This window comes from Phlebotomus papatasi, chromosome 2 (assembly GCF_024763615.1).
Source record: "Phlebotomus papatasi isolate M1 chromosome 2, Ppap_2.1, whole genome shotgun sequence".
Taxonomy (NCBI): domain Eukaryota; kingdom Metazoa; phylum Arthropoda; class Insecta; order Diptera; family Psychodidae; genus Phlebotomus; species Phlebotomus papatasi.
In genome coordinates, this window is record NC_077223.1 from 67,907,908 (window position 1) to 68,020,744 (window position 112,837).

At 33.3% G+C, this 112,837-nt stretch overlaps 2 protein-coding genes across 2 annotated transcripts; both read left to right on the top strand.

Annotated features, from left to right (window-relative positions):
• The first annotated feature begins 7,353 nt into the window (after window positions 1-7,353).
• LOC129803969 (retinal homeobox protein Rx) lies at window positions 7,354-79,807 on the top strand. Its single transcript, XM_055850872.1, has 6 exons — window positions 7,354-7,828; window positions 14,348-14,467; window positions 31,941-32,585; window positions 36,895-37,061; window positions 78,866-79,031; window positions 79,092-79,807. Exons 1-6 carry the CDS (start codon window positions 7,612-7,614, stop codon window positions 79,580-79,582), a joined length of 1,806 nt encoding a protein of 601 aa, XP_055706847.1. The 5' UTR covers window positions 7,354-7,611; the 3' UTR covers window positions 79,583-79,807.
• A 24,073-nt stretch (window positions 79,808-103,880) lies between these two features.
• LOC129803970 (actin, muscle) lies at window positions 103,881-106,615 on the top strand. The gene is made up of 2 exons (XM_055850873.1): window positions 103,881-104,020; window positions 105,359-106,615. The coding sequence occupies exons 1-2, from the start codon at window positions 103,981-103,983 to the stop codon at window positions 106,447-106,449; spliced, it is 1,131 nt and encodes a 376-aa protein (XP_055706848.1). The 5' UTR covers window positions 103,881-103,980; the 3' UTR covers window positions 106,450-106,615.
• Window positions 106,616-112,837: the final 6,222 nt, after the last annotated feature.

Genomic DNA, 112,837 nt, shown 5'->3' on the forward strand with positions numbered 1-112,837 from the left:
TGTTTTTGTTTGCAAAGTGAGAGAATTTTTAGGATGTGTTGTGGAATTTAGTGCTCCTAGAATTCATCTGTATAATAATAAAATAATATTCCTTTTTAAATTGGTTTTCATGTGAAATTATATGAAAATAATTGATAGATTTTTATAATTGAAAGTTTCTCTTAAATTTTCCGCTAAAGCTCCATTGAGTGCTATGAAGGGGACGTACATGAATAATGGTAAATTGAAATTCAAATCAATTACACTTATTAGGTTTTCATCATCAAATAATGGAAGTGGCAATCATTTTGGTGGTTGCGCGACAGTATTGATTTTGTGAACTTTTTGGGAGGCTCTCTGTTTTCTCTCCCCCCCCCCTATTTTCCCGGGAATTGACGATGGAAAATCTGTGGCATGGGGGCTGAATTAATATGCGTGAATTTGGGTGGATGAATTTTAGTAAATTGATTAAAATCAGAAGAAGGGTCTAATTTCACTGACGATGTCCCATTCTTGTGGGTTTAATTTGCAAATTTAATTAAATTCCCATTACTTGGCGGAATAAAACTATCAAACTTCCACTCTATGGAGATTTCCAATTAAATTCTTGAGAGAGCTTCCTCACAGATTCAACAAGAGCAAAGAGAGTATAACTTTGTCTTTTGATCTTTATAGTAGAAAATCCCATTTTCATGCTGCGCTTCAAATATTACAAAGATAGCACAAATAATTGTATAATATCACACAAAATTACCTTTTTAATTGTTTATGAGATTTGCAACTGTTTTATAAAATGGCTTATTTAACAATTTGTTGATTTATTTGATAATACATTTTGTTACTTTTTGTTTTTATATAAATTCAGATTTTTGTAATTTATTTGTACAACTGATTAATCAGCCAAACTTTGATATATCAAAAATAATTGAACAAATATTATTATAATTTGTTTAAAACATCGACATTCTAGTGGAAATGCAAAATCTATCAATTTCATGTGATAAAAAAAATCCAGATAAAATTAATATTGGTTCGATCAATCAAAATTCTAACGGTTTGTAATACCATATGCTTCTCTTGTTTCTCAAAATTCTGTAAATTCTATTTTTTTTTCCAATTTTTGTCAATTTCTGTCCAATTTTGTGCAAAACTGTACAAATGCCAAAGACATGAAGCTTTTTGGAACAGTTCCGGAAGAGCATGAGATTTCGAGAAACTTGTTGTCCGATGTAGCATACAATGCTATATAGCTATATTTCCAATCACTTTGATCTTAGCCGATAGGCCGAGAACTGATATATTTCTAATCAATTATATAATATAATTCTAATAAATGAAGAATAATTTTAGTGAAAACAAAAAAGATAAACTATTTATGTAATATTTAAAACAGGACAAGACGGAATAACAAAAACTCTCAAATTTGGTATTACAGGTCTCCCAGTAAATTGTCCGGAATTTTGCACAGTTTCCATTTTAGTTTTTTATTTTTTTTAAATAGCGAATAAACCTTTAAAGATCTGTTGTAGGGATTTTTTATGAAGCTTTTGAAGCAGATCTGTAACCTGTATCCGTAATTTGTTTTTATCTAAAGTTAAATAAAATGCTCTATCTAATTTTTGGCCTAACTTTAAAAATTCAATTATATGGATTAAATTTGGGTTAGATTGTTTTTTAGAGTTTGATAAAAATTCTAATATAGATTTTCTCAACATATTGACTGACAATAAATGAAAGGTATCAATTAATTAGGCAATTCTTATTAAATAAACAGAATTTCTTTTTCATTTACGTTTTTAAAACTGAAATCTTGATTTTTTTAAAAAATATGTATGTCACGGTGGCAGCAGTGGCAATTAAAATCCCGAAGAGAGAGAATCCTGAATGAGTCAATATCCCGAATAAGGACTTTCCCTTTTTCTGAGAAGTATTACAAATATTTAGTGAAAATAATAAGAATTTTGACAAAGAAATTTTATTTTTGGTTTTGTGTTTCGGGATATCGACTTTCGGGATTTGACCCTTTTAGAATTTCGAATCTTTTGGGATTTCAACTGGAACCCGAATTATAAACGCTTTATCATAAAGAATTATCGGTATATTTCTAGATTTTTAAATAAATAATTTACTACGCAATTATTTTGGCAGATTTGTGTATTTCTGTATTTTGGAGATCTATGATTATGGATATCTACATGCGATAAGAAAGGTTGCAATAAGCCGGCGGTAGCCATATCACATGAACACTTTAGGTCCTTTAGGTAATTATTAAATTGATTTGATTTCTCCATACTTCCACGATATCTCCACTTCTCTCACTGCTGATAAAAATAAATCCGTTTCGATGATGTTTTATGATCGATTCCAAGCTAAACGGGAGTTAACAAGTTTTAATTTTCGATAATCCTTAATTAAATTGAAATTTAGAAATTTCCAATTTACTTAATAATAAAAATATGTTTTATTCGAAAAAAATATGGCAAAGCGTCCCAGCTTTGCGGAATGCTCGAACTCACGAGATAGAGTTCACCGTGAATTAGCTTCTTGCATAATCTTTTGGAATAACTGATTTACTAGAGATCAAATTGCTTCATAAATCACAGAAGCATTTCAAAATCAAAAAATCGGCACTTAACCGATTCATTACCGATGAAGACCGATGCATCCAGGTTCTAATTTGCAATACTTTTCTAAAAAATCCAAATTTAACCAAAAGGAAAAATGAACCTTCCAAAGTATTTGACCTTTGACCTTCAATAATTCAAAATGGCGAATTTTCCGGTCATAGGTATGTTTGGCCGAAATATTCGCCAGAACTAGCTCTAAAACATATCCAAAAATCATTGAAAAAGCTTTGGCCAATTTTGAGAAAAATCGAAAAAACTTTACTTTTAGGGAATATCAATTATTAGGGAAATAAAATTATTCAAAAATCGGTACTTAACATGTTTATTACCGATTAATACCGATGCAGCCGAGTTCGACATTGCAGTACCTTTCAAAAAAATCCAAATTTAACCAAATCGGTTGAAAAATGAGCCTTCCAAAGTATTCGATCTTTGACCTTCAATAATCCAAAATGGCGAATTTTCCGGCCATAGGTATGTTTAGGCGAAATGTTCGCAAGAACTAGCTCTAAAACATATCCAAAAATCATTGAAAAAGCTTCGGCCAATTTTTTGCAAAATTGTAAAAACCTCATTTTTGACCTATTTTTGAGGGATAGGGAACGTACGAAAGGGGAGGGGGGAAAAGTAAAGAGGTTGAGTACGAGATAATGTCAGTTGAGGAGGGGTCATCGAAGACCGGAAGTCGATATCTCTTAGCGTTTAAGCTCCAGAACAGTGAGAAGTTGAAAAAAAAAAGTCGATTATATAACTGCTCTCTCTTTGAGTTCGAGCAGTAATAAAAGATATTTTCTCTAGTTTATTTCTAAATTTTCTGGGTTGTAACAGAATGGGTAGTATTTTGGAAAAAGTGGTCAGTCAAAATGAAGTTCGGTCACTATTCAAGTATGTATTATCAATCTCGTAAAGAACTGTAAATGACAAAAATAGTTAAAAACCCTAATAATAATAATAATGGTTGCACAATGTTCCATAGAGAAATTAGGCCTTCCCCCGCAAGGGGAGTTCGGCACATCTATTATTATTTTTTCTTATACAGGGATGGGGTTGTCAGTGTCAGTCCCATGCACCATGAAATCAACTTCAGTGAAGCTCACTGGATGCAATTCGAACACATTTAACGACAGAAAAATTCCTAAAGGGGATTCGAACCCGAGACACTTGCATCATAGAGCGAGTGATCTACCACTTGACCCATTGAGTGTCCAGTTAAAATACCTTGATAAAAGGAAAATGAAGATTAAGCAATTAAAATTAACAATCCTCTTAATGTTTTCGATTTTATTTTAAAGTAGGAGAGACTGGGGCAAAAAGTCACAAATCGAAAAATTCAAAATTCAATATCTTCCATGGTAAAAGAGATAGCGGCTCAAATTTTTTCTAGATAGCCTCCATAGACCTTCTTCAATGTCGTAAGTTTTTTAGAATTCGAAAAAGGAATTTAGAAAATAAAAATTATCGAAATATTTAGCCCTATTTTTGAAATATTTTCCTTGCAGAAGATAACAATTATTACCTACTTATTTTCCAAAATTGATGCACTGGTGAATATTTTCTAAATAATTTGGATTTTTTGAATACGAATCCGCTATCTATTTTAAAATTTCACAAAAGTTCTTTTCTCCAGAAATCCTTTTATTAAAAATGGCCACTTGGGGTAAAAAGTAACAGAAGGTATAGAGCAAAAAGTAACAAAAAGCGAGGCAATTTCTGATGTCTCACGGCGAAAAGAAACGATTTGACATTGGTCAAATGATTTGCAGTCTTTTGTGTGTTTTTTTCTAAAAAGGCTTGAAAAGCGCTTTTCTCGTTTTCTCACTTTTCTCGCAGAGAAAATGGTGTTTTACAAAGGTGTAGATGAATAAATTTTCTATGAAAATATGTCCTCTAGGTATTTTTCAAATTTACGGAAGCCTGTAATGAAGCGAATCAAAATATGATAACACCCAATGTCTGATACTATTTGCCCCAGCATTTTTGAGAATGGTCACAAAATTATCTTTTAGAATTTGGCTCGATAAACGTATTTCTTTACAAAATAGAGGAAAATTACTTTTACAAAGTTGTATAGCGGTAAATTTCCTATAAAACTACGCTAATTAGAAATTTTTGAAGTGCTCGAGTAGCTTGTAAAAAAATAAAATATCCGTTTTGTGACTTTTTGCCCCAGTCTCCCCTATCCATGATTTTTGAAGGTTTGAAAGCAGATCCGGTGATCGTCGGATGGGAGGAGGTTCAGCCCAGAATAAAAATTTCTTTTCTTCCCATTTTTTTTAAAATTTTTATTTTGGGCTGAACCTCCTCCCATCAGACGATCACCGGATTTGTTCATTGAGTTAATATCAACGTCGGACCCCTACATTTTGAAAGCAGAGGTACAAACTTGTAATGGGGATGCTCCTTCCGTGTTTCGTTTCCCAAGTTTCTTTGTGGCCAGTGGCAGTACCTGACCAGATTGACCACAGGAGCCTAGAATCGGTACTAGCTGTTTCTTTTTTACAAGAACTGGGCACAGTTCGGCTGACGCATAGATTGAACCAGGAACCATTACGCTTCAATACGCTATCCGGTAATCCCGCTAATTCACTGGCTTCCTGATTCTTAAGTTGATTATACTGACTAAAATTTAGATTTTACACACAATTTTGAATTATTTATTAACCAATTTAATTTTTCTTGGTGATTCATTGACCATTTCCCAGAACAATCGAATAATGATATACACAAACAAAGGAAAGCCAAAGACAAATCATTGTATGAGGCTGATATAAATTATTTCTACGATCTATCACAGGAATCACCTCAATTTATCCAAATATTGGTTATCGATAATTAATTTGTCTGTATTCTATTGGAGAATTTCTGGAATTATTGACGAATTGATTCATGAGTAAAGATGTGTTATCAGACATTGATTAAATTCTAAGTGCTTTCATACAATTATAAAATCTATTAACACAAGGCACACAAAATAAATATAAAAGGTTTTGCAAGCTGAGAGATGAGGATCGAATGCAAACGACTGCTGGACATTTATTCCGGAGAGAATGAAATTTGGTATAGTATATGCACTCAATCTACTATATTCCCTGGGATATGTGAGAGTTTCTTTTGATGTGGAAAATATTGTCACAGCGGGTTACCACTAATTGGAAGATTAAGCTTATAATACAATATAGGATATTATGTTGCAATGTGTGGTGATGAAGGTTGTGAGATGTGAAGAAAAGAATCTAAATTGCCCAGTTCATTTGCAAATGAGGCAAATTGATTGGAAATAGGAATGAATCAAAAGGGTTGAAAAGTTCCTTGAAAAAAAAAAGAACTCGTTTGAAATAACAACTTATAATTGAAATTTGAAGAATTTGAATTTTCTATGACAAATAGTGTCTGTCAGTGTCAATAAAATGTCAAATTGTCAATATTTTGATAAATCAAAGAGAAAATTTGTACAACCCTATAACCCAATAAAGTGGCACATTATTGAATTTTCCGGTAAAAAGCTTCACTATCTGAAAATTTCCAGCGTAATTGAGTGATTAATTTGCAATAATTGTACTTGTATTAATAATTAACCGACATTGTGGAAAAGTTAATTCAATGGAAAGGCTGCCAAAACAACACTCACGTAATTTCCCGCTTCAGCTCCTTGGAATCTGTGGGTAGAGTGGGGAGCATCACCAGGTGTTCCACATGGAGTCTCCATACTTGGATTTTGTCTACCATCCAGGGAAAAAAAAAGAAGATTCATAGTGCTATAATGGCATCCAGAATACACTCTCTCTCGCTCTCTTGGTGAGAATGTATAAATGATGATGGTGGGGATGAGCTAAAAGAGAGGTAATTGGTTGATTTGAGATGAAAATCCAAACGAGAGCGTCTCCAAAGTTCAACCCAGAAGCTGAAACTCCGCCCATTCAGGTGACATTATCAATCTGTGCTGTCATTTTGTGCGTATGTAATGCTCGGAGGGATGATGCTGGAAGATTCATCCCCCCCCCCTACTACAGACTGAGGATCCCATCTTTATTTTCTGTGATGGGGTGAATATAAGCTCTATTATCTTGTTACAGGCTCCCTCAGGAGGTGGGTGTTTGTCGAATGAATTCCCCATGCCAGTGTTTCTATGGCATCCCACTTCTGAATCATCCCCAGTGGTTCTTGGAGGAATCCAATTCTCCATGGTATGGGTAATTGTTCTAACCAGTAAGTGGAATTCTACCATAATTTCCTCCAACTCAATTCTATTTTCATGCCACAGCGATAATTGGCTAGTTTGATTGAAAATCTCCGTCCCTTACATAACCTCAAATTAAGGGATGAAACCCTAACCTAATTTTTCTATTTAAGGTTATTGTTTTAAAAAGAAGAGTACCGAAAGATACTGCACAGAAACCTTATGAGATAATTAATGTGCTTCAGTGTTACTTTGAAAATTATCTCAAGCTCCGGAATGAAATGTGGGCAAATTGGTATGCGGAAAACCTCCATTTCTGTGTTTTATCATGGGAAAATATATACGGAAACAGCGGCAGCACGCGCTCAATCATTTGATTCCCTCTGAGATGCTCTCTCTCTCTCTTTCTCTTTTATCTTGTTAAATTCTTGACGTGCGCACTCTGGTGGGAAATTGCAATAGTGTGAGTGTACAGAGGGGAATTAATGTACATCAACTTGTGAGAAGTCACCGCCCCTTGAGGTATTCGCTCTCAGGAGAGACCAACCGGCAGGAAGGTACTCTGGGTTTAGACGCTTGTTCACCTCTTGCGTGTGCAGACGATCGTCTCCCGAAGCACTTGCAGAGGAACGTTTTTAATAAATTTTGCGCCGGAAGACGATTTCAAAAGCCGCGACGCTCAACAGTTTTTCCCGCGAAAACAATAATTCAGTGCTGATATTCGCGCCAAAAATAAAATGGAGCAATGACAGTGATTGCTAAGGCTAATTCCTAACACTCCCATCCCCTATCCCTAGCCTAGACATTAGTGTGTACCGCGTGTGAATTATGGACATAAAACCTCTTTCGGATGTGCAAAAACAGACATTTCAGTGTTTGGTGGACAAATTAATAGCCAGGAAGAAATTTACGGCGCAAGAGGCGGAAGATTTCCAAAAATTAGTGGAAAATGCGCGTAACTCGAGGAATTTGCAGAAAATAATGGAAACCTTCAAGGATAGTGGAAATATTGAGGTGGACAAAATTGAGGATAGCTTTAAAGAAGGTGTGTAAACATTCTAACGGTCTCTTCGATCCTCAAGCATAGGCCGCGTAGTCACGTGGTTTAAATTAAACTCCTCTGATTAATAATAAAAGGGATTCCGGATTATCAACAAAGTGTTTAGATTTTTAAAAATTAGTAGGGGAAAGTGTCCATGCTATGCACGGTCCTAAGCTTGATAACGACTAAATATATCTTATGTTTTTCAATAAATGTGACTCATCGCACCCATATTTTAAAAACTAAAGGAAAAATGCCCTGTTTTTAAAATATATTGTGGAATTAGATTCATTCAAAAACATAGGAAAGAAAAATTTAATCATTATCAAGCTTGGGACCGTGCAAAGCTTGGGCACTTTGCCCTATCCTGATATACAATTTGAAAATGATTGGCCTTTAGAAACTGGATTAAATCTGGACTCAGAAATATGTACCCTGTTAACGTTTAAGAGAAGCTAGGAACAGGAAACGGAATATATACCTACTTCCGAAATCCTTGAGTATTTATCATTTTGAATTTATGACTCTTTGTTAACAAGTGCTAAACTTACATAACAAAGCTTTATTCACATTCACATGTAAATAAATTTTAAATGCCATAAATATTACAATTCTATCGCATTCTGTGACTGGCAAATGGAATGCCTCACGCCTCAGTTAAAATTCCGAACGCCTAAATCCCGAACGCGAAAATTTCGAGCGCCAAAATCTCCAAATGGCCAATAAAATAATAATAATGATTAAATATTTATATATTTTCTATACCTCAGTTTCATTATTTAGTTAATTTTGCTCCAAATAAAGCGAAAATCCATTCATATTCACAAATTTTAATTTGTTAATTTCTCAGAGAAATTAAGTGTACCTTTTCACCATCGAATTTTTCATCGATCGACCATGTTTTCCAATGAAAAACACAAAGAGGTGACTGTTGTTTATTCGTTTTGTTTAACATTTATCTCATATTTCTGGCTAATTTTAGTTAAATTGAGTTCTAATCTTTATTCTTAACGAAACGTGAAGTTTTCAAATGAAATAATTACCTATTTCGTGAACAAAAAGGATTTTTCTTAAGTGTCTGCAAATGCTTCAATAGGGAACCCCGAAAATATATGATTTTTTGGAGAGATTTTCTTATTGATATAAATAGGAAAGAAGAAAAGCGCAGGAATAATAACAAACCCTGTACTCAGGAGCAACTCAACAAGGTTTTGGAAGCCTTTCGTCGCGGTATTACTTACCCTGTTTGTCTCCAATTAGAAAATTTCCTTTGTCTCCATTTGGATTAGTTTGTTTCCAATAGAATCATTTTACACTCGCGTATTTTTCTTGTATTTAAGAAGTTTTCAAATTAGATCTAAAGAATTTTCACTAAACAGTAGCATTCTAGAAGAGTCAAGGAGCAAATTTATGCAATTCTTTTCAGAAAAAATATCAACTTAATTTGTTGAATCTTCTGTCAAAGTTAAAGCGTCTGGAAATGGTTTTGAATTAGGACATTTATCCTAATGAATAACCTTAAATTTTCAAAAAAAAATGCTTCACACTATCCTTGGGAAAAGTAAATTCGTTATTTATACTTTTTAATGAATACTAAAATTATTTAAGTTAAAAATCGATTTCTTTAAACTGACAAAATTTGATTTGATTAAGTTGAAAGGAACTCCTATGATACTTTGAAAATTTGTGTCATGATCTATTGGCACTCTTAGCACCATTTGAAAGACTTGAAATATAAAATTTGAACACCTCTTTTGATAATAATAGTAGATTGCAGAAAACACGACATATTATTTACATTTTATTAGACACATTAAATAAATTTCAATATTTTAACGGAAAGACCTTGGACCGTTTCTTAATTGAATAAAATACTAGGGGAGACCGGGTAGATTAGTCAACAAATGAATTTTTACACTGCGTCTATATTTTATGGAGAACATGTTTGAATCCTACTGACAAATATCTCAATGAATAGGGACACAGATAATAATATTATTCTGAATAAATTAATCAGCTCAATATGCTTTTTAAATAAAACTACAATGTCCCATGCACTGTCTAATACTATCCGTGGCTAATTCTTCCCCAGTCTCCCGTACTATCTATCGCAAATAATGTATTATGTTTAGATTTTAGAATTTAATAATGATAATTTTGGTGATTAAATTAACTAAAACTTTGTTTTGTTGATCAATTTTTTTAAGTTTAAAAAATAATTTAATTTTTATTTTTTAAAATTGTAATTTGATTCTAAAACTAATATGTTTTATTACGTTAACCTACTTTTTTCCTAAAAAATAAGAATACTTTTAGATTATGAATTTTTTTTTAACTTCTTTGAAGATGAGATTCTTCTTTTACAACTTTACCTGCAAGCAATTACTGTAACTGAATTTTGACTTCATTTCAGGATAATTTTTAATTTTCACTTCCGGTTTCTGAACTATAACAACTTAACATTCAATAAATAGGCAGACCCTATTTTGTCACTCCATTTAGTTATTTTTTAAACAACCATTAAACTTATAAACTATCTTGATATAATAGTGACCTTGTTCTTAGTGCACAGTTAAATGGAAACTGTATTTCCTATTAGAGCTCATACAGAACTGGGAATCAATCAAAGAACGGCTTAATGATTTTATAATGGAAATAATAATTAAATTATTATATTTCCTGAAATTTTTCACTAAGCATAGTGTTTTGGTTTAAGCTATGGGTTTGCTGAAGACTTTATGCCCAACGCATAATAACTTTTGTTTAGTAAACATGTTTTTGACATTTCAATGAGAGTGAGTGAGATTTAGATCTAGTCATCTCGCTCATTCTCATGGGAAATTTTGAAAACATGTTTACAAACAAAAGTTATTGTGCGCTGGTCATTACTCTCTATCTTCTGTTTCAATGTCTCAAAATATTATTGATTATTCTTGTCCTAATATGATTTTAAAAATTGTTTTTATATTTGTATATGAGTAAAACTAGAATTCACATTTCTTTTTAGCAAACAAATATTATCCTCTTTTTTATGAAGGGTTTAATTTTTTATGGACAACAAGATCACATTAGAAGTAAGAAGAATAATATTTATAAATATTATTTAGATTATTAATTAATTTATTAATATTTATTTAGAGGAAAATATAACTCTCATCAAATTTTTTTTTTAAGACACCGGTGATCCAATCGTTCTTAAATGGTTTACAAACTGAAATTAAAGTTTTACAATTTTTTACTCTTAATAAAACTGTTAAAAAAAACTTTACTAAACACAAAACATACCGGTACAAGCACTGGAAAAAACTGACTGCTTCAAAAACTTTGTAAAATTAACACGTATTTGACACGGTCAAAGTAAAAACCAGCAAAGTAGAAACCCAAGAATGCATTACGATAAACTGTTTTTGCTCGCAGTAACTCATTTAACTCTTTCGCGTCCCGCTTTTATTCAGCAGATGAATTCATGTAAAATTGAGTTTTTCCTAATGCTTTATGATCAAATATAATAATTCAGAGAGGAAAAAAATTTTCCATTGCGTGAAAACTCGGAAAAACCCCGGGTCATATATGACCATGTTGTCCTCAAGGGAAGTGTATTTACCATTTTCAAAATCTATATCACGGACTTTCTAAGAGTTTTCTTGCTTAAAGTTGTTAATTTGGCCAAAACCATGGCAAACTGGATTGCTTTGATGAACACTGTACTCCTGGTGTTCAAGGAATCTTCCTGGAAATCCCTTGAACAGTCACTGTCACAATATTTTGAGTGGTATTTTTGGCAAAAATAAACTTATCCACATATTTATTCACAATTCACACACAATACAATTGCACAATATGAAACGCTTGCAGTATACTCTAAAATATTGCAAAATATGTTATAATTCATCAGATATAAGATGAATTGTCCAGGAGCAAGATGTCCCACCTGCATTTCACGAAGAAAACAATGTCCCAACTACATTTCGCTATAGATTTGGGACGAAAACACTGTTACCCTTGGGGACCATAGGGTCATATATGACCCGGAAAATTCTACACGCTTTTCTGGAAAATTGAGAGTAGTTTATTATATCAAAATATGCAATATACAATCTTTGGATATTCTATTTTGTGTTTCTAAATAACTTTTTGCTGAAAAAAATAAATTAATATAAAAAATTTTGAAAAAGAAAAGTCATTTCACAAAGTTCGAAATTCGTGATTTTTGATCTCAAATATTTTCTTTTTCTGAATATCTGGAGTCCTGAGAAAATTAGCCGAGAATCTTACATCCTTCTATTATGATGTCGTGCACAAACCGATAGATTTCAATTAATGTTAATAGTCAAAAAAAATTGTTTTTTCCCCGGGTCATATATGACCCTAATGACGCGAAAGAGTTAAGCGTGATATAGACGCTATCAAGCTTTATGAATTTCTAAAATATGCATGTGATATATACAGCAGTCATCCAATTTGACCAAACACATTTTGGTAAAGATATAATACAGAAACAGTCAATAGCCTCAGTATTAAACTTCAGGATAAATCTTTCGATTTTTGGTTGTTTCGATATCCTAAGTATTTGACTAAGTATTTTTTCTGAAAACATAACTTTTTATACCACCTTCATTCCTCAGACACGCCAAATTTGATTTTCAACTTTATCCCTCAGTTTAAAATATTCGTGCACATATTTCGGCTTCGGCACATATTTTCAGGAAAATTTAATGAAATCAAAATACACATCCCTTTCCTTCTCATACGTTTTGCATATGCCTATCTCATTTTTTCCCAGTACAAATTCGACTGAGCTAAATTTAATTTGTTATGATGTTTCAAAGAAGAAGAAGAGTCAGAAAGAGTGACATGGACATGGACATATGGAGTGAGTTTGAGAAAGAAAGGGATGCGAATTTCGACTTTATGAAATTTTTCAGATCTTAAAGGTGTGCCGGAGCCATTAGTTTTTCTTATCTACCAATAAGATTTGGTTTCATTGCACAAAGTGATTTGAATTCAATTCCTTTTTATTTAGTTCACATAACCGTTTTTAAACAAATACTCTTAAAGCCTATTTGGTAGATATAGGGTTTCAAAGAATTCCATGATCGAAATGGTCACCTTCGTCTTAGCGTTGGTGACCAACCAACGCTAAAACCGCGATAGCAGTGAATAGCATTCTGCATTAAATTTTCCAGTTATTTTTCGCCAAAATCGTAAATCTCAATTTTGGTTTCGAACAAAAAGAATTTAATAGGTGGAGGTGGGGCTACTTTGAGTTGTGGGGCTAGTTTGTTATACGACTTTTTCGCCTATTTCTAAATGAAACTGGTCTTTACGATTATTTTATTTAGAACCACAATTATTGTGTATATCCAAATTACATCATGTTAAAACTAAGTTTCTATTAGAAATATGCGAAAAACCGTATAACAATGTAGCCCCACCTCCCCCTACTACCTCTTTGTATAGTGATTTAATTTTACTACACTAAAAAGATATGATCATGACATAATAATTGATCATCAAATAGAAAAAAGAGAGTTTACAGTGTTAGAAATTGTAAGAAAATTGATAGGGGTCAGATATGGCTCATACGTCTTTAAAGGGTTAATTAAATTCCATGTAGGGGAAAGTACTCTCCTTTCGAACGTTCATGCCTTCGAATAATGTGAATTTTCTTTTATTTTCCCTAAGAAACTTACACATTTCTATTAAATATCTGTTAGCTTCTTATCAATTTTGATAATTATGTGATAATTATTTGTAATGGCCTCTTATGGCCTCTACACACCAGAGAAATTTATGTCCATATTGAAGCAAATTCCCTATGCTTGTGTAGGATAAACTCTTCAATATGGACATAAATTTTTCTAGGTCTAGTGTCCATGATGGGAATTCTGTAACGCTCTGGCAATGTCATATGACAAATTGGGTTCGAATCTTAAGAGAGCTTTTTCGAAAATGCGATTCTGTAGCTCTGACATTGCCATTTCAGCTCACGTGGCATTGTCAGAAGTCACATATTTGAGATTTCTGGCAATTCAAATGACAATTAATTTTGTTAAACAAATCGACCAAGACATACTGTATTTGATATGATATGACAAAAAAAAGCTCGAATGGCATTGTCAGGTTTCGAACTCACGCGTGACAATGCCACGAAAATTACAGAATTCCCCTACAGAGGCCATAAGTTTCTTAATGCCTTTACACATTGGAAGCAATTTTCGTCAAAAATTCCGTTTTTGACAGAATTTTGACGTATCTACCTACGGCACTGCAGGTAATTTTCTTCAAAAAATCAATTTTTGACTAAAATTCCTCCCAATGTGTAGAAGTCTTTAGGAAAAATAAGAGAAATTCACATTATTCGAAGGCATGAACGTTCAAAGGGAGAGTACTTTCCCCTAGTGATTATTTTAGTATTACAAAATTGTCTATTTTTTAATATCGTAAAAAAAGAGTCTCTTTTGACGAACTGAGAAAATTTGTTGTAATAAATTGATTCATGTGACAATGTTTCTCCTGCAGAGAACGGCGTTTACATTAAGGACACTGCCAGAAAGTTTCCCGGCGGTCAAACCCTCACACCTCGTCACACCATTGATGCCATCCTGGGTCTCAATGCGGCCAGAAATGGTGATTCTTGCGGTGAGTCCATTGTCCACAACTAATTACTGACCGACAATTTGTTTGGCTCGGAACAAAAGGCAAAACCCGAGAACCCTTAATCGGATTTTTGCGCTCTTAAAAAAATTGTCTTATGGAGCCATCTCTCTCAATATCGTGATTAATGATACTCAGTTCATGTTCATCCGCATCTCTATTAGTGCTGGGCATTTTGGGATGATGATTGAGGAAAAAAGTCATCAATGGTGTGATTAATGTTTCCATTGATGCGTTTTTTGTGTCTTAACTCGTGAAAGAAACATCAATGAAAAGAGTTGAGTGTGAATTATGGTCTTCGGGGAAGTGAGCTTATGTGTGTTGTGAGGACTCACCTGTTGTATTTAATTTGTCGATATATGTTGCGTTTCAGGTGGCTTAAACACTCTTAATAGATCCATTAACCGCCACAATAGACCTCAATGGATTTTCCTGGTTTGAAGTGACAGCCACCAAACACTCACAAGAAAAATCACCGCCACAATTGCTAATGACAAAAAGTTCTTGTTGTTTTTTTTTTGTCTTGCAACTTTTCAACGACAATTTTAACAAGTTTTTCGAGCACACGACAAATCGTGAGACAAAGTCCTAAATGGTGCTTTGCACCGCCAATTTTCCCACCCAAAATTCAATTTCAATTTTCACATTTTGCAAAAGTTTCAATTAAATGTCGCACCTTTTGTCACAACCACGAACACTGGCTGACGGTGCAGAAACCCAATTATTTCAATTTATTGCTAGAAGTTGTCAACAAAAGTAATTAACAAATCTCGTGTATACTGGATTTCACATGCCGAAAAATTGAAAGTTTCAGTGTCATTTTCACCCCTCTCTGGGTTAAAATTAAAATAGAGATCATTTGCCGCTTTATCTAATTGCATGAATCTCTCAAACTTACCCCCTGTACAATCCAAGGTGAATACAAAGTTTTTCTATTAATTTCTTCCTCAAAAATTTCACCCCTTTTAAATATCACTCTGCATGCTATTTAAATTGCTAAAACATCTTCCCAAGGAAGGAATATTTATGCAAACTTTAATTTCAGATGTCTTCATTGCAACATTCAGTAATTAAAATAAATCCCTATAAACATTCTTTTGTTTAATAAATTGCCCAAAATGTAGCACATAAAGCTGCCCATAAGAAAAAAAAATATGTGAAAATGATTTGACTTGCTCTTACACAACATTTGATATTTCCGCAAACAAAATACAATTCCACCTCTTTGGTAGAGGGGACTTATAGTTTTCACCCCCATTGGATTTTGGCTCAAAGACGAAAAGAAAAGCCCCATTAATTACTTTCTACAGCATGTCACCGAAATTACCTACAATACCCTATTTACCCCGCCAAAAGAAGCCGTCTATATAAATTGTAAATTTGGTTATATTTGGTGTGCAGGTGGGCCAAGGAAGAGATTTTACCGATAGTGCTAACAACCCTCTTGCGACGGTGGAACGCAATAGCACTATAATTTTATTTTAATACACACCATTCACTTTTGGTGGGATTGAATCAAATGATATTTCATTTTTCGGTTTACACTGAGAATCAATCTTCGCGGGAAAAATTATTTGGCACGCGATTTTTGCCCCCTTACCCCCCTAAAACCTCCCTCTGGTTTAGCCTCAGAGTTCAAGCCCCTCTCTCAACCCCAATCTATTTCCCTCGTGCCAAATGGGAGGAAAAATGTCTTTGGGCTTTTCTTCAAGCAACGCCATTGAGGGGGCTGTTATTTGAAAAATTATGGCCATTCTGACAAAATATTTCATTTAATTAATATTAATTTAAAAAGATATCAAAATTGTGCAAACAGTTTTACAAAGAATGTTTGTATAGAATTGAATAAAAATTCAATAGTGATTAATACTTCAATTTATTTATATTACGTAATCAAATTTTGAAAAGTCAATATCTATAATTAATATATGTATGGGAAAGTGCTCGCTTTTCGAACGTGCATGCCTTCGAATATTTTTTCTTGTTTTTCATAAGAGACTCAGACATAATTTCCATGTGATTATCAATAAGTAATGAAAAGATAACTAATATTTAATAGAAATATGTAAATCTCTTTAGGAAAAATAAAAGAATATTAAAATTATTCGAAGGCATGAACATTTGAAGGGAGAGTACGTTCCCCTAACAGTTTAGGGGAAACTGGGGCACCAACAAACACGGGGTAGCACCAAACACTAATTTTTATTTCTAAATAACTTGGACTATCTCGACCATTTCTTCAGTAGACACCCTTATAATGGCTTTAAATTTCTATAATTCTTGTCCTCTGAAGTCGGATATATGATTGAAAAATCACAGTCTTTGGTGCTACCCCATGTTTGGTGGTGCCCCAGTTTCCCCTATGTGTATAGTGTGTAGATAAATTCTTCAAAAATGCAAATGATGTGCAACCCTTTAAGAAAAATAATGGAAAATCTCCCTTGTTATCAGTGTTCTAGATTGACCATATTTGACTTTGAAAGCAACAATCGCATATAATGGTCAAGGAACTTTCCTCAATCGAGAAAAATTAAAGAAAATATTTTTAAATTTATTGTGTAATTGGCTTTAACGATTGGTTAAGCGGTTTTGTAATTGTTTTCTCAGAGAAGTTGATCATTAAGTCACCGAAAGATACATGTAGAAAGATTAAAAGCAATAAAATTATGTTCAAGTTGGTTACTTGATTTTACTGAGGCGCAACTCTTTCCGTAAGTTTACTTTTCGTGAAATGTAGACTAGTATTGGATCTGGAGGTCAAACGGTGAGAATTATCGTATTACGATCTTCGATGGCCCCCTTCCATAAGTGAATATCACATCGAGCTGGGTTTCTATATTTGTCCTTCTCCCTCCCTCAACCCCTTTAAATTTAAAATTGGTCCTAGCGATTTCATCTCGGATGATTGTATAGATACCCCAAGTTAATCTTCTGTCCACATATCTGTAACCGGAAAATTCGCTATTTTGAATTTTCGATAGTAAAATATCAATCACTCCAGAGAGCTCAATTTAAAACAGAATTGCTGAAATTTGGGTCTTTGACAGGTCGTGCAATTTCCAATCCTGCTACAACAGTTTCAATTGACAATGAATCGATAAATTACCCGTACATTTCGACCCTTGTCGAAATTACTTTTTATTTATACTTTCGAAATTAAAATGTTCGAAAATGCGTATTTTACAACCAAGTTTTGATTTTCGAATGCTATTATAATTATGAAAGTGATTGAACAGATTTCTGTTCGCTTGGTACGTAATCCAAAGAAGTTTTTGTGTTTATGCTATTATAACTTATGTATCAATTTAGTTGCTAGTATCCGGTGTCCACCAAAAAATCACGCGAAAAGATAATTCACGGAGAGCTGTTTCTCATGAGTTCTTTTCTCGACCAGAGGTCAAAAGATAAAAGATACCTACACAGAAAAAAATATTTTGTAAAAATGTTCGTAAATGTTTGTGAATTCCTATGGCGGAGTTACAAAATGCTCGTGAATCGTTTAACCCACAAACAAGTTCGTAAAAGTTCGTACTTTTTCACAAACATTGTTCGTAACATGATCATTTGACGAACATTTTTTGTACTTTTACAAACATTTGTTCGTAAATGTTCGTAAACACACAAAAAATGTTCGTAAAATTTTGTCATTTGTTCGTAAATGTTTGTTTTCCTGTCGAACATTTTACGAACATGTACGAACAAATGACAAAATTTTATTTTATAAACATTTTTTGTGTGTTTACGAACATTTACGAACAAAAGTTTGTAAAAGTACAAAAAATGTTCGTCAAATGATAATGTTACGAACAATGTTTGTGAAAAAATACAAACATTTACGAACATTTTTACAAAATATTTTTTTCTGAGTACATCAGCATTCCTACATAAGTCGATAATATTTGAAGAAGTTTTTTTTGCCCCTATGTCTTTTTCTTTCTCTTTAAACATTTTTTAGGTCCTTTTAGACAGCCGGCCCTGCGTTCTCTTTATTATTTGAATATGTTTTGGTACTCAAGCAAGCAAAAATTCAAAGTCAAAATTAAATCTTTTGGTAGGGGAGACTGGGGTAAAAAGTCACAAATCGAAAAATTCAAAATTCAATATCTTCCAAGGTAAAAAAGATAGCGGCTCAAATTTTTTTCTATAGATAGCCTCCATAAACCTTCTTCAATGTCGTAAGTTTCTTAGAATTCGAACAAGGAATTTAGAAAATAAAAAAAATTTTAGCCCTATTTTTAAATATCTTCCTTGCAGAAGATATCAATTATTACCTACTTATTTTCCAAAATTGATGCACTGGTGAATATTTTCTAAATAATTTGGATTCTTTGAATACGAATCCGCTATCTGTTTTAGAATTTCACAAAGGTTCTTTTCTCCAGAAATCCTTTTATTAAAAATGGCCACTTGGGGTAAAAAGTAACAAAAGGTATAGAGCAAAAAGTAACAAAAAAGTGAAGCAATTTCTGATGTCTCACGGCGAAAAGAAACGTCATTGTCTCGCCGCTTGTTGTTTGCATTTGTCAAACGATTTGCAGTCTTTTGTGTGTTTTTTTTCTAAAATAGCTTGAAAAGCGCTTTTCTCGTTTTCTCGCAGAGAAAACGGTGTTTTACAAAGGTGTAGATGAATAAATTTTCTATGAAAATATGTCCTCTAGGTATTTTTTCAAATTTACGGAAGCCTGTAATAAAGCGAATCAAAATATGATAATGCCCAATGTTTGGTACTATTTGCCCCAGCATTTTTGAGAATAGTCACAAAATTAATTACCTTTTAGAAATTGGCTTGATAAACGTATTTCCTTACAAAATAGAGGAAAATCACTTTCACAAAGTTGTAGAGCGGTAAATTTCCTATAAAACTGCGGTAATTAGAAATTTTTGAAGCTCTCGAGTAGCTTGTAAAAAAATAAAATATCCGTTTTGTGACTTTTTGCCCCAGTCTCCCCTATATAGGTAATATTTCAACAGATTTGGTCAAATATAAATTTCCTTTTAAAGGTCTTGAAAATTGTAATGTGTTTCTAATCGACCCTAATGGAAGATATTTTGGATTTCTTGAAAATCTTGTCACTAGGCTCATTTTATCTTTGTAAAAATGTATGGACAATGAATGTGGTTTGTTCCTGGTTTGCCTGTTGTCGTCCAAAGCTGGATATATTGCCCTTTTAGTTATAGATTTTGCCTTTCGGACTTCGGTGGTGCTCCTCCCATAAGTTTACACTATCTAGTGGTGTTTTTGTCCTTTTTCTCCTCATTGTATTTCTTCCTTACCAAAATAAATTCTTTCGTTTTTGGATATGATTGCATAGATGAATTTTAAAAAGTTCCTAAGCGAACAGCGAGCTTTTCGTCCTTATGATCTATATTCATTTCTTCTTACCGTTTCTCAATGTAAAATGTGTATGTTTTGTTCAATTATTTGACAGCCTCTAAATTGTTTTATGGTAAAAGATCAAAGTTTTTAAAAATATGAATTTATTTATCAATTTTCGATATTGAGCTAAAATTTTATGAACCCTATATGAACCAGTTTAAATAGTACTTTGCCATATCTTTTATTCTGAACTTTGTTCATGAATTCTTCATGAATAAATTACCTCATCACATTAATATCAGAGAAATGCATTATCTCACTTTCAAATAATTGTGTTCCTGACGATTCTTACATCAGTGAAACTTTTAGCACCAAAAAATTGCTGTGAAAGTGATAATTGCCTGATTAATTTGGTGCTGATCACGAATACCTTTTTAACAGCGATTATTATCTCGAAACTTAAATTTTGGTGCCCATCGGTGAAAGGATCCTTCTCTTTGGCAAATGACTGCCCTCCCGGAAAGGAATGCTGAAAATATTTTATTTAATTACCCAGTCATGTCAGAGCACATATTTGAATATTCATTCAACTTAGGGGCTCCGAAGGGTTTGAGAAATTTTTGTGAATTTCTCTCCACAACTCTGGATTTCTTTTTTTTTCTTCGTTCATTAGCATAAACATAAATTGTAATACATTTTCCATGTGTGTCTAAATTGATTGGGGAGTGGGTGCCAATTTTCTCTCACACCTCCGAAGGGGGGAGGGGTGTGTGTATAGCAGGAGAATAAATTGAATTATACAGAGAACCATTCACTTTACCATAATGTGCGAAGTTCTAATAATAATCCATTCGTTTACTCCAATGAATTTCCTCCATAAACGATTTAACTGGATTTTATTTTATTTCAACATTTTAGCAAAAATGGGTATTTTGACACGCGATCTTTTATTATTCTCACTTTTTATGCTCTTTGGTCTAGGGTCCCATCGTAAATTGGGCCTTGGGAAGATTATTTTCATTTAAGTTGCAAACGCTCCAAGAAGTTTATAGGGGTAGAAATTCAATCAGAATCACTCAATTTGTTCAATTAAGTGAGGAATTCAATTGAGATTATTTATTGTCTTTTGTACCATCTTACCCGACTGTGTGACCAATTAAGGTATTCTTGGGGAGTCTTTGGTGTTATGTGATTAAATCCTGGGCAATTAGACACTTGGAGATAGAGCTCTGAGGGTAGAAATGTGGGTGAAGATGGCAAATAGTGACCAAAGTGTCTATCTCAGTCTTTGAGATTCATTCACCAAGGTACTTTGAGAATACACAAGATGAAGTTTACATTTATTTATTTACTTGAACAAAAGAACTTCTCTCAAAATTATTATTTATATTTATTTTGATGTACTGGGCTATTTCAGCCATTCTTTAGGGGAAAGCGCGCTACCTTTGAACGATTTATGCTTCGCACAAATCATTTTTTTAAATGTGTTATAAATGAGTTTGGCCCATTGGAATAATATATTTTAATAGCTAGTCAAATGCCTCAAACTTTCAGAAATGGGCTATGGGTGAAATCAATAAGGAACATAGAGAAAAAAATGAATTGTCCGAAGCTTGAGTCGTCCGAAGGTAACGCGCTTTCCCCTATATTGTTCAGTTTGCAAATACAGTTTACCATGTTTTGTGAAAAATGACTATAAAGATGCTTCAGTCATTTGCACCGGGCGGGACTCGAACTCATAACTGTGACAGTCGAGCTAGCGGTCACATCACCCAAGAGCCAAACATCCTTATAAATTGCACCACTGACCCCGTACTTCTCTAAATAAGTTTGTTGATTAAACCACCATAAAAATTATTTAAATTTTTTTTCATCATAAGGAATGACAAAAGATTCCATTACATTATTTCTTAGGAGAGGAAAGTGCCCATGCTTCGTACGATACAGACTTCGTAATGACTAAATTTTTTCTATGTGTCTCCATAAATGTGACTTATCGCACCTATAGGGGAAAGTACTCTCCCTTCGAACGTTCATGCCTTCGAATAATGTGATTTTCTTTTATCTTCCCTAAAAGACTCATAAATAATTATCATGTAATTATCAATAATTCACTAAAAGATAACTAATATTTAATAGAAATGTGTAGGTCTCTTAGGAAAAATAGAAGAAAATTCACATTCTTCGAAGGCATGAACGTTCTAAAGGATAGTACTTTGCCCTATTTTAAAAACTAGAGGGAAGTGCCCAGTTTTAAAATATATTGCGGAGTTACAATTATTCAGAAACCTAGAGCAAATTTAGTCATTAAGCTTGAAATCCTACGAAGCATGGGCACTTTTTCCTACTTTATGGCGTCTACATACTAGAAGCAATTTTCGTCAAAAATTGCATTTTTTAAAAAATTCTGACGTTTCTGCCTATAAGGATAGGAGAAATTTTCTTTAAAAAGGTATTTTTTTTAAAGAAATTTCTACTAGTGTGTAGAGGCCTTTAGCACAATTTCTCTGTTAATATGAAATGGGGTTGAGAAAGTATCTCAAATTTTCCTTAATGCTCAAGCTCATCATTTCTGGAGGAGAATTCTGCAACGCTCTGGCAATGTCATATATATGACACATTGGGTTCGAATCTTAGAAGAGCTTTTCGAAAAAGCGATTCTGCAGTCGTAACATTGCCATTTCAACTCACGTGGCATTGTCAGAAGTAATATATTTGAGATTTTTGGCAATTGAAATGACAATGAATTTTGTTAAACAAATCAACCAAGACGTACTGTATTTTCATTAAATCACCAAGTAAAGGCATTTCATTAAAAAATCAATGAATTGCATTTTCGAACTCATATGATATGACAAAAAAAGCTCGATTGGCATTGTCACGTTTCGAACTCACGCGTGACAGTGCCAAGAAAATTAGAGAATTCCCCTACTGATTATGGTCTAAAAACCGATAACGATTTTTTTTAATGGATTTTTTTGTTGGAGGTGTAACATCTTCCCAGAAATTAGAATATTTTGTAATGTAGTGGAACCATCATGCAGTTTAGTCGTTATCAATTACATTCAATTCAAATATCGCCTCCATTCTTGTATTAAATTGTGTTGATATAGAATAATGAAATTGCCAATGAAATCAATCACCTGATAAACATCACTTCATAACCGATGGAAACCGTTTGGAACCGATTTGAATTTGAACAAGTTTAGTATTATTCGGCAATTCAAAGATCTTTCAAGTGGAAGGAATGTTGTCCAAATCGGTTAAGGAGGTTAAGGAAACGTCCCTTTTAACTATTTCAAATTTAACCTTGAAAAATCCTTGGAAGGAATGATTTAAGGGGATTCTTCTAATTATAGCGGTGAAATATCGATTTTTTTCTTAAATGAATAGATAAACTATCTTAGAATATAGGGGAGACTGTAACAAAACTTCTCAAAATGCATATTTAATTCTTTCACGAGCTTTGAGAAAACTTAAACGTTTTATAATGAGCATATTCTTATAGGAAATTTACTGCTCTACAACATTGCAGAAGACTATTTTCCTCTATCTCGAAAGAAATGTGATTTTCGAATCATTTATTAAAAGTCGATTTTGTGGAGATTCTCAAATTTGCTGGGGCAAATTTTGTCAGTCTTCGAATAATTTGTGACGTTTTACTCTCGCAAACGTTAAAAAGGGACAGATAATCCTAACCGGCTTATGTAGGTGAGATTCTTAACGTGAGCTAACTCGGAGTGCATGCAAATTCGATTTGATGCTGAAGTAGGGAGACGCCATTCAGTTATCTTGAACCAAATTCGTGAAATTATACAAGTTTTGTATTTGAACCAAAATGTCAAGGATTTGGATGAACTGACAGAAAAGTGTTATATGGGTGAAATGTAGACAAGAATGTTCTCTATAATTTTCCCATAGAACATGATCTCATCGATTACTCAGAAGCCAAGATAAGCGAGGTTTTTTGTTTCTTAACTTGTTTTTTCATCCAGAGTGCCCCAAGTAGTCATTTGTTGAACTTCAACTATATCAAAGAATTGTTGTCTTTTGTGGGACTTTCCATTTAAAACCCTATTTTAAGTGTCTTGGTGGAGTAGAGGCAGTCAAATTGGCATCTGAGTGATTTCAAAGCGTTATTATGGGAAAAATCAATTTTTTCACACTTAAACGGCAAAATCGGAGTGATAGCGTAGTCTGAGCGGAAAATGATGTATGGACGAAATGTAGAGACAAATGTGCTCTACAATTATGTTGAAGTAATCATCAAAATCGGTTCAGCGACAGTCGAGATAATTGAGGTTATGTGATATTGAAATTGGTTTTTCGACTGTGGCGCCCCTGGTGTTGGTCCCACGAAGTTCAAATATTCTAGAAAGTTGTAGCATTTGGTGAGATCTTTCGTTTAAGCCCTCATTCATCAAAATCGGTCAAATAGAACCGGAGATATGATTTTTTGAATTTCGTGAACTTTGACCCCTCATATCTCCGGTTCTATTGAAACCACAGCGCGCATACGCACCATTTTGGAAACGTCCTAGACTGGACTACAACATACTAAAATTTCATTAACTTGCACAATGCCGTTTTTGAGAAAAGTGACTTTGAATTTCGATGAATTTTGACGCTATCACAGCGCCACCTGTGGTGACTTTTTGAACTTCCATCTGAAAGTGCTCATCGAGACGAAACCAAAAAGGTAAAATTTAGGTCGCTATGTTAATTAGAACCGGAGATAGAGGCCGGTCAATGTTCGAACTTTGACCCCTTATAGCTCGGGTCAGGGGTTATGGATCGACTTAAGGTTTTTTTTGTTTGATAGGTCTAATCAACGGCTACAACATACTAAATTTTCAGCCCGATGCACAATGGAATTTTTGAGTTATTTAACTTTTAAGATTTAAAAATTTTCTTTTTAAAAAAAGCGCCCCTAGCGGTGGTTTTATGAACTTGCGATGTTAGAAGGGGAAGTGGCATTTCACGAGAGCTTTCCAAAAAGCCCTCACTTTTTAAATTCTGACAATTAGAACCGGAGTTATGGCCATTTTAAAATTTTTTTTTTGGACCCTTATAGCTCGGGTCAGGGGGGTCGGGGGACCTTAAGTTTGGTATTGATGGAAAGCTCTAAGGCCCAGCTATAACATACTAAAATTTGAGTCCGCTGAATACCATAGGGGCGGAGCTATTGAGAAAACAAAAAAAGGGGGGTCTTCAAAATGGCGGAAGGAGGGGTGGGGGGTGGGGGGTCTATGCACCAAGTTGCAATTTTCACCCGATATATAACCTTTGCCGAAAACCGCAAGTCGATATCTTTTTTAGTTTAGGAGCTATTAAGCTCCAAAGAGCATAATAATATTAGGTGAGATTCTTAACAATCTCACCTACTATAATCCTAACAAAATTTCATGTCCTCCGATCGCGGCGAATATATGGGGGGCTAAGTTACGTTCCCGGCCGCCGGCCGTCCGGCCGGCCGCTCTTTGGAGCTTAATAGCTCCTAAACTAAAAAAGATATCGACTTGCGGTTTTCGGCAAAGGTTAAATATCGTATGAAAATTGCAACACGGTGCATTGACCCCCCACCCCCCACCCCTCCTTCCGCCATTTTGAAGACCCCCCTTTTTTTGTTTTCTCAATAGCTCCGCCCCTATGGCATCGAGCGGGCTCAAATTTTAGTATGTTATAGCTGGGCCTTAGAGCTTTCCATCAATACCAAACTTAAGGTCCCCCGACCCCCCTGACCCGAGCTATAAGGGTCCAAAAAAAATTTCTTAAAATGGCCATAACTCCTGTTCTAACTGTCAGAATTTAAAAAATGAGGGCTTTTTGGAAAGCTCTCGTGAAATGCCACTTCCTCTTCTAACATCGCAAGTTCATAAAACCACCGCTAGGGGTGCTATTATTAAAAAGAAAATTTTTAAATCTTAAAAGTTAAATAACTCAAAAATTCCTTATGCAATCGGGCTGAAATTTTAATATGTTGTAGCCGTTGATTATACCTATCAAACAAAAAAAACCTTAAGTCGATCCATAACCCCTGACCCGAGCTATAAGGGGTCAAAGTTCGAACATTGACCGGCCTCTATCTCCGGTTCTAATTAACATATCGACATAAATTTTACCTTTTTGGTTTCGTCTCGATGAGCACTTTCAGATGGAAGTTCAAAAAGTCACCACAGGTGGCGCTGTGATAGCGTCAAAATTCATCGAAATTCAAAGACATTTTTCTCAAAAACGGCATTGTGCAAGTTAATGAAATTTTAGTATGTTGTAATCCAGTCTAGGACGTTTCCAAAATGGTGCAAATGTGCGCTGTGGTTAAAACAGAACCGGAGATATGAGGGGTCAAAGTTCACGAAATTCAAAAAATCATATCTCCGGTTCTATGTGACCGATTTTGATGAATGAGGACTTATACGAAAGGTCTCACCAAATGCTACAACTTTCTAGAATATTTGAACTTCGTGGGACCAACACCAGGGGCGCCACAGTCGAAAAACCAATTTCAATATCACATAACCTCAATTATCTCGACTGTCGCCGAACCGATTTTGATGATTACTTCGACATAATTGTAGAGGACATTTGTCTCTACATTTCGTCCATACATCATTTTCCGGTCAGACTACGCTATCACTCCGATTTTGCCGTTTAAGTGTGAAAAAATTGATTTTTCCCATAATAACGCTTTGAAATCACTCAGATGCCAATTTGACTGCCTCTACTCCACAAAGACACTTAAAATATGGTTTTAAATGGAAAGTCCCACAAAATACAACAATTCTTTGATATAGTTGAAGTTCAACAAATCACTACTTGGGGCACTCTGGATGAAAAAACGAGTTAAGAAACAAAAAACCTCGATTATCTTGGCTTCTGAGTAATCGATGAGATCATTTTCTATGGAAAAATTATAGAGAACATTCTGGTCTACATTTCACCCCTATAACACTTTTCTGTCAGTTCATCCAAATCCTTGATATTTTGGTTTAAATACAAAATTTGTATAATTTCATGAATTTGATTCAAGATAACTGAATGGCGTCCCCCAACTTCAGCTCTAAATCGAATTTGCATGCACTCCGAGTTAGCTCACGTTAAGAATCTCACCTACATAAGCCGGTTAGGATTATCTGTCCCTTTTATTGCAATTGCTAGTCCAGTGCCTCAAATTTTCAGAAAACAACTATGGGCGAAATCCATAAGGAACATATAGAGAAACAATTTAATTGTCCGAAGCATGAGTCGTCCGAAGGTAGCGCGCTTTCATCTAACATTTTCACACTATTTTCGTATTATCAATATTTTGATTAAAAAATATGAATCTATTTTACGATAGAATTTCAATACTCGATTCGCTTACAACCGAACTTTAGAGTCCTGGCAAAACTCCTGAAAGTTAAAACTCTGAAAGCCAGAATTTCGAACACTGAAATCCCGAAAGTCAAAACCACGAAACCCAATATTCCGAAAGCCAAAATCTTAAAGGTAAAATCCTGAAAGCCAGAAGTTCGAACGCCAAAATCCCGAACGCCAAAGTCCCACAATATCAAATCCTGAATTTTTAAAAGTGCCCTAGCTACTTCAACTATTGCACCCGAACTTCCTGGATGCTAAGAGAAGTTTTCAGTGTTTTGAGAAATTATTTCACAAATTATTCTCCATATGATTTCGACAATTTGAGGATATTAACCTTTCGGGGTTCTCGTGTTCTGAATTTTGGTGTTTGGAATTTTGGCTTTTGGAATTTTGGAACATTTTGGATTTTGACTCTTTCAGCTTTTTGGCTTTTGGGATTTTGAATTTTCAGGATTTTGGTTTTTCGGAACTTTGGCTTCCACCGAAAACTGCCACGTGGTGACACCCAAGACACTTCGAAATTCTAACAGAAAATATTTCAGTCACCATGAAGACGAAACGAGAAGTAAAATTGAATTGTCTCTAGCATTTTAAATCGGTCTCTGAATGTTTTCATTTTAATTTAAAAATTTTACAAATTCTGTCATTGGGTCCTGATATTTGGACACGACTCTTGATTAAAAAACTTACTTTGCGGTATATAAGATTACTAAACGAAACGCTGACGTAATTTTTGTATTGTAATTTCCAAAAAAAAATCCAAACTTCTTTTTTTTTCAATAACCCATCGTTCAAAAGTTTAACGGTGCTATCACACTAGGATTTTCATAATTTAATTTTAAATTCAATTGAGCCAATTGAGCATTATAAGATTTCTAGAATTTACTTGAAAATTCTCACAGCTAGGACACATTTTGCAAGAAATTTGCTCAATTTTAAATAGTGCCGCGAAATTTTTGATTGTGAATGACTGCGGAAAATGTGTGATAGTCCTTAAAATGTCTTATAAGTCACTTATCTGTTATCAAAAAAAAATCCCCAAAGCCAGAAGAAAGGGTTGTAGGCAAGGGGATCATGAAGAGATTCTCATACAGTCTTTTTGAAAATCTGTATAAAGACATCCCATCTGCGATTTCTTGACACAACAATTTCCTTCGAATTGCTTTGGAGGAACTCAGCTAATTCCCGATGCTGAAGCTTCACTCGCGTACAAGTTTGTCACTAATCTCTGTATTTATTTTATTTTTTTGGCCACAAATAATAATTAATTAGGAGTGAATAAATTTAATAATAACAATTTGGTACAAAAGGCTATTTGTTTAACTGCAATAAAAATTGAAATTAATGAGAAATTTTAACATTTTAATTTGCTGAATTCAAACTTAATTGACCAACCACATTTGTGCTTAAACATGTTTTGGCGGGCCAAGTATTATTTTATATCAATAAATAAGTGATAACCTATCAATTCAAATGATTTTTAATGCAAAATTACGCATAGAAACAATTCATCTGAAAATTAAATTGAATTTACAAATTGAAAAAAAAAACCTAGTGTGATAGCACGGTAACTCATCTAGGAAAAGGATATATTTGGATTTTTGACTTCAGATGAATTTTGCTCTGAGTAATCTTTTGCAAGTAAGTTTTTCAAAAAGGTTTGCAAAACTTAGATCCAAATTACTAAATTTTTAAGATTTTTAAATGAAAATTCCAGAAAATAAAATTTAAAGTATTATGTCCAACGCACAATAACTCTTGTTTGTAAGCATGTTTTCGAAATTTCCTATTATGGCGTCTACACACTAGTAGAAATTAAAATTTAAAAAATTTTGACGTTTCTGCCTACAAGTATGGGGGAAATTTTCTTTAAAAAGGCATTTTTTAAAAAAAATTCTACTAATGTGTAGACACCATAAGAGAGAGCGAGATAACTAGATCTCGGTTTTATTCACTCTCATTGAAATGTCAAAAATATGTTTACAAAAGAAAAGTTATTGTGCGTTGGGCCTTATTATATGCTTAAAAACTTCAGTTAAACAAATTTTTTATTATGTTGACAAAAAAAGAATAGAAAATATGCTGTGTTCCAATCTTTTTGACCCACGTACCCTCTAAAAAATCATGTTTGTCAAATAGTGCAATTTACTTAAAAAATATCCAGCATTGTGATATCCTCAAGTATCAGCATTTTTTTTTTTAATTTGTAAGTTTAGGGTAAGATGGGGTAATTTGGAATATTGTCTATTTTGGAATTTTGAGATTTTCACATTGTTTCAGAGGATCAAAGAGCAAAGGAAAACCACGAAGAAGTACAAGACTTTACATTCAAGAGTACCTCTTCATTGTTTTTTTGCTTTTGCCATCTAAAAATGTTAGAAAATATCACAGTTCCAAATTAGACATGATTCCAAATTACCCCATCTTACCCTAATTGGATTAACATAAAGCGTTTAGATTTCGGACTACTTACATACTTCACCAATTTATCCTGTTTGAAATAAATTTTATATTTGAGTTATTTTTCGTCCGTGATCTTTAATACAGTCTGAAGGTCAAACGGTAAGACATATCGACTTCCTGCCTTTAATACACCTGTATAATGTCCTAAAGCTCATTTGTCATGAATGTAATTATGCAAACTGCTTTGAATTTCGCACATATCTGTGGTATAGGTGCAGTGTCTTCGATCCTAATCCCTTTTATGCGGATATTAATAACCATATCCACTCATCATTAATCTGCACATAACTGTGTTAAAAAAGATGTTGAAACGAAGAAAAGCTGATGGATGATATTATTTCATCCCAATCTCTTAATTTCTCACCTGAGACCACATTATGCACCCAAACACTCCCATGGCGGCAACGTGTGTTCGAAGATGTTGGGGATGGCAAAAAGTGTGGTAGGAAACACAATGCAGACACTTTAAAAGAGTGTTATTGATTGATTTAACTTAACTATATTAATAATAATTTGAAAAGTCATTAGCAAGTGAGGCGAGTGAGGCGTAAAAAAGTCGATTTTCGAATTGGCTTCTCTCTGACCATCCTCTGAATCAATAAGGCTGATTGGCAGATGTTCCACAGCTCTGGTGAATCGCATTAAGTAGCCGATACAACATCAATGCCTCAAGATCGCTCTATTCTTCCCAACTCCAACCCGATAAGATCTCTCATACTCTCCGCATTGTTGCTGCGCCTTGTAGAGGTGTTGTGAGATGTTTGTCTCGTCAATTTGTAATACCTGGGGGCCTCATGTAGAGGTATATAGTTAAGTCCGAGTCTGAGGGAAGGTGTATGTAATTACCATTTCTAATTAGGAATGGTAATTAAATCATAACCCAGACGTTGATGGAATTGAATCGATTTTCGTGGTATTTGCTCGATTTCAAATGGAATGTCTCCGCAACGCAATTGATATTTTTTTCTTTTTGTACTTTCACCCCCTCCCCCTTTCCACACAGCCTAAATGTAGGGCAATAAATCTCAATCTTAGAACATGGATTACATTCTTTCAATCCATGGGATTTTCGTTCTCATCGTGCGCAACTTTGAGCCACTGTTTTTCATTTCTATAGCATTTCTTTTTGATATACTCACTCGTGAGGTGGATATTTATGGCGGGAAAATCTCTGTGGACAAATTTTCAGGAGTACAACACATGTTCCGACGAAATGGGATTACACCATAAGATCCACTTTTCTCAGCCACACTCCCGAAGAATTATGAATATTCAACAAAGTGGATGAGACAGCGAATGGGATGATTTAGAGACGTTAATGGAGTTCTTGACGCCCACTTGATTGACCCCATCTGATCCCTCAATCGCATACCAGCAAAAAAAAATCCTGGTCTTTTTTGACGGCATTGGTACCTTTCTTCCTGAAGCCAGATCCAAGAAAAAAGAAAGAAAAAGCCAGAAAAAAATCTCCCGAGAAGCTCATAATTCCATGACAATGATCATGATTGAGAAATCGATAAGTGTGTCAAAAGAATAATTTTCAAATCCATCTCATACTTAATTCTCACAATCCAAGACCTTATACTCTTGTTGTAGGAAACACCAACAGAAATCACTTTCAATTAAAATGAACGCAATTGTGACCGTCTCATACTCATTAAAATAACAAATTAACATGCAAAATGCTCGTTACGTGTGAATAATATTGAGATATCGCACTACATTGCTGTATGGAAGAAAGGAAAAGGTGTTTAAAATCACGCAACATGCTAAAGGATTGAGCACTTTAGAAGATTGCTAAATTAGAATGTCAATTCTGCCTCGCAATTGTTTCGTCAAACTTGAAAAAATAGCCAAACAAATTGTCGAAACCCTCTTCCAAGAATTAGAGCAGGAGACAGGAAATTTTTATTATTAATGCAGATTATATCATAATGTGTAGACGTTACAGCAAAATACGTTATTTCAAATTTTCAAAATTATTTTTTTTTTTATTTCATATCGAAGAAACTAAATCTTTAATTGTTTTTCAAAAATATTATTAATAATTTTAATTTCAAAAAATAGTCGTTGTCACAAAAACCGAACATTTGAATAACCGAAAAATTTTCAAATCATTGTCAAAACTGACGTAATCTGTAATTGTTATATCTAACAAATAATTTCATATTAAAATTTTGCTACTACATTCATATATTTCTGAATACCAACGGTTGAAAGAATCTCTGAGACTGCTCATTCTTTCTTAGAAGTTTCTCATGAATCACCTGCCACTGCTTGATCTTTCCATCGAGATGACCACTAATTGGTCTTTTGTAGGTGAGGCAACGGAGAATCCTAATCTGCGATATACACCATTAAATCACATAAAGGGAGCTGACAATCAAATGCTGACCAGAAACAATTTGAGTGGTTCATTCAATTTTCTCGATGTGGAGAAGTACCATCTTCAGCCTCAGCAGCTCAATTACTCAGCAAATCTCAAGACGGCCTCAATGGAGGCATCCCCTATAGAGGGGGGCTACGACGAAGTATACCCCGGTAGTCGTCCATTTTGCAAAATCCTCACGAGGCAGAATCCCTCAGTTGATGATTATGACGACGCTTTGTCTCCTGGAGCTGAACCCGCCAAAGATCTCTCCCCAAAACGGAAGCACTACGAAGATCTGGACACCAATGGAGATGCCAAGAAGATAGTGGTGCTGGGACAGGACGGATCAGGGGAGTATATGAAGACTTTCGGGAGGGATTTTGAATCGATGCAGGGGGAACCAATGATGGGGAATGAGGAGTACCGGGTGGGGTCTGGAGATATCCGTAATACCATCATTGTTGATGATGCCAATAGGGCTAATGATGACTCCCGGCCAAATTCTAATGTGAATTACGCATCAAGTGATGATCTCAATAGGACAAATTCTAGTGAACAGGGCGAGAAGATCACATCCGGAAGTGATGAAGAAGGTAAGTTTTGATGTAGTTATTAAATCTGGAAGTTTAGCTATAGGGGAAAGAGCCAATGCTCTGTAGGATCCCAAGCTTTGTAATGATTAAATGTGTCCTATTTCTTAATAAATGTGATTCATCACATCCATATTTTAAAAATTATGGGAATATGCCCAGTTTTTTTAGTGTGTAGTCACATTTATTCAGAAATATAGAAAAAAATAGTCATTACGAAGCTTGAGATTGTACAAAGCATGGGCACTTTCCCATATGTCTTAAGTTTTTGAGTAATTTATTTTTTAGAGAAATTTTGAACGGATGGTATGACAAGAGCAATAAGTCTTTGAGATTCTGAAATAGTGACTTTCTGAAATGAGGTTAAACCTAGAGATTACTGCGGGTATCAAATTGTAGGTTTCTGAAAGGCTCAAAATCCTAATAAGGGAGCGATTTTAATGGTTTTTCTAAATCGCATGGAATATTTGTTCTTAGAATCTAATATCTAATCTTAAGTCAAGAGTTTTCTAAAAATCTTGCCTGTAGCCGAATTTTACAATATCAAATATGAGAATAAGATTTTCAAATGTGAGAATCCTATCCTCAAACTCACACTACTCACATTGATTTGAGAACCTTTTGTTCGAAAAATCGCATTCAACTTGCACAATGAGGTGCTCAGAGCAAAAGTGGACCGTTTTAATAGGGAATGGCATACAATGGAGACCACTCTTGCTCTAAGCGTCTCCAATGTGAGTCGAGTTTCAACTCAATGTGAATAAAATTGTGTGAGTTTGAGCAAAAAAGTTTGAGTTTGGTAATTGAGTAAACTCAACATTCTCATCTTTCACATTTATTAAAAACAAATATGTTCAAAAACATCTAAAATGATACTATTTATTATTTTTTATGAATATTGCAATATGATTGAGCATCTTATTGTGCGATTTGCATGCGATTTTTCGAACAACGTTCTCAATCAATGTAAGTAGTGTGAGTTTGAGAATAGGATTCTCACATTTGAAAATCTCATTCTCATATTTGATATTGTAAAATTCGGCTACTGATAAGAAATTAGATCAATTACACCATATGGCTAATTCTTATCCCTGAAGCCCGTATAAATTCCAAAATACGAGAATAGATACCTATTTCACTAAAAAGCGACTCTGTATAATCCGGAGTTTGAGAATCTTTAAGAATATTTTCGTATTAGGCAAAATATTTTTCTAATATTCCCCACAGGAATTTGTATATGAATTACCTCTTCGTAAAAGTTTAGGTATGTCTTGATATAGGTATTCTATAACATTAGTGTGAAATGAAGAAGTAAAATGTACAAAAGGGATTAGTTTCTTAACGACATGCTTAAATTGAATTATCAAAAGAAAAACGTCTTGTTATTTCTTAACTCACGAACATATTTCCTGATTTATCGTCCCATGAATTGCTTTAAGAACAGAAATACAAAATATTACTAAGTAGTTTAAGAAATTACTAAAATGGGACGTGAAACACGTTTCTAAACAATTAAGTTTTATGAATCAAATTGTATACAAATACCATTGAACGCCTAAATTGAACCGAGCAACCCTAAATTGTTGTTTAACATAAAACTTAAATTAAAAGATACATATCTTACGGCGTTATCACACTTGCACATCAAAATTTTAATGTAATTCACATTAATCGTCGCTTGTGAGCGTCCAAATATATTATTTGTGTCTTTGAGTCACTTAATATTTGAGGTTTTTCTATTTATTGATAAAGAAGTGGACTTGGCCTGCAAAAATAAGTTTAAATTTACCTAAAGCAAAAATATTTTTCACATTAAAAAATTAAAGAGAAAATCGCATTAATTTTTCGCATTAATGCTATAAATCAATTTATATCAAATTTTGCGTATCCTACCTACCGCGGTCTGTCATTTAACCGAGCGCACTAGGAAAAACGGCCAAAAACGGTCGGTAAGTTTAGTGTTAAATCGTTAGTTAAACTATCTAATTCATTATATACCATAAAAATTTCAAAAGTCAATTCGAAGTACAGTAGAGTCTTGCTATAGTCCATATTTGGTTCCAGATTTGACACTTGGATCGCACTATAGTCCATGTCACTTTTTTAAAATTATCAATGACTTTTAGTATTGAAATTGCTCGACGGCTTCCACTTTCTTTGCGATTGTGGTACTTGTCCTTGCTCTCTTCATTGTGGATCACAATTATCACAACTACTTAATAAAGTTTGCTAAAAATATTAAAATAATTATGCTTATTGCGTACTGAAAAACATAACCTAACATAAAATCAGTGTTTTGAAATCAACCGTCGATAAATTGTGGACTATAGAGCGATGGCCTATAGCGAGACTCTACTGTAAAACTTTATTGTCAAATTTTACAGGCTTATTATTCAGCCTGAGGATCAGACTTAAGTCGATATTTTTTAACGTTTTTCCTTTTAAACTGTTTATTGAAAGCATTTCAAATGAATATAAAAATCGTCCATTTATATTTTGAAAAAAGGAAAATATTATAAAAACTTTTCAAGTATAATGAAAACCTAATTTTGATCACATTCTCATGAAATTTAAAGAATATTTAGCAGGAAATTATTAAAATAATAACTTTAGAATCAATCAAGTCAAGGAGAGATAAAAATCTGAATAATAACCATAAAAATCAATCTATTTATTTGACGAACATTTAACCATTTTTCTCTGTAAAGTTTATTCTAATTTCCATTATTCTCGTAATGAAGCAATGGATTGCAAGTATAAAACGATATTTTCTGATATTTAGGGGTTTTACAAGGCTTTTCAGGAAGAGTTTTAATTTACAATAATTTCTTGAAAATTTAAAGAAAAGCCATTCTGGCCGTCGAAATCGACAAATCCAGTATTATATACCTACATAGATTTTAAAAGAAAAAAAGTTCTCTTTAAATTTCCAAATAGTAGCAATTTCCAAAACTGTTAGGGAGTTATGGCTTCTTCACACTAGAAAAATTTATGTCCATCTTGAAGAGTTTTCCCATTGCATGCATATGGAATTTGCCTCAATATGGACATAAATTTCACTAGTGTGTAGAGGCCATTAGAGTCATCCAATTCCATTGGTTAATTTATTAAAATCGATTTCATTGAAATCAAATGATTGGGTTATTTCTTTTTCTTTTGAGTTTTACATTCGATTTTTATATTAATATTTTACCCGTAGAGGAAGTAGGGGCAAAATTTTTTAAAGTTAATTTCTTCAAGAAACTGTATTATCGATTTACTATAAGCATCATATTGGAAATTTACTACTCTACAATTTTTCTGAAGGGTACCTTCCTTCATTTCGAAAGAAAAATACTTTTCGAGCCATTTTCCAAAACCGATTTTGTGAAAATTCTCGAAACTGCACTTTTCATTAAAAATTACGTTATTAAAGGAAATTGTCTGCACTTCTGTAAATGAAAACGTTAAAATTTTATCAAAATTGCCTTTTTTGACGAAGATTTTCCCAATGTGTAGAGGTCTTAATTAATTAAATTAATCAATGTTGATATTTTTTGTAAGGTAAATATCCAGAAGTAAACGTTTACAATTTTAATATATTTTTTTTATTTTCTTAAATTTTTGCTAGAATTGTTTAACACTTCGTACGTTTCAGAACGCTCAAAAAAGTTATCGATGGTAAAGATCTAAAACCTCAGTCTTTTTTATTTTGCAAAAAATTAAATTTAGAATTTTTTTATTAGATTACATTTTTAACCCCGTGTGCTTTACTGCTTTCAACGCTTAATTAAAAAAATTAAAATTTGAGGGTTTGCTATGAGAAGTTAAATTATTTTAATCGAAAATACGTTTTTTATTGTAAATTAGTTGGGGATATCAATTATTTTTGTTTTTTAATTTAAGAAAAACTTTTATTAAATAATTACAAACATTCAATAAGGAGCAAAATGTATTTTTTATTCCTTTGTTAAACTTTTAACAAAATGTTTTGTCAATAAATAATAATCCAGAAAGACAATATTGTACGTCAAGTCATTAAATTAATTAAAGTCACTCAATTTTGACGGAAAATATTAAATTGTAACTCATTACAGATAAACTTTTCATAACTTTGTTTGACGAAAGTTTGTAAATTAAGGAAAATAACAAACATTTTATGTTAAACCCGCTTTCATTTGGGAACCCTTATGGAAAATTTGAATTATCAACATTTTTTTTTATTTTCCACATCGAAGTGATCTTTCGACAAAATACTCAAAAAAAATATTTTTCAAAATAGATGTAATTTTATCATTATGATTTTTTTTTAAAATGAATCGTTTTCTTGTAGCTCAAGACGATTCATGCTCGAAGAAGAAACATCGAAGGAATCGTACAACATTTACAACTTACCAGTTGCACGAGCTAGAGAGGGCCTTTGAGAAGAGCCACTATCCCGATGTTTATTCCCGTGAAGAGCTCGCCATGAAGGTGAACTTGCCAGAAGTCCGTGTGCAGGTGAGTGGAATGAGTTTCCTTTATAAAATAACTCCATCCAAAATTACGCTCATAAGATTTTCTGGTGGATTTGCCATTCACATGCAATCAAATCTCACAGCAATTGTTTTATCGAGAGGGATATTCGAAATGGTAGAATAATAAATAGTATTGAAGTCAAAATGATGTTTAGTCAATAAAAATGATTTGTCAAATCACGATATATGATCCATATGATTCTTTTTTCCTCTTTGTGAGGCTCACATGTGCAATGTCAGAATAATTCTCCCTCAGAATTGCGTAGTGTTGTCGTGTATTGTTGTTCTTAGAAGCAATTGAGTCAACTTTGAGGGTTATTCCTCATTATTATCAAACAATATTTAGCTACTTTCCATATTGTATTTTACCCCAAATATCCCCTAAATAGTGTAGTTGATTTTCTTGAGAGAAAAAAGCATAAAATAGATATATGCTGTGCATATTCTTTCCCACACAAAATTATTCTTCAACGCTCAAGCTAAAATGTATGGTTATTGTAAAAAATGTTGTTACAATAATACATGGGGATCACAAAATATTTAACCTCACATATAAATCGTTTACGATTCTGTCTGATTTATTCAAATGCGATCGGAAAACTCAATATATCTTTAACAAATAAATTCAGTTACTTGCACGAGATTCACTCACAGTATACAATACTGTAGACCTATACACAAAAATCATATATAGAATATTTGCATTAACAGTATATTTGTATGGGAAAGCATTCAATTTTCTAACCCCGTTCCATTCGACAATTTCACTGGAAAATGCACTTGTCGGATTTTGGGTGTATTTTCTGTCGAAAGCAAAATCAATTGCTTCCAATTTGAACAAATATCATTACAATATCATCTTTGGGACATCGAATTTGAAGTGAAAACATTGCACAATGAAAATGTTTGAGAAATAGAATTTTAGGAGTTAGGAAACATTTATATTATGCTTTTGATGTTTGATTGAAAGAATTCACTCAGAACAATTTTCAAATAATTTTAATATTGCAATTTGGAGACGATTTGTGTGAAACTAATATTTAAAAACAAATAGAGTCATTTTTATTTCGAAAACTTTTATTTAGTGACAAATTATTAAATATTTCTTCTTTGAAAATTTGTTTTAAGAAATTATATTTAATTCACATACTACTAGTCATTAAAAATCGGTTTCAAAAACCAATAAATTATATTTTTTTTCTTCTTATAATTACTTAAAACCACTCTTGAATAATTTTATAAGTTTTCAGACTCTGCGTTAAAAAATTTAATTTTGGTAGTTTTGCAAAATTTACTTTGTCCTTTAGTCCTTCAAATACGTTGGAAAATAATGTAAAGTGCCATAAGTCGACCAGTTCCTCGCCTCGACCGGTAGGTCAATTTTTGAATGTTTAATGGTCAATTTCTGTGAAATTGCTACTGATTCGTATTATTTGTGGAATAATTGACCTATTAATGTTAGATCATAGGCTAAATATTATGGAAAATATAAATAAATTGAATAAATAAATCTACCGATCGACTTGAGGAACCGCTCGACTTATAGCCACTACACACTAGAGAAATTTATGTCCATATTGAAGAGTTTATCCTACACAAGCTTAGGGAATTTGCTTCAATATGCAGATAAATTTGCCTTATAACTTTGCCTTATAACGACACAAATGTTTTTTTTTTTTTGCTTTATTCCTACTTCGCGCAAAATGGTGCAAATTATGTGAACAAAGTAACACACTAAAAGTTTGGCACTGCGTCGATTTTGATAATATTTTCCTTTATTCTCTGTTCCAATACGAATTCTGCATGGTGATTTCTTTTCTTAGATAGTTACACTATATAAATAAATGATAATTTGCAATAAAATAGTGCAAAAAATTTAAATTCAGTGACCGTTACAATACGTGCTTTATAGCATATCTCCGTTTGCCGCTTAATTGATACTTTTTCCACTTTTTCATTATCCGTCAGTGAACTGTGTAAAAATCGCCATTTAAATTTTAATTTTCCTCTAGAAGAAAATCTAAGGATGTCCAATAATTTTGTGAGATGAAATTATGAACCTAATAAGAAAGAGATTTTTTGACATACCAGTATAATTGATTTGGTACACTGAGAGAAATCCGAAAAAGTTAAAATAACATTCCGGAAATGTTTATTTTACCCTGCAGTATTGATCCGAAATTGGTGTAAATATTATGCTTTTTAGGTGTATTAGGGGTTAAAGTTACCCTTTTTCATGTTATTTCTACTTTTAAAAAGGTGTAAAATTAACATTAAAAAATGTTGATATATTTTTACATCTAAAAAGTGTTAAAGTTATGAGGAAAATAAGTTAATCGCAACGCTGTTTTTTTCTGAGTGTATGTGTCACATTTAGTAAAAACTCTTAAATCTGCTACATCATTTTGCGTACAAAGCTGCACAAGCTCCGAATAGGGTAAGATGGGGTAATTTGGAAACGTGCTTAATTTGGAGCTTCGAGAATCCCAAACAGTTTTAAATTGGAAAAGGAAAATACACCTCAGAAGTACTCTTGAATGTAAAGTCTTGTACTCCTTCGTGGTTTCCTTTTTCTCTTTGACTATTTCAAGCCGTGAGAAAATTTCAAAATTCTAAAATAGGCATGACTCGGAATTACCCCACTTTCCCCTACTTGGGTATTATTTGAGAATTATCTGCTAATTGGCTTAAAGAGGCACAAGAAATTTAATGTCGTTAGAAAGGAACTTAAAGTTTACTTAATGTTTTATTTTTGAAATATTTATCAAAAAAAAAATTAAATATTTCACAATCAATCGTATTCCTGCTCCGTTATAAACGTATTTTACTATAGTAAAATATAATGAACTAATAATTCTGATGACCTAACAAAAATAATAAATAATAACCTTTATTAATTACATTAATTTTGCGCAGATTTTTAAGAAAAAAGTTTCAATTCAATAAATTTATGTTGTAAAACAATATGAAAAACCACTTATTGCAAATCAATCAATTGAAAATTCTCCTGATTTACAAGATTTCACATGAAATAGAAAAAAAGCGTTCTCAGGAGGAAATGCAAGAAATCCGCTCAGGATTTTCTCATACGGAAATGCTCACTTATCAATGGTTTTTCCCGATACACAAAATGAAATTTCCTTCTTGAACTCATACTGTGTATTAAATTGCCATTAAATGTATATATGAAAATGTTCTGTACTGGCTTTTCCCGTGGAAAATAAGTCCGGACGTTGTGTAAGAGGCAAAGTTGGGGCAAAAAAAATTGGAGGTGTGAAGGTGACAAAGACGCGATACGGAATTAGATTCGTGCCATGAAAGTATTTTTCAAGTTTTCTCGTTGGAAAATCATCGTGACAATATTAAACTCCTTTTTTTCTCCTCAACATTCACTTTGCCAAAAGAGAAACTCAATTTAGAGCACCAACGAAGGAATTTTCTGCAATTTTTTTTTATGCCATTTTCTCTAACAGTTTCAGAAAATAAAGGCAAATTGGAAAGATGGGAGGTTAAAATGTGTCTTTTGATTTTATATATATTTTTTTCGTACATAAATTCGATTTATTTTTCCTCGGCAAAATTAAACTTTTGCGGCTGAAACTGGGAGAGAAGATAGAGGTCTTATGTATGGGGATTTTCGAAGGGGGAACCGACAGAAAAATCTGGTAGAATTTCCCTCTTGAGAAGTGCTTAAGACATCTGAGATGGTTCTTCTCCCATCGGATTTGTGTATTAGATCAGCTGTCGCGGCAAATGAGCTTAAACCATCAAACAAATTGAGTCAAAAGTTATCAGACAAGTGACACGATAAAAGGGAGAGTCCGCCAGTAAATTGGAGGCAACAATCTCTCACTCTTCCATGCCATGTCTCTTCCTCCAATTTCAAATTAAGACACACAGAGATTTTATCCAATTTGTGTAACAGGTCCTCCTTTCCTTTCTTTCGTTGAATGTCCCAAATAAATAAAATATCTGAGAATTCCAAAATCCAGCCATCTCCCTCATACCTTTCAAAATATTAACTTACACAAATCTTCGCGAAATGCAATTATGTATGTTTCACCGCAATTCAACAACGTGCCATTCAATGCACAACAAATTGGTGGAAATCAAAATGCAATTTATTTTCCATACACACACAATTTCATTCAAACATTCTCCATTCGGCAGAATCAACACCCCAAAAATCGTCTTTTGTTACCCTCCCAACGATTTACTGCCACGAATTTTCAATCCATCACCCCTTTTTATGGGGTTCTCGCCCCGAACCTTTGTTATTCGCGTTGCACACAATGTTCCTTGGCGAAAAATACCAACACATTCCTCTTGCAATTCCCAAACAACCCTTACTTGGGAGTAAACCTACGGTTTTTGGGCTTGGATCCTGCTTAAGACCATCACACTCTAATGTTTCTGGTTAAATGGGAATTTTAAAGGGTCTTAACATTACAAATTTAGGGGATATCGGGGTAGAATTAGCCACGTATAGTATTAGATAGTGGTATCTTATAGTTTGCCTTCGAAGGAATATTGAGAAAACCACTCTTTATTCTAAATACATACTTCCCTTATTATTCATTGAAATACTTATCAGCCTCACGGCGTTATCACACTTGCACATTAAAATTTTAATGTGATTCACATTAATTGTCACTTGTGAGCCTCCGAATATGTTATTTGTGTCTTTGAGTCACTTAATATTTGGTGTTTTTCTATTTATTGATAAAGAAGTGGACTTGGCCTGCAAAAATAAGTTTAAATTTACCAAAAGCAAAAATATTTTTCACATTAACAAATTAAAGAGAAAATCGCATTAATTTTTCGCATTAATGCTATAAATCAATTTATATCAAATTTTGCGGGCCAAGTCTACCTTTTTATCAACAAATAGATCAAATTTTGAATATAAAATGATTCAAACACACAAATTACACATTTGGACTCTCACCAGCGACAATTAATGTGAATCATATTAGAATTTTAATGTGCAAGAGTGATAACACAGTCATACAAACATTTTTTGTACAAATTATACACAATCAAAAATTTCATTTGGTGACTAATTCTACCCCGGTCTCCCCTACTATATTAACCCTAAGTCGTCTTTTAAAAAATACGTAACTAACTAGGGTAAGTGTACCAAATTCCGGCAAACTTGCAATTTCAGCCATTTTTGTTCCTCAAATTTCCATGAATTTTTAGTTTTTGCATACTCCGCGGAAATTAGGGAATGCAAACAATAACGAAAAATGTTGCTCCGTCGAACGAGATGATGTGAAAAAGACTTTGAAAAAATTCCGGAAGACCTAGGAACTGTAAGGGTCCAAATAGACTCAGGCTGTTCCTTGAGAATATTTAGCTAATAAAAGTTAGTAGTTAAGGATTAAGTAAAGGGAATTGATCCAAGAAACCTTTATTCGATTATGCTGAGTCCTGTGAGTATGACAGTTTCAAATAAATTTATACTGTAAAACTTTTCTGGATAAATATTCCCGCGGATCAACCTGAGTCTATTTGGGCCTTTAGAAAAAAGTTGACCGAAATATTACCTAAAGCTATGTCTATATTTTTATTCATTTTAAAATTTATTAAGAATGATTTTAGAGAAAATAATGACGATAAACTGTCTACAAGGTTCCAAACAACACTCCTTAAATAGAATAAACAAAAAAAATCAATTTGTATTAAAAATATTAAATTTCAAACTTGAGCCTTTGGCGCTTGCATGCAACTATGCCGAAATTTGAGCACACTTACCCTGACAAATTTCAGACTAAAACAAAATTGGTTACCGGTAATAAAATCAAATTAAATCTGCGCTTATTTCCCGTCAAATAATATCTGCAGATATCTTTAAGATTTCTGTAGAGAAAATCTACACCTCTACAGAATATCTGCAGATAATTCTGTAGATATTCTTACGAATTTTATTTGGGCTTGGGACAAAATTCGTCAGAATATTTCGGCAGATTTTCTGACGAATCTCTAACGAATTTCTGTAGATATTCTGCCGATTTTCTGTAGATTTTTTCTACATTCCAGACTTTCCAGACAAGATGTGTCAGAAGAGATGGAAAAATTTTTCACTGAAGTTTGCAAAATTCAATAGAGTTATTTTTTGTGATATCACGGTGTTTATATAAAATAAAGAATTCTGCGACGCCGTGTTACAAGTAGAGAAAAGTGAAGTGAAAATTTTAAGCAGAGTATCGACCTAAATTTCGTGTTTTTGTATCATTCCATGGGCGATTTTTAAAAAATTAGTATTTTTGCTCGCATCTTTTTACTTATTTAAAATGTTTAATCGGTAATGCTTGTTAAGCAGAGCATACCATTTTCTTTATAACTCCTACAGTTTCTACATAAATCAACAATATTTTTGTGAAGTAATGGACACTATGCTGATTTTCTCGGCAGAAATTCTGCCGAAAATCTGTAGATTTTCTGCAGAAATTCTGCCGAAAATCTACAGATTTTCTAGCAGAAATTCAGCAGAAAATCTACAGATTTTCTCTGAATACACTGGAATATACCGTTAAAATTCAAAAAACCTCAGAGTAAAATCGGCAGGTAGAATAATGATTTGACGGGTTGGTTGTGTCCAGAAAATTCATCCATTTACCGACCGCTCACAGCCAGAGATTCCTCGAAAGAAAAAACATTCGATGATCGGTTTCGTAAGCCAAAGATGAGACATTTTTACTTCTGGTTTTGTCCATACGGTGGCTGAAATATTTCTTGTTAGATTTTTGAAGTGTTTCGAGTATCAACATTTTTCGGTCCTCACATTGCACTAGGGAAGACAAGGGGTTACTCCTTTAAAGGAACTGCTTGAAAGTCCTCGGGAAATCTGGGAAAGTCATACATTTTTTCACAGAAATCACGAGGAACCCAAGGCGGGGGGACTCGTACAATTCTTTTTAGGAAGTTATTGGAAACCCAAGAAACCCAAAATTTTTCTGGAAACAAGGGAAACTCATCTTCAGGTAACCGGTAGAACTCGTTTTTAGGCAACCCGGGGAACACATGTATTTTTTCAGGAAACTTGGGAAACTGGAGAAATTCATTTTTTTCAGGGACCTACGATAAACTTTAGATGTCCGGACATTTTTTTCAGAAAAGCCGGTAAATTCTTTCTTAGAGGACCCGAGGAACGCGAGGAACCTATAATTTTTTTTCAAGGAACCCACAATGAACTAGAAGGGAACCCATACTAAGTACCTACTACTACCCATAGGGGAACCCATATTTCTATAAAAAATTTAAAAGATTAGTTATTGTACTATTGATCCATCAGGATATCCAAAAATATATAAATATGAAGTATATACGTAAATACTTCTAAAAATTCAACAGTCTTCCAGATTAAATTGTGTGGGAAAGTGTCACCTTCCACCAAAGGGTTTTCCTCAAGGGGTGTTTCCTTCGGTCAATGCTAAATTAAGCAATTTTCTCACCACTCAACACAGCCATAATTGATGATTCTTCACACTTAATTCATTTGACATACTTAATCAATCTCTCTCCATTTCCCCCAAAACATTTTTCAACCCTTTTTCACTGTGCACATGTTTAATCAATTTGTTGTTCTCAAAAGACACCAACACTCTTGAACCATCTCCAAACACTCGGCCTAAAGAAATATCATACAGCAATTTTCCTGAGAAGTTGGGGAATACGATACTTTGGAGTTTTTTGGGGTGGACAATTGCAGGGGTTTGGGGCAATGGCATGTGGGGAGCTAAGAAAAATACCATGGTACGATTGCAGAAGAAAGGAAATGGAATGCCGTGAGCAATTTGCCGTTGTTTGTTGTTTTCCTAATTTGGTAATTCCGCGAAAACAAATTTCGCAATTAAAATTGGAAGTTAGCACGACTTATGGCACAGAGGATGGTTATAATACCTCTGCTAGACGACAGTTTGCTGTATGTGAATTTATTTATTTTTTTTTATTATTCAACTTAGTGAGGAAAAACAATGCCAGGGAAAATTATCACGAAGCGACGAACCCTCCTTTTTGAAAACGCACTCAACACACACCAAAATTGTCGAGGGGGAGTGGGTGGCAATTTTGAAACACAAAACTCATATCGATCTAACAATTAAAAATAGTTTGGGGATTATTTGGTGTCTCCTCAACTGTGTATTACTACCATTTTCTATACCAAACTGTGCCAGTTAACGATTATTGGCGGTAAGCGATTTACTATCAATTCATTGCTTCTTTGGCGTTACTCAACCTCCCCCATAAAAAAAAAATCGGAGCCCCTACCCCATATCGACTTTGAATTTCAGACTAGAGAATGAGAGTCTCCCACGATAATTGGTGTATGAATTTATTTCGTAATTTCGTGATTAATACAAATAATGAGGCGAAAAAAAGACGGTGGAAAAAATGTGACTTTTTGTGTCTAAAAGGGTGAGACATCCAATAACCAACATCATAAATATCTGTGTGAATTAAATGTCTTTATAATTTTATGGTACTTTATGATATTTCTTTTTTTATATATTCCTCTACTTCCAGTACGCCCCAAAACCTCTTTCAAGACAAAATTGTCATTCGTGACAATACTTTATTTATTGCTCTTCATGCCTTCATCCACCGAGAAATTCACAATTCTCCCGTAATTATGGCGTGACTCGCGAGAATTGATGATAAAACTTCTTGTATTATTTCACCGAAAAGCAATTTTTTTTCTCCACCATTACGTCTATATTAAATCTAGTGGAAAGTCTGTAAAGGATCGCTAAGTAATCTCCAATCTGCTTTATTAAATTTACCGAAACCACTCACAAAGAGACAATTTCAATTGGCTTTTATTTTTTCTTCTTTTGCAAAATTCCCCATGAATTTGACAGAGATTTATATCATAATCCATTTAATTTATTTATTCCTTCTCTATCACGCCACTAATTTTTCATATTGAGTGATTTATGGGAAATGAAAAACTTTGGGAGTTGAATTTATTGACAAAAGTTGCAGAAAAAAAATCATAAATTTGTCGAATATTGAGAATTAGAACAGTCAATAAATTTGCACTATATGTATATTTGAAATTTAGTTGTATTCCTGATGTAAAGAAGCAAATAAGTATTGTCGTACATCGTTTTTCGTTTTACTAAAAGGGATGGCAGTGTCCCAGGCTTTGCGAAGTTCTTGTACTCATGCTTTTGATGCTATACCTCAAAAGTGCTTTCGTATTTTACCTTTTACCGGTTATTAACCAATTTGATCTGATTCGTAAATCATTCAAAAGATCCCTTAAAACAGCTTAGTAATAATATTGAATTTCGAATAAAAATTAGTGAGATTAGAATCGGTAAGAATTTTTCAAAAATCCCAAGGCCTTTCCAACGAGCTCAAATATAACCCCATTTCGTTGAGAAATGCGTATTCTGAAGTCTTTTTAACATTTGACCTTAAAAAATTGTTATAAGGAATGATTTCAACGGTATTCTCGTATAGGGTAAAGTGGTACAAATTAGACCATGGTACAAGTTGGACAGGGCTTTTTCTCTTGATTAATTTAGTACTTCATTTTTATTTGTATATTTTTAATGCTTTAGTTTTATAATTTGGTTCCTTGTGTTAAAAAAAAATTAGTACTGTGTTTATCAAGAAAAAATCCCTGTCCAACTTGTACCGGCGAATTGTTCAACTTGTAACACAATGTCCAACTTGTATCACTTTACCCTATTGTGGAAATGTCCGCCTAGGTAAAATGTTTTCAAACAATGCCCAAAAAAACATGATTTCCAGGGACCCAGGGTAGAAGGAAGGGAATTCCCTGAAAGTCCCAACACTATTTAAAGAACAAATCCGGTGATCATCGGATGGGAGGAAGTTCAGCCTAGAATAACAATTCTTTTCTTCCCAGAGCTTTCGGTGCCATACGCACCTATTCTAGTGGCTAAAGAGGTGAATTTATTCAACATTAAACAATTTTTCTTTGCATGATTCACTTTTTTAGCCATTGAAGAAGGTGTGTAGAGCACCGAAAGCTCTGGGAAAAAGTATACATATTTATTCTGAGCTGTACCTCCTCCTATTCGAAGATCACTGCATTTGTTCTTTGAATTAATATCAACGTTGTCGGTTCCCTACATGTAATGTAGGGATTCCAAGTCTCTTTGTCTAACCGTTTGAGCTATAGGTGTGGTAAGGGCTGAATGGGCGGATAGGCTCAAAAAACTTGAAAATTCAGATATTCAAAATATGATCACTTAAGGGGTAAGGTGTCGAAATATATGCATAACTCAAAAGCGAAGGATTATATATACTGCTCTCTCTGAGGAGTTTAAGCAGTAAAAAACTTACTAAGATCATTGGCTATAAAGCATTAGAAATAATTAAAATTAGTCAAGGAGAAAAATGTAGAGGAATCAAGTTTATTAGCATATGACAAGTGAAATTTTTTGTGTATTGTAATAGGATAAATTTCAAAATTAGTTTATGGGTTATCTAAAAATATTTCAGTTTTCACAAAATACATTTATGGACAGTTTATCAGCCGCACTGCCACTCCAAGCTGTTGATCAGTGTTTCCTCTCATTAAAGGTTAAATTTGTCCAATCTCTAACACCATTGTACCAACTGCAAAAAGATCTTACTTTTGGCTGTATATAGAGGCTCGAAGCTTGGGTCCCGGTCAAAAGCATGAAAGCCAAAATCCCGAAAGCTAAAATCCCACAAGTCTCACAAAGAAATCTTTAGAAGAACATACACAAAACTAGCCAATATTAGGTGAGATTCTTAACAATCTCACCTACTATAATCCTAACAAAATTTCATGTCCTCCGATCGCGCTCAAACTTAGCCAAAATGTGTTTCGCCACGAATATATGGGGGGCTAAGTTACGTTCCCGGCCGGCCGGCCGTCCGTCCAAATCTCCGTCACCAAATGCTACAACTTTCTAGAACATTTGAACTTCATGAGACCAACACCAACTACAGTCAAAAAACCAATTTCAATATCACATAACCTCAATTATCTCGACACGTGCTTAACCGATTTTGATGATTACTTCGACATAATTGTAGAGGACATTTGTCTCTATATTTCGTCAATACATCATTTTTCGATCAGATAATGCGATCTGTCCGATTTTGCCGTTTAAGTGTGAAAAAATTGATTTTTCCCATAAAAATGCTTTGAAAGCACTCAGATGCCAATTTGACTGCCTCTACTCCACCAAGACACTTAAAATAGAGTTTTAAATGGAAAGTCCCACAAAATACAACAATTCTTTGATATAGTTGAAGTTCACCAAATGAACATTTGGGGCGATCTGGTCGAAAAAACGAGTTGAGAAACAAAAAACCGCGCTTATCTCGGTTTCTGAGTAATCGATGAGTGGCAAAATTGTAGAGAACTTTCTGGTTTACGTTTCACCCATATATCACTTTTCTGCCAGTCCATCCAAATCCTTGATATTTTGGTTTTAATACAAAATTTCTATAATTTCACGAATTTGATTCAAGATAATTGAATGGCGTCCCCCAACTTCAGCTCTAAATCGAATTTGCATACATTCCGAGTTAGCCCACATTAAGAATCTCACCTACAATAAGCCGGTTAGGATTATCTGTCTCTTTATTTAGATAATACTACTAAAATCAAGTGCAGTGCCCTGAATCTCATGCCCTGTGAAGTTCCTGACTCAATGACAAAGCGAGAAAAGACACGATTTGACCACTGATGAAGGCTTGGAGTCTGAGCCGAAAGCTTTGAGAAAAATCTAAAATTTTCTAAGCTGATCCTTCTTTCCCCGACGCTCACCGGTTTTCATTATTAGCTAAAATCCCGAACGCCAAAATCCTGAATGCCAAAATCCCGAAAGCTAAAATCCCAAACGCCAATATCCCGAAAGCCAAAATCCGGAATTCTTAAAAGTGTCATAGCTACTCCCACGATTGCACCCGTGCTTGCTGGAGGCAAAGAGAAATTTTCGGTGTCTTGGGATATTATTCTACACATTATCCTCCATATAACTTAATCATTTTCAGGATTTTGAGCATTCGGGATTTTGACTTTCGGGTTTTGCCTTTTAGGATTTTGGCCCTTTCGGGATTTTGGCGTTCGGGATTTTGACTTTCGAGATTTTGGCGTTCGGGATTTTGGTTGCCTCCTGTTTTTGAATAGCCAATACTAAATAAAAACGATCAGGATATATGTATTATAAAATAATTCACTGAAATATAGGTCATGTTAATTTCGCAAAACAGTCATTATGAGCTGTTTAAAACTATGCTACTCAACCACTATTCAAGAAAAATTCCAGTTAAATTGAAAAGAAGTTTATTTCTTAGATTTTTCAATATGATAGCTCTATAATTTGACGTTAAATGCTACTAAACATAACCCCTTTTCGATTGAGAAAATCCAACCAACTTCCAATTTATTTTTCCGGGCTTAACATCACGTGCCCTTTTACCCACTCTCACCGACCCTTAATGGAAAAGAATCATACAGTAATTTCATACTCGTGAGTCCTTGTGAAGGTTTCACTGCCATCAGAATGAAATGTTGCTCAACGACGGATAATTTGATTTTTATTACACGAATACATTTGTTCAATTATGCCTCTAAATAACGTAATGTTTATTAGTGGTATCTATAAAAAAAAATTGTAGCGCAATAAGTTGACAATTTGCATGGTTGAATGATATGGGGAATATATTTTCTTTCAACATGAAACATGTATGAAAATTGTGCCCTTGTTTGCCCATACGATCATGTTGGACGGGAAATTGCTCACTTTGCATATAGCCTCGAGAGAAAGTGAGCATAAAACCTATATATGAATCGATTGGAAGAATCACAAAATTCATACATATTCTCCATTGGTATTCCTTTGATGATGAATTTTATATTGGAATCCGCAGAAATTATTACTCCTGCTGTTTCATCGAAATTTCCATTTGATATTGGTTTTCAAGTATTAATATATTCATTGTGATAAATCAATAAATTGGAAAAAATATTATTTTTTTCTGCATAGGAAAATTACCCAGAAAAAATGCGCAATTTTCCGATTGAAGGAAAAATGTATTAAAATCAGCAATTTGGAAAGAGAGATAAAGGAGTTATAATTCAAGCAAAAAAAGCATTTTGCAGCAAATAAAAACACTTTGGTGTTTCAATAAAACTAATTCAGTAACGAATTTTCCCCCATTTTTCTTTATTGGTGGAAATTGTATGGTTGAGTGTATAGGAAAAGGAAAAAAAAAGTCTCACATTATTGCACAATTTTCCATCATTCCCGAACGCCCACTTAACAAGACGAATTAATCAACTTCCATTAGAGGTGTGGTTTATTTCGTGCTGTGAATTTTACTTTGATTGGAAAATCTATGCAAAGTTTCAATGAAATTTCCGGGAAATGAAAAGCTGCTGAAAAGAACGATACCCCGATCATGATCAAAGTGTTTCAAGTAATTTGAAAAACAAACAATTCAAACAGGAAACGCATATGTTTTTGAAGTTACTTAGGTGGACATTTCGTCCATGTACGAAAATTCCGTTGAATCATGCCTAATAACGGTTTTTCAAGGTGAAAACCTTAACGAACTCTACAGAATATCAACCGCATGAGTCATGTTTAGGCTCTTTGGAAAGGTCTTCCAATTTTGTAACCTGTAATGAACCTGTTACGAACCAATAACTGTTTTTATCCGAAAATCATATGTATTATTCCTCAACTATTTTGAGTGATGCGAAATTAGTATTGAAGTACTGTCGTTGCAAAAGTCTTTGCACTCTGCTGTTCGTAAGACTTGTATTAATTCTAGCACTTATAGATGGTCTTCGTTGATACAGTCCTGGGGTGGAATGATAACTTTTCGACACTGCCGAATCGATAGTATCGATAAATCTATATCTATTAGATGAAGTGAAAATCGACTAATTACGCATTGTTTGGTCATTCATTGTGACATCCCTAAAAGTATATGACTGTTGATAAATATTTATATTTGTTACAGGAAGTGCAGCCATCGCTTAAATTTTTCAGAATCGACAGTCGATAGTATCGAAAACAAGTTATCATGCTACCCCTGTAGTGTGATACCTGTAGTTTCATAAAATGCAAACTTTCGTTTTTTTTCCTTAATCCAATTTCGTGAAAAAGCTATGTGAAAGTCTAATTCCGAAAGCGGATTAATGGTGCTATTCCAATGAAAAAGTGACCATATTTTTTTTAGCACATTACTGTTCTCAAGTACTAAAAAAACCATGTCTGTTCTCATACGTCATTTCAAGGAAAATAATGAGTAGAGAATTTTAATGCTGCACGCGAACTTTTCACCACTGAGAATTCACGGAAAAACTCTTAGAAAACCTGGGATAACCCGCGGTTGAAGCTAAAGTTGCCAAATCCCGGCCATCCAACTACATGACGTCACGAAGCTGACATGACAGGTTACTCCACACTGATTGAATGTCAGATGGCATTGTGATCGGATATAAGCTTGCTCGGAGGGAATATTCGAATTCGGATTTCGGTTGAACCGAAATCCGTCGGTTTCTGTCGTGACTATTTGGTGATTTTGAAACACGACGAGGATTGGAAAAAATATGAAGTTTTGTATAGAGAGAAGAACCTTACATCTTGTCAATCATGATAAAGAAAATGCAGAAAATACTATGAAAGTGAAAACATTAAATTAATCTTGTCGATTTCCCAACCGAAATCCGAATTCGAATATTCCCGCCGAGCAAGCTTTCACCCGATCACAATACCATCTGACATTAATTGAAATAACATGTGGGAACAGTCATGGTCGTTTTAGTACTTGAGAACAGTAATGTGCTAAAAAACATTCTCATTTTTCCATTGGAATAGCACCATAAGGATTAGTAAATTGCCTAAATCTATTCTAAATTTATCTAACTAAAATAATCTGAACCAAATAACCGAACTGGTTTTTATTATCCTCTCAGCGTATGATATGGGTTCAGGCCTAAGGCTTAGTCATACAATTTAACTTATCTAATTCCTTTTATCAATCAAGATTTGCTGGAAAATTTTGAATAAGGATTTGATATTAAAGGGCAATTATCCATTACAAGATCTGGGTGAACTTCTAATCCGTAAGAGACTTTATGATGCTATGCCAAAAAAAAATGAATGTGTTTTTTTTTTTGGCTCTTTACTGTTCTCAAGTGCTTCTACATAATCAACTTTTCTTTCTGTGAGTTCCTCTCACGACTGTTTGATGGTTTTAAACTATGGAGAGGACTGAGGAAAACAGTTGAGACAGGAACCAAGATAAAGCAAAGTCGATAATGCAGAAGTACTTGAGAACAGTGTGCTAAAAAGGCATGATCAGTATTCATTAGAATAACACCATTATTCTGCATTTCATTTAAAGTTTTGAAACTTCTAATAGCTCTTAAATCGAGATTTCTTTCATCTGTCTTGTGTGTTGTCGGCCGATATCTTCGATCAAAACTACAGAAGTCATCGAACAAATTTTTTTCGGTGTGTCCCGTTTGCCCTAGTCACTCTTGACTAAAGACAAATCGACCGACTTTCTCTAAGAATGGCAATCGACATAAATAATAAAGTAATAAATAAATCTTAGACCTTTCAAACTAAAACTAAACGTGTTTATTGAATTTTTCACATAAATCCGTGGAAATATTTCCGCAACTTTGATAAACCCTCCTCACGCAATTTTGTCCCAAATAAATTCAGCCTTTTTCTTTATAGTTTTGATGTGCATAATACGAGTACACATTAAAAAGGCTGTTACCTCGTCAAATTCGGTTGAATATTCGTGCGTGTGGAAATGTTAAACATACACAAAGTCGATGGAAATTTTACGTATGGGAACAATAAAATTATGTGCAGGGTCTTATAATGAAAAAATGAAATAATGCCAATTTTTGAATTAAGATGCCTATCGGAACATGCAATGTGTATTATATGGTTTTGATACTGTGAAAATAATACAACAATAGAAGGGAAGGCAACATGGGTCGAATTTCCATAGAATTCACTTTCAACGGGTGGTCTCATGTTCTTCCTTCTCCAATGCATCCCCTTTGCAAATCAAAAGAAAAAGCTGCGCCTCGTGACAAAATGTAACTTATAACCTCAAAAAGAGAGATCTATATTATTTGGCGGGAAAATTCTAGTATGAATCTTGAGAGGAATATTTGGCCATAAATGCGCACGAGCCTCGATATAAATCCCGCACAAGAGTGTCTCATGATGTAGAGCAGTTACTGTTTAATCGATACTTAAGATAAGATCTCAACGCGCGCATTAGTCTAAATAATTAAATTAATTAGTGTCGCCATATCGCGTGCGCCCCACAGAAATGTCCAATGAGAGGGAAAACATACTCACCCCCTCTGACTCACACCATATCCCTGGGAAAAAAAGAGGCCTCCCCGAGTGACTGTTTTGTTTGCTGAAATTTATACACACTCGCCCAAAGTACATTTTGAGCATATTAATGTCCTGTTCGAAGCATTAGTGACGATAAATAAGGAAGTGAATCTAAATTGGTAGAGTGAATTTGTTGATTGTGACGTTGGGGGTGAGCACTTTTGTGGTTTTTATCCCATTCTACCGCACATTTTCATGTTTATTTCCAAGCACCACCGGGAGCGCCTTTGGTGGAGGAGATTTTCACAATTTTCTCTCAATTAAAAAGAATTTGCCGGGGGTGGTACACATAGCTATTTTCAGCACAAATATTGCTGAAAAACCATGCGCAAATTCTAGAGGCTTGCGTCACATTTATTTTAGCGGTATTATTATATTTTCAAAAATTTGACTTCAACTATACAAGCGGTTTAGCTTTTCATACTTGGTAGCAACAAATAACGTACAATGGAAATGAAGCATATACTTATTCAAAATTCGAATGAGTTTATTCAAAATATTAAAAAAAACAAGAGCTTATTCTAAAGTTCTCATCTTTGAAGAAACTTTCTAACAAAGCACACGATACTTAAGAACTAGAAGATAAGATTAACTTTTTGAAGTATTAATTAACTGAAAAATATTATTATGATATAAACAAGTGATCTTCGTCAGCTTAAGATTGATGACCAAATGCATCGAAGAAAATTACAATATCTTTACAAAATTGCCTAAATTCCCACAGAACTTTTTTTGAAAAGTAATAGGTATTTTATAAAAGGGCAGTAGAATATTGTTTAAACTCAAAAGCCACTATCTGGATATTAAAACGAAATTAAAAGAATGATCATACTTGAGAATAACTTAATTACAATATTTTTACTTCAAACCAAAAATATATATTATATATACATATATCGCACTTCCGTGATTATAGTGGCATTTTTAGCATTTGCATGTTTTTATACATTAATTATTAATACTTCAAGTGGAAATTTTTACAAGTGGTGTATGATGTTGAAGCAAGCTTGATATATTCACATTTAATACAATTTTTGCTTTTTAAACTTTTTTATTTTTTCGTTATATTTTCTAAAGCGTTACTAATATACCTACTTAATTTCAGTCACATATTGCGATATAGAAATGTCATTTTGTGAACATAAATATTTTCAGAATTTCCTCACGTGTTTTTTGCGTTCAAATGTAAATAATTTAGCTTTACACAACTTTATAAAATATAACAAAAAAGATTTTGTAGAATTTTGACAAAAAAACTAAAATATTTTGAGACAAAACGTGTTCCTTTTAGTGTAAAATGTCGCTTTGACTTTTAGAAAATGCCACTATGATACCTAAAGTTTCTGAAGATTTCACTTAGATTTTTTTTACAAATGCGACACATTGCATAGATTAATTTTTAAGAACATTTTTAAATATTTTTTTTTAAATAAATTGTTTTTTTTGTGATGAATTATCATCTTATAAAAATTTATGTGCAGCGTACAACTGTGCACACGTGTCATTATTTTACGGGCGAAGTTTAAATTAGAAGGGCAAAACTTAGCTGTTTTTCCTGATTTTCTTAGAAGAAAAAAAGACCAAGATTCATGAAAAAGTTAAAAAGAAATGGATATTTTGAGACGAATTATTGACATTAACACGATGTAAAAGATATAAAAAGAATATTTTTTTAAATACTACTTAGATTCAACTAAATAGAAGAAAATTTAATTCTAAAGAGAATAAACCTTTATTCATTTTATTCGGTCCATAAGTTTCGTCGGGTCCATTTTTCGCCATTTCGAAGAAATTATAAAAATGAGAAGTGGAGCAAACTTGCTTCAAAGTTTTGGATGTTCGTATACAAGTGCTTGCAAATGTGTTCGACGTTCCTTTGCTTTCGTTCCTGTATCTTCGGAAATACAGTAGAGTACCGCTATAGGCTATCGCTCTATAGTCCATAATTTATCGACCGTTGATTTCGAAACACTGATTTTAAGTTAGGTTATGTTTTTTAGTACGCGACATGAAATGTTGTCATAATTATTTTAATATTTTTGGCAAACTTTATTGAGTAGTTGTGATAATTGTGATCCCTAATGAAGAGAACGAGGACAAGTACCACAATCGCAAAGAAAGTGGAAGTTGTCGAGCAATTTCAATACTAACAGTCATTGATAATTTTAAAAAAATGACAATGACTATAGTGCGATCCAAGTGTCAAATCTGGAACCAAATATGGACTATAGCAAGACTCTACTGTACTTCGAATTGACTTTTGAAATTTTTATGGTATATAATGAAGTAGATAGTTTAACTAACGATTTAACACTAAACCTACCGACCGTTTTTGGCCGTTTTTCCTAGTGCGCTCGGTTAAATGACAGACCGCGGTAGGTAGGATACTCAACAAATTTTTCTGAGAAAAGAGGAAGAAATTAAAGTTTAGGCACTGAAAAATATATTAATTGCATATTTAAAGAAATTCATAAAGTTTGATAGGGACATTGCACCGTTTAAATATGTGTTAATTTTAGAATTTTTTTTAACCGGATTCTGTAAGTGAACAAAATATTCAAAAACGAAAAATTTTCAAAATGCCGCTCAAATCACGAAAGTGCGATACAAACAAAAAATTTCTGCTAAGATTCTATAAAATAATCAAGATTTATTTTCATAACGTCACATAACAAAAGTAAAATACACGTTTTTCATAAATTTGTTATATTAATATTATATAAACACAGAGAAAGGTCTAAAATCTATGAATTTTTTAGGTGGAAAAGTTCTATGAAAATTAAATTCTAAAATTAAAAAAATAAATAAATTTTTGATATTTCCTATTTATTGTGAAAATTGATATTTTTTGGCTCAAAAGCTTAAAAAGTTTCGCACTATAAAATTTAAGATCTTCAGCAAAGAATAAGAATAAGATTTTAGAAGTTGATTTAAAAATTTGAGGTTTAAAGATTTATCTCAGATTTGAGGGGTATAAAAATTGAATAAATCTTAGTGAAGCATTATTCACATAAAATTGAATATTTAATATGAAAAAAAAATTTAGTTCCGATGCGATCTCTTACTGGTTAAAGCTCGGCAGAAATCAAAGCTTTGGACAATCATCACATTACGGACAATCATCCCATACGGGCATGGGACATTATCAGTCCCATGCCCGTAGAATCAAATGCAGTGAAACTCACTGGATGCAATCCGAACACCTTTAACGCCAGAAAAATTCCTGGTGACCTAAAGGGGATTCGAATCCGGGACACTTGCATCATAAAGCGAGTGATCTACCACTTGACTCATTGAGTGCCCAAAATGGCAATATTAGGGGAAAGCGTACTACCTTCGGGCGACGCAAGCTTCGGACAATTCAATTTTTTCTCTAATGGCCTCTACACATTGGGAGCAATTTTTGTCAAAAATTGCTTTTTTGAAGGAAATTCCCTGCAGCGTTGTAGGGGGAAACGTCAAATTTCTGTCAAAAACGCAATTTTTGACGAAAATTGCTCCCAATGTGTAGACGCCTTAAGTTCCTTATGGATTTCACCCATTAGATATTTTCTGAAAATCTGAGGCATTGTACTAGTTATTAAAATATAATAACTATATATAATAGCGCGCTTTCTCCTATTGAAATATTTAATGGGATTCAATATTGAATTTCTAAATCTATAGGGTCGAATGAGCACCTCTTCGACAGGGAACCCCTGTTGATACTTTTGTCAAAATATTGAAATTTATTTAATTATCTAATAAAATTTATGTAATATGGCGTTTTTCATCTACGTTTTTCGATAAGGATAAGTGTAAAATTTCGTATTCCGAATGGTTTAGAGTAGGGTGTCAATAGGTTCTGACACGAGTTCTTAAAGTGTCAATAGATGTTCCTTTCACCCTACTACCTTCTTTATGTTAATCACCGCAACAAGACCGTTTTCGCTGAGATTTTCAGTTACCTCAAAAATTAATTAATTCTATAACAATAACAAAGAGACAGTTACAATTTTTTGAAAATTTTGATAATTTGATATGACTATTTCGATCATCGAATTTATCATTCCCTCAGTAATTATATAAAACCTAGTAGCTTGGATTGACGTAAAAATACAATATTTATATTTAATTTGAAGTATTATGACCCCCTGAAAGAAAGTTCAATTCTACCCCTTTGACTGAAAATGTTATTTGTTCTAAAAAGGTCCACATAATCCATTTTAATGGTGATGTTGAGAAAATCTAATAGAAAGGGACTCTCGACGGGAATCTCTGCAGCCCTTGGGCTAAAATATCTCAATTGAATGGTCCTAAAATTGCAGGGAAAATAATGAAAATGTAATTCTCCGACCCACACACAAAAAAGAATCTCATTTAAAATGAGAGATAATTGCAGAGGTGTAACCGCCAAATGTTAGAACGATGATGTAGAGAGGGCCTGGAATTGAATTTCTACCTCAAATTGTGAATATATAGTTTTTGTGCTGAAAAGATAAGCAAATTCTGGATATTGAGAGGGGTTTGGTACCAACATCCCTTGGTTTTCCGCCTCTTTTGCCATCACAGTGTAGCACTTTTTTCCCAACTCTATGCATGTTTGTAGCAATTTTCATCACCAGAAACACAATTATTGGTGTTTTGTTGTGAGCAAAACTATGAACAATAAAAAAGTTAAGTACGCATTAATAGCTTATGCATCTGTTACAAAAAGTCATGGTGGAAAAATTTCACCAAGAGGGTGGATTCTCCATCCACCCTCTCTCTCCTTTTGTCGTGGATGGATGTTTTGTTGTGAGGGACGAAATGGGAGCAAAATTGTCGAATTTCGTGTTTTTCATCGTGATGCAATATTATTTAATATTATTACTATTAAATTTCCAACGTAATTGAGTTGAAAAGTTTTCATGTTCAATTGACTCTTGGGCCCTCACAATTTTTTTTTGAGAGGGTGTGTGATATTGGTTGGAGTAGAAAGAAAAAAAAAACGCGACGTCGAGGAGGAATTTCATTGAATTGAAAATTAACAAAAGCCCACTTTTGGCACTGCAAGTAGAGTGGATGGATTAGAGCACTCAATTTTTTCCCTATCTCTAGTGTGGCCCCTTCAGTGTTGGAGAAAATTGTGCTCCAGGAGGAAAAATCGTGACTTGTTTGTGGAAATTTTCTTTTAAATTACTTTTGCAGCCCCCACCAGAAACCTCCCCCATCGGAGATATTTCTCTTTTTTTTTTTGTTCACCACAAGAAACACTTTTGTGCGCAGCATCCCATTGAGAAAAGGAATCCCTTGTAGGTGAGAAAGAGAAGGAGCTGAGACAGGTGAAAAAGTTCCTCTTTCACCACACCTAATGCCATTTATATTCCTCTGAGCCCCCTGCTGCCTCCGGAGAGTGCGGCCAATTGCCGTGGAGGCGCCTGGTGGTGGGTGGGGTTGGTGGAAAATATACAAGAGACGAAGAAAATTGTTTAACGTACCGTGTAACAATATAACCAATTTGTTGTGAAATTGAAAATGGCAATGAAGACATGAATTGAGGAATTGGCCTGAGTGTGTGGAACTTTTTTTTCTTTGCGCAGCTTTTGAGAGGAGCTTTTGGGGGAAGGGAGATGAAGAACGTCAATGTGATGAGAAAATTCTATTACTTTTTTCATCATTTTCACTCCTTTTATTGTTGAGACACGATCATTTGTTATTTCATCTGACGTTCTTCACAGTCTTTTCTTCCTTCTTTGCACCTCTTTCCACGGAGCCTGAGGGAAAGTTTTGAGGTTAGAGACCCCAAAGAGGATTTATAAATATTAGAAAACATTTATTTATTTTTTATTGAGGATATTGAAAGGCATTTCATATGATTTAGGAATTTATTTAATCAATAAAAATTTATTTACGTTAACTAAATCATTAGGGGAAAGCGCGCTACCTTCGGACGACTCAAACTTCGGACAATTCAATTTTTTCTTTATGTTCCATATGGATTTCACCCATTGCTCTTTCCTGAAAATTTGAGGCATTGGACTAGCTATTTAAATATAATATTATAATGGGCCAAATTCATTTATAACACATTAAAAAAAATAGTTCGTGCGAAGCATAAATCCTCCGAAGGTAGCGCGCTTTCCCCTACTACTTATACAACTCTGCAGTATTAGGAAAATTATTAAGAAAGATTAACAGTTCTAAAAGTATTGGGTTACATATATATGTATACGTATCAATTTTATTAATATTGTTAAATCGCTCTTTCAGAATGGGAAGTATTCTACTACAAACGGTCAGTAAAAATATCAGTCGTGAAATATCGAAGCCAGAGAATGTGCTAAAATCTTTCTCTAAATTTTTAATTTTTTATTGATTAAAATAATCTCTTACTTATCAAAATTGAGTTGTTACTGATCATTATTTATTATTTCTTTATTTATTGATTATTATATGGATTATTTATTGACCGATTTAAATTATTTGCTTACCAAATTTGCAAATTATTGAACACAAATGTTTACCTCCAAGGTAAAAAGATAATGTTCTTTTTTATTGGGGGTCATCGAAGGCCGGAAGTTGATATCTTTTACCGTTTAAACTCTAAAGCGGTGACAAGTTGGAAAAAAGCGGATTATATTTGCTCTCTATTTGAGTTCCAGCAGCGAAAAAAGTAATATTAGGGGTCAAATAGATTCAGGCTGATCCTAGAGAATATTTAGCCAGTAAAATTTTTCAGTAAAGATTTATCCCAAACACTGAGGACTTATGATTATTGATTAGAGGTTCTTTGCATATTTTTTACCTGATCCATTATTGATAAATTTCATGTGGGCCCGGGAGATAAGGCTTTAAAGTAAAAACCACAAGAAAGAGATGTCAAAGCGTCCCAGCTTTGCGGAGTGCTCGAACACACGAGTAAGAGCTAACCGTGTATTAATTTTTCGAATGCTTTTTGGGTACATACCGCTTTATTACCGATTAAATATATTGATAAATTGACTAAACACCATTCCAAAATCAAAAATTGCTTTAGAAAAGTAGATTTTAAAATATTTTAGCTATACCGCTCATGACTGATTAAATCCGATGCAGTCGGGTTGGAAATTTTCAGATCTTTCAAAAAATCCAAATGTAAGGAAATCGGTTGAAAATAGGCCCTCCAAAGTGATTTGTTAAACTTTGATTTTCGAATATTCGATATCGGAATTGTTTCGAACATAGCTGTCCAAGGACGAAATATTCGCCTTGACTATTTTTCTAAAACATATTCGAAAATGAAAGAAATCGTAGGATCCGTTTTCGAAATAATTCAAAAAACATGTTTTTGGTGGGTAGAAGAGGGTGGGGGGGGGAAAGAGTGTTCTAGATAATGTTGACTTATGGTAGGGGGTCGTCGAAGACCGGAAGCTGATATCTCTTACCGTCTGGCCTCTAACGGTGTCACAAGATAAAAAAGTAGATTATAATAACTACTCTCTCTTTTACTTCAAGCAGTAAAATTATTATTTATTAAAATAACATTAGAAAATTAAGTTTTAATAAATATTTTAAGTTCATCAATCTACCACTGGATAAAATCTGTTCATAATCACTCTAAAAATTCCCGAGAATTCTATATCAAGAGCAAGATAAAATATTTTTTTAAGAACAATGGTAATTATTTCTAAAGTATTCCTAAAGTACCTAGACCAATTTGAACTTTTTCCCAATTTTCTAGGTATATAGAAACTTTCCAATTAAACCCTAATTCCTAATTTACTTCATTAAGCGATTAAAAAAGCTTTCTTGAAATATAGTATTTTGCGTTGAGAAAGGCCTTATAAGAAACATATTTTAAGAAAGAATTTAGACAACATCAAACATAGTTTTAGAGGAATTTAAAGGCGGATGAGGAAATGAATTTCGTGCAAATAATCTTAAGACAGTAGACTTATGGGCATATTGTCCGAAAATCCAAAGTCGTTATCTCTTATTGTTTAGCCTATAGCTCACCTTAAGGCCGAACGAATGAACAAGTATCGCAACGTCTTTTTCCGAAAATTGCCTGAATCGCAAATTTTATGTGAACGTATGACTCTTCATTTTCAATTCAGCAAAAAAGCACATTTCAAGCACATCAATAATATAATTACTCCTAAATTAACCAAAATTAGAAAAATTAAAATGCTATATGGAGCAAAATAAATTAAGGCAATTAAAGTAAATTAAGGCAAAGAAAATTTTTTGTAAAGTTAACCTAAATTATCCGATAAGAAGTACCTATTCTCCATTCCATACACTTTGATCATAATACGAATATTTGCGTAATAAAGCATTGTGCGTTACCCATAATCCCAAACAACGCCAACGAATCAACTTTGAAAAGGTGAACTGTCGACACATTCAATTGCTGATCTTGCAAATTAAGAGGTTCTCTAATGAAAAAAAGAATCACTTAACGAGTGTGTTTTCATTGTGATTTTTCTTGACATATTAGCACTATTGAGAGATTAATATGCCGAGGAGGGCTGAAGAGGGTTTCGTCTATCCCAGCAAAAACAAACATCAAAGAAGCAGATGTTCAATGAGTTTTTGCTAAAGAGGAGGGCACAAAAAAAAATACGATAATTTTACACTCAATTTGACCCTTCAATGGACCCTAATTGAACTCTTTTTTCCACCTCGTCCATTCTTCAGCTCCATCTTCGTCACTTCCGACAATCGTTGGAGCAAATGGGTGAATTATGGCATGAAAAGAGATTAATTGGTGACCTCCAAGTGGGTGCCCAAGTCGATGGCAAAAACGCCCCCAATCGCAATTTCGGGACAAAAAAGAGCCCGCAAAGAAGAACATTGGAAGCAAAACCCATTACAAGTGGATCAGGAATAAATAACAATTTTCCGACGGTAAATCCCTCTGCCCATTTTTTTGCGCTATCAATTGCATCCGGTTTGTTTCTCACAGTATATGGGTTCCTTCACGGTGCTCTGTAGAGGGGTTGACGGGAGTGACGTGGAAGAAAATTTCCCGGGGATTTTCACTCAATATTGCCGCAGCTTTTTTTCCTCACAATATATGTGATTAATTGCAATAATTCAAGCGGATTATGTGAGAATTGAAGATCACGAGTAAATTGTATTTTTGACCTTTAACCACTTTATCATAAAGGACACATATTCATTTCCAAGGGAAGAAGTAGATCCTGTATTCACAGGAATTTTTAATGGCTCTTAGAATGTTAGAATTATTCCAATGACTATATCGAACATTTTCGGAGAGCCGCTGAGAAATTGAGAATTTTATGCAATGTGACTGGGGTCGAAGGAAGACTTATTGGCACTTTAAGAACTTGTGTCGACCTATTGGCATCTTATTCTGTAGTACCACTTGGGATCTGAAATTTGAATACATATCCTTGTAGTAAAAGGTAGTTTAAATAAAGGATAACGTCATACGACTTGCATTTTATTAGATGCATTAAAACAATTTTGACATTTTGTCGAAACTGCCAACCTGCCAAATAAATCACAAACAATTTTTTGTTAGTTTAGTGGCTAAATTCTTTAAAAAATTAAATGAACCTTAAAATGTTGTATTGGAATTAGTACTTCAGACGTCAAGATTAATCGTTGCTCCATACCTTTTGTTACTTTTTACCCCAAGTGGTCATTTTTAATAAAAAGATTTCTTGAGAGAAGAATCTTTGCAAAATTCTAAAATAGATAGTGGCTTCGTATTCAATGAGTCCAAATCATTTAGGTAATATTTACCAGTGCATCAATTTTGGAAAATAAGTTGGTCAAAATTGATATCTGCTGTAAGGAAAACATTTTAAAAATAGGACTAAAAATTTCAATTTTTTATTTTCTGAAATCCTTGTTCGAATTCTAAGAAACTTAGGGGAAAGTGACCATGCTTGATACGATCCAAGCTTGGTAATAACTATTTATTTTCTATGTTAATCAATCGTTATGACTTATCGCAATATATTTCAATAGCTGGTGCTAAGCCTCACATTTCCTAGAAAAATTAGGATCCTAGCTCTTTTTTCCAAGTTTCACGAAGCAAAAATCAAAAATAGGTCCAAAACAGTAATTTTGATACATGATATTTTATAAGTATTTCTTAATTAATGTCGCTGTTCAGGAAAACTACTATCATAGGCACATAGAGGGTTCATCAGTATTAATATTTACGTAAAAATATTTTTACTTGGTGGACACTGTTTTTGTGGGTGGTGACAAATTCATAAATTCTTCCTGTGTCCATCCTATATTTAAAAAAGGGTCCATGAATGATAATTTAATTGTGGCAACTCTATCATTAGATGTGATTCTTTCATAATTACACCTATTATAATCCGCCAATTTTATCGACAATTGACATAATCTTCAACCCTGTTGCCTGAATTTTAAGGTTGCAGAGTGACATTTTCATGGACTCAAAGTGAAAAAATGGTTTTCGCTAGTGCCCTAATGTCATAAAAACATGGCTCAGAAAAATTACATAAAAGTGATTTTAAATCTAATAACCAGTCGTACAAACGATTTAAGCATTTAGATTAGAGTTCCGTCTAAATATTGATGTGCAATTTTTTGTATCCGGTGAAATTTTTGCAGTGAAAATAGGCCTCTGATTTGTCGAATCAATTATTATACAGGAAGGCCTCGGACCCGACTTGTATAAAAGTCGCCACTGAATTTTCATTTTCTTCTTGAGGAAAATCTAAGGATTTCCAGGAACTTTCTGAGGTTGGATTATGATCCTAATAAGTGAGGCATTTTTTTGTCATAGTGGAGGAATCACTTCGGTTTGTGTGATAATCAGAAAAAAATCACAAACCTTGGACATCATTTTACAGTATCAAGCATGGTCACTTTCCCCTACGACTTTGAAGAAGGTCTATGGAGGCCATCTATGGAAAAAAATTTAAGCCGCTATCTCTTTTATCTTGGAAGATATTGAATTTTCAAATTTTCAATTTGTGACTTTTTGCCCCAGTCTCCCCTACATATTTTTGTTATTTTTTATTAAATACAAATGCTGTAACTTATTATTTGATTTATTTTGCTAGGGACTCTGATACATATCACCCAAAATATAACTATGTTAAATATAATTAGAATGATAGGGAGTAAATTCGTCGATAAATTAAGTTTACTCAAAGTACCATAACCTAAAAATCAGATGAAATATACTCACTCTGATTTTTAAGAATTATCTTGTTATTGATAAAAATCTTAAATACGTCATTATTTGCAGAACAGTAAATATTTACCTTAAAAGATCCGTCATTCTCAATGATTTTATCCGAATAAAACAATATTTCACTGAATAGAATTTTTCCCCAACGTACCTCTTGCCTATTACAGTCTAACGGTTAGAAATAGCAATTTCCGATCTTCAATGACCCCTACATAAATCAATATTCTCTAGAAATCTTTTCTTGTTACGTATTAGTCCACTTATCCTGGACGTTATAATATAAATTATTATATAAATTTGAAGTTAGAATCAAGACACGTTAAAAATTGGAATTTGAAATAACATAGAAATTTCACTGTGTAGGGGGAAGTGGGGCACCTTTGAATTAGGGCAGCTTTGAAATTAAGCTTTTTTCTCCTATATTACCTCCTATATAACCTATACTCTCCTATATAACCGTGAAAGGTTAAATTGTAAAGTGTGGATCTGCAAAACTGAAGGTGGGCAGGTCGTTCCTGGGACCATCTACTTGCGGGTCTGGTGGGATGGTCGTGGAGCGGAGCCTCCCTGATGCATTTTCTTTTTTTTCATAGGCAATATTTTTTTTTTTGTTTTTTCTCTGCGTTTTTTTTTCCAAATGGCTTACAGCTCAGTAAGAGCTAGCTATTTTTTAACCTCTCACAATGCTGCAAAGCAGTGCAGTTTCAACGGAGCAAGATCTTCTGTTTTATTTTTTCTCTTTTACCTTGGAATTTTGTGTATTCAGAAAAGAAAAAAGTTCAAACATGTTCTTACATGACTGGCATATACAACCTGAGAAAGAGCTTTTCCACCGTTTTGCTCTGGAGGTTGGTCACCAACGCTAAGACGGCGGTGGACGCTAAGAATTGCACGGGATCTCAGTGAAACGAAACTGTACTTCGAAAAGCATTGTTGATGAATAAATTTATCTATCTATCTATCTATCTATCTATCTATTTAAATGAAACTCAACTGTATTATAATTTATCTCGGAAAAAAATGCGAAGCTAAATTACATAAAAAAGGGCTCAATTTCAAAGCTATCCCAATTCAAAGGTGCCCCACTTCCCTCTAGGTAGATTGTAGATTGTGATATATCAAAATTTGATAGTTACACATGACATAAATTTTATATGACAAGTATCATGTTTCTGTATTTCTTTAGTATAATTAAAAGATACCAGTAAATTGTGATTTATAATTTTTCAAAGGAAAAGTTCTAATGTGTCACTTGATTGTAATACAAAATTAATTTCGAGGTCCCCTAAAATCTTCCCTATTGAAAGTCTCCTACCATAATCAAATACAAATGTTTCAATATTAGCCAACAATAATGATCATGTGATGTTGCATTGATATCTGCTGAAGAAGGTCGAATTTGTAGCATTTCCAAGAGTTGGATGTCGAGGGTGAAAATGCTCATTTGAGGGTTCAAATGTGAAGTCAAGCGTCGATAATCCCAAACACACGTCATCCCTCTCGATATTTTGTCAAAATATACACCCGAGCAAATGGTTTCGGGGCTTGGCAAATAAAGTGGGTTAATTAAAAAACGATTACGCTTTGCATTTGGCCAGGGAACAAACTTGAAGATGTGGAAAGAATAAAGGTGGAAGAATTGGAGAAAAAGGCACGAGAATGGGTTCATCTCAATTTAACCCTCCTCATTGTCGCCTTTTTTTCACTTCTATCCTCCAGATTCTATCTTCCTGGCATCTTTCCTTCATCTAAATATACTTTTCATCTCATTATACTCATTATACACAGCATTTTCGTCGGCAATATCAAATGACAAGAGTGTTAAATTTCATACAGAGCCACCGATTTCTATGAGAAATTACCTTCCGCTATTGTTTGCAATTATCTTTCATCATTCGATTATGCTTCCATAATTTAATTTAAGGGACTTGATTGTTATGAAAAACAGGAAATAAAACTGCCTCTCAAGAACTCAAAAATCATCTCACAATTGCTATTTATATGTGTTCCAAATGGATCCACTCAACGAAGATGAAGGCATCTTTTCCTGCTGAATCATCGTCCTTTTTGCCACTCAAATTGAAAATTACTGTAACACAGCGTTTTCTTAATCCTACTTCTTACAATGTCGAGGATGATGTCTTCCACTTTTGCCCAATATATCCAATCTGATACCAGAATACTCTTAATGCCCTATTTAAGAAATCCATCAGTTTACAGTGAGTTGAAGAAAAATGCGGACAGTTAAAAATATTCATTGCAATCTTTTATAAATGAAACTCTCATTAATTGAATTTGACGACAAAATGTAGAAGTTTCACACTATTTTCAGCTCTTTGAAAAATCATATTGAAAATTTAATTTTCTCACAACTTTTGGGACTTGGGCTGGGTAGGGGAGACCAGGGCAGATTAGCCGGCAAATAAATTTTTTCTCTGCCAATGTAAAAAATATGTTTAAATCAATCTGATAAATATTTTAATGAATTGGGAAGGGTTTAATTATTCTATAAATAAATAATAGTTTCTTCAATATTCTAAAAAAAAAACTCAGGGAGATAACCTCCTTCCGGGTGCCTCAGTGGTGTTTCCCCTTTCAGGGACACAAAAACACACAGGTTTTTTTGCCAAAGCATTCGGCGCTGCAGTGCACCTTCCTCAGTAGTCAAACTGTGATGTTGTCTCTGAAAATTGTCTTAAGTATCTCCACTACTCCTCCAGAGGCCAACCAACTGGTCATTGGTCAGAGGCCAACCAATGTCCAGTGAAGTGCTCCCGCGGAGAAATCCCAAAATTCCCTGTGTACCCTCATTAGGACTAGTGGAGATACTTAAGACAATTTTCAGAGACAATATCACGGTTACTGAGGAAGGCGCACTGCAGCGCCGAAAGCTTTGGCAAAAAATCCTGTGTGTTTTTCGTATCCCTGAAAGGAGAAACACCACTAAGGCACCCGGAAGGAGGATATCTCTCTGAGTTTTTTTTTTTAAATTCTACACAACGTCAGTTACCACACGAATCTTCAATCTTCTCTCTAATGAGACACTGTAGTATCTTACTATGTAATCTGCCCCAGTCTTCCCTACCCAAAAAAAGTATAAATACTTTGAGAAATCATTTTTTGGACTATTTAAAATTGATAAAATTCGATTCTTGTGGACGATAAGGATATCCCAATTCAGGATACTTTGCGGGAGCCCAATTAATTTCTGAATTGTTAAGATATTCAGTCGAAAATCGTGAGACGGAGTCGCTACGTTCTGAAAAAAGTTAATACCATTCCAGTACTTGACTAAAAGTGTTTTTTATTTAAATAAATGAGTTCAAAATTAGATTTAAAAATTTTGAAATACCATCCAAAGTGAAATTTTCAAGGAGATCCAAATGGGTCTCAATTTAACATCCATCGAATTCTGTGCAATCAGAGATCAAATTTTCAAACGTAATACGGGCTTCAGACCTAAGGCTTAGCCAAATGGCTTAACTGCTGTAATTTCTTATCAATCATGATTTTTAGAAAAATTTAACTTAGGATTGGATTATTAAAGATAAATAATCCAATCGCTATTCGGTATTTTGAGACCTACTGAAACTGGGCTAATCCTCTATTCTGAAGATCGCTTAACCAGTCAAAACGGGTTAATGGTTACTATCTATTTCATCTGTCAATTGTCTGGTTAATCGAAAATTTAGCCATGGCCAAAACCAATTATCTCGTACAATACTCCAATTTGTATTAATCCGGGACACTTTCCTTCCTAAAATATACATGGTTTTAGCTGAATAGAAATCGGTTGGCATTTGGTGTTCGCTGGGAGATGTCGCTCATATCCTCCAAGCATTCTAATTTCTCAGCGAGTACCAAATGGTAACCGATTTCAATTTTGCTGAAAACATCTGTATTTTCAGCAGAATTCTGCCACCCTTAAAACTACACTCTTACGAGACAGTGCTATTTTGTTCGAGAACTGCTGACCGGTCAGCATGTTTTTGCTGATCGTTTCAGCAAAAATATGCTGAAAACGCTGATTTTTTCATCTAACTGTGCTCGTTGGGTTAGAGGACTCTAATGTCGTAAATTTTAATACCAATTTTATAGTGAATTGTGCCTGTCAGTAGATGATGTCAATTTCAATCTGTCGATTATCATTCAGATATTGATTTAAAACTTTCTACATTTTAGTTGCTTTAGACGAAAAAGTTGAATTAGTTTGTAAATGATCAGGAATGTATAGAAAGAACTTTCATTATATAGGGTAAAAGCTCATAATTTTGACCAGTCTGCTTATAAGCATCGATGCTCCAAGTTTGAAGTGCGATATTTTCAATATTATTTAATTTTTTATAACTGTCTTTTCAGAAGGGTTGTTTAGAAACTTAGCAAACCATTTATCGTCTTATTTTTACTAAAATTAGTTTTAATACGTTTAAAAATGAATTGTTATGTAGAGGTGAATTTGACTCTTATTTTGGACAACTTGGCTGTAAATTTGGACAGCTAATTCGCCTCAATAGGATGCCCATTGTTCTTCATTTCATGAACCAATCTTACCAAGTCCTCTTCCTGTTCATGTAAGGGAAACGTAGAATGTCACAAGAAGCCCGGAAACTTTCCATATCATTCATTAAAGTGAGTTGGCTTCGGTACTCCAAGTACGTACGGATTCGCTCATTCCCTAGCCTTTCCCGGAGCCTTTCAAGGGTTTTTTCGCTACATCTATTTCGTAGAGATGATACTCCTTGGTTTCTCCAGGCATTTGTCCAACCTAGTATTCACAAAAGCTAAAACTTCACGAAATTTCGTGAGAAAAACACCTATCTAATATAAGGAGTATAACCTCACTGGTAAATGTCTTAAAAAATTTTCCATTTTTCACACGAAAAATATAATTCACAAGGCAAATCTCACTTCAGGTCAAATTTACAAATCACCACTAACGTGAATCAACACAATATTCAATGAATATTCAATAATATCACTCAAAAAAGCGAAGAAACATTGTTAGTACTTCACCACAGCTAAATAAGACTGAAGTAAGCCACGAAGTTCTGTCATATTTCTCGTAAGCAATTGCTCACACTGAATTTTCAACTAAGCAATTTCAACTCAAATCATATTCAAAATTTAACGTATTTAGTGTTAAAATCTTCCAAAAAGAACAAATATTTATATAGAATACATTATTCATCAAATATTGAAATAAAAATCCAAAATTTTAATCAATTTATTTTTAGTGTCCAATTTTATCCTCAAAGTGTCCAAAATAAGAAACTGGACAAAATTATGAGCCTTTCCCCTATTCACTCTATTCAAATTCCTTGAATTTGTTTTTGTTTTTAAGCTGTTAAACACGTCTCGTCGATTAGGGTTACCATAGGACATCTATATATTTCAGTTCCACGCAAGAAAATTCGTTTGCAATTTCGATATGATAGAACACCACTATGGAGAAGGTGTGGCAGTAGAATTACTGACCAAACTGTTTTCTACCCATAAAAATCTTTCCCCTTTTAAATTCTTGTACTCTATCTGGGCTTGAAATCCGCTGCTCAAATGATGTTCCTAATGTACTTTAATGGAGTGTTAAAAATTGCTGATTTATCTTGATTTTCTATCAGTAACACATTCTTTCATTGTTAGCAATGGTGATTTTTTGTCACTGAAGGACGCAAAAAAAGGAATCCTCCATCAATTTATCCATTAATATGACTGGGGTTTTGTCGATTTACTCCTCAACAATGTAGAAATTTGTCCTTCTTCCCTGCTTTTAATTTACCCTTCGGGGACTTGTTTCTGCATCTCACTCATAGATCCATCGCAAGATAGTGGCGTCAGAATCCTTTTGTGACTCCATTATGTCTCTATTCTGTTCCGGCAAAGGGGATAATTTTGTGCCTCTTTTTTTACCTCCGTATTCTCTCACTGGTATTAGTTTTCAACTCTGGCACCGTGTTATGGCGTATTTGATGATGATACTGTGTTGCAAGACAATCTCTGCAGTACCAGATAAATGAACATTTTTTTGTGATACGGTACTTGCAGATCATCAAAGCTTTTATATTACGAGGCATAAAATGAGATTTAAAAGAGGATGGGAGAGGGTTTCATCACGCAATGGTGCACCAGTCAATGAATTCGAACACTAATGTACCCTGGAAATAATTGACAAATTTAATTTGAAATTTCAATCATCTATTTGTTGGTTCATCAGACAAAATGCTGCAAAATGGGAGTTGGATGGAAAGGTCTTTCATTCTAGCACCCAGCGCGAGCTTTTCTACCTCATACATCCACAGATTCCAAGTAATTAATTCAAAACAAACAACTTTTAATGAAGTCATGCTTCACACACAAACTAAATTCTAGTTTCAAACTAAATTGAATTAAATTGTCTCTACATCCAACCAACGTACACACATTTTAATGAAGGTTGTTCTGCAATTAATAGCATGATGACGAAAAGCTCTTGTACCAAGAGCATTTTGGGGGAAGGGGGGTATGAAAAACAAGGAGGACGCTTGAGGAAGGCAATGGCAAAATGTGCATTAAATTAAAGTGTTTTTAATGCATCAAATATTGTAGGAAAATGGGAAATTAATTAAAATATTCAACGGAGATTTTTGTTGTGAATTACGCTCTCAATTAATTTGCAAATTGAATAATTGATTTAGCTATTAACTTGGTTGTGTTTTGTATCAGAAAAGCTTAATTTTAATTAAGACGCTCGTAATTAGATTTTCTCTCTTCGTTCTCTATGGAAGAAAACCCTCAAAAGACGCGACAGCATCGACAATTTTCCACCATCACCCACCCATCCCTCCCCCCTAACCCCTAGAGCTTTAGCATCATTAAAAGTTGTACCCTTTGACACGGGGCTGCAAATTTCCCAGCAAATTAAATATTAATATAATTAAGCCGTTTAATGAAATTCTTTCAATTTACGCACTTTGTGGGTGGGTTCTTTAAATTTGCAAATATTACAATTTCAATTTTCCCTTTTTCCTCATTTCTCCCATCCCCGCAAAAAAAGAGCTTTTTGGGCCACTTTTGTATTTTCCTGCGAAAAAAAAAGTACGATAAAGCAGAAAAAATACTTTTTTTGAGGCGATCAGCAAAATGAATTGATTGCATTTTTCTGCTCATGACAGGATTATTAACAAGAATTTCTGACATCAAACGAGCTTCTGGGATTCTGTTTTTTTTCTGCCACAGCTATATCTTCAGTGTAAATGGCAAAAATTACACCCAACACCCCTATTTCCCTCGCTCCGCCCACCATAGAAAACCCTCCGAAAAATTGGGCACCCTGCCTTTTTGGTCACAGAGGGGATTCTGCTATGATTTTCTGGAGATGAAAATTGGACTGTTGCAGAAAAGTTAGTGATAAACCTAGATAAAGTTACTGTAGAAGAGATCCATAATTCAGGCTTTTCGGAAGTTTAGGTTAATTGGCGAATTTAAATCAAAAATTTTTAAAATTAATTATAGACGAACTAAAATCCTGCATATACTCTAGAATTTCGATCATGTTTAGTCGATAAAACCATCGTAGTAAAATTTCACAATTCTAAAAGGCAAATTAATGATTCAATCTTTTTGGTACTGATTGTGTTAAAATTTTCGAAAATTATTACTAAATCTACATAGACACGATCTACAAGGGATCAATAATTTGAACATGACCTTATCTTCGTCTTTTCCGCGAATATCCGCAATCCGCAAGTAGGGGAAAGTGCCCATGCTTTGCACGGTCCTAAACCTTTACAATGACTAAATTTTTCCTATGTTTCTGAATAAATATGACTCCGCAATATATTTTAAACATAAGACACTTTCCCCTAGTTTTCAAAATATAGAAGAGATAAGTCACATTTATTGAGAAACATAAAAAAATAATTATTGTAAAGCTTGGGACCGTGTAAATGTAAAGCATGGGCACTTTTCCCTACCTTTAATACGATAACTTTAAAGTTCAAAAGTTCTTGATATTTCTTGATATTGCGCAATTTGATCATTATTCAGTTATTCAGTGTTAGAATTTAGACTTTTGATAATAAACGTTGATAATAAAGTATAAATTATCTGTAAATTCAACACAACCAGAAATATGTGAGTTCATTCAAAGTGTGCAAATTTTAAACGGCTATATATTTTCTGTTATTTTGTTCAAATTTAAAGGTCTAAGATGCACATGAAAGGTTTCAAGAATTTTTACAACTTTCTAGAATAAGTTCGTAGGATTAACTAGAGCGCCGTTGTAGCTGAAAAAGTTGCCTTATTCTCAGCAATTGATTAACGAATTTTGATTTCGTCTGCATAAAATATTTCTGGACACAGTTCATCCATATATTGTTGGTTGGGTATAGGCTCTGGACCCAAAAGGTCTTATGATAAAGTTCCAAAAGACTAAAATCAACTTCTGAGGAGCGCTTTATTGAAGCCCGAGCCGAAAGGTTTGGGAAAAGATGATTTTTTTCTTACCGGCCTCTTCACCTGATGCTTACCGGATCTGATAATATATCTTTATATAATTTTCTTTCCCGGACAAATTAGTCACTGATAATTCTGATTTAAATTTACATACAATGCGACTCTAATTATAGTTTTTATCACTAAACCTACCGACCGTTTTTGCTCGTTTTTCGGTCAAATGACAAGAAATTTTACTTAGAAAAGAGGAAAAAAAAAGTTTAGGTACTAAGAAATTTATTACATGCATATTTTAAGAAATTCATAAAGTTAAATATTGAAATTTTACCGTTTAAATATGTTTTAATTTTAAACCGGTCAATTTGACCGGGTCAGGTTTACTGTTAAAGAAAGTGCACTAACGATGGGCAGTGTTTATAAGGGAATGGCACTAGCGATTGGCAATGTTTCTTGGACACTGCCCGTGGAAGCAAGTACAGTGAAGTTCGCTGGATGTAATTCAACAAACACCTTTAACCCTTTAAGGACGATTGGAACACTGGTGTCGCATAAAGAAAATAATTTTTCCTGACTACCTAAAGTTACTTTTTCTTATGTTTATACGTAATTGCAAAGTAGAAGGTTGGAGGAATCTAGGATATTTTTTGCAAGTCTCCAACTATTTGCTACATGATAAATATTTTAGCTCAAAAATTACGAATTTTTAAATTCTCATATTTGAAAATTGATTTTATTTATTTTTTATGCTTCCAGTTTTTTTTTAGCAAAACCGTTTTGGTAAAGGAAACTACAATACTCAAACATAATAGTTTTCGTTAGAGTGAAAATTATCAGTCATTGGTATCATCAGAAAAATTACTTAAATTTTTGGGCTATTTTTGTCCCTATCGTTCATAGAGACAAAATATACACTAACTCAGACTCTGTTTGCTTTTCGAAGATTTGATGTAAGACCTTTTACAAGTTTTGTTTATCAGTTTCATTTTTATTGCTAATTTTCGATCAAAGGAAAACTATCTCGTCGTTAAAGGGTTAATGCCAGAAAAATTCCTGGTAACATAAAGGAGATTCAGACCCGGGACACTTGCATCATAAAGCGACTGCTCTACCATTTGAACCATTGAGTGCCCTGGATCAAATTAACATGTTCTATTATGATAAATGTGCATTCAAAGTATGAAATTTGCTTCATCCTTTGCAAAGGGAGCAAATTTGAATCAATTTGATTCTTTTATTTTTACCATTGGACCGTCATGTTGTTCCTGTATTGTTTCTGCAAAGTTAATTTTTTTTTTTGAAAATTAATCGCTATTTTTACCATTCAACTATTGCGTTAGTACACATTTAATTTATAAAACCTCTTATCCGTCATACACCTTATTGAATTCGTAGTCATCTGAAGTATAGAATGTTTTTCTAAAATCATACCTATTTCTATTATTTTTTTCTGAATAATTAAAATTCAAATGCATAGAAATATTTAAATGGATCAACTAAATGTGGAGCATTTTTCTTAGCATATATGCTGGTCTGTGGTGCTCTTCCCTTTTAGTGCCTAAAGTTTTTCAAATTCTATTAAAAAATATAGCGGCTCTGTCTTTAAGTTCGAGCAATAAAAACCATTTTAAAATTGCACAATAAATGGTATTAAATATTAATAAAGCATTTAGCCTTGAAATAGTCTTTGAACGGGTAAACTTTAATTGTAACAAATAACATGATTAAAAACTTCAGTAAGGTAGTGTTTTTTAAATCGTTTTATATTCCTGAAAATTCGCTCTGTATTTATTCACTTTACTAAATATTTCTAAAATGGCCTGTTTCGAAGAACTTTTCAATTTTATTGAAATTACTTATTTTGCAAATTTGCAGCTTTTTGTATTCTAATTTCAAATAATAGACTGAACTGGTTTTCATTATAGATACTGATTTCGAATGTGTCAGATCGTTGAGAGATTCATAAACATAATGTCTAATCATTTCTCGTAAAATTTATGTTTTTTTTCCAAAATGTTTAATGTTATCGTTAAATATGTTTCTAAAATTAGAAAATTTTGTGCTCCATTTTTCATTTTCTCCATTTTTTATTTATTTATTCTTTTATTTTCTTATTTACCTTTTTATGTATTCTCCATTTCTCCATTAAAACGTTTATCACAGTATTAGAGAGAGCTGTTAGACTATAAATTTGAAATTTTTACAAAATTTCTTAAGGTTTTTGTAGACTCATAACCACCCCTTTCGAAAAGTTAGTCTTCAGGCCTAAAGGTTATCAATATGCCTTACCAGTTCCAGTTAGCCAGTTTAGCCAAAATTTCCTTACCAGTTTAGCCAAAATTTTGGACAGTGTCTTCTTACGGTTATATACGGTTAAGGGCAATTAATCCATATGATTTTGAAAAATCTCTGCTATTGCTTATTGTTTGGAAATATCAAACTTTCGGGATTTTGTCTAAATCTAAACCTATTACCTGTGGATTATTATTAATCTTTTCTATGATAAACTTGGGTTTATCAGAAGCCTTAATCTTTTAACACTTTCTACAATGAACATTTTCTATTTGAAAATTTTTTAATTTTGTTATTTATAACAAAATACAAGGTATTGCTTAATTTTCATATCTAATAGAAAAACATTTAGAATTCTTAAATTTAATGTAAAATTAAAAAATTAAAAAAAAAATTACATGATATAATGACGAATAATTCTTGACAATTTTCCTTGCAATGCAATATTAGAAAATAAAATTTACAATAAAATTTTTACATAAAATAATGAACTATTAATTATTTCCTAATAGATTTTAATAAAATTGTTGCAAATGGCGTATAATGGCTTTTATGCAGCTACAATTTTCTCTCATTTAATTAACTTTGTCACATTGGGCAACTGATGAAAATAATTTCCTTTTATCAATCACCCGTGATTTTTTGCAATGGAATGAGATGATGGGGTTGTGGAAATAGTACGAGGCACTAAAACAGCGAGAAAGGCTTCCCGGCCAGTTTCCGAATAATGGGAGCATAATTAAATATCAATCAACATTATATCATTTAATACGATGGAAATGCATTGTAGGTGAATGTCGAAAAGAACATAAAACGACAATTAGAACGAATTAATCACATCGTGTAATTAACCCTAAATTTATTTACGTGCTATGTCACCTAATTACACTCCACCCAGTCCATCTTTTTGCATGCTTCCCAACCCAGAGCCACCCACAACGTTGATTAATGAGCTACGATTATTTTTGATTCCTAGCTCAACTTTATTGAGGAGATGTAGCGACTTTCTTTTTTTTTTGGATAGGAGGGTTCAACGATTTACTACAAATAATATTCAGCTCAGGAGTTTGTGGGTGACATTCCTGTGGGATGCGAATTTCAATGAGGGTGCAAAAGGTCGATTTGGGAGGCTGAATTGAGCGCATGCCTGGACCATGCACATATTTGGGCGAAAAAAGAAACATTTCACCCTCAATGAAGGAAAATGGCGAATAGAGGGCTTCTATCATCCCCTAAATAGACTATTTAATTTTGGCTGAACGTGTCTCATATTTCTGCATTGTTCACTGTTTAACTGATCATTAAGTGGGGTTAATCAAACACCCAACACGTGCCTCAACCAGATTTGACTCTATTCATGCAAATAGTCACATAAAATCCCACTTTTCACCTCCATTCCACCCATTCAATTGTGTTGTTCACCGTGGGATTCTTCTCATGCATTTCTTTTTTTGTTTGTCCTTTAAATAAATAAGAAAAATTACTTTCAAGCATCATAGACATTTCAATTTGCAACAGTTTTTGCTCTAATTGTTGCACTCATTTTTATTTACGATCCCTCACTTGGTGATTCATTCATTCATCATTGATTTGCAATAAAATAGGACAAACTGATAAAGTTTTTTTCATTCACAGTCAAGTGTGGTAAATGTACTTGATGCTATTTGAATTTCTTGCATTTAATCAATTGGAAATGATGCGAATTGCTCAAAAAAGCAAATCGTGATTGTTGAAAGAAAAAGAGGTTTTCAATGAAACCACCCGGCTGGCACATTAAATACTTATTAAGTGTTAAATAAGTTTTTAACTTTATGACTTAATTTTAAGAGTTTTTAGAATATCCAACTATTTAAAATTGTTGTGAAAGTAAGACGAACGTCGGCGCTTTGAAGTGAATCGCGAAAATAATATGGCATGATTGAACCTTAACACTACACTAAAAGTACTTAATCAAGACCTGAATAATATTCCTCAATTAAGTAATTTATTTTTAGGATATGCAAAGTATTTCTATTAAGTGCTTGCCTTTAATTATAATACTATACGCTTAACAACTTACTTTGTTTAAATGAACTGCCCGGCTAGAACAATAAGTACTTATTAAATAATTTAATATGTTCTTAACTCAATGACTTAATTTTAAGGAGTTGTAGAATATTCAAATACTTAAAAAAAAAAATATGAAAATGAATCAAACGTCAGCTCTTTGCGACAAATAGCGAAACTAATATGGCATAACTCTGTCTTAACACTTAGTACTTAATTAAGGCCTTTATAAAAGTTCTTAACTAAGTACTTTGTATTAAAAACATGAAAACTATGTTTACTAAGTACTTAATTAAGGACTTTTGGTTAAGCATTTTTTAAGCAGTTACCCTGTTTGCTATGAAACAAATGTATTTAATTTCCCATTTTTTATTTATCAAAAAAAAACAAAGAAACAAATACTTTTCTTTGAACACATTGCTACCACTTCCATATATTGACTCCCGGAACATGAGTTTATGATACTCAAGGGAAGATATGCACTTCCACTTCCGCGTTATACGCTGATGGAACTGGAGGAGCATTCATCAAAATTTGGGAACTTTGAGTGTAATTTACACTCCCGAATCATACAGTGAAGAGGATATTTAACAGATAGGACCATTAGGACAGTTGTAGGAAATTATCGTTTCCGTATCGAAACTCAAGGGCATGAAAGATTAGATTTAGAGCAGAATCACATTGACAGTAAAATGCTCACCGTCACCGTCAAAGCCCTCACCGTATTTCGTTAATTTACACATTTTTATTGCAATCGTTACGCAAATTCTCAATTACCGTATTACCTTATCTCATACTCGGTGGCACTAGGTGAAAATAATATAAGAAAATTGATGAAATAAAACGAAAAAGCGACAAACGGTGAGCAAAAAAACTGTACGAAAAACTGTAGCAAAAAAAATCCTAGGGGAAAGCGCGCTACCTTCAGACGATTCAAGCTTCGGACAATTCAATTTTTTCTCTATGTTCCTTATGGATTTCACTCATATAGCTCTTTTCTGAATATATGAGGCATTGAACTAACTATTGAAATATAATATTACAAAGAGACAAATTCATTTATAACACAATAAAAAAATTATTTGTGCGAAGCTTAAATCATCCGAAGGTAGCGCGCTTTCCCCTACAGTTTTTTTGCTTACCGTTTATCGCATTCTCGTTTTATTTATTCAATTTTCTTATATACTATTTTCAACTAGTGCCTCCGAGTATGAGATAAGGTAATATGCTAATTGGAAATTTGCGAAAAAAAATGCAATGAAAATGCGTAAATTAACGAAATACGGTGAGGCTACGGCGAGCATTTTACTGTCAATGTGATTCTGCCCTTAATAAATATTGGGATAAAATAAGAAGAACCAATGTAAAATTGGCCAGGGCTTAAAACATCAAATGGTAGAGTTCCACTTAGATCAAATATTGAAAAATAAACACCATTTAATCGAATCATGCCAATTTTCTTCATTGCAGGTGTGGTTTCAGAATCGACGCGCCAAGTGGCGTCGCCAGGAAAAGTCCGAGAGCCTCCGCCTTGGTCTGACCCATTTCTCGCAGCTGCCGCATCGTCTTGCGTGCAACGGAAGCTCCCTGCCCGTGGATCCGTGGCTCTCGCCACCTCTGCTGTCAGCCCTGCCAGGTAAATCCCCTGACCCCCCACCTGACTCCCACGTGCACTCATCAGACTTCCTCTTGGCAGGTTTCCTGTCACACCCGCAGACCGTCTATCCCAGCTACTTGACACCTCCGCTCAGCCTCACGCCGTCCAACATTGCCATGGGCAACCTTGGCCTCGGACCTGGTGGCCGTGTTATGGGTGGTCCCCAGATGGGTGGTCCTGGAGGTGTTCGTCTCTCCCCGCCAGCACATGTAGTTATGCCACCGGCTACGATGGCTTCACAGAATCCACCGGCGGCCTCACCACCACGTCCACCACCTTCGCCGGCTCACAGTGTCTCCAGCAGTCCCACCTCATCACCCAGTGGCCGCCCGCCTCCTCCTGAAGTGGCGGGACCACCACCAGAAATGTCCGACATGCAGACGCCACCGGACGGAAGGATGATGCCCAAGGAGTGCGCAATTAACATGACGATGAACAATGCCGATATCCGCACCAATTCCATCGCAACGCTTCGCATAAAGGCTAAGGAGCACCTTGAAAGCATCAATAAGGGCCTCACGATGGCCTAGATTCAAATAACCGCCGACTTTACTAACGGATGTGCTTTTTGAAGAATTATTTTCAGTCAAACGTTTAAGGATATTAAAAATATACTTCCACAAAAAAATATTTAAAAAAAAATAATAAAAATCTTTGTAAAATTTAAATTAAAAAATAAATATTTATTGGATTAAACAATATTTTAAAAAAAGATGGATTTAAGGTATAGTACCCTCACTCGACCGGGTTCCTCTATTCGACCGGTGGTGAGTCAATTTTTCAATGTTTGTTGGTCAATTTCGTCAATTTCTATGAATTTGTCACTGGTTCGTATTATTCATGGAATGATTGACCTATTAACGTTAGATCATACGCAAAATATTATATCAAATATAAATAAATTGAATAAATAAATCTACCGGTCGAGACGAGGAACCAGTCGAGTGAGGACACTTTACCTTAAATGATTAATTTAATATAAACAACATAGAAAATTTGGTTTTGCAATTAAGACCAGTAGCACAATTGGGTTCTAGTCCTGGTCTTTTTTTACTTCCATCTTGAAAAAATAATTTTTTTTCTAATTTTCACTAAATTTGAGAATTGCAAAATCGAAGAGTTTAATAGATATTTTATTTAGTATGGCTTTAAAAAGGAGCATAGCGGAAAGTTGTGTCACCAGTGTTGTGTAAACCCACTTAAATTTTACAAATTATAGGCTTTGCACAAAACTTTTTTCATAAAGCAAACTAAATTGTAATCAATTCAGAGAATCCTGAGAATGAAATGTAAAGACTTTATATTTAAAATTTCATTTAGTTTAGTAAACATAAACAATGGATGAAAAATATCATTTATTTTTTGTATTTACAACACTGAGAAAAAAGAGGGTGCGATTAACTTTTTTTCCTCATAACTTTAACACTTTTTAAGTGTGAAAATATGTCAACATTTTTAATGTTAATTTTACACCTTTTCAAAGGTAAAATCAACATGAAAAAGGGTTACTTTAACCCATAATACACCTAAAAAGCATAATATTTACACCGATTTCGGATCAATAATGCAGGGTAAAATTAACGTTTCCGGAATGTTATTTTAACTTTTTCGGATTTCTCTCAGTTAATTTATTAAAAACAGACATTCACAGGCAAATATTTTCTATTTCAATTTAATGCTAAACATTTGTATAAATTAACTTGCTTTACGGAAAAATAACGGCTGCACAAAATTGGACAGTGCAGTGTTTTAGAGAGATCTGTCAGTAAAAATAAAAGTTGGCCAATATTTAAGTAAAACAAAAATTATAAATTGTAAATGCTAATATTAAAACATTCTTGAAAAAGGGAAAATGATAAGTCCTTGAACGATTTTGACATTTTCAGTTTGCTTTAAAGGTATTTTTGAACCCTTTTTAGTTTTTTTGACTACAATTCGACTTTTTATTTACCATTTTGAATTATTCATTGACCAAAAATGTTTGACCTAAAAACGACTAAATTCCAAATAAAAATCAACTAGCACTAGCTGCTTTTACACAAAAATGAACATTAACAAAAATTAGTAACACCGCATTTAATTACGTCATACTTTTGTAGAGGGAAGTGGGGCAGCTTTGTATTTGGGCTTTTTTTTTCTATTTTTAAATGAAACTAGATCTAATCGTGATATAATTTAACTTCAAGAACCAATTGCGTATAAGCCGTATAAGGCTCAGGTTCACTTATAAATACAAGAAAAAACCCAATTTCAAAGCTGCCCCAATTCAAGGTGCCCCACTTCCCCCTACAACGTAATCGCGATGGAAAAGGGAAACAATGTTTTCTGTTGTATAGTTTATTTTTGGTTCATAATCATCATCATTTTCAACCGCTTAGCTTATCCCTATTGGGGTTGCGGGCCCATGACATCAAGATTAAAAGGTTAATTAATTAATTTAATAATTACAGATTAATTAATTTACTGTGGCTCATTTTATGGGAGACCGGGGTAGAATTAGTCACATATAGTATTAGATAGTGGTATCTTATAGTTTTCCTTCGAAGGAATATTGAGGAATTCACTCTTTTTTCTAAATTTATACTTCCCTTACTATTCATTGAAATATTTATCAGCCTCATACAGACATTTTTTGTACAAATTATACGCAAACGAAAATTTCATTTGGTGGCTAATTCTACCCCGGTCTCTCCTACATTTTCTTTTGTAGTTATAATGAATAAACTGAAGAAATATTTAATTTTGAAATGAAAATTTAGTGCATAGGGCATTACAGTGTTTATTATTTTAAAATTGCATTGCCCAATGTAAAATCTGTTTCTATTTTGAATATAAACATTTTTGCGATAAATAATCAGTTGATAAATAAATAAATCAGTAGAAAAATCATTTTATTTAAATTAAAAAATAAATAAATACTCAAAACTTTTCAAAATTCACCAAAATCTTTTTATACAAGGATTATTCATAAATTCGTAATTTTCTCTTAGTCAAGAAGATCAAGAATTGAAGAAGAAGAATTGAAAATACCACGATTTTTTTAAATTAGTAGAAAGTGGAGCAACTGCAAGCAGCTGAAGTTTTCTTAAAGACTCATTTGTTTGGTACAGTTTATTGGTAAATTTCAATATGGTTATTTATTATCCCAAAATTTTATATTTTCAAAAGCAATGCAAGACAAATGCTGCCGTAACTTTCTCTACACAGAACAAAATATTCTGTAAAAATGTAAATGTTTGTGAATTTCTATGGGGGAGTAACAAAATGCTCGTGAATTGTAACAACCCACAAACAAGTTCGTAAAAGTTTGTACATTTTCCCAAACATTGTTCGTAACATGATCACTTGACGAGCATTTTTTGTATTTTTACAAACATTTGTTCGTAAATGTTCGCAAGCATACAAAAAATGTTCGTAAAATTTTGTCATTTGTGTAAAATATTCGACAGAAAACAAACATTTACGAGCAAATGGCAATATTTTACAAACATTTTTTGTGTATTTACGAACATTTACAAACAAATGTTTGTAAAAGTACAAAAAATGTTCGTAAAATGATCATGTTACGAACAATGTTTGTGAAAAAATACTAACTTTTACGAACTTGTTTGTGGGTTATACGATTCACGAGCATTTTGTAACTCTCCCGTAGGAATTCACAAACATTTAGGAAAATTTTTACAAAATATTTTCGCCTGTGTAACTACTTAACAAATTTTAATTTTATTAACTAACACTTTGCAGCCCCTATTCATAATCAAAATTATTTAAAATCCGGTCAATGGTAAACAGTTTTAAATAGTAATGTTATTAAACTGAATTTTAAATAATTAAATTTTTTTATGTAATTGAAAGAAAGAAAATTACATAATAGATCATTGAAATAAAATAAAGTACAATATTCTAGTGAAATTATTAAAAATAAAGTTTATTATTATCATTAGTTGATTAATTTTCGTATTCATAATTCATGTGGCATTTATTTATTCTCATTTTTTTTTTATTTATTCAGATACAAAAAATTCAATATAATAATTCAAAGCGTATTAAATTTTTTGCTCTTTCGAAAAAATCATGTTTTCTTATTATTTAATTGCCTGCTTTAGGGGAGGTAGGGGTTTATTTAGCTGGAATTACATTGAAAGCATTATTTATCGCATTTTTCTAAAGAAAACTAGGCTTAACCAACTACTAGCTGGCTAGGTCCAATTTCTTTTAAAAATATGCGAAAAAATAGTGCTTTTAATGTAGCTACAGCTCAATGTAGCCCCACCTCCCCCTATGTTTCCATTATTAAAATAATATATTACATATATTAATAAAACAAAGATTTTATATATAATTGAACTGGTGTGATGAGTTGATTATAAAATTCCGGTGATCACCAGTGAGAATTTCTTCACCTCAAGACTAAAACACCTTTTTAATCTTGCCCAGAGCTTTCGGTCCGGATATGGACCTTCTTCAGTGGTCGACTAAGACATAAAAAAAAACATAGTCTTAGTCGACCACTGAAGAAGGTCCATATCCGGACCGAAAGCTCTGGGCAAGATTAAAAAGGTGTTTTAGTCTTGAGGTGAAGAAATTCTCACTGGTGATCACCGGAATTTTATAATCAAAGATTTTATATTTCAATCTCAGAATTACTTTAAACTGTTATAAATTTAGCGTAAAATAGTTTAAAAAATCTCAAATCCATTTTTTTTAATGGAATAAAGATGTAACATAACCTAGAATTTAACATAATTCTAGGTTATGTTATATTCTACATAATCTTTCTTCATAACTAAACGACTTGTAACTTTTTTTCATTTAATAGAAAAAACCTCCTTTCACAAAAGCCTTACAAAAATTGATTTAAAAATTTTTTAAACATTTTTTTTTTATTCTTCAAAAGCACATCCCAATGGCGAAAAATAATTTAAAAGTTTTCGCAATAGTTCCACGCGCCTCATTGCAAACGGAAGAGCACAATTAAGTTAAATTGTGACTTTGAGAAGAGAAGTATGGGAGAGGAAGTGAAGAAAAAAAAACTATAGAAGAAAACAATTTATATAATGACCCTAAAAATTAGATATCAATTTTGACATAAAATTACCCAAGTTAGTAATTTGCTGAAGATGAAGAAAAACAAACCACGAGTGTTTTAAGAGACAAATTGTGCGTATAGATCTAAAAAGGAATTTTTTTTTCTTAGATAAGCAAAATGGAAAGGATGAAAAGCAGTGCATAGAATTAAATTATTGTATAAAACTATAGCAATGATGAATGTAACATAATAAAAGAGAAGAAATTTGTAAATAAAAACCATCTCTCACGTGATTCTACCAACCCTCCGAATGAACTTCTGCAAGAACTCCCCTTTTTTCGGCCCTCGGAAAATTTTGGCTGGGGATGAGAGCAAATACTGATTAACATTTAATTGCTTTTCTCCATACAATTGTTTATATACACTCCAAATGGGGGATTTTTTTCAATCCCCCAGACAAAAAAAAATGATTGGCAACTTTTTCGAATATATCTCTTCGGGAGAAACATCCCAGTGTGGTTTTATTGGTCAGACTACATAGATAAAAATATTCATAAAAGAATCCACAGATGCATAAAGTAATTAAAAGTTCCCCCCAACTGCGAGGGGAGGCTTTTTTTGATTAAAAAACCCACATCGACTGTCTCAATTTTGACCTTCTCATTCCTCCAAAAGTCCTTTTATATGCCACTGCAAAATCCAAAAACCAACATGCAATTTTTGCCCAGAAAACTTTTCCAACTTTTCACCTCCTCAAAAACGAGCCCCAGACCCATGTCTCCCAGAAAAAGAGTTGATGGCTAATTTTCTAAGGTGAAAAACAACAAGTTTAATTTGTGTGAAGAAACCAACTAATTTTAATTCAATTCGTGTGACTTTTGTGGTGCCAAGAAGACAATTTATAGAGGTAAGATTTTTTTAAAGCAACAGTGAATTCATACCCTTCTGGATCCTTGAAAGTTTCATGCAGGAGTTTTCTTCTATAACTCCTAACTGAGGGAAATTGTACAAGGTTATTTTACACTGAAGGATTTATAAACATTTTAGTACAGTTTTAAATAATAATTATCAACAAAATAAATGAATATGTATTCCTATTAAATATTTTAGGGTTATCGTGTATTCTGACTGGCTATACTGCAGAGCTACTAATTAGAATTAGTTACTAATTAGAATACTAATTACAGCAGAGCTACTGATTAAAAAATGAAACATTATATTTTGGCTCAATAACCTAGGGGAAAGTACTCTTCCTTCGAACGTTCATGGCTTCGAATAATGCGAATTTTTCTTCATTTTTGATAAGAGACATTTTTATTAAATATTAGTTAGCTCAATATCAATTTATTGATAATTATTTTATAATTATATGTGGGAAAAATTAAAAAGAAATTCACATTAATCGAAGGCATGAGCGTTCGAAGGGAGAGTACTTTCCCCTAACCCCCTTGCACAAAAGTTAGTAATTTCAACGAAGAATTAAAGAATTAAATTTCTCTAAACTCGTTATGAGATTTTTCCCAGGGTAACCTCTTGCAATCCTCTCCTAAATTGGTGTTTATTCAACATAAATAAAGTATCTAGCAGTATTTTATTTAAAATGAGTTTCACCATACTGGATTACAGTTTGCAATTAGGGAAAAGTACTCTCATCCCTTCGAACGTTCATGCCTTCGTATAATGCGAGTTTTCTTTTAGTTTTCCTAACGGCGTTATCACACTTGCACATTAAAATTTTAATGTGATTCACATTAATTGTCGCTTGTGAGCGTCCAAATATGTTATTTGTGTCTTTGAGTCACTTAATATTTGGGGTTTTTCTATTTATTGATAAAGAAGTGGACTTGGCCTGCAAAAATACGTTTAAATTTGCCTAAAGCATAAATATTTTTCACATTAAAAAATTAAAGAGAAAATCGCATTAATTTTTCGCATTAATGCTATAAATCAATTTATATCAAATTTTGCGGGCCAAGTCTACCTTTTTATCAACAAATAGATCAAATTTTGAATATAAAATGATACAAACACACAAATTACATATTTAGACTCTCACCAGCGACAATTAATGTGAATCATATTAAAATTTTAATGTGCAAGTGTGATAACACAGTAAGAGACTTACACATTTCTAATAAAATATTAATTGGCTTATCACCAATTGTTGATAATTCCATGATAATTTATTGTAAATCTTTTATGAAAAACAAAAGAAATTCACATTATTAGAAGGCATCAACGGCATCAACGTTCGAAGGGAGAGCACTTTCCCCTACAATTTTTTTTTTAAATAATATAATAAAATTAAATGTCGAAACAAAAAAAATATTTAATGGAAAAATCGCAATCCTAGTACATTATTATATTATAGCAGCTCCTCTGTTCTTTAACGACCATCCAAATTCTGATGACGAAATTCCTAAAAAAAAATAGCCCTTTTCGAGATCTTAGACTTAAATTTATAAAATTTAAACATTAGGGGGAAGTGGGGCAATTTTGAAAGTGGGGTACCTTTAAAATTGAGATTTTTCACCTATTTTTAAACAAAATTGAGCTTTATCGTGATATAATTTAGCAGCACAGATTGAGAAGCTAAATTGCATTTTGATATGGTTTAGATCCACTTAAGAGAAAAATCCCAATTTCAACCATCAGCCACACTTCTCCCTCTCCATATACAATAAATAAATTTCCATTAAATATTAGATACAGTAGATTGGGCAGTATTTTGGTAAATTTTATCACTAAAAATTAAAAATGAATATGAAAAAATAGTGAAATATTTTTGGAAAAATGAAAATAAAGAAGTTAAGAGCTGTAATGGAATTTTCGGAGGGAAGCCCCGCCCGGACCCTGCAACACAATCTGTGGAGTTTTCAACCCAATAAAGATCCAGATCCAGAGCTTTCGACACGCTCCATGTCTTCCTCAGTATCTGGGAAAGAAAGTTTTAACCCTCTAACAGATAAGACCGTCTCAAGACGGTCTTCAGAAAAATCACATTTACTGCGATTACAAAGTTTTTATTTATTTAAAAATGCTATAGTGTCCTCGGTAATAGTCTTACCAACATATTTTGAAAGTTTGAACTCATTTTGTCTCTTCGTTTAGTTGCTATCCCCAGTTTTGTGTGACAGGTCAGAGAAAAAGCAACAAAAAATATTTGTGCAAAAAACTCATTTCCAATTTCAAGAAAAACACCGATTTAAAGTTGACTGACTAAAATAAATTCATTTTTTACTGAAATATATGTCGTTGTACTTTGTGTATTTTATTTAAAAAAAAATTTAAAAAGTAAAAATGTGAATTTTAGAAGCAAAAAGAGTTTCAAAAAATTTATATTATCTCACCTAGCGCCTAAACTAAAAGAGGTAATGAAGAACGAATGTTTTTTTGACTTTATTGGACTATAATTATCCTAGAAAACATTTTCTAGGATTCTTTTCTTTCTTTTTTCGCATATTAAAGAAAATACTATTAGAGGATTAAGGAAAATGGGGCATCTTTGAATTAGGAAAACTTTGAAATTAGACCTTTATCCTATTTTAAAATTGAAATGAGCCTTATCGTAATGTCATTTAAATCTGCAAACTAGTTGTGAAGCTAAATCACATTATGATAAAGCTCAGTTCCATTTTAAAATAGGAGAAAAAACAGTTTCAAAGCTGCCCCAATTCAAAGGTGCCGCACTTCCCCCTATTCAGAAATCATTTCGTTGTTTTTAAGAATAAGTTTTTTTTTATCTTTATTTAGTTGAAAATTCCACAAATTATGTTGTCGCATCCGCACGAAGCATGCCTCCAAATTTTCCATTCTAGCTCAACAGCAATTTTCCCTATGGAAGTTAAGAGCCATCTTTCTTCTTTTCGGTTGATAAAGAATTTACAAATCAAAATGATTTTTTTCTATACTGATTATTTTAAATTATTCACTGACCAATTTAAAGTTTTCGCTGCAAAAACTACTAAATTTATGACGAAGAATCCTGTACCCTTAAGTATATTTTAACCTCAAAACGCTCTGCCTGTAATTAACTAAAGATTTAAAAGCTTTAAATGATTTAAAGCGTCTAGGGGAATGCTGGCATGGTTCGCACAGAGTGAACCTTCAAACAGCGCAAATTTTCTCTTTGTTTACAAAGAGCAAGGTCGTTATTTCTTAGCCATAAGATAGATAATTATCGAGCTCATAAGACCAGATGAGAAATGGTAAGTCAGCTCTTTGCAAACAAAGAGAAAATTCACATCGTTTGAAGGTTCACTCTGTGCGAATCATGCCTACATTCCCCTATAGTCTTAGCCAATCAGTAAGTGCCATGATTTTTTCATTATTAAAGAAAGTAACACACAAGGTAAATCTTTTATATTACTTGAAAATCAGTGACACAAAGCTCGATAAACTAATGATCTTGAGCTTATGATCCTAAGATGCTTCACATGCGATCTCGAATGTGTGTAACTGGAATATTATCAATTCCGGTAAGTATCGGGGAATGGGGCAGCTAATAAAAAATGATTCCCCCCAAAGCTTTCGGCTCAGACTCCAAGCTTTCCTCAGTGGTCAAATCTGTTCTTTTCTTGCTTTGTCATCTTAAGTTTTTATTTTAATCGAAAGCTATTAGGTCCAGCTATAGCATACTAAAATTTAAGACCGATCCATGCCATAGGGGATGAGTTATTTTGGGAAACAAAAACCGCTTGTCCATATTTCTTTCCGTTCTCTCACCATAAGCGTTTGTACTGTTTAGAATCGACCGGCCAGACGGCCACGTAAAATGGGTTAGATTTATACTTTACATATTAAACCGATAGTGTTTAGATTTGTTGAAAAAGACTTCAGTAATTTATGGAAACTAGGGGAATATAGGTATGGTTCGCACACAGTGAACCCTCAAACGATGGGAATTTTCTCTTTGTTTGCAAAGAGCTAGTTTACCATTTCTCATCTCGTCTCATTAAGATAATGCCTAAGAAATGACGAACTAGCTCTTTGCAACCAGAAAGAAAATTCGCATCGTTTGAAGGTATGTGCGAACCATGCCTACATTCCCCTAATAATAATAACTTTTGCAAGGTGCCTTAATTATGCACCAGAAAATTCCCAACAGTGTGAAATTCTTGTACCCAAATCATCAGCTGTCCATTTGAAAATAAATATTATTAACTGTCAGCAAAATCAATGACACAAAATTTGAATGTGCGTGTGTTCATTACTTTTATGCTTTGCAAACATGTTCAAAATGTTTCAATATTTGCAATAAAGTCGCTAACTAAATTTTATGATCATTTCTGGTGACAGCAGAATATTATATTCATTTATTTTATGTCGCGCTCCTTGCTCGATTTTAAACAATTTAAGAATCATTTAACACTTCTAATTGGATAATCGCACGAAGCGACAGAAAAAGAACACACAACACACCTTGCATTACTATAAAAAACGTAAAATGATAGACCCTCGATTTCAGTCATAAGTAATTCATTAAATTTTATTATGTTCGAGAATGGATTTGTTACTAAATTTTTGCAAATTCCTCTCTTTAATGAAATAATTCAGTAGAAAATAGCCTTAAATTTACACAAAAATATCAAATATATTTTATTTTCTTCTTAGTCTTCTCACGTTCTAACTTCTAAACAATCTATCATCAACAAATATTCAATAACATCTAATTTTTTAACATGTGCGCCTCTTCAAAATTGCTTACACAGAAAAAGTAGTTTGTAAAAATGCTCGTAAATGTTTGTGAATTCCTATGAGGGAGTTACGAAATGCTCGTGAATCGTACAACCCACAAACACGTTCGTAAAATTTTGTACTTTTTCACAAACATTGTTAGTAACATGATCACTTGACAAGTATTTCTTGTATTTTTACAAACAATTTTTTGTAAATGTTCGTAAACACACAAAAAATGTTCGTAAAATTTTGTCTTTTGTTCGTAAATTTTTGTTTTCCTGTCGAACATTTTACGAACATTTACGAATAAATGACAAAATTTTATGAACATTTTTTGTGTGTATACGAACATTTACGAACAAATGTTTGTAAAAGTACAAAAAATGCTCGTCAAATGATCATGTTACGAGCAATGTTTGTGAGAAAAGTACAAACTTTTACGAACTTGTTTGTGGGTTATACGATTCACGAGCATTTTGTAACTCCCCCATGGGAATTCACAACATTTACGAACATTTTTACAAAATATTTTGTTCTGTGTAGTAAACCGAATTGTCAAACAACGCCTATAGTTATAAAAAAATTATTTAGTAATTAAAGGCAGAATCACATTGACAGTAAAATGCTCATTGCAATTCTTACGCAAATTTTTCTACGATTAATTTCTCGTACAGTTTTTTTGCACACCGTTTGTCGAATTTTCGTTTTATTTCTTTAATTTTCTTATATTATTTTCACTTAGTGCCACCGGGTATGAGATAATGTAATACGGTAATGGAAATTTTGCGTAATGGAAAATTTGCTAAAATATGCAATGAAAATGCGTAAATTAACGAAATACGGTGAGGCTATGGCGAGCATTTTATTGTCAATATGATTCTGCCCTAATTTGAAAAAATTAATGCGCTAAAAGTGTAAGTCTTAGATTTTTAAGCGTAACGCATTATATATATTTATTTGCGTATCAAAAAGTTTCTTATTTAGATTATTATTATAATTAATTATTATTATTAAAACTGTAATATTATTATCATTATCATTATCTCTTTATTAGCAAATTTTGCTCTGATTCCCTTACTGACCATTTAAATAAAAACACTGAAGCTAAGTAAATTATTAGGGGAGACTGGGGCAAAAAGTCACAAAACGGATATTTTATTTTTTTACAAGCTACTCGAGCGCTTCAAAAATTTCAACTTAGCGCAGTTTTATAGGAAATTTACCGCTCTACAACTTTGTAAAAGTAATTTTCCTCTATTTTGTAAGGAAATACGTTTATCGAGCCAATTTCTAAAAGATAATTTTATGACCATTCTCAAAAATGCTGGGGCAAATAGTACCAGACATTGGGTATTATCATATTTTGATTCGCTTCATTACAGGCTTCCGTAAATTTGAAAAAATACCTAGAGGACATATTTTCATAGTAAATTTATTCATCTACACCTTTTTAAAACACCGTTTTCTCTGCGAGAAAAGTGAGAAAACGAGAAAAGCACTTTTCAAGCTTTTTTAGGAAAACACACAAAAGACTGTAAATCGTTTGACCAATGCAAACAACAAACGGCGAGACATGATAATGACGTTTCTTTTCGCCGTGAGACGTCAGAAAATGCTTCGCTTTTTTTTTTACATTTTGCTCTATACCTTTTGTTACTTTTTACCCCAAGTGGCCATTTTTAATAAAAGAATTTCTGGAGAAAAGAACCTCTGTGAAATTCTAAAATAGATAGCGGATTCGTATTCAAAGAATCCAAATTATTTTGAAAATATTCACCAGTGCATCAATTTTGGAAAATAAGTAGGTAATAATTGTTATCTTCTGCAAGGAAAATATTTCAAAAATAGGGCTAAAAGTTTGTATATTTTTTTATTTTCTAAATTCCCTGTTCGAATTCTAAGAAACTTACGACATTGAAGAAGCTCTATGGAGGCTATCTATAGAAAAAAATTTGAGTCGCTATCTTTTTTACCTTGGAAGATATTGAATTTTGAATTTTTCAATTTGTGACTTTTTGCCCCAGTCTCCCCTACTGAACCTAGAAGATTTTTTGTTATAAGCGAGATATGTTGAAGAAATCTAATAAGTGAAAAATCAAGACAAATGATATTTATTCCTAAGCGCTATACATATTTTTGGTATCAATTTCTTTATAATTTTTGGGCTCTTTCACATTTTAATATGAGAACCAAATACATTTTAATTTTGAAGACAAAGAACTGTGGATAATTAATGATGATATCCCTTTCGAAAAATCACCCTATTTTAGGCAATTAGGTACTTTATCCCTGACCAAATTTGTGAGCAGCAGAGTGTGAAGTGTTGGATGTTCTGTAGACTTTAATTTCATCGAAATAACCTCCGAAATTGTTGAATAATTTACACCATAAGCATATTTAGAGGTGTCACTTCCACTGATAACATCTTTCACCACTCAATGATATTGACACCACCCTCATATGTAATATTTGACTGATAATTAGATGAAAAAAATTGAAGTGGATTGCAACAAAATTGATGATTAGAGCGATTTGAAACACGCGCGAAGGGTGAATTAATCTCCAAAACCTTTCAAATGTTCAAAATATTCAAGACATTTAAAGGGTTTCGCGTGAACTTTTGCATGTGATATAGCCAGTCGACGCAAGGCGTCGCTAAAAATAGGACGAAGAATTCACAATAATCTTTGAAAGAATGATTTTCAGCAGCGAATGAATAACAATTTTATTGTGAAATATAGTAAAATTTTGTGATTTACAAAATCAAAAGGGATCAAAAGACTTTTATTAAGTCAAAAGAACAACTGTTTTATTAACAATTTATCAATTTCAAAGGGATTTTCTGCTTGAGCTTGATATTCGTCCTCCGAGAAAAAGGGCCAAAAATTCTCTGAAATCACAGCAAAATGGACTGAGTGGGTGGGCCCTGGTCGCGTGTCTCTGTTTTCAGCAAACAAGTGCATTATGTCACTGCCGAGGAGTCTTATGGATTACACACTGGCAAGAGTTGTGGTGGTTGAAGGGAGAGGACTATAGAGAGAAGTTTAGTCATCAGTTGAGAAATATACTTTATATCCTAAGCAAATACACTTTATAATATGTACACCAGAACTCAATATATTGCTTTCTGAAATACAAATAATAATGGGATTTGCAAACAGACTGAAATACCCTCGGAAGCCAATATTTCTGCTTATGTTCCAAGAGGAACAAAATTTTCGACAATAACTGGCTAATTTTCTCAGGATTCCCCAACAAAATGAGGTTAATACTAACTCATGTTGGTCTTGCTGTGAAATCTAATAAATTCCCCGCCACAATAGACAAGAGAGAGAGAGAACACAAGAATTGAGGGTGTGATGCTTCTGTCTCTGGGGTGGAATTATCTACTAATGACAGATTTATTGGAAAATTGCCACGATACACACACGACAAATATTTATTTTTGTGACCTTTCCCTCTCTTGGCACAAAACGACCCCGCAACCACCTCAAAAATCCAATCAACAACTTTTTCCAGATATTTGAGAATACACAAATGAAATAAAATCAATTTTGGCATTTCAATTGTGCACATTTCAAACTGCAGCTCATTTCATGCTAAAGTGTCGCATGTGAATTACTTCCACCCTCAAATGCCATTGTGGTGGGGAGAGGGAGAAATTATGTTACTGGCTGCCAGATACTTTATTTATGTTGAATAAACACCAATTTAGGAGAGGATTGCAAGAGTTTACCCTGGGAAAAATCTCATAACGAGTTTAGAGAAATTTAATTCTTTAATTCTTCGTTGAAATTACTAACTTTTGTGCAAGGGGATCAGGGGAAAGTACTCTCCCCTTGAACGCTCATGCCTTTGATTAATGTGAATTTCTTTATAATTTTTCCTACACATAATTATAAAATAATTCATATAAACAATTCATATAAATAGTTCATATAGGGTAAGGGCTCATAATTTTGGACAGTCTGCTTATAAGCATCGATGTTCCAAGTCTGAAGTGCGATATTTTCAATACTAATTGACTTTTTTTGTTACTCTCTTTTCAGAAGGGTTGTTTAGAAACTTAGCAAACCATTTATCGTCTTATTTTTACTAAAATTAGTTTTAATACGTTTAAAAATGAATTGATATAGAGGTGAATTTGGCTTTTATTTTGGACAACTTGGTTATTACTTTGGGCAACTTGGCTGTAAATTTGGACAGCTAATTCGCCTCAACAGGATGCCCATTGTTCTTTATTTCATGAACCAATCTTACCAAGTCCTCTTCCTGTTCATGTAAGGGAAACGTAGAATGTCACAAGAAGCCCGGAAACTTTCCATATCATTCATTAAAGTGAGTTGGCTTCGATACTCCAAGTACGTACGGACTCGCTCATTCCCTAGCTTCTCCCGGAGCCCTTCAAGGCTTTTCTCGCTACATCTCTTTCGTAGAGATGATACTCCATTGTTTCTCCAGGCATTTGTCCACCCTAGTCATCACGAAAGCTAAAACTTCGCGAAATTTCGAGAGAGAAACACCTGTCCAAAATAAGGAGTATCACCTCACTGGTAAATGTCTTAAAAAATTTTCCATTTTTCACACGAAAAATATAATTCACAAGACAAATCTCACTTCAGGTCAAATGTACAAACCACCACTAACGTGAATCAACACAATATTCAATGAATATTCAATAATATCACTCAAAAAAAAACCGAAGAAACATTGTTAGTACTTCACCACAGCTAAATAAGACTGAAGTAAACACGAAATTCTGTCATATTTCTTGTAAGCAATTGCTCACACTGAATTTTCAACAAAGCAATTTTAACTCAAATCATATTCAAAATTTAACGATTTTAGTGTTAAAATCTTCAAAAAAGAACATTTAGATAGAATTCATCATTTATCAAATATTGGAATAAAAATCCATCATTTTAATCAATTTATTTTTAGTGTCCAATTTTATCCTCAAAGTGTCCAAAATAATAAACTGGACAAAATTATGAACCTTTCCCCTAAATAAACTCATTTTAAATAAATACATGAAACCATCACTGCACGCACGAGAATTTTACCTACCAACCCGACGGCTAACACATTAAATATTGTATTTAAAAAGTTCTTAACTCAATGACTTAATTTTAAGGAATTGTAAAACATCCAACTAAATAAAATTTGTACTGTCAAGTGCTCTAACTCTGGCGCTTCGCTATGTGGATCGTTATGACTACGCTAACTAAATAAAATCCACTTAAAATAATATTTTTATGCGTTAAATAAGTGTGTTTAACCGACTCATTTCAAATTTGCGGCAGCTGGGTTCTGTACTAAAAACGTTTTTTCAGAGATATTTTCGCCAATGGCAGCTGGTTGATTGAAAACATTTATTGTTTTTTTCCATGTGAAAAAAAATTTAAATCCAAAGGTTTAATTAAAAGGGAAGTGTCATCATTCCCCTACAAGGTGAGTAAATAGATTTTCATGAAATAATAATATTTTACAAAGAAATTAGTGAATTTGTAGCAGTTTACATTTTGCTCTAACACGGGCGCTTTGCAAATAAATATTTCTTTCCGCGAATCGCATTGTTCAGCACTGTTTTACTATTTCAGATACCGAAGGGAACAAAGGAAAAGATTTCTAAGAACAAACCTTATTCTAAGGAAGATCTAAAGAATTCCTTGAAGTGTGTACGAGATGGTTCTACCATAACCTATGCATCTCAAAAATTTGATATACCAAGGGTGACACTGTACAACAAATTGTCTGACAGATACCCGGAAGAGTGCCCCAATGGCAGGCCAACAACGCTTACAAAAGAACAAGAAGAAGAACTTGTCATGTGGATCCTAGGATGTGCGGATGGTTGGCATACTATCAGCAAGGGACAAATTCTGGACAGCGTCAAAATCATCTGCGAGACTTTCAAAATTCCAAACTATTTTACGGATGGCATATGTTGTGGCAGCTCTTAAAAATTCTGGACCGAAGGAATGTGTCACAACACTCTTCATGGTGTCTGCTACTGACCAATTTGTTCCTCCAATTGTTGTTCATAAAACTGATATTACACCAAAGATTGCCGTTCACATAAAATATTAAATGAAATAATCCAATAAAAATTTTAAAAATATAATAAAAAATTATTTTCTCGTTTTAATATGCTTAAAAAATTGAGTGATCCAAATAAAAGACCATTTGATCCAATTAGCGAAGAGGCGATCCACTTAATGAACGCTAACTTATTTCAGTATTATTATTATTTTATAAAATTTCTTTAATATTTTTGATAAGTTTTTTAATATAATGTTTCTTAATGAAACAGTGAATAATTATATGAATTTAGAAGAAGTAAAAAAGAATTTCATCAGTCCAAAAACAAACGTTTAAGTAGCACTCTACAGAAAACGATCCGGTTACCACACCTTACTATATATGAAGGTAAGACAAACGTCAGCGCTTTGTGACGAGAAGAGAAACTAATATGACATGACTCAGTCTTAACATTAAGTGTTTAAATAAGGCCTTTGTTAAAGTCTTTAATTAAGTATAGTGCATATTAGTAAGATCGTGTAAAGTATTTTCAATAAGTACTTAATTAAGAATTTTCGACTAAGCACTTTATAAGTAGTTACTATAATGCCTGTAAATCATTTTTTTTTTATTTATTTTTTCTTATTAGTAAAATTTAATAATTCTTTCATACCCCATACACTGATCTCTTTGTCAATCAATACGATGTTCGAAACACATCGAGGCGCAAGCGCAATCTGTTTGATGTATCTTTAGCTGATGCTGGAAGGATTCCTGAAATCTTTGTAAAAATGTCAGATCTGTCTGGAACAAGAAAATCATTAAAAAGATGAATTGAAAAAGAATAGTGAAAATTTGACAAAATTTAACTCCCAACACGAAACACAAATTTATTAAAAAATAGGAAAAAATAGGAAAAAATAGGAAAGTTTGATACTTTTTGGGGCACTTTACCGATCACTTTTTATCTTTTACTGACCACTTCTTAATTTTTACTGACCACTTTTTTATTTTTTTTTGGACTACTTTTTATAACTTACAGACCTCTTTTAATTTTTACTGACCATATTTTATTCTTTACTGCTCATCTTTTATTTTTTGCTGAGCACTTTTTCAATTCAATTTTTTCTCTATGTTCCTTATGGATTTCACCAATAGCTCTTTTCTGAAAATTTAAGGTATTGAACTATCTTTAAAAATATTATAAATATTATAATGGGCTAAATTCATTTATGGGGAAGTGAGGCACCTTTGAAAGTGGGGCACCTTTGAAATTGGGATTTTTCCCCTATATTTAAGTGGATCTGAGCCAAATCAAAATATAATTTAGCTTCTCAATCAATAAGGCTCAATTTTATTTAAAAACGGGTGAAAAATTCCAATTTCAAAGGTACCCCACTTTCAAAGGTGTACCACTTCCCCTTACATCAAAAAATTAATTATTTGTGCGAAGCATAAATCGTTCGAAGGTAGCGCGCTTTCCCCTAGTGCTCATTTTTAATTTTTTGCAAACCAATTTATATTTTTTACTGACCACTTTTTATTTTCTAATGTTCATTTTTATATTTGTGCTGACCAATTTTTATTTTTTACTAGCCAATTTTTGCTGCTGATTTTTAATTTTTTTGCTGATCACCTTTGAGTTTTTCACTAATCAACTCGAATACTTCTTTCTCAATTTTAATTTTTTACTGACCAAATTGAATATTTTTACGGCTCGTTATTAATTTTTACGAAAAGCTTTTCATTTTTAACTGACCGTTTTTAATAAAATATACTGCTCTTTTTGTAATATTTTACTGATTTATTTCGATGTTATCGTTAATCTTTTAGCCTTATTTTGATTCTTTGACCTTTTTGTAAAATTTAAAATTTATGTTTCAATTGTAAAATTTTGAATTTCAGATAATTTTGTTAGTGTCCTCTTTAAAAACAAGTAGGGTGGAGTCTACACTTATGGATGTTATACACTTATGGACAGCGTGCAAAAATCTTAAGTTCTTACGTAAAACAGATTTCGAAAAGTTATAAAATTATTAGTTTATGATGTAATTAACATTTTTTTTGGCCTTTAGAAATCTGTTTAATGTAATAACTTAAGATTTTTGTGTTGTCCATAAGTGTGTACAACATCCATAAGTGTAGACTCCACCCTATAGCGGCTTAAGTCTTTTTCCTTTTTTCCATAGATAGCCTCCATAGACCTTCTTCATTGTTGTACGATTCTTAGAATTCGAACAAGAAATTTAGAAAATAAAAAATATTTAAATTTTTAGCCCGGTTTTAGAAATATTTTCCTTACAGCAGATATCAATTTTTATCAATGTTTGATACTATTTGCCCCAGCTTTTTGGAGAATAGTCTCAAAATTGCCTTTTAGAAAAGGGCTCGATAAAATGTATTTCCTTACAAAATAGAGGAAAATTACTCTCATAAAATTTTAGAGCGGTAAATTTTCTAAATACGCTAATTAGAAATTTCTAAAGCATTCGGGTAACTTGTATAAAAATAAAATATCCATTTTGTGACTTTTTGCCCCAGTTCTCCCTTTAGTTTTTATTACATTTCCATTTCGGTATAAGTTTAGTTTATTTAGGTATAAATTTTACCCGATTTAGGTATAGGTTTTACCTGAAAGTGTTGTAAATTTAATACCATTGTAATTAATGTTTATCCTACTTTGATATAAAATTTTATTCGATTTTATTAAAAATTTTATCTCATCTTGTCTTATAATTTATATCAAATTTTGTTATAATTTTTATTCAATTGTGGTATAAATTTTGGATCAAAAATGTTCACACTTTCGAACAGAAGGTGCACGACCTGGAAGAGCGCCGAAACGTGGAATTGCATTTGGGAGGGTTAAAGGGGCCGCTGAAAGAGCACCCGTAGACAAGGGGGTTGAGATGTATTTGAGAGTAAATGCAATGCAGCCATAAATAAACACGCTATTGATTCATTGATTAATCAATTTACCTTCCAGCAGGTGTTTAATTCACATTAGAAACCCCCAATAAATTATCGTCCATTTGTTCAGCAGAATTGACATTTCGTCCAAAAATCACTGGAGGGTAGAATATCGTGGCCTCGAGATGATGAAAATGACAAGGATGGTGTAAAAAAAAGAGAATGGCATGATGGAAAAATTGAAAATAGAAAAGTGTGATAGGAAATTGTGTGGCGGAAAAAGTGTCAATGAGCGAAAAGTCAATTAACATTGGGCTCTTTTGATGCTCATGATGGTAACAATGGACTCGAATGAGGGTCTTCGTGTCCGGCAAATTGAAAAATAATTAGATTTTCGCATGAAAACGTGCATCAAATGGTGCCATTTAATTCGCCGGACATCAAAAGACTAGTGCCCCAAAAGCACCCCAGCACCCACATCGATTTATAGCTTTTCAGCCATTTTCCGCGGTTTTATAATCAATCTCCTCAATCTCATTGCAGAACAATCCTTACCCGCATAATTAAAAACAATATTGCATAAAAAGGCATTTCCATAAAAAAGTTATTCCCTTTGATTTACTCTTCTTTTAGAACATTTTAAGATGAAAAAAATTGTATTAGGTGATCTGGAAGTGTTCAATACGTTCAATAAGAAAACAAATCATTCTTCAAAAAGCACTCAGCTATTAATAAACTTTCCTCAATACCCTGAGTACAATATCCCAAAGCTATTGCGGATTTTTAAGGCGATCCACCAATCAAGCCGATCGCGAATTCGTCCGACAATAAATAGCTTCTTTTTTTTTGTGATTCACAAGAATTTCACAACGAGAGTCAAGATCAGAAGAGAGGCATCTTCTCCTATTATCACTCACTCTTGGATTGGGTTTGTTGATTCAGTGGTCAAAAATGTGGGAAGGTAACAGCTGACTGACGAGTATTCCACGAGAGAATCGCAGAGATGCCCCGAGATGATCATTTCCCACAGCACTTCCCAAAACATTCACTTTCCTCAGACTCAAACGGTTTTATTAATAGCAAAAGTAGCTATTTAACACATCATGAGGAGCAGAGTTGATAAATTTCTAAATAAAAGATTAAATCAAGGAGTTTTTTTTGTTGCATTATAAGCTATTTCTAACTTATGAAAAATTCTAAGAACTTTTCAATTAATTAAATATTTAAGGCAAAAAACAAATGGTCAGTAAAAAGTGGTCAGCATAAAATTAAATTTGATCAGCAAATAATTCGAAATAATCAGTAAAAATTTTCAATTTTGTCAGAAAAAAGTAAAATTTTGTCAGTAAAAAGTAAAATTTGGTCACTAAAAAGTTAAATCTGGTCAGTAAAAACTTCGAATTCATCAGTAGATGTATTCAAGTTGAGCAGTAAAACATTAAAAATTAATCAGCAAAAAATTAAAAATAGTCAGTGAAAAGAAAATATGGTCAGTAAAAAATTAAAAATGAGCAGTAAAAATATTCGAGTTGATCAGCAAAAAATTAAAAATGAGCAGCAAAAAAAATTAAAAAAGCAGTAAAAAATTAAAAGTGGTCAGTAAAAAATAAAAATTGGTCAGTAAAAAAAATTAAAAACGTTTTTCTACTGATTTTCTACAGAAGATTTTCTACTGATTAAATTTCATTTTTTACTGCTCACTTTTAATTTTTTATTGATCATATTTTATTTTTCACTGATCACATTTTAATTTTTTGCTGACCGCTTTATTTTTTACTGACCACTTTTTATTTTTTGCTGACCACTTTTGATTTTCTACTGATCAAATTTTATTTTTTACTGCTCATTTTTAATTTTTTACTGACCATATTTTATTTTTCACTGATCACTTTTTAATTTTTTGCTGATCATTTTGTATTTTTTACTGACCACTTTTTGTTTTTGACCATTTTTTATTTTTTAATGTTAATTTTTAATTCTTTGCTGATCACTTTTTAACTTTTTACTGATCATCTCGAATATTTCTACTGCTCATTTTTAATTTTTTGCTGCTGTTTAAAATTTTTTAACTGAGCATTTTTAATTTTTTGCTGACCAAATTCAATATTTTTACTGCTCATTTTTAATTTTTTACTGACCACTTTATTTTTTACTGACCAGTTTTTGTTTTTTACTGATCACTTTTCACTTTTTACTGTTCATGTTTCATTTTTTGCTGACCACTTTTCATTCAAAGTACTGCTCTTTTTTAATTTTTTACTGATCTTTTTAAACTTTTTGCTGCCCTTTTTTATTTTTTACTGACCATTTTTTTTTTATTTTTTACTGATCATTTCGATTTTTTGCTGACCAAATTTGACTTTTTACTGCTCGTTTATTCAATGCCAATATTTAATGTACTAAAATGACTGAAATAAAAATATGCCCGAAGAATCGTTTAGTCTTTCACCTTGAAAAACTATTAGACGAAATAATTTAAGATCTTTTATTGTTTGTTGTTTATTTATAAAATTTAGTAGTTGAATTTTAAATATAGCCATTTTAAGCAAATTCAAGTCGAACTGAGAAATATTGTATGTACCTTATTTACTATATAAACCTGCCGAAAGAAATTCACTTATTGATTGCATTTTTTATAGTATTAAGTAATCTAATCCTTATTCATTGCTCGGTTTTGAGCGTGAAAAAACATCTTGATATAAATAAAATGAACCCTCCACAAAACTCTACTTTTCGGTTCTAGCTCAATTTTCCATAGGTGGTCTAAGTAAAATATCTAATAGCAAAATTTTTGATATGTTACATTTTGCCCCACGTATCTGTCAAATAAAGCAAATTTTGCAAATATTGAAAATCAAGGAAATAACCTTTTTCCAGGTATGTCAGGGGTGGTTATCCTTTCAGACCTTTCGATCTCCAGAGATATGTTCCACCAGCAAAATTCCAAGTTTCCCCTGTGGATTCCCAACAGGAATAGAACCACTGAGAGAGACAAATTTCAGAGACATATCACGATTTTCACCACTGAGTAAGGCGCGCTGTAGAGTCGAAAGTCTTGGCTAAAATATTCGTGTTTTCCTGTCCTGAAAGGATAACCACCCCTGACGAACCCCGAAGGAGTTTACCTCCCTGATTCTCAAAATACAACTTACATCAGTGCGAAAATAATTTTCTTGAAGAAACAATTCAATTCAATCCAATTTATTTTCATCTCATTTCATTTTTTATCCCCCTGCCCATGCGTCCATCGTTGTCTTATCATTGATTGCAGCCTCCAGGACTAAACTATGGAAATGTCCCTTCGCATGCTTTATGTTATTTGTTACAATATCATTGTTACATTTGCATTGGGAATAGGTCAATGATACTTTTGTAAGTACAGGTACATAAATATGTAACTTTTCTTGGAATATATGGGTAAATTATTCGTTAATACATTTAATCTAATAAGATTACGGTAAAGGTTCATAATTTTGTCCAATCTGCTTATAAGCATCGATGTTCCAAGTCTGAAGTGCGATATTTTCGATACTAATTGACTTTTTTTTGTTACTCTCTTTTCAAAAGGGTTTTTTAGAAACTTGGCAAGGGTTTATTGTCTTTGTTTTTACTAAAATTAGTCTTAATACGTTTAAAAATGAATTTATATGTAGAGGTGAATTTGACTCGAATTTTGGACGACTTGGCTGTAAATTTGGACAGCTAATTCGCCTCAGCAGGATGCCCGTTGTTCTTCATTTCATGAACCAATCTTACCAAATCCTCTTCCTGTTCATGTAAGGGAAACGTAGAATGTCACAAGAAGCCCGGAAACTTTCCATATCATTCACTAAAGTGAGTTGACTTCGATACCCCAAGTAGCTGCGGATTCGCTCATTCCCTGGCCTTTCCGGGAGACTTTCAAGGCTTTTCTCGCTACATCTCTTTCGTAGAGATGATGCTCCTTTGTTTCACCAGGCATTTGTCCAACCTAGTCATCACAAAAGCCAAAACTTCACGAAATTTTGTGAGAAAAACACCTGTCCAAAATAAGGAGTATCACCTCATTGGTAAATGTCTTAAAACATTTCCCATTTTTCACACGAAAAATCTAATTTCCAAGGCAAATCTCACTTCAGGTCAAATGTACAAATCACCACTAACGTGAATCAACACAATATTCAATGAATATTCAATAATATCACTCAAAAAAAGCGAAGAGACATTGTTAGTACTTCACCACAGCTAAATAAGACTGAAGAAAACACAAAGTTTTGTCATATTTCTCGTAAGCAATTGCTCAAACTGAATTTTCAACAAAGCAATTTCAACTCAAATCATATTCAAAATTTAACGTATTTAGTGTTAAAATCTTCCAAAAAGAACAAATATTTAGATAGAATACATTATTCATCAAATATTGGATTAAAAATCCAAAATTTTAATCAATTTATTTTTAGTGTTCAATTTTATCCTCAAAGTGTCCAAAATAAGAAACTGGACAAAATTATGAGCCTTTACCCTATATAATATTTCTGGTCATCTTTTATTACGTTAACATTAAAATTGTAACTTTAATTTTAGTACAATTTATTATTCAATATATTTATTTGCATCACTTTCTTCATTATCTTATCTATGAAATTTTCTACTTCCCCTGATTTCAACTCTGTAGGTGATTACAATGCGGGAGAATTGAAATGACCAAAGATCGCTTGTGACACCACATCCTCGTCACCTGTGACGAAGTCAACGGATTCCAATTAGACTCCGAGTGAAAGTCACTGATTTGGTCGCGAATGCTGAGAACCATTTATTTTCAGCCCATTAATTAGTCATGTTAGTGAGTCGCGTGTCTTGAGCATTCCCTGCATTTCCTCGGAAGGAGGAGGGGAAGGTGCTCACAATGGAAATTCCTCTGGCATGGATAGAAATAGAAATGTACGAGTGAATGAATGAGAAGGTGTTGAGGTATCTTGATCTTCCTCCAGGGGCAGCTCTTTGATATTTTGCAGAGTGTTGAAGAAAATTCTTCCCATCTGCCGAGTGCGTCTCACGCATAGAACTCTAAGAAAAAAAAAGTGCCTATTCCTATAAAGAATTAGAGGGAAGAAGATAGAACGACGTGGCGCATTAGATGAAATCCTGCCCTTATACGGTACGACTCTTATGGGCTATTTTTAACCTCCCCCGAACACATATAAGACACCATCGACGTGGCCAGAAGCAACTCAGTCGCTCCAAGTCGAGTCTCTCAGAAATTCATTAAAGCTCCTCCGGAACACTTCAAGACTATCCACCAAACCGATCATGTGTGACGAAGAAGTTGCTGCTCTTGTCGTTGACAATGGTGTGTATTTTCGAACTGAAAAAAATTAATTGTTTGGATAAAGTGATCAAAGTTGTAAAATCGTTTCTTGTGATCTAATGAACAAAAAGTGAAATTCGAAAGATAAACCAAGAAATAAGGGATTTGTGAATTTATAAATTATTTGGCATTTGGATTCTTCATTTTGGAATAAAAATACCCTCGTACAGTGAAATTAATTAACAAACAATAAGCAATAGTGATATCTGCTCATTAAAAAAATAAATAAATAATTTTTTCTTTTAAATAAATATCAAAACTTCGAAAAGTTTTCAAAGATCTTAATTCTATTTTGAGCTTTGAAAGCAAGTTTACAGGTTCCTTATAAGGAAAATCTTATTTACCTTATTCTTATTAACGATTCTTTACTTTCACTTTTAATTACTGATCGTCATCATTGATTCGTCAACTTAAGTTTTTATTTTAGATAACAAAATACCTTATTTAAAACTTTGAAACAAAATGCAATTAAAAATTTTAAATCCATATAAAAATTTTCGTTTTTTAAATCTCATAATTACATCATTTTAGCAAAAAAAGTCATATGCCAATGATCAAGGATTAAGATCTCTTAACATTTCAAAATCGATTGGATTAGACTTAAACAAAAAAAGCAATAATTCAACCACATAAAGTGCTGTTTTTCTCTGAATAGTCAAAAAAATTGGATCTGGAAATTTATAATTTTGTAATAATAACAATAAAATCACACAAATTTAATTAGTTATAAATTATTTTACAATATTATAAACGGTTTAAGATCATTTTTCTTTCCTTATGATGATTATAAACCACTTTTCTTATGGGAAAATCATCAATTATCAGCGAAAATTGCAAATTATGCTGTATTTTCGAAAAGTACTAAAAACTTTTAAATAAAATTAGGAGTTTCGTTCCCGTTTTATGTATAATTCTATACAAGGACGAGCTTGGTATTTTAATGAAGTTCATGCATATGTTTTTCAAAAGTTAAACTCGAGTTTCTCTTGGGTATAGGCTATCTAAAAATAAATAGTATTTTTCCCAAAGATCAAATTATTATCCGAAAGGTCATGGATTAATGGATCTATGCAATTTTATCCTTAGAATCCCACATTTAAAAGTTGAATACGCGCTAATAGCAAATTTTGAATCTTCTGTTAAACGGTCTCCAGGCCTAGGCTTCAACCGGTTCAGTCGTATGACTTAAGATCTCTAATTCTGAGAAAAATTGACTTCAGTTTAGAGTTTAGATATTAAGTACGAAAGGAGACTTTCGGAAACTAGGCAAAACCTCCAGTCTGAAACCTGCATTATCTTATCCCTAATTTATCTTTCCAGGTTCTGGCATGTGCAAGGCTGGCTTTGCTGGTGATGATGCTCCCCGTGCCGTCTTCCCATCCATCGTAGGCCGACCTCGTCATCAGGGCGTGATGGTGGGCATGGGACAGAAGGACTCCTACGTGGGCGATGAGGCTCAGAGCAAGAGAGGTATCCTCACCCTGAAGTACCCCATTGAACATGGAATCATCACAAACTGGGATGACATGGAAAAGATCTGGCACCATACCTTTTACAATGAACTCCGTGTAGCACCTGAAGAGCACCCTGTCCTGCTCACCGAAGCCCCTCTCAATCCCAAAGCCAATCGGGAGAAGATGACTCAGATCATGTTTGAAACCTTCAACTCCCCTGCCATGTACGTAGCCATTCAAGCTGTGCTTTCCCTATATGCTTCTGGTCGCACAACGGGTATTGTCTTGGATTCTGGAGATGGTGTCTCCCACACTGTACCTATCTATGAAGGTTATGCTCTGCCACATGCCATTCTTCGTCTTGATCTTGCTGGTCGAGATCTAACTGACTACCTCATGAAAATCCTCACGGAACGTGGATACTCCTTCACAACAACAGCTGAAAGGGAAATCGTGAGGGACATCAAGGAGAAGCTCTGCTACGTGGCTCTCGACTTTGAGCAGGAAATGGCCACAGCAGCTGCTTCGACATCTCTGGAGAAGTCATATGAGCTTCCTGACGGACAGGTGATCACTATTGGAAATGAGAGATTCCGTTGCCCTGAAGCTCTATTCCAGCCATCCTTCTTGGGCATGGAATCCTGCGGTATCCATGAAACTGTCTACAACTCCATCATGAAATGCGACGTGGACATTCGTAAAGATCTCTACGCCAACACTGTCATGTCCGGTGGTACCACAATGTATCCAGGTATTGCTGATCGCATGCAGAAGGAGATCACCTCCCTGGCTCCATCAACAATCAAGATTAAAATCATTGCTCCACCTGAGAGGAAATACTCTGTCTGGATCGGTGGCTCCATCCTTGCTTCCCTGTCTACCTTCCAGCAAATGTGGATTTCCAAAGAGGAATATGATGAATCTGGTCCTGGAATTGTCCACAGGAAATGCTTCTAAACTGCCATATAATTCATTAAAATTTAAAGTATTTCTTTTGCTACGTTATAGCACATAAAAATCTCCTACAATTCACGAAGATCAATTTATAGAGGTATAAATTCGTATTATAAATTCTTTTAAGAGATGTATTAATAGATCTTAAATAAATAATTGAAATTTCTAAGTATGACTACTAGGAAAATCATGCTGTGGCATGCCACATTTTCACAATTTATGCTCTGATGTCGGATCAGTTGGTGTATGAAAATATGGATGAACTCTGTGGCTGTTTATTTTGGCTCTCAACCGAGATGATCTTCTCAGAAATGTTCTACAAAAGTGATCTCCTCCAAGAAGTGATCCTCTATGGGCAATTTCGGTGTCTATTTTTGGCTATTTCGATTGTACACCACCAACGCATTGAAACCTTCCTGTGCATTCTCTCTATTTTGGGTTCCGTCACGATGATAGCTTCAGGGGGTAGATCACGCTAAATTTGTAATTTTAGCTTCTAAATTTTATAATACACGAATTGTATATTATTTATAATATTTATAGAAAACCGAAAAAATATTTGATTGCTAAAAAATCAAATTAAAAGCCGCATAGTCCAAACTTGAAACCAAGCGATTATCTCCTTTTCAAGCATCTGCAAAATTTTCTTGACGGTATAAAACTGTCGTTAAGAAACACTTATAAAAATGAACTAGTCAAGTTTTTAATCAGAAATCAAAATGGACAAAAGTTATCGAACAAAACGTCGCATAACTGATCCAACTTGGATAATCCTAAATATGTTAATTTCATCTTCAAAATAAAAAGTAAAAAGGCTCAAAACTTTTTACTTGACCTAATAAATAACTCAAAATCTAGGGATAATACTACTCTCTCTTTAGGCTGGAGTTCGAACAGTAAAAATTTAGAAGTAGAACTTCTGCTGGCTTAATCTGCCCACTATTCCCTACTCAACACAAGATAAGTTTACATTCTGCTTAGTATTTTATTCTATTTAATCTCATTTTATATAACACTCTTAGGGGGTCCGTGGTGCAATTGGTAAGAGCGTTCGGCTCTTGGGCGGTGTGACCCCCGGCTCGACTGTCACAGTTGTGAGTTCGAGTCCCGCCCGGTGTTAATGACTGCAGCGTCTGAATGGACATATTTCTCATACACAATGTAATCTGAATAAAAATTTGTAAACCGAAAAATGTACAAAATGGCAAAAAAGCCCGGTACATCAAAATAAATAAATAAATAATAATAATATAACACTCTTAAAGAGTAATTCGAAAATGATGACTCAATTAACTGTGAAAATAACTTGAACAATGTAATAAAATTTCAGACCTGATTAAAGGGTTACGTGAGTCACGCTGACTAAAAAAACAGCATAGGGGGAACTGGGGCAGTAGTAAACTGGGGTAGTTGTAAACACTGTGATTTTTTTCATTAATTTTAAGACTCCAGAGGATAAAACCCATAAGCATTCATAGATACCATGGGGATGCATGTCCACAGAAGAATTGGTCAATAAAATCCTAATACTTTAAAAATAAAAATCATTTTTCCCGAAAATGTTGATATTTCAATTATTTTGGTCATTTGGATTTCCACCTGGAAATTAAAAACTGTGTAAAATAATCGAAATGTAGCAATACCAGTTCTTTCCTACATCTTTAATAATTATATTTATGGATTTACTAGACAAATTGAGATTCTCATTATTTCAAAAGAATTAATAATTGGTCAGGAAACAGCATTTAGATGTAAACAGGCAATTTCAATTTTACAAAATGAGTAGGTAAAAGAGCGGGAAATTGACCTTCATGCGAAATATCTATAATTCATAGATTACGAAAAAAATTGGTGGCGCTGTGTTCAATAAAAAGTCACATGATGTCAAAATATGGGGAAAATCGGGAAAATCCATTGAAAAATGTCTTTGGTATGCATGCTTTTAGTTTTTTTGCTATTTTAATTATTCTTTGTAAAAAGTGTCGTGATTTTTTGAAAAATATACAGTTTTTATATATCTCTTAAGTAATTAAAATAATCGAAAGTGGTGCAAAGTTAATTTCAAGGGTGGGCAAAAAGGTGTTTACATCCTCCCCAGAAAGTGGTTACTTCTACCCCAGGTATTTTGTGAAAAGAGAAAAATGCACAGTGACACAAATTTTATTTTTATGGAAAACTCAATTGTTTTCCAGCATCCGCATTACCCTCGACGAATTGCCTATACCCAAGGGTAAAACATGAGCTAAGAAATATTTTCCAAAAAATCACGGTGTCCTTGGAAAATCACCTCAAATTCGCATCTATCGAAAATGGTTACATGTGCCCCAGTCTCCCCTATTCCTTTTCACATCTTTTTCACCAAAATAAAAAAAATAATTTGAGCTCTCAAGCATACAAAAGCACAACATTTTAATTGTATTTTCTGAAATTTTCATTTCAAAATTTCAAAATTTCAGCCACTGAGACCTGATTTTTCAAAACGATTTTTGAAAAGAAACATACTTTTCAGTGGACAAGATTTCTCGGAGTATATTTATCTGACGTCAAATTTGTAAGACTTTTAAATGAAAATTTCAGAAAAGATAGTTCTAATGTTGTGCTTTCATATATGTACTTCAAAACCTAAATTAAAATAAAATTTATTTTGAAAAAAAAAATAGACAAAATATGGTGTTTTCTAGTCTTTTTGACCTACGTAACCCCTTAAACCATTTTTAAGAAAGTTCCTTTTTCTTTTCAACTGAAAATCTTATACACAAAATTTGTTTTATATTAACTATTTTTCTTTTTTCAATTCTAAATGAAATAATTGAAATAGAGTTTCAAATATGACATGTGAAATGAAGAGTCAATTTTAATTTTCTTTTTTTTTCAGTGAATTAATTCAAAATTATTTACTAAAATTTTTATTTAACAACTGTATATCCCGCTACGCAAAAAATTCTGAAGTATTTTATTGTTAATCTCTTACTAGCACGTGCAAAAGTTTTAATAAATTGCTATTGAAATTGCAATGGCACAATCATTATATTAGAGTTGAATTGTAAATCATTAAAAGGTATTAATATCGGCATATCAGTCATCATTGCTCGGTACTTTAAGTATATTAATATTCTACTAAGTGATTATTCATTCAGTGAAATAAATTTGCATTGCATAAAGTTCTCACACTGAGGTGATTCAACACTCTGTGGAATGCCAGTAAATTTTGGGTGTTTGAACCATGTAATGAATTAAGTGAACAGACTATCCTATAAATAGGTCCTCCAACAACTTCACTTGTTCACCATAAATCGCCTCACCTTCTAAACCAATCCCGTGTGCAACGAGGGTGCCAGAAAGTGCCTGTAGGCGGCAAAATCCCACAAATGAGCATTTTATCTGCATCATTTTTGGGATGAAGAACTTAGGATGAAAAAAAAAATGGGGGAAATGAGAGGCTTAGTATTTCTCCTCATGATGACAAAAGACACCGGCAACAATAGAAAGTGTTTCAGGGAGAGAGAGATCCTCTTGAACAAGGTATCGATTTTGCCAAAGAAGAGAATGAAAAGGGAGAAATACCTCGTCAAGCATTGATTTTTATTATTTTCTTGTAACTTGGGATGTTTCTTCGAGAAGTCTTCTGGGTTAATAAAAATTGCTTGTTAAAAAGAAAAGCCGAATCTCTGGAGCGATTTGCAACAATTATTCCGGCTGATTTGATTGAAATTGATCCAGTGATCCCAGGATCACTGGTGAAAAGACATAGGAGGAGTTGGTAAGGGGATTTATTGACCCCATATTGAGAGGTGTTTCCGTGTTATTGACTAATTTATTCCGAGAGGAGATCAATTTCTATCGTAGATTACCATCGAGGGCGGCACAAGAAGAAACAGCATTTTCTGCACAACGGAAAATCTCAGCTAAAAAGACCGGCCAAAAAGTATCAAATGTTGCAGAGGGTATTTCTGTGGTTCTCCTTTTGAAATTAGATTTTGAGAATTGTATTTAATTTGTCACAAAATCCCCCTCAACTGCAGATGTTTCCCATTCCGATCGCGATGTTAGCAGCAAATTATTGGGATTACTCACTATCAGGGAAATATTTTTGCTGCTTATCAAATTATTTAACGTTGGAACAAACACAAACGACGCGTCAATCCAGTTGAGGGTTAATCAAATTGCCAACATTCAATTCTGTAATTTATTACACGGATATATCCGAGTTAATTAAAAGCAATTATTGTCAGCTGATTGAATTCTCAGCGCTTCACGCACTCCATTTGGCGTTCTTGTGCACTTTCCCGCCATGGAAATGTGCTCCCATTCCATTGTTGAGTAACGTTTGGCGGCTCTTTTAAATAAACACCAAATTGTTATTTACATCTTCATGTCAATTGCCCATCAATCAAACTTTCGAGTGTACTGGAGAAATTTTCAATTTACTGTCCAAATTTAATTGAACGTGTATCTCATGGAAAATTCATGGGAAAATTCTACAGTTTTCTAGGTTATTTTTACCATTAAGTCATTCCAAAATTTGTTTTCAATCAATTTGAAGCCCTATGAAATTTTTATTTAGGGAAGTTTTTAAATTTGCAACTCAAAATTTAAAAAAAAATACGTTGTAGAGGTACAAACAAACAAAGGTACAAACATAACTATGGCCTAAAAAAATCGTCATCTTAAATTTTTTAAGGAAAAAGTTTTTACTACTTTGGAGGGTCTATTTGTCAACCGATTTGGATAAATTCAGATTTCTTGGAAAGGTCTTGAAATTTCAAACCAGGATGCCATTAGTCGCAATCGGTAATGAATCGATTAAGTACCCATAAATGACCAACCTCCTTATATATTCTGTTTTCTTCTGTCCGTAAACTTGTTATCCATCTAAAGGCCAAACGGTGACAGATACGAACATAGGTCTTCGAGGGACTCCTCCATAAGTCGACCGAGGGATTTTTTATTTTCCCCCATTCCCTCTAAAATTATGTTTTTTTTCGAAAACGGCGCCTACAATTTATTTTATTTTTGGATATGCTTTTGAGGTGGTCCAGGCGAACATTTCATCCAAACATACCTATGACCTAACCAAATCGCCATCTTGAATTTTCGAAAGTCAAAGTTCAACTGGTCTAGAAATTGGTAATGAATCAGTTAAATATCCGTGAATGTCTTATCTTTCTCGTGTTTACATTTTTTGTTTGTCCGTATGCTTGTAACTCATGCCAGAACATTCTAAAAATCCAAAGCGATCATTTCTTTACCAATTTTTGAAATGCTTTTGTGATTTATGAATCAATATGAACTCTCCTAGACCTTTAAGCACCAGAAGACCATGCTAAGAAAGCTCTATCTCGTATCTATAACTTAACCTGTAGGGGAAGGTGGGGCTACTTTGAGCTGTGGGGCTAGATGGTTAAACGATTTTTCGCGTATTTCTAAAGGAAACTGGGTTTTAAAATAATGTTATTTGTATAGACAAAACAATTGTAGATATAAATAAAATAATCGTAATGACCAGCTTCATTTAAAAATAGTCGAAAAAATCAGATATCAATGTAACCCCACAGCTCAAAGTAGCTCCACTTCCCCCTAGTTAGTGAAGAAAATAAACTTAACCCTAAGGACGATTGGGTCACACACGACCCATAAAGAGAATAATTTTTCCTGACTATCTGAAGTTTCTTTTTAAATTCTGGTTGCAAAAATCTGGAATATTTTTTGCAAATCTCCAACTATAGGGGAAACTGGGGTACCAACAAACATGGGGTACCACCAAACACTGCGATTTTTTAATCGGATATTCGACTTCAGAGTATAAGACCTATAGGAATTTATAGGCATTATAGGGATGCTTGTCCACTGAAGGAATGGTTGAGATAGTCCAAGTAGTTTAGAAATAAAAATTAGTGTTTGGTGGTACCCCGTGTTTGGTGGTGCCCCACTTTCCCCTACTTGCTATAGGGTAAATTGAGCTAAATCAAAACCTGCTCCAAATGGAAATTTTTCTCTATTCCAAATGGAAACGTCGTTGTTTTCATGATAAACACAGTACTAAATTACTATATTTATATATTTTCTATACCTCAGTTTCATTATTTAGTTAATTTTGCTCCAAATAAAGCGAAAATCCATTCATATTCACAAATTTTATTTTTGGTAATTTCTCAGAAAAATTAAAAGTGTACCTTTTCACCATTGAATTTTTCGTCGATCGACCATGTTTTCCTATGAAAAACACAATAAGATGACTGTTGTCTTATTCGTTTCGTTTCACATTTATGTCATATTTCTGGCTAATTTTAGTTAAATTAAATGCTACTCTTTATTGTTAACAGTACGTGAAGTTTTCAAATGAAATAATTACCTATTTCGTGAACAAAAAGGGTTTTTCTGAAGTGTCTGC

Bases quoted from the DNA above. Each gene is read 5' to 3' on its own strand.
- LOC129803969 (XM_055850872.1), top strand. From the start codon at position 7,612: ATGGACATAAAACCTCTTTCGGATGTGCAAAAACAGACATTTCAGTGT. The intron at 14,468-31,940 runs GTGAGTCCATTG...GGTCTTTTGTAG, and splicing joins CAGAAATGGTGATTCTTGCG to GTGAGGCAACGGAGAATCCT. The intron at 79,032-79,091 runs GTAAATCCCCTG...TCCTCTTGGCAG, and splicing joins TCTGCTGTCAGCCCTGCCAG to GTTTCCTGTCACACCCGCAG.
- LOC129803970 (XM_055850873.1), top strand. From the start codon at position 103,981: ATGTGTGACGAAGAAGTTGCTGCTCTTGTCGTTGACAATG. The intron at 104,021-105,358 runs GTGTGTATTTTC...TTATCTTTCCAG, and splicing joins TGCTCTTGTCGTTGACAATG to GTTCTGGCATGTGCAAGGCT.